We start from the raw sequence: 140234 nt of genomic DNA on the forward strand, positions 1-140234 counted from the left end.
AAACTATATCAATGCTTTTGATGTCTAACAAGTTTCATTAGATTCGTCATGAAATATATTTTCATACCATGCTTTTTTGTCTTATAAATATTGATATTCATTGTAAACTAATAATTCTAAATTATCTATTTATGTCATTATTAATATAGAAATACTAAGTTGAAGTATATGCACATGATGAGTGTCACTATTTAGACCATTTATACATGTATGTGAGGAATTGAATGAAAAATACTGATTTTTCATGCTAAATACAATGTACGGAGGTGCGATACAAAATGAAAAAGTGTGAATGTGTATGAAAAAGTGTATAGAGTAATTACTAATTAAAAATAAATCACAACTAGACAAAGATAAGTATATATCTATATAAGTATTATGTTGAAGTATTGAAAAATTTGAGAGAGTTGTTGGTAAATTTTTTTGATTATTAGCTAGAAATTTAATTTCTAAATAATTTTCAAATACAATAGCTTTTAAAAGACATTAGCCCGGGTTGATGGACTAGTGCACTTGTAATGAAAATTAACCGGCTCATCACGTGCCGCTGCAACTCCGGCCGTGCTATGGTTGGCTTGCTCCTGGGGCTGGTACTCTCTCGGTTCCCTTCTTGCCGAGAGCTGTGGATGTTCTTACTGTGATGTGTGTGCCGAGAAACCAAGTCAATCAACTTGCATCAAAATAATGAACTACTCTGTTTTTCTTGGTGGTACTGACTGCTTTCAAACTTTTCCGCTGCTTCCGCTTGCGAATCTCTGTTTTTTTTTAGTATGCAACATTGCAACTATCTCTCTAAGATTAAAAGGACAAGATGGCTGACAAGTACTATACAGTGCAAGTGACAGCCGAATGAAGGAAAAATCTCACCTCAGACGTGAGGACGCATTAGTGCTGTTACACAATGCCAAGTTGCCAACCATAAGCACATGCTAAGAGCTCATTTATGTAAGTGCAAGTGACAGCCGAATGAAGGAAAAATCTCACCTCAGACGTGAGGACGCATTAGTGCTGTTACACAATGCCAAGTTGCCAACCATAAGCACATGCTAAGAGCTCATTTATGTAACTCCAAGTCAAGCATTCAAAAAAATCTTGCACACACATATAGTTCGAGAACATTTCAAGACAAAGAAAAGATGAATGATTGGAATTAAGAAACCGAATGAAGGTAAAACATGAATGTCTGATACAAACGACGACGAAAGTGAAGACTCAAAACAAAAATTAACGAAATCATAACTTAGTCGTCACTACTCCAGCTCCTTCAGACTATCCACCATCTGTAATATCATCTCCTGCGACAGGGTTTCATCCATCATTTCACCTAGTTCTTGGTTCATCTTATCCATTTCTGGTTTGTAACACGGAGAACACATGGTGTACTCGATGAGTAGCTGAAGGATTGAGGCCGGGTAGATACAGATACTAGAACACATGTACCTGAAGGTGTATTCAACGATCCTCTCTTCCTTATCTTGAGCTCGATCATACATGTACCAGATCCCATCATATTCTTCTTCTTTCGTGTAGTAGACGCTGTTAGCGTTAATGGACGGAAAACTATCAGCATGGATAATTATGCACCTTCTGCCGACGAACAGAGCACGGCCGCCGATGCTGTATACCCTCTCCCCTTTCCTCCCAGCTAAGCCTGAGCTCTTCCTGAAAAGCTGGACGCCTTGCGGTGGGGACCTGTAGACGCGCAGCATTTCGCCAGCAGCAAGCTTCACAGCGAGACAACGCAGAACCGGAAAAGAAGTCGCTATTGGACACAAGGCGACCTCGGATGCGTCGGACTCAGCCTGGGTGTCAGTACCAGATTGCAAAGACGGCGCGAGCTCAACGGAATCTGACACGGGCATTTGCAGTTGGGTTTCCAGTTGCTCCACATGAAATTACTCACTCTCAGGATGAGCATGGAAGAATCTGAACTCATCTGATATTCTGTTAACCACGACAAGGGTGGGGGAGCTGCCCACCACATCAGCAGCCATATATAACGCTCGTCAGGCATGGGCGCCTAGAAACGAGTCAAGGTGCCCGTGAAGGGGTTGAAGACCCGCGCGGTGTGCGGGGGCTCCCTCTCTGCCAGGATGACGAAGCCGCCGGTGGTGGAGTTGACGAAGTGGTAGTCGCGGACAGGGCCGGTCCTAAGATTTGGGAGGCCCGGGGCAAAAGTAAAATTTGGGGCCTTTTAATATAAATATTATACAAATATATATAAAATATTATCAATACATAATTAAACGTATCTAAAAGCAATATTCATATCAAATTATTTATACATATTACCTTAAAAGTTTCTTCTAACATTCCTCGATGCAAAGTCACTTATGATAGAGTTTATGTCAATCTCATCCAACAATTTCTTCTCGATGCATAATGTTGCCAAACTATTTAACCTCTCCTGAGTCATTGTTGACCTCAAATTGTTCCTCAATAACTTCAACTTTGAAAAGCTTCTTTCAGCCGATGCGACAGTCACAAGCACAGTAAATAAGAGTCGGTAAGCAATGGAGACATTAGGATAACAATCCACATCTCTGACATGCTCAAAAATCTCCATAGCAGACATTACGTCATTTGGCAAAGTGAATTTCATAATCTTCAATTCAGAAATAAGATCATATACCTCAACATTAGATGAACCATCAAAAGAAAAGGTTTCTGCAAATTTAATGCAACATTCTTCAAGTTCATTATCATTTAATGACTTCAAAGTGCTTGAGCTCATCAAAAATCCAAATATATCTTTAAACATCATGAGTTCTTCAAATCTGTTCTTCAAAGAAGCGATTGCCATATCAACCAAAACAAAAAAATATTCAACTTCAAAAGCCTTCTCAGCTTCAAGAATTTCTTTTTGGCAATTACTTTCATCAAATTGTTTCTTCCTCGTAGCACGACGTTTTTCAGGAAATGATGCCTCCACACCCATGTCTGTTGCAATACCTTTGGCGATGATCAGACTAGAAGAAAACCCCTCATTTCTGTAATTCTCAAAGTATTGCATTATACCTTGCATTTGCTTCAAAGTAGAGTCAATGCATATGGCTGGTGATTGCAACTTCTTGCTCACTTTATTTACAGCAAATAAAATATCATGCCAGATAACCATACCAATTAGAAACTCAAAGCTGCCAAGTGCATCAAATAAATTTTTTGCATCACTTCTATCCCTAGGTTCAACGTCAGAATCATGATGTAACTCAGACAAAGCAGATCTTAACTCAGTAGCTTGATATCTTATTGCTGTAACACTTTTGATTCGACTCTCCCAACGAGTATTGGATAATGATTTCACAGTTAGACTAGGAACATGTTTAAGCAAAACATTCCATCTTTTCGTAGAACCAGCAAATAACACATATATACGTTGAACAATTCCAAAAAATGAAACAGCTTTCCCACTAGATTTTGCCATATCACAAAGAGTAAGATTTAGACTATGGCACGCACATGGCATATACAATGCTCTTGGATTGATATCAAGTAACCGTGTTTTTACCCCTTTGTATTTTCCTTTCATATTAGAACCATTGTCATATCCTTGACCCCTTATGTCACTAATATTTAGGCCAAAGGACTCCATAGATTCAAGCAATACATTAAAAAGCCCCATACCAGATGTGTCATCCACCTTCAAGAACCCCAAAAAGTACTCCTCAATTTTTATCTTGCCATCAGACAAATTAACACATCGAACTAATAAAGTCATTTGTTCCTGATGACTGACATCAGGGGTACAATCTAGGATAACAGAGAAATACTTGACCTCTTTAACAACCTTTATGATATAACTTGTGATATCAGAAGCCAAAAGAGAGATCAACTCATTCTGAATTTTGTGACTAAGATAATGATAATGAATTTCTTTTTTCTGAATACGTCTAAGGTGGTCTTGCATTACCAAGTCAAATTCTGCAATCATCATAACACAAGCTAAGAAATTACCATTACTATCATTATAAAGCTGCTCACTGCTTCCTCTGAAAGCCAAATTGCGTTTACCAAGAAATTTCACAATGGCTATTATTCTTAACAAAACTTGCCTCAACCATTCTTTCTCCTTTGTGATTTGCTGCTGCAATTCTTTGTCAATTGTTGCCTTTTTCCGCAGTCTAGCCCTTAATTCATTCCAACTATTCATGTTACTAATATGCTCAACACTATTTTCATGTTCTTTAAGCTTCTCACTGATATGCTTCCAATTTCTTAACCCATCACCTGCTAAGGAACTAGGACTCTTGCTAGTGCTAGACTTGAAGATCTTACAGCAGAAACAAAAAACTTTGTCAACATGCTTTGAATAAACTAACCATTTTCTATCATGTACCTCTCCATTGCTTAATTTTCTAGAATAATGAGCATATGAAAAATGTCTTGAGGTAGCATCTAGAGGAAATTTGATATTTTCTTCTCTTATAGGCCCTTTCTCGACTAATATGTCTCTTGCTTTATTATCAAGATTATCCCAATTTCTTGGATCATAAATATCTGAAGTGTAAATTGGTTCCTCATCAACATTAGCAGACTGTGCATGTGCACCTGATGCATTTACTGTGGTCTGAGAGTCACTTACATTGTTATCATCGACATTGATGTTAACATTTTCTTCCTGATTCCCATTAGTTGGTTCATCCGCAACAACTATTGCCAACTCATCTGGGTTCGTCGAGGCGCCCGTATTACTCTTAGAGCCATGATAACTCTTGCAAAATTTATCCATAGCTCCTCTCTGTGATTCTATCAACTCATCCACACATCTTTTCTTTTTCCTTTTCTCGCAGCCTAATTCATATTTTCTAGACGACATGATATCCCAATTCCCACTGTGCTGAAATTATTATAAATATACAATAGTTATAAATCAGTTGAGATTAAATAACTTGTGAATTAATAATTAATGATATGGAGAATTGGGGTATTGGTAATCGAGCAGCGTACCTGTGTGCTGACGCAGTCGAACAGGAACAACACGCGCACGACGGCATGAGTCACGACGAGGATCGCGCGTGCATGCGCTGGGAGCGCGAACGCAGGCGCGCAGCACGCGTGCGGTGGCGTCCCTGGCCGGCGCTGCGGTAGTGCGGCGTGCCGCGTGCGGCGGCGGCGCTACGGTACCAGGAGGCTAGGATGCACTGCCTAATTGCGTGCGATCTGCTGTGCGTACCTAGGTGACCTATCGTCCGAATCACTAATTACGTCGCCCGGCCAGCCCAAAGGCCAAAAGCACTCGAGTACCTGGACCTCCTGCACTCGAGTACCTGGACCTCCTGTAGTCCTGCTACCTAACCTGACACCTGGACAGGCCTGCACCTGGGGTGGGGCCCCTGGGATTTGGGGGCCCAAGGCAGCCGCCCCCCCTGCCCCTCCCAAGGGCCGGCCCTATCGCGGAGGAGCGGCAGCCTCATGCGGAGGAAGCGGCCGGTGGAGGCGTTGACGAAGAGGCCGATGTCGCTCTTGGAAGATGTAACACTCAAAATTTAAGAGAATTCTAATTCACTAAAAATTGCTCACTTAGGATGTCATTTAAATTTCTAGGTATTTAAATTTGCATTTTCTCAAATTAAATTAATTCACCATAGGAGTTTATTGTGCATTGCATGCTGGTGCATTTATTTTGTTTGATTGTGTTTGGTCTAGTTCAATTTTCAAATTCAAATTTCAAGTTCAAACTCAAAGTTTCCAAGAATTCAAATCCATTTCTCAAACTCAGTCTATCTCGGGCTGCATCCCCTTTTATTCTTCTCTACAACCCGGTCCAACTCTTTGTGCTCAGCCCAACTTCCTTTTCTTTCACTGTCCACAGCCGCACCAGCTCGCTTGGGCCGTTTTCCTTTTCTCCGGCCCAGCTGCACCGCTCGTCCGGCCCAGCTCGCGGCCTCCCTCATTCCTCTCGCTGGCGCGCGGACCCCGCCTATCAGCGTCGCCTCCTTCCTTTCCTTTCTTCCGCGCCCGAGCCTTCCTTCTACCCGACGCGCGCCGTCCGCATCCGAGTCGAGGGCGGGCCGTTTCCACTCTATATAAGTCCCCCCCCCCCCCGACCTCAAGCATCCAGCAGCAGCCGCCCCAAACCCTAGCAGCACCACCACCCAAGCTCCGCGAGCTCGCCGCCGCAAGCCCGCCACCAAAAGGTGAGCTCCGCCGCGCCGTGTCTCTCATCGAAGCCCCTAAAAAAGTTCGTTGCACGCCCCTCATGCTACCCGTGTTCCCCGTGTGTTGAACCATGGCCGGAAGCTCGTTTTCAAGCAACTGTGGCGGAGCGCCGCCGCACGCCGGCCATCTTCCGCCACACACTGCCGCTTCTCCACCGCCAAGCAGCCGCGGCCATCGGATCTGGATCCGACAACCCGCAGCGAATCAACCCGATCGCGTATCGGTCAATCGCGTCACTTTTGCATTTAAGCCCTCGTGTTCTTCGCAAATCAACTGGCAGTCCAAGCTAGTTCAAAAATATTTACAAGCCAGTCCTGTTTTCTTCTTTTTTAAACCCTGTTCTTTTATAAAATCAACCTGCCATCCTGAGTTGCGTTTTTGCATGTTAAACCTTCGGTTTATACGTGCAATTACGTATAAGTCCTTGGTTTTTCGCATTTTAGCCCTGGAAGTTTTGTTTTCTTGTAGAAAAGCTCCTGAAACTTGTTTTAATCGTATCTTTTGCATCTTAACTCCGTTTTTCACGTTCTTTATATCAACGTGTTTGTTTTAAAGAGTAGATTAGTTTTTCAAGCTTGTTTTCTCTGTTTATTATGATTGGTGTACTATTTTCTTACTTTATGCCTTTGTTTGCTTGTATGTGCTCATGTGACGCGTGTAGACGTTCAGCAGTTCGAGGGATTTGAATATCAAGCTTTCGAGAAGTACGAACAGCAAGAGCAAGGTCAAGAAGGCAAGTTGTGTCCTTGATCACTTCTTTAAGTCCTATTCACCTTTACTTTCATGTTCAATACAACATTGCTATGCACATGATAGTTGTAATCTTGATGCGTCCCAAATAAGGTTCGCCTAGATTTAATTTACCTTTGCCTTGACCAACTGGGTTTACTTTTATGTTGGGTAGCTCATGCTTAGTGCTCAAATATGGTTATGGTGGTTTAGTATGAATCATTATTAATTTGGTATTATTTATGCTATACCTTTCATTAAGTCAAGATCACAAATATTTAATCAGAACATGGAGAACCATTCACGAAAACAGTGCTACTACAAGACTAAATGGCTCTGGTATTGGCTGAATAATTAGAAACCTTAGTCTGCGGTAATCTTACTCGTGATGAGGAAAGAAGGGGGACTGAGTCGTTGCATTAGCAGCCTGTGATAGGTTGTGCATGCCAGACACCGAAACCTTAGCGGGTTACCACTGACTAATGAATCTTTTTAAAGACCTCGTAGCGTCCCTATGCAATCACACCTCGGAAGTGTGGTATGGTGCCTTGCAAACACCGCATGGTTGGGTCCAAAGTTCTTTTGAATTTTTACGCAACTTGTGGGTAAAAATGTACGACCTCTGCAGAGTGTAAAACTGATCGATCAGCCGTGCTCACGGTTAAGAGTGGCCTGGACCCTCACATGATAATACTATCAAAAGATGGACTTAAATTATTGTTACTTTATTCATGCAATGTTGTTTACTTTATTTCTGTTCTTCATTAATTTCGGGTGGTATAAACTTACACTTAGTCAATTGCTAATAAAATTTGACCAACCTAATTAAAGGCTGATGCTAATTAAGCCTTAGCCACACCTTGATTTTTGCCTTACACTACACTATTTCCCCACGACTTGTTAAGTACCAACCATAAGTGTACTCACCCTTGCAAAACCGCAGTTCAGACCAAGATAATCTGGCGGTATACATTGACGACTTTGAGGAGTTCTAGGCGTATCGTTCTTCAATCAACTGCATGTGGTGTCGTCGTCGTCTTCGGAGTCCGCTGTGTATTTACTTAAGTTCATACTTATTTGAGACTTTCGGTCATGTAGTAATGTTTAAGACTCTCTTTATTCGCTTTAGCACTGTCTTTGTTATTCACTTATGTCATGCATGTGTGTAACTTGATCCTGACGCACATGTATTGAATACACTCGATTTTGTCCCTAAAATCGGATGTGACAGAAGAGAGGTCGTTGAGCACGATCCACCGGGTGGCTGGTCTTGGGGTCGGTGATGGAGGAGCGCCAGCCGTGGCAGACGGCGCGCAGGTCCACGTAGCAATCGACGTCGTTGGTGGCGAGGAGGCAGTCGGCGACGCGTGCAGTTCACGAGGTCCGCCGGAAGCGACGACCTGCCCTGCGCCTCCATGACCGGCCGGGCAAGGTTTCAGAGCTTTCAGGGACTTGCTTTGTGTGTTTCCTTTCGTGTTGAGGCAGCAGAAGAGAGCATTGAGCGGTGGCAACTGGCAACTAGCACCAGCTGTGGCTCAAATAGATCGAGAGAGTAGCAGCCCCAGCCCCAGGAGCAAAAGCCAACCACAGCACGGCCGGAGTTGCAGCGGCACCAGGTCTTGAAAAGAAAAATGACACCAGTAGATCATCAGCCAACGAACGAACGTCCGGAGCGCCGGCGTTTTCTTGTCTGTTTCGCAAGCAGACTCTGGACACAAAGCATCTGGTCCTCGGTCAGCCCACGACGACCTCGTTAGCTGTGTTCGCTTTCTTTCTCTGTCATTGTCAGTTTATCACAGCAATCAGTACATTTTTCACACGACTTGACTTGAGCGCACCTGCTCCCATTTTCTCTGCAAAGTGATACTAGAGATTTACAGAGATCTCCCATGGGGTGGAGCTTGGTGCGCTTGGTTTCCTGCAGCGAGCGAGCGAGCGGCCGGAGCTGGGAGGAAGAGCACGCATGGGAAGTAGAGGCAGCGAGATGGAGAGATCGAGCGGACGGGTTGGTCTTGGCGTGATTTGGTGCTGGCCTCGCCGATTTGGGGGAAATGCAGGTGGCAGTGGGGAAAAGGAGGAGACAGAGCCCTGCCGCGGGTCGGCCCGAGCACAACGAGGCCGTTAAGGCCTGTCGGGCTAGCGTACCGGCACGGCCCGCCTAAGAAGGCCGTGAACCATGCCTAGCCCCTCCTTCGGCACGTGGGCTGGCACAGCCTGGCACGATTACTGTGCGGGCCTAATCTTGCTTGTGCTCGGCTGGATCGGGCCGCCCGTTTAGCCATTAGCTGGGAGGAGCCGAGCGTGGGGCCTGTTGCGGTGGCTCATGGGACGGGCCGTATTCTAAATACAGAAAAAGGCCCCCCCTGTGTGCTCGCAGGCCAGAGCTCAAAATATTGGGCTGGGGAATACGTGGGCCTGCGGTTACGTTTCCAGATTTTTTTTTCTTTTCCTAACCGCGCGCTTGTTTTTTTAAAAAAAATAAAGGTAGGCAAAGAATGACGAGTTTATACTATGCCTCAACTCCCATGGTGCCATTTTTGGATAGGATTTTTGAAAACATTTTTGGATAGGATTCATAATGTGAGAACATGCGCATCATCACCGCACTTGCTTTTGCATCGCGTTTCCATGAAATGAAACCTCGCAAACACTTGCCAAAACTGACGGTTCTCCCCTGAGAATACATATGCCCTGACAAGTGGAAGAAATCCACCACACACACCCACATACGCACAAGCGCAGCAGATCAGCTAGCCCACCGCCATGCCTTGCACACCATTCTCCCGGCAAAAGAGGGCTCGTCGTGCTGATCCGCCGACGACGACCCCGACGGCGGCGGTGCCCGACTGGACCTCGCTCACCGACGACCTCGTCCGCCGCGTCGGAGACTGCCTCCTGGCAACCGACGACATCGACTGCTACATGGCCTTCCGCGCCGTCTGCCACGACTGGCGGCGCTCCGCCGGCACCAAAGACGACCACCACCCCAGCCGCCGCTTCCATCCCAGCAAGTGGGCGCTGCTCGACCGGCGCGACGACGACGTCCTCACGCTCGTCAACGTCGAGACCGGCCGCTTCCTCCCGCGACCGCTTCTTGGTCGGCGCCACGGCCGGCGGCCTCCTCCTCCTCGGCGAGTCGGCGGACCCCTACCAGGCCCGCGTGCTCAACCCCTTCACGGGCTCCCTCGCCCACTTCAAGGCGCCCGTACCCGTGGGACAGGCTAGGGAGGTTGCTGTCGTCACGACGTCGTCGTCGACCACGATGAGGGTCTTCGTCTCCACCGCCCTAGGTGCCATCATGTGGGCGGATCAGGACAGCGACTACTTCCACAAGTGTGATGCTCCTTTCCCCAACCCCAGCGACCTTTTATGCATGGTCCCCTTCGCCGGAAACGTGTACCTCACCAACCGCCAAGGATCCGTGCTCTCTATCTCTACTGCCGTCGACGGTGTCGCCGGCCAAGGACAACGGCGGCGGCGCTCAGCGAAAACTATATCCTCCATGGCCGCCACCACCACCATTATTCCGGCATCGGTGGAGGGTGGCCGTTCCTACTACCTCGTGGAGTCCGGGGGAGAGCTTTTCCTGGTGACCAGGCGATGGCACGGAGTGCCCGGACAGCTAGAAGTCCATAGGGTGGACACCATGAGGAAGGCGCTTGAGCCGGTGAGGAGCATCGGCAACCGCGCCCTCTTCCTCAGCCATGTCAAGTGCCTCTCTGTCGACACCCACAAGTTCCGGACGGTCGAAGCCGGTTGCATCTACTTCGTGGATCAAATCGTAGCCGGAGGCAGCTACTTCGATCAGTGTTCGTTCATGACCACCGTTCAGTTCCCTGACGGAGTGCAACAGCCTGGGTTGGACTTAAGTCCGGTACAGCAAGGTTGTTTTCGCCCATTCAGCCTCTCCCATGCTTTTGCAAATTACTGCAAGTTCATCATCCAATATTCTGAACTACGCCGCAAAATGATCGATGACGACGACGAAGATTTCTCAGATGACTATGGTTATTCTTCTGACGAGGAAGATTTCTCAGATGACTATGAATCTGACGATGGAGGATCCTCTGAATCCGACCAGTGAAAAGGGCTAGCTATATGTTGCAAGCTTGTAACTTTTATTTCAAATGTCATGAATTCAAATGATATACAGTACAGCACATGGGTGGCTCATCAGATCAATTGCTCAAAGTATTGGCTCGTCATATTGTTGAGGTAGCAAAAAGAGAGGTTGCATGCAAACATATAATCGATTCTTCGATCATTTGAAACTTATGGTTTATGGGGGTGCAGCTCTAGATCATTCTTGTTTAAGACAGTGGAACCTCTGGGGTGTAGGTTTTACCCTTTTAAATGGAGCTTAATTTTACCAAATAGAAATCATAACTGTGATTTTTTCCCTTTTTTTGGTCTCGCATATGCGTACTATGGGGATGTTTGGTTCCCATGGACTAAAGCATTTGGACTAAAATATGCACTTTAGTTGGACTAAACAGCCAAACACTCGACTAAAAGTAGACTAAAGTCCTTTAGTCCTTTAGTCCACAAAATTAGACTAAAATGGACTAAAAGGTGTTGGGGACACCCTTGCCCCTCATTTATTGCACTCTCTCCCACCTGGCTCCCTCCCGCCCTCCCGCCCTCCCGCCCACCGCCGGCCTCCCTCCCACCCGGCCCCCGCCGCTGTCGCAGCCGGCGTCCCTCTGCCACCGCCACTGCCCTCCCGCCCGGCCCCCGCCGCCGTCCCGCCCGCCGCCCGTGCCCGCCGCGAGCAGGCTCCTCCGCCATCCCCTCCGCGAGAAGGCTCCCCCGCTGCCTCCTGGAGCCCCGCCCCCTCCCGAACCTTAGCTTCACCCCGCCGCCTCCTGAAGCCCCGCCTCGCCCCAAAGCTCGAGCCCCGAGTGGATCTGGGCGGCCGAAGCTGATCTGGCGCGCGAGGAGGTAGGCGGCGCCAATGAGCTCGTGGGCGTCGGGCTTAGGGCGGGTGCGTGCTCTGGTGCTTCGGGGAGAGAAGAAGGTAGGGAGGATGGAGAGTGCGGGGTGTGCTTATTTGTTCACGCGAGGACAAGGGTACTTCTCAGGGGTAAAAGTGTCTTGGTTCAATAGCATTTGTGGACTTTAGTCCATTTTAGTTCATGGAACCAAACATCACTTTAGTCCACTTTAGTCCATGGACTAAACTTTAGTTCATCGACTAAAACCAAACAGGGCCTATATACCACAAGCAGATAGGCTAGCTAAATCGGGGGGCATAGGGTATGACAAGGTCATGAAGTTTAGATGCCTTTCCCCTTTTCTATCAGTTGGATTAAACTCCATTCACCAGGAAGCGTTATTAGTAAGATAATTTTGCACTGACAGACAAAAGGTCGTTTTGTCTTTGTGTTTAGATGTTTTTGAACGGACATTTGTGTTTAGGGGTAGATAAGCTGGAAATGTTTAGTTGACTTATTAAAATCAGTGCCTTCCGAAAAAGACTTATCAACATCAGTTCTTGATGGAAGATGTGTGATGAAGTGAAAGAACTTGAGTTCCAGTTCTTATATATGCATGGTTGAACCTTATTAGCTAGATACCAAACCTAGTTATTAATTAACTAGCATAGTATTTTATCACATGATATATGCATCAATGTATTCGTGTCTTGAATGTATTAAGATTAAATGTCATCTCCCGCTTGTATCATGGTTGAACACTACTATTTTTTGGGAAGTCATGAATATATATTTTCATTGTTTGGCATTATAGAGCTTCCCAATTTCCTGCCCTATATGTACTGGTAGAGTAATTTAATTAGGTGATTTTCAAACACATAGATTAATTAGTTATCCATTTCTAGAGTAGAAACATAGAGTTTTCATTAGAATTTAATAATGTTATTACAAAAGTTTTGGCGGATCGAACTTGTGTTAATTTTATTAATTCTGTATAATTACACATTATACAGTGCCCTGCAGTCATGTATTCTAATTAATTTTAGCTCGGTTAATTACTTTGGGTGTTAATAGTTGCACAATATAATCTTTAATCCATTGTGTACATAAGTTTATGACATTTACTTACAAATCACATACAACCCAGCTGCGTAATCACCTATGAAACTAACAACATATTATCATGTCGAACTAGAACAAATTTCATGTTTAATTGCACACATTTTCTTGACTAATGTTTAAGAAATTGCAATGGTAGGTTTGCTTTAAGATACATCAATTCAAGGTAGCTCTTATTTTCAGTAGTTAGACTTCTAATAAACTAGATTTTTATAATTTCGAAGAGGCCCACAAATATTATAGGGGAGTGAAATACAAAATATGTACAAAATTATTATGTGTTCAAGAAAAAAAATAAAATTATAACAAACCTTTCTGAAAATTTGTTCTCTCGTGCTAAGTAAGTATTGATCTATTGTTTATCTTTACAGTTATTAGTTGTTTTAATTATTCACTTGACTATGTACAGTCATTCTTATAGTTTTCATATATGCTAGCCCCTTCCAGATTGAATATGTTGCTCGCTTGTGGCTAACTATTAAGCTTTTTATTTTTGTCAAAATATGCTCCATTTTCACGGCCTCTGATAACAACTGCCCGCAAAATATCACCAGCTTTAGTGTGTTTTTTTTCTTTTAGTACTACTACTAAACCAGAATCTCTAATTGGTCTCTTGTGTCTAAAGGATCGACTTTCATTTTTTTTATATATCTATCTTACATGAAAGACCAAATTAAAGGTCTTCCTCACAAATCTAAAAATACATGCAACAACATATGACTATAAAGTTCCACGCAAATATTTATTGGTTTTAACACACAACACAAATTTTGCACTGCCCTGTACCCTCTGATGGAGTCAGCATGTGTACATTCCCTAGTATTCAATCTTTATTTACATGTAACGTACTCCCTCCGTCTTGTAATACAAGACATCCATGCATTTAAATTTTTTCCCTCAAATAAAAGGCATTGTAGACACATTTGGAATGATTGCTCATTTAATTCTCCACGGAATTGACAAGATAGGAATGGTTGATTGGTGGATATTAGTAAAAATAAGTTCCTTGTTGTATGCACCTGCCATTAAAAGAGCCGGACAACACAACTCTCCACATCTAACTCATGGGTACATGCGTGTTTTTCTACTCATGCTAATATTTTCTAAAATCTCTAGGATGTCATGTATTTCAGGATGGAGTGAGTATTCAGTAGTATGTGAAGATCATACTTCTACGGATAAACTACAAAAGTTTCTCAGCATAGAAGTTTCACTACTAGAGAAAATGTCATCACCACCGGTTTTTGCCAATCTGGTGATAAGTTATCACCGCCGATTTTTAACATGACCAGACGGTGATAATATCCTATCACCACCGGTTTGTATTACGAGCCGGCGGACCGCCGGCTCGTAATACAAACCGGCGGTGATGGACCCGAAAATTCTATGGACTTCAATTTTATTTGACTCCCCTGGCATCTGCTCCCCTGCCCCTCGGGCACCTCAACCTTGTCCGCTCCCCCTGCCCAACGCTCACCCTCTCTCTCACCCCTTCTCCTCCCTCCACCACCTCCTCCGTTCCCTCCCTTCCTCTACTCCCTCCGCTGCCAGCTCTCTCCCCTTCCTCCGCTCCCTCCCTTCCTCTCCTCCCTCCCCCGGCTAGTTCTCAACCACCCCTCTCCTTCCACCTCTGCTCGCGCCTCACTCACCGGTGAGGAGCGGTGGCAGGGTAAGGAGTGGGAATGGTGGCGCAGATGTAGCGGCTGGCAAGTGCAGGCATAGTGGCGCGACCTCGACAGTGCGGCTTCAGTGGTGTGGTGGCGCGGCCTTGGTGGGTGGCTGCGGCGGTGGCGGTGCGGCGGCGATGGATCTCCCTCTCCTTTGGTATGCCGCCTCCCTCCCTCCCTCTCTGGGTCTGACGGCGGTGCCGCCTGAGGGGGCACGGCGACCAGATCCGGCGCCACCACGCCTCCTCTCTCTCTCTCTCTCTCTCTCTCTCTCTCCGTGCCGGATCCAGCGGGGCCGTGGCGGCCAGCTCCAGCGAGGTGCGGCCAGCCGGATCCGGTGAGGCAGCGCGCGACCAGGGCGTGCAACGGTCGTGCAGGCAAAATTTTTTGTTGTTTTTTAATAGGCCTTTACCGCTAGTTCTGGAACCGATGGTGATGGGTTCCCCCATGTCGAAAGTCATACGCTGGATCCGAAACCGGTAGTGAAGGCGGTTTTGGAGCCGGCGGTGATGGGCTTATGTGGAGTAGTGTTTCTTCTAGCTAGTTAAGCTGGGTTTCTTGCTAGAACACATCCAGGAATTTGCCAAGATAAGAGCAAGGACCAAAACTTTGTATATCATGCATGCGTTTAAGGGGCTACATTTGGATCTAATCATACAACCAGTATATGACCCTGATGATTCATGATAACATAAATAGCGTGTCTGGGGGTGAAAATGTAGTTCTTATTGGCCGTTTTCAAAACAAAAGGACAACTATACAGCCCAGTAGCCATCCTTTCACTACTACGGTGGCAAAAGTAATGAAGTAGCAAGCATACAACAAGTGTGACATCTTATCTTAGAGATTTAAAACAACATAATATAAGTATTGATGACAAAACCTTACATTTTTTTAGACCAAAGACAAAACCTTACATTGGACTCACACATGTAACACGATGTATACATATCACAACGAAGGTTTAACACGAGCAATAATGCCATAGTATATGAATTACAAACAAGACAAGATAAACTGATGGGAAGGATAAAGCAGCTAGTAGCCTTTTAGTTGGAGCCTTCTGATTCGACGGCTCCATCCAACTCTTGGTAATCTTCAGAGTCATCAGCAGCCCAGTCACGGCCATGATAAAGTTCCATTTCATGCTCTGAGGTGTACCTGCAGTGATCTGCAAGGACTTCAACAAGTGTGGGAGGGCCGAAATTGTAGTTACGTCCTTGGAACCCAAACTGCACAATGTCTTCTTTCCTTTGGTCCACGAGTCGAAGCGAGGATGCAATGATGCCATGCTTGACCACGGTAGCTAGAGGTTCCACAAAGTAGATGCAGCCACCTTCAACGGTTGGGAACATGCTGGCATCAATGGAGAAGGATCTGACGTCGCTGATGAAGAGTGCACGACTGTCGATGCTCACCACGGGCTCGAGGACCCTATTTACAGTGTTTAGCTTGTGAACAAGCACAGGCTGACCTGCAATGGTAGGCCGGGTCACAAGTAGCAGCTCACCTGCAGACTCCACGAGGTGATAATCTACCGAAGCCGCAGCAGATCGTGATCGTCCTCGCAGAGCGTTGGGTTCTTCCACCATCAGCAATGGCATCTTCAGTGGAGCTGATGGATCCATGGCGATTGACGATGTAGATGTCGCCGGCGAAGAGCCGCATGTCGGCAACGAAATCAGGGTGCTGGATCCTATGCAGTTCAAAGTGACGGCTGTTGAGATCCGCCCACCCCACATAGTTGAACATGTTAGAGGCAAAAAGCATCAATGGCGATGTATCCACGGCCACGGCCCGGATCCCTGCAGCAAATATGGGCACCACGAAATAGGCTTTGAAGCCCGTGAAAGGGTTGAGCACAAGAGCACGGTAGGTCAGCCATGGCGGCAGGCCTCCCTCCCAGAGGACAAGGAGACCTCCATCCGTGGCGTTGATGTAGCAGTCTAGTTGTTGAGCATGGGGATCTCCATGGTGACGAAGCGGCAGGTCTTGAGATTCACCATGGTGACAACGCCGTTGAGACGGGGGCTGCCGAAGTGCCTGCGCACAGCCCACGCCTTGGGCTGGAACCGCGGATCGGCGCCGTCCTTGGGGTCGGGCGTGGCGCGGCGCCACCGGCCGCAGACGGCGCGGAAGTCGTTGTAGCAGTCAAGGTCGTTGTCGGCGAGGAAACGGTCACCGATGTGGACGATGACGCGGTCGTCGAGCAGACTCCAGTCCCGCCGCTCCGGCGTTGCAGACGATGATGCATCGGAACGACAGGCTCTCTTACCCGCCGCCGCCCGAGACAACATGGTGGATTGGCCGGCCATGTTTGCTTCGCTGCTCGTGGATTTAGTTTTGTAAGCGATGCGGCGATATATAGGTGGCTATGATATATATTTATATCCGCAGTTTAGTTCGGGTTTAATTTCTAGCCTCAGTTTGATTTCAAAATGGCCGCCGGCGTTTTGTGTGAAAGCTTCACTATGGGAACAGTAATTTTGCCGAGTGCCCCAGGCACTCGGCGAAGATCCAAAAACACTCGGCAAAGTGTTTGCCGAGTGTACCACTCGGTATTCAGCACTCGGCAAATTTTCCATCAGCAAACAGGTGTTTGCCGAGTGTCAAACATCAGGCACTCGGCAAAAGGTTTGCCGAAGGTCAAAAAAACACTCGGCAAAGATAAACACTTGGTGACAAGGGCGGTAACGGCGTCCAGGTAACGGCAAGTTTGCCGAGTGTCAGACGGAAGACACTCGGCAACAAATTAAAGTTTGCTGAGTGTCAGCCGCGTGGCACTTGGCAACCACCTTAACGTTTGCCGAGTGTCAATGGCTCGACACTCGGCAAACACGTTAAAGTTTGCCGAGTGTCGGGATCGTGGCACTCGGCAAACATGGGTCACCGGGAGCATTTTATGCCTTCTTTGCCAAGTGTTTCAGCCAATACACTCGGCAAAGAAGCACCAGAACGTGGTGCAACTGCCCCCTTTGCCGAGTGTTAAAGCCAAAACACTCGGCAAAGTTCCTCTTTGCCGAGTGTAACACTTGGCAAAGTTGATAGTACCCCCCTTTTTTACCTATTTTGTCACGTATAACGGACCCCTCTCAATTCACAATACACATCATCACAGGCATTTATAATAAACAATCACATGCATAATTCACAACCACCATTACAAGCATTATTCATAAACATCACAGACATAATCCAAAGTAAGCATGAAACAAGCCATAAATCCAAGTTCAAGTCACAACTAAGTTTCATCCAAGTTCAAGTCACAAATGCAAAGTCTAAAACCGTGGAGGCCAAGGAGACCACTGCGACAAATCTTGGTCTTGAGTATTCGAAGCCGCCGATTGATTCTATACATAGGATAGGACATTCTGAGCTAACATCTAAAGTTGTCAAAATTAAAGTATTCAATCTTAAGCACAATGTGTCAAGTGACTCATAGGAGTAGTTGTGGGTGGATGAGGTGGAGGGAACAGCATCGGTGGCGGTGGCAAAGATTGACCCATGCTCGAAGCAAAATTCTGCATGTATTGGAACATCTGGTCCATCCTCATCCGATTTTCTTCCTCCATCCTCTGCCGCTCGACCTCTATCCTCTGCTAAACCATCTGCTCCATCCTCACCGCCATCTCCTCTTGTTGCTTCCTTGCTGCTTCCACATGGGCCTACAATATTTCATTGCAATGTTACAATGCAAAGCTAAAGTACATAACAACCAACGAACGATGAATGGAAGAGAAAGAACCTGGAGAGCCTCCATCTGGAATTGTGCAGTGGTTGGTCGTGGCCGTATCGCCGGGCTCGAGTCTGTGCTCCTTGCTCGGATCTGAGAGAGAGTGGGAGTAGAGGCCGTGTTGATTACGCCATCGCCAATCCAATACTGGCCATGCTTCTTGCCTCCTCCCACTCTCATCACGATTTCTCCATCAATATCCTCGGAGCTTGGATCGAACTCTAGCTCGTGAACCTCCCTTGCCATCGTTGTATACTCGGTGACACGGCTGTGGATGCTGGGATGGTTGTACACCTCGGACGGGCCCTCCGGGTCAAAATCGATGTCGGCCGTCGCCTTGCCCTTTTTGGACAGAACCCATGCCTTGACCTGGGAGCAAGGTCGGCCATCATTTGACGACGACTGCGGCAAAAAATACAAAATGATTAGGAATTATGCAGAATTGAGCGTTAGAATAAAGAATTGAATTTGCATACCCATTTTTCCCTATATTCATCAAGGCTCGGGCTGCCTTGATGGTGTGGTGCACTTGGCATCTACAAACGCCGCTGCCAGCAAGCAAGGTGGTTCTCCAACCACCCGGGCTCCAACCACACGTCCACCATCATTTCCCAGCACCGGATATACACACGGCACCACCACAGAGGCACCTACATCATGAAGCATGTGACATATGAAAAAAGAAATTGAGCCTAATTAATCTTAAATAAAGTAAATATCAACGTTCTTTACTTACCCTCATGAATTGGTCCTTGGTTAGGTTCATTATCCTTGCCTCCTCTTTTCTAACATTTATCCTTCTGTATTGAGCGTAGAATTCGATGATGGCCTGGATGCGCGACTCGTAGTGCATGTCCTTCACAAGCTTCTTGGTGGCTACTTCAAAGACGGACTTCGTCTTGGCCTCGAATCCCTCCTGGCATCTATAGAAGTCCTACATATAGACGCGATGTATACAGTTATTATTTCAAGAATGTCGAACGTAGATGATGTATTAAGCAATGTAGTGCGAGGAATACTTACCCACAGCTCGGCCTTCACCCACTTCGTTATGTTCAAGAATCTCCTTTGTTCACGATCAGGGACGTCGAGGGCGGTGATGTAGTGGTCCGTGTAGGCCGGCTGCTGCTGTTTGGCGTACACCACCAAGCTAGGGAAGTGAAGCCTGCACAAAAGGTCAAGGATCCCGTTGACCTTGCGGTTGTGACCACCCCCACTGAGCTTAATCCAACTCCTGCACAAGTGATTAATATAAATTATTAGTTTTTTTTAACTTTCAACATAACAAAATTATTGAGAATATTTAAAGTTACTTACTTGGTCCTACTCGGTTTAATCAGCGGGCGTAAATGCTCCGGTATCGGACGCTTCGGGAGGGATGAGGGACCTCGCAACCATATCTTGGACTAGGCATCCCCTACCTCCCCCTCCCCCTCCTGCTCCTGCTCCTCCTCCTCCTCCTCATCCTCTTCCTCCTCCTCGTCACCAGTTGCGTGTGCGGAAGGTACCTCCTCCTCCTCCTCCTCCTCCTCCACCTCCACCTCAGGTCCAGGCGACGGGGACCTCGCCACTTTACCCTTCCCTTGAGGCCTCTAGACCTCCTCCTCCTCCTCCTCCTCCTCAACCCTGTGTCGAGGCCTGCCTCGATGCCTCCCTCGACCCCTCCCTGAACCTGACCCTGAACCTGAACCTGAACCAGTCCCTGTAGCGACCAGTCTCTCGCAAATCACCGTGAGCTTCCTCATACCGCCCACCATTGCTCAATGACCTGCAATTAAAAAGAGTAAACCAATCAGCATAGATAAACAAAACATAATTAGAAAGATATGCAAAATAACATGGTATGAAAAATAATAAATAAATTAGTACGACTCATACATGTATTAGAAATAATCATCATGATCGGGATTAGCTGGATTATAAGTCTCATCATCACTATCATGCGTGTCGATATAATCAAGCCCGTGCTCCGAAGGAGGAATGTCATCATCACTATCATTGCCTAACTGCAATCGTTGAAGTAATTCTAAGTCCTTCACATTCTGAACCTCGTCTCCAACGTCCTCGTCAGCAACCCTTTCGTTGTCTACTTCCATTCCGATCGCTTCGGTTTAGTCTATCACAAAACTCCCTTCGAGCCCATCTTCTTGGAATAACTCTCATTCGTATGTGTTGGGGTCTATATTGTAATCTTCATTGTTTGGTACAGGTAGTTTACCGTGTGGCGATACCTTGTACACAACATCCCAACTCTTAAGACGGCTGTCGGTTTGGCACGGGTATGACAAATAATAAACTTGTGTGGCCTGTTGAGCCACAATATAGACATCGTCTCCTGGTAACACGAATGATTTTTGAATTTTGACTAGCCCAAGATTAGGAGCCCGTCTCACGACAGATGGATCAAACCAATGGCATTTGAATATGGCTGGATTAAGAGGTTTGCAACCATGAAAAGTTAGTTCGTATATTTCTTCAATTCTTCCGTAGTACTCGATCCCATCAAAGCCTGGCGTAAAAACTCTGGTATTTGTGGTTCTTCAATTGGGCCGACTCTGCTCATGCCTTGTTGTGTGAAAGCAATATCCATTGACGTCATAACCGGTAAATGACATGACCCTATAGTCACAGCCATCGGCAACCTGTCTCAACTCGACATTCATAGACACATCGGTTCGGCCCTGCAAGTTCAAGCAGGGTGGTTCGTTATATTATTCGCATGTATGAGAATTGACGATGAAATTGGACTGTACCTTCTATTTGAACCAAGAAATGAAATCGGACGTTCCATTTCCCGCACCCTCTCTGAGAAGAGTCTCAGCTTCGTGCGGGTATGGTTGCTGTGATTTACGCCAAAATTGACAATGCCTATTTCATTTTTCTACTAATATTATTCCATTATTTCATGGAGTTATAGCTCAAATTGCATTTATATCTATTAAATTTATATAATTGCAGTTAATAATTAAAAATTATCAAACGGATCCAAAAAATTTCCAAAATTTGACATGAACCAATCTATGTTGTCTATGGCCTATACAAAAAATTTTGAACTCAAACCCAAATTCAAGTGTCAATTGGACTCAAAATCTTACCGGATCCTTCTAACTTCTACGAATCATCTCCGGAGATGCTTCGATTTGTAAGCGTCATACATCAAAATTTGTGCGAAACCTTCTCAATTTTTTACCACAGCCTCCACATATGAAATCATGGCATCTTGACAAATCTCGTGATTTTCAGACTTCGTTTGGTTTTTTTGAGAATTCAAAAATCATTTGGCCACACATTCGTGGTCGTGTTTTCTGAACAAAATGTTAGAAATTTCTTTTCATTTACCGGATGAGACCTCAATTCGGACTCATTAACATGAATATGATTTTTCCACTCATATTATTCCATTATTCCAATCACTTGCAGTTCAAACGTGACTTAAATCAACAAATTACTCTAAATGAAATTAATTCATTAAATATAGCAAACAGACCAAGAAATAGACCACCTTCTAACATGTAGTGCCAAATGTCGTACGTGGGGAGTAGAAAAAGTGTGGAGGGTGGAGGAGGGAAAAATAGTTTTGGTTTTGCCGAGTGTCGCAAAAAACACTCGGCAACCATTTGCGTTTGCCAATTGCCGAAGAAAAACACTCGGCAAACACTGGCTTTGCCGAGTGTCGGTGACGGACACTCGGCAACGGCACGCCCCCCTAACGGACGTCGCACGTGCCGGTCACGTGGTGAAGATTTGCCGAGTATCAGTTGCTTGTTGAGTGTCGATTATGACTTTACCGAGTGTTTTCCATTTGACACTCGGTAATGGGAATTTATGCTGAGTGTATAATGTTTGCCGAGTGCTTTCACAAAGACACTCGGCAAATACCTCCTTTGCCGAGTGCCCGAAATAAAGCACTCGGTAAATAAAAAACACTCAGCATTTTTACTATTTCCCCTAGGAGGTGCAATATTGAGCTGTTGTACATGACAGATTAGCAGGGCCAACGTCTTATTACTTTCAAAGCGTATCTCAACGTTTGGAATTTTTGAAAAAAAAACTTGCTCATTTTGAAATACGTGTGAATTGAGTCATCTCTCACGTTTTCACACGAGAGGGTTCTAGTAGCTAGTGAACGGCTATAAATTTAAAGCCCACCTAGCCTAACAATTGCAGCCCACCAATCTCCCACCCTTCAATATTTTTTTACATTTGATTGTGTCAACATTTTAGATAGGCTAATTATTCAATATTTCATGGAAATCAAGTTCATTGCAATGTTTTCTTACAACCAACTGATTCAATCTTTTACGAGATCAGATAATAATAGTCAAGGTTGGCTCCCCTCGTCCAAATCTTAACCACACCCATCTTTTTTCGATACGAGGCTCGCCCCATTTTTATTTTCACAATGGAAATACCAGAGGTTCGAAACAAATTCAAGCTAGATAAAGCCCATAAGGTCCGAGGATTCTTAGGAGGAGGCACTACACGCCCTATTACTACAAGTCTCATTTCTCACGACTACTTCATGTATACTATTAACCTCAGCACATATCTAAAACAGTAGTATAGTTTCACAAGAAAAAACTTACAATGGATCCTTGGGCCGGGCATTATTGCATGTCCAAATCTATTTTAGCCATCAGCTTCGTATTAAATGATATTTGAAGGCCTCCTCGGCATCCCATCCAGCCTAAGAATTGATATTTCAAACAGCACAAACACTATACATAGGTACAGGGTGTACTTCAATTAGATAACCTGCCACTTACTACCTGCTACTCCTAATTTATTGGTTGTGTACTCTGTCAACGGCTCAGCTTTATCAAAAAAATATCAAGTAGTCACGAAAGCTAACCTTCAAGGTGCAATATTCCAAGGAAAAGTTTGCATTTTTTTAGGTGCACACCACATCATCCCTGAGACATTGATGTTCACGTGTGGACTGAATTAATTAGTCAGCATTAGGTGCACCTGATTTGGGGTTACTTTATATTTTTTTAATAACACACGGGTAATTTTACAACAATGTATACAGTACCCGAGTGAATATGAAAGGATGGGGGTATACAGTACCCAAGTGAATATGAAAGGATGGGCTTGTCGCTTAGAATGGCTGTACTTGAGACTTGACTCTCTTCAACGAGATGATCTACAGGCCGAAGCAGAGCAAAGTACAAGACGTTAGATCAAAAACCAATTGACTAGCCTGCACATCAAATTAAACTACGGTCTGATCACTGATGGGTTTGTCGCAACTGCTGTTTTTTTATATGTGTTCCCTCAAGCTCTGTCTGCCTTTACTATCAGAGCCTGCTCATCTGAATTCTACGAGAGCAATGCCCCAATCGAACTAGCAGAATACGCATGACAGCAAGATGCGGTAAAAAGCGAGAAAAACTACTGAAAATAAGAAACAAAATGAGGAGGACAGCATAATATATGTCCCAAAGTTGTTTGCACGACGTCCATGACACAGCCAAATGGAAGAAACCAACAAACCAGCAGCTCAGATATTATTACAGGTCTGAAACAGCAGGAAACTGAATTGCCTAGTAGATCAACCGGGCACACAGTTACGCACCTCCAAACGTTAATTATCCATTGCCATGGTTTGTGTCGTTGCTGAATCATCAATTGATTTATCTTGCGTAGACAGATTACAGCAAACAGTATGTACAAGGTAAAACTATTAGCAACTATCGGCTTGCAAGGCAGGATTGGATATTCATAAAACAGAAGCAGAGTCGGACGGTGACTAGAAACAGAGTCCATTCAGGTAAAGCTATCGATCAGGCCTAATTGCACACCAGCAGACACGTGCGGTCAACTAACTTTCCACTGTTCCAAATCCGACAACAACTTACCATGGTCTCAGCAATGCGTATGGGTAGTCCCTCCTCTTTTTTCTAGGATTGGGACCAGCTATGCGAAATTAAGTATTACCTTAAAATTGGATGAGATCAAGCACCATGTCATGAACATGATAGCCATATACTATGCCTGTGTAACTTGACCGCCTGGATCATGCTTCTATTTATGAGCTGATTGAAGTATTCCTTTCCCTGCTAAAACAAGTTGGTTCCTGTTTTCTTCTCCATGAAACCTTCAGCTATCCATTTCCGTATCAAAGAATCTTTCTCAATCCCATAGTCTTCAGGATACACAATTAGATACAGTAAGCAGGTCCTTAGATAAGAAGGCAGATCATAGTAGCTAAGAGATAATATCCATTCAGTATCATCTACTTGTTGGTTACCCTTACCACGATAGAAACCAGGAAAGTTGCACACAACAACCCAATCTTCTCTTACCCACCAGCAAACTGGCCATTGTGATGATAGCTAATGGTACACCACCACATTTTTTCAGTATCTTTTCAGATTCCTCCGCAGGGTGATGAGTAGGATATTCACCATTAACACCGAACAACCTCGTTTTGAATAATTTCTCTGAGTGATCAGGGGAAAGTGTGCGTAGCTCATAAACCTCCTCCCTGGTGGCTACATCTCAATTGCGAGTAGTTGTGATTACTCTACTTCCAATGTCATTGTTAACCAAAGCTGATTTGATTATGTTCCAAGTTGTTATGTCCCATACATCGTCAATAACGATGAAGTACCTAGCAACATGATAGTACAGATCAATACCTAAAGTTGATAAACCGTTGAGCATGTATAAAAGAAAAGAAGAGTGACAATGTATAGGATAAAATCTTAAAATGCTAGCGAAAATTTACTAATGTAATGTATTTTATTATCTGGAATCTACTCAATATTTATGATCTTGATGTAAATATTTTAGTTTATAAAGTAACATTATCTTTATAAACACAGGAGAGTTTTATCTACAATAGAGTCTCATTCCTTAAAGTTTAATTGTCTTAGTATAATTATAGATAGCATATCAGGGAGTAGCTTTAAATGTCTACAGCCAATAGATAGCATATCAAAGACTACATTGGAATTGTCGATGGCTACGTGTTAGTTAAGGAATAGCAACCGCATGGTGCTCACGTTGAAGCCTCCAATTTGTGAAAGTTGTGCTCAACTAAAAATTCATAAGGAAATAGAAACATTTTCATAACTCTACAATGTAAGCTTCCAATGGCAAACACACAAGCTTCCAATGGCATAGAAAAAGATGAAGCGGAGAAACTACTAATTTGATGTGATATGCTTGTCACCTAGCTAAGAGCATTAATATGAGTGGCTACTAATAAATGCATACCTCTTGTTTTGGAGGAATTTTCGGAGTTCTCCAATGAGCAGGGATTGGTCCTTTACATTGTGAATGTTCGTGTATTCGTTTTTGTTGAGAAGGTACAATATGTTGCTGAAGACTTGCGCCAGGTCAGGTGTCCGACCAATGGGAACAAAGGCTCTACAGTCATATTGCGATTGAAGCTCATCGTAAACCGCCTTGGCAAGAGTCGTCTTGCCCAGTCCCCCAACTCCAACCACAGAAACTATCTTCATCTTCCTGCTGCTGCTGCTGCCAGCAGAGACGTCAGAATCTCCATTGCCGTGAGACGCCGGCAGAAGCATGACTATGAGCTCCGCCCTCGCATTGTCGATGCCGATGAGCTGCGCCGCTTCTTCTTTGTGCATGTCCGCAAGGCGGGGATCCTGCTTCGTCGCCGGGGCAGGCAGAGCCACCGCAAGGTTACTAACTGGAGGGACAGGGCTAATTTCATTAAACGTCGAATACAGAACACTTGTGGACTAGTTTCATTAATCTGCTGCTATAGTATATCTTAGTGAACAGGGGGTGCAAAAGGGAGATATATGCAATAAACATTACAGTAACTGATGACTATGGACTCACCCAGCTAGCATGCATCAAGTTGACACAAGTGCAATCCAGTATCAATATATATGTGTAAGAACGGTAGCAAGGTGGTAGCAATAGTGTGTCACTGATACTAGATCTCTACGTACGGGCTCTAATAAGGAGCAATGAAAAACAGCAGCTGTGATGATTTTGATTACATAGCAGCTGTGTATCCTGCCAGCTAAGATTTAAATCACAAATAATAATTGAAGCATGGAAACGAGAAGTCAGAAAATTAAAAATAATGCGACTGAGGACAATTCATTCAAAAGAAAGAAAGAAATCTAGATCGAGGCCACTAAGCAAGAATTATAGATCATAAGATAAGGGGAGCCAAATTAAAGACACGCACCTTGCTGGTTCAGCTCTTCGATTGTGCTTGAGGAAAGAATGAAGGATTGATGGGTGGTTGAGTTCAAGATGAAGCGCAGCTGGTCAGTGAATGAGCCAAGCACTACTGCAGCTTGTCCATGTGGTAGCTGCTGGTGAAACAATGCGTTATTAGCTCGCGTTGTTTAGGTCTAGAGAGGAGCAGCAAACTCCACAGCTTATAATTTTAATTTCTCATTGTTTATTGCGGCCGGTCTTTCGGGACACGTACAGTCGTCGTAGATCTCGAGTGGCGTCACGTGCTTTGTAGAGACAGTCTCTGCACACCATCGTAGGTCTCGAGCGTCCTCACGTGCAATCGTACCAGGCATTTTTTACCGGAACACTAAGCACATGTTCCCATGCACCGTCTCTCCATCACGAGCAGAAACTTGGTCGCAGATAGGGTATTGGATAGGGTCTGCATGCAGGAGCATGGACTTGTCTTGCTCCCCACCAGCATGGCTGATTGATCTCGCCGGAGCAGCATGGACACCTCTTCTCCTGCCATGTCCGTGATGAGCTTCTTCACGTACTTTATGCCTTGCCTAAATAAAAGTCTCTTTGCTTTGTTTTGCTTTGCTTCTCTTTTGGATTGGGCCTACCTGAAGAGAGACGCCTTTGCTTCAGTTTGAGTGCAAGGCAAAGGTTGTGACGGAAGTCGTTGTTGGGCGGGCCGGCAGGACGCAATAAGAAGCCCAAAGATTTCTGACAAGATAAATGTGTTGTTATCTCATAGGAGCATAAATGGGATGTGAATTTGCTAACCACGTTTACCAACCTATCTAATATTTTTCAGTTTGTGCATCCGTTTGCACGTTTTGCAAATTGTTGTATTGTGGATGCAAATTACTCTATAATACCACATGGGAACTAGTATCCCTTCTTAGTTGCTATGTCATAGGAGCATAAATGTGTTGTAAACTAGAATGGTTCTTTTGAGTCACGTAGTATATATACTGGCACATTAACCTTGGGCAGGAAATAAAGTTTACTGCAATACCACTAGCTTGAGAAGAAAAACATTTGACCATTTACTAGATGCCATGTTGGTTTCGTTCATTCTGAAGACGGGAAATTCCATGCAACTGTATTATGCTCAGTGAAGGTAAATCTTGTAAGAAGGTCCAAAATTGGTGCTGCGAATTTTTACAATATTTACAGGTCGCTGTCACGTAAGCCCGTCTAGCTCAGTTGGTAGAGCGCAAGGCTCTTAACCTTGTGGTCGTGGGTTCGAGCCCCACGGTGGGCGTTTATCATTTTTCGTTTTCCTTTTGTTTCGCCCTTCTCATTCTCATCTCTAGTATCTGTTTTTTTTTTTTTTTTTGGCTACCATCTGCATCATCAATCAGACATTTTCTTTTTCCTTGTTAGGACTTGATGACAGTCCATTTTTTCCCCCTACATCATCGTCAAAAGCAAACTCCAATATTGTCACTAACAATAGCCATTTTCCTATGGATAACTATGTTTATTTTCGTCCAAATTAAAGTTTGTCGACGATCGAATCGAATTTGAAAAGCATAATGCCATTTTGTTCCTGTGAAGGTTTCGATGATACATACGAGATCGGTAGCAGGCATGGAGCAGATAACATTTTTAACTGACAGTTGACAGCAATATGTTTCTGTTTGAAATTCAGGCATGAGCATGCCAAGCTAGTAGCTACCTCTTGGGCGAGCACTGTGTAAAGAATAACGAGCAACAACAGTGTTCTAAATTCCAAAATAATAAGGTCAATAGCTACAAAGAAATCTGGTGTTATCCGATTCAAGAGTCGATGAACACATTGTTTTAGGTTCCTTGAACAATGAAGTAACAAGGATGATGGTGACAGAGCCTTTGTTAACGTGAAGCGATAACATTTCTCATCTAGATTATATGATGGTGTTTTATTGTTGTCTCAGTCAAAGCACATCGGATGTTCGGATACTAATTAGGAGAACTAAACATAAGCTAATTATAAAACTAATTGCAGAACCCTGTATTAATTCGCGAGATGAATCTATTAAGCCTAATTAATCCATCATTAGCAAATGGTTACTGTAGCACCACATTGTCAAATCATGGACTAATTAGGCTTAATAGATTCGTCTCGCGAATTACACTCCATCTATGTAATTAGTTTTGTAATTAGCCTATATTTAATACTCCTAATTAGCATTCAAACATCCGATGTGACGGGTGTTAAATTTTAACACCCAGAGCCAAACAGGCCCTAATATTAAGGAAGTACTTGTTCTTGCAATAATAACTAACCTACACAGATATTTCTAAAGCCATCAAGTGCCTAGCAGCTTGTTCTTCTAACAAGTGTGTCCTGGACCAACAAGTATTGAGTATCTCTGAAAGCAACCTGTGCTTTGAATTGGAAAGGAAAAATTCGACAAGGAACGAACAAAGGAGAGGCACATTTCTTGCCGGCTATGAGAATTATTGGGTCTTTTTTGCATCCCTGTGAATTGATGAACGTGCTGGTGTGTGCCAATGATGTCCATGAGATGGGAATACAAAGTCAAGCACGCCTTGTTACCTTATTGTGTGGCTCTGTCTGCAGAAAGCAACCGGGTGCATTTTCTTCCGATACGGTGGTTACTTTCAAATTGGAAGACAGAGACGCAGCTCTCCTGCGTATTCTAGAAAAAAGAAGATAGAGACGTACACACACAAGGCAATAATTCAGGGAATTTTTCCATCCATCCACTTGCTATAAAAGGCGGTGTTGGGGTTGGGTCTCTTCAGTTCAGTGTGCTCAAGCAATCTCAAAGAACTTGTCTTCTCCATCCACACCGGTTTTCGGCTTCTTGACTTGAAGATGTCTTGCAGCTGCGGATCAAGCTGCAACTGCGGCTCTAGATGCAAGTGCGGGTACGTTGCTGATGCTTCTTGCAAATACTTTGTTGATGCTTGTTGCAAATAGTTCTAAGGTTCCATGATCTCCTTTAATTTCTTTGACGGAAATTAAATCATTCCATGATTATGCTCAAGCGTCGTCGACTGAAGAATAATCGATCTGTTCGTAGTAGTTCCTTGTTTACAGCTGCTAAGATTTGGCGTTTTGACTACTTGTTGCAGCAAGATGTACCCTGACCTGGAGGAGAAGAGCGGCGCCGCCCAGGCCACCGTCGTCCTCGGCGTGGCCCCGGAGAAGAAGGCCGGCCAGTTCGAGGCGGCGGCGGAGTCCGGCGAGACCGCCCACGGCTGCAGCTGCGGCGACAACTGCAAGTGCAACCCCTGTAACTGCTGATGATTGCCTTCTTCCTTGGAGTTGGATGATGCATGCTGCTACTACTCTGCTTGTCTTGTGTGTGATGACTGATTGAACAACAATAAGGATGAGCCAAGTTCATGTGTGTATCGGTTTGGCTCCATCTCCAGCATGCATGTGTGTGTTTTGCTACTATACCTTGTGCTCATGTATGTGTGTATGTGTGTGTGTTGATCGTTACAAATGAAATCATGTATGCATCTCTGTATGTGCTCATGTGTCTTTGTAATGGTCAGTCCAGAGTGATGAATACATAAAAACTGGTTTGCTTTTATGTGGTTTGCGCTGCACGTTATTTTTCTTCTTAATACAAAGATACGCAGCTCTCCTGCGTGTACCGCCACTAAGCAAACCAAGCATTCGAAAACAGCCAGTCCACAAATTGGAGTCACCCGCCAGAAGAAAACCAAACAAAAGAACCGAGGTGACTAGGGGCCAACGGACTGGCTTCACAGGTTGCCAAAGAATTCAGCCACCTACCAACGGTGCCCTCCAGGGGAAGGAATGGAAGCCTCAGAGGAGGAGCAGAGGCCACCGAAAATTAGTGACCAAAAACAATCAAGCAGAGAGGAGGAATTCGAGCCGGCCAGCGCAGGGGGGCAAGAGCCGACAACCGTGGGAGGAGAGGCACGCCCAGGGGTAGGAGGAGGCGCGACCGGAGAGGTGAAGAAGCCGCCGCCGGGGAAGATCGAAGAAGGGCCGGCCACCGCAATATCCTGCTCTGGTCTGGTCTGCCGCGCATGCATGCTTAATGTGCTCGATCAGTTGTCGGATATGCAACGAGCAGAGATGCATCAGTTGGTGACAGGAACTTTTTTTTTTAAATACGTAGGAGAGCTGCGTATTATTATATCAAGAAGGATTAAACAAATATTACAAGGCGGGCCTATGCGCACGCACATCTACCTTCGTGCATCTCAATTCGGAGTTGGTGACAGGAATCATCAATTCGTGCATCATACCGTCTTGTGGTAGTAGTAGGATCCAATTAAACACAGACGAAAGGGATATGCATGCATGCAGATCAGAAAACGGATGCTTGCAAATTGATGCATGCTGATGCGATTGAGCTGATTGAGCAAATTGATACCTTCTTGTGATTGACCATGACTAGATTTTTTTAGATCAAGGGGAAAAAAAACACTATGGTATGGTCTAACCATCTACAGTTCTCAACTGCTAACCCATCTACGCTGCTGTTCCAGCGACATCATCACCGTCATCATCGCAAGCTACCTATGCTAACGTCCTATGTATGACTGCATCTCCACACCTTTTTCCACCCAAGAAACCGCAAATCGCAGCAAGAATCTGACCACTGGACAGGCATCGCTTCGCTGCATCTCATCCCCAAGAAAAGAAACCACCATGTTCTCTAATTCGACATCGGAACATCAGATCCTTAATTCGACACTGTAATGGCAAAACATATGTCAGACTTATTAAACTGATTAATGTAAAAACAAATACAGCAACATGGGAATACAGCAAATACTCAAAGTAAATAAACTGATTGATGTAGAAACAAATAGATTCAGAATTCAAGGGGGGGAAAAAAGACACCAAGTACCTGCTGTCGCTGTACATCACCTAGAGAGTGGAGATGAAGAGGTTGCTTCTGTCTACAAACTCAACTTCACAGGTTGCCTTGTTGTGGCCTGTTTGCTTGCACCTGCTGCATAGCCTTACAAGAGTGCTTGTCTTGTTGGGGTTAGACCGCTTCCTTCTTGGTTTATCCGATGCGCGTTGCTTGGGAGGCGGGATTTCATTCGCCCCAGCACTAAAATCAAAGCTATCCATGTCAGGTATCGGGAAGATTGTACCTGAGTAAGTTTCCCGGTACCTTTTCACTGTCAAAAACTCTGAGCAGTAGTCATAGAAAGAGCACCCAAGCCTGTTGCACACAGCAACGGCGTGCATGCAGGGGAGGCCGGACTGCTGCCACCTTCGGCACGTGCACTCACGAGCCGCAAGGTTAACGACATAAATCGCATTGCCCCTCACTTCGAACAGAGTCTCAGAGGAGCACAGCACAGTCATCTTGCCGGCCTTCAACATCTCATCCTGCACTTTGTATTCCATCGTGGGTGTTAAAGGCCCCTCCCACGCGTTGCAAGCTTCACGCCTTGATTCTATTACTTCCATGATTTTCATTCCCAATGAGTCTGTCATCAGCACTATGGAACTCTCCTTCTTCGTTGGTATCCAGTTATTGAAGGCATCAACAATGTTCAGGGAGAAATGATCATACCGGCGGCCTGTGAAAAAGGCATCCGACCAATGTTCTGGCTGCCTTGCAATGATCCATTCAGCAGCTTCACTGGATATATGCCTTATGTTTTCGATGGACACATTAAAATCCTCGATGCTACAAGCTTGGGCCGCACGAGTAAAATCCTCAACCATCCCCTCCCTTATTTGTTGCGACCACGGTCCTTTCCTCAGCTCTCCTTTGAATTCCTCCATGATATGATGCAAACAGAAGGCATGTTGGCTATCCTCAAACACTTGAGAGACAGCAGCATCTAGACCCTTTTGTCCACTGGACAAGAATGTCATGTCGGTGCAAGGGTAGTTGTGTATTTGGAGAGCCATTTTCAGCTGCATTAAGAACCAACCCCAGCTATCATAATTTTCATCTTCAACCACATTAAATGCCACCGGAAATACACCATCATCGGCATCAACTGCAGCAGCCACAAGCAACTTGTACTCGTTTGTCGCTTTCAGTGGGACCTTGTCCAGAAATATGAGAGGTCTGCATCCATTTACAAAGCCATGCAAACAAGCATGGAATGCAACAAAAAAGCGACGGAATTTCGTATCCACCACTGGAGACAGCACACTTATACTACCTGGGTTGGTCTCTTCAAGCCTCTGACAATACCAGGGTAAATGACTGTGAGTCTCCCTGATAGCATGATACAGCTCTTTCTGTGCTACTTCTTTACCTCGCCAAACCTGTGAATATGTTAGTGTAACTCCGTATTGTTCATATAATTCCTTTACAAGGTCCTTTGGCTTAAACGTTGGGTTCTCATGCAGCTTCTCCTTAATGATAGTAGTCAGCCACTGTCTTGTTGCTCGACGCTGACCCTCTCCACTTCCTCCTCCACAAGTATGTTCATCTGTCATTTTCTTGATAACAAATTTCTTGTTACGAGATGATTCGGACGCATGCAACCGCCAGGTGCAACCCCCCTCCGCAGCACATTTTACAGTGACACGAGTGGTTTCATTTTTTATGAATCGGTATACAAATCCTTTCACGATGGCATACTTGCACAACTGAGCACGGAAGTCCTTCACATTATCAAATTCTTGACCAACTCCTTTGATAATGTCATCCCACAACAGAATTGGATTGTCAAGTCCCTGGGGAGGCTCTTCCATGATCTCAGAACCATCATATGGAATGACTGCACCATCAAACATACTAACTGCTTCCCTGAAAAAATCATGAAAAAAATCTGTAAAAAAATATCCTTTTCAGGAAACACTTCAGAGATAATGATATGAAATGCATAAAAAGTTACCTAGGCATATTATCAACAAGAGCAAGATTTTGCTGATCCAGAATGTCTGGTGTGAAGGAAGCACCTCCAACTGTGGTGGTAATTGCGATGTCATTCCCAAATTCCAACTGAAAAATCCTAATTTTGAGAAAGATGAAAACTGTAACTGGGAATGGACAATGAAGTAAAAGAATAGAAGCATTGACTAGTGAACAAAGCAAGTAATGATCCATGAGACTGCAACAGCGTAATGATGTATAATAACGGAACTGCAAAAGAAACATTCAAGATGAACTAGACCACAAGTGCACTCTAAACTTTATTTAAATAAACAACAGGTAAGGACCATACTCCATAAAAGCGAAGATGTTTTTAAAATGGGGAATAAATAACTTTAATCTAGAGCAGTAACTATAAAAAACTACAGCTGAAATAGAGGATCACATAGGGCATGGAACCAGTACATGAAATCATTCGCGGTGGTATTGACTGGTTGGGGGAAAGGGTCAGAGGACCAGAGTAAAGGTTAGATTGTTGTCGCCAACATTGAGCTTGATACCTGTCATCATGAGCTCGGCACTTATTTGTTTTATTTCTTTGGTTGATCCCTGCAGGATATTATGTTCTTTGTATGTAGAGAAGTCTCCAACAAGACGCGCTAGCCAACTAACAGACAATGCATAGATATATGCAGCTAACAGATAAATGAAGGAACTAACATGTAGTTATCCAAGTATTCGTAGTGCCTACAGCATATTTCTCAAATTTTACATCGAAAGCAGTTCATTGCAGATTGCACATAGCATCTCGGAGCAAAGAAGACATGTGAAGATTTAGCAATTGTTTGTATGTCGATTCTGCACCTGTTGTCTTCATTTTCAGTAAAAACTGAAATTGGTTGTCCCACATTATTGGCGCTAGCTTGAACTGCGTTGCCAGGAGAGTTGGTAGTCTTGTTGTTACTTCTGATTACCCTAGACAGAGATAGCATTGATTGTTATGCTTAAGAGTATGGGTTGTAAATAATATTGACAAAGAAAACTAGAGTAATGTGACACACTTGTTTTTGGAAGCTGGCCTTTTCCTTTTGTCGCCACTTGCAATAGAGCCAGGTGTAGGTCCAGAATGAGTTACAATACTCCTGGTTATCCAAAATGAGAGAAAATCCATCACCTCACCATATGCTTGATGTTTGCTCTTCCACTTGAACTATAAGAAAGTTAGATGAAAATGTAGAACAAGGCATACCTGTTCTCTTCTCTACTTATCAGAAAAACATCCACTTGTGCGGCACTGATAGTAAAATCAACCATCCTTTGCAAATCCAGGTCACATGATATTGTAATGAGTGTCTTGTTATTATTTGGAAGAAAGTACTTGAGTGACATGTCAGTGACATCAACATGGAACACCTTGGACACCTCATCCTTGAAGCTCTCAAGCGAAAAATCACGAGTGACATCAACAGCATGTGCTTCTCCTCCTTTGTATATCAGATTACCATTGGGCCCAGAGGTGAATTCTCCACCGTACTGGCATATGGCTACCACAATACCCCCATCCACCATGCTCCCTGAATTACCGATCATATAGTCAGCATAATGACACTACAGTTTAGAAAATCCTGAATCGAATGTGACATATACTGAATCGAATAATATATTGAATCCTGTTCTATTCAGCTTCTCGGATGTGACATATACTGAATCAAATAACATACAGTCAACAATTAAAATCAGAAAAAGTGCATATGAAAGGCAACCATGTAGGTTGAATTACACATGATATTTCAGACAAATATATCAGTTAGAAAACTAACAGATAAAGCACTACAATAGAAACAGAGGGATCAAGTGAATTACAAAATGTCCTCCCATATTATTGATAACAAAAACTCAAAAAGGTCTCCTGGTTGAGCCACATCATCACCAAGTTAGGAACTTTTGGAGCTTTTTATATTATCCTAGCAATGCAACTGCAAATCTGCACTTCCAGCAGACACAAAAACTGTCTTTTCGTTCCTAACAGTTGTCATGAATGGCTTTGGAATTGACAAAAAAAAATTGAGGGATTGAACAGTATGATGAACTATGCTACAAATCAGAACCCAGTGATCCAACTTGATGGAGTCAATTAACCGATGTGTCTGTCTGTCTTTATTTCAATACCCATATTGTCAGGATGCCTGACACATATAGGGTGATAACTGTCACATGAGCAAAAGATGAGGATGGGGTGTACTGCCATTCACTCCAAATTGCGGGGCTGCCATGACAACCGACACCAAAAAGCAAGGTCGGAACTGAAAAAGAAAAGAAGGGCAAAACGCAAAAGGGGGGAATTTGTTCAAGAATCCCCTACAATGTGCGCAAATCGCATCGAGAGCACCCGCTAAATAAACAACCGCAGAGAGAGAGCGCAAGCAAAAAAAAAAAAGTGTTAAAAGATGAAGTCTCAGAGGAGGCGCTGAATTCACTTAAAACCCCCAATTTTTTTGCGAAATAAACTGCGCCCGCACGGTGCGAAATCTAACGCTGAAGACGAACTCGAGAGAACTATGGATCTGCGTGGAGAGGGGAAGGATCTGGGCTCGACTGAGAACGAAACGGAACCCTGGCTTCGCACGGACTCAGGAACGTATTCAATCCAAGCGAGCAGGGGGGGGTTAGGGCACATACCAGCTCAAGGTGGAGGAGCTACCAATCCTCGCCCGACTGGACCGAACGGAGAGAGGAGTCGGGCGACCTCGGCGGCGGCGCGGCGGCAGGCGTCAGCAGAGGGGGAGGGGTAAGGAGGAAGAAAGGGGATCGATTTGTTAGGGCTGCGGGATGAGAAGGGTATCTTTGTTATTTTCTTGGCCACGGAAAACTTGGCCGGTTCTTTTTACAAGTTTGCCATCATGTTCCCGTCTTCCCTGCTGACTCTCGGCAATTCGTTGAGGTCTCATACGATATATTGCACGCCAAAATCTTTTATTCTTTCCAACCCTAACCAAATCTTTCTGCGTCGTCAGCAGCAAATATCAAATCTTTATAGAAAGAAATTGCTAATTATTTGTCATATGTTTAATGTTCAACTACTTAAAAAATATCGATACATTACCATAAAAGATATAAATGTTGTAGGCATATAGGCATAATGTGAGAGTAAAAGTTACACAAGATAAGTCCCGCGTGAGTGACACGGGCGGACGCAACCCTAGCCGGCGCTGCCCCTTCCTCCACCTCCCCACCGCCCAAGCCAACCGCCGAAAGCCCGCGCGGCTTGCGAGGACGGCGGTGGCGGGGTGGCCTTTGTCTCCTTCTTCATCCCTTGTCAAGCGCGGCCGCCATGGCTGCTGGAGGGATCCGCCGGCGTCGTCTCTAAAGATCCAACTCGGCTTGAGGCAGTGTTGGTCCATTGGTCATGGGCAGCAATAGCCGGTGGTGGCAATCTCGCCGCGTGGCAAGCTACACAGGTGTTGCCAAGCCCATGTGGAGGCAATCATAGTTATGGTGGTGGCCAGGGGTTGTCAAATTTGGCTGCTTGCAGCGAACCGCGGCGGCTGGCGTTGTTTAGCAATGGTCGTGGCGTGGGACTATGTCGGAGGACGGCGCTTGCGGCAACGGCATCGTGGGACGACTAGGCTTACAGCGGACGGCGGTGGGTTCCTCAGCTTGGCTGGGCCATCCGGTGCGGTACATCGTCGGAAGATGGCGCAAGCGACTTCTTTGGCTCACTGACACGGCGGCGGAGGCTATGTGCGCGGGTGAAGCAACAAGGCGAGGCCGACCTGCGGCAGCAGCTTGGTTGGTTGATGGAGATCTGGAGAAGCGGGGCAACATTGCTCTCCACCCTGATGGTGCAGTTGGAGTTCTGGATCAGCGTCCTGCTCACCATCCTCGGCTACCTCCCCGGCGTCCTCTACGTAATCTGCTCCGTCGGCCCCCCACCGCCACGACGACCCCGACGACTACGTCTACGTCGCCTGACCGCCGGATGCGTCGCCGATCCGCCGTGGTGTTCTGGTGTGCTCCCTACCTACCTACTCCCGTGTGTCTCTCTGTTGGGTTCGTAGACTAAATTTAAATCATTTCCGTGATTGTAAATTGGTGTATCCAATCTGACAATCTGGACGAATTCATCTGGTGGAGATCTGGAGTTGTGGAGTTTGTGCAGTCAATTGGGTTAATTTTGGTACCTGGTCCAGTTGCGGTTGTGAATTGGCCCCTTTGAATGAGTATGGTTCTTGTGTCCTTGAGTAATTTGCCTCATTCAAATTTTAGATCAGTTTGAAACATCTTAATGCCTATCGTCAATAGACGTGTATTAGGTTTTCTTGAATGCCACTTCTTCCAAAAACAGGGTGCGGATCCATTTCACAAGGTCTTAGGTTCTGTACAGATATAGTGATTCATATTGCCTGATCAGATCTTCTGTTAGTGCCAGAGCATGTGATTCGAATATCTAGAGGATCTGAAAATCTTGGCTTGTGTTCTGTACATCGCATATCTAAGTTCAGAGCTTCTGTTAGCTGTTTGTTAGTAGCGTAAGTTTTGAAGCTGATCTTACAAGTTCAACAGAGGTGGCACACTTTGCATCAAACTAAATGCTAGCACATAAGAGGCCTAGCGTATAAGATAGTAGCATAGTACGTTCCCAGAATCACATCTGAGATGCCGCGTCAAATCGAGCAGATCTTGAGGACTTGTGATTCATAAGAACTTCTGGATTTCCTTCTTCAACCTAGATTGGACCAATGAACGAGTTAGATAATATCTAACATTAATTGGATAAGAAGGCATCTAAAAAGATGTTAATTGATTTTTTGTTTGCCACTTGTTTTAACACATGTTTTTGTGATATTGTGTTTTAATAACTCTTCCAAACAAATGTGGAGTTTCTCATTTGTATTGTTGTCATCATATCATTCTTGTAAAACATTATAGTCTGAGTTCATTCCCTTATCCTATCTGTTTTCGTGTTTTCGTGAGTCGGGCAAGTAAAGCTTCTAGGATTTTTTTACATCATTGACCAAGTCAAAGGTGTGGAACCGGCCGCTGGTGTTGAAAACTAGGGGAAAACCGGCCTATACGCATAAATCTGGTATGGCATGGAAAACAAGAAAACCGGCACCCTGCCTGCGGACCGGGAAGAACCGAAACCGGAAAAGCCCCCCACCCTGCCCGCGAAGGGGGACAAGAATCGAACCCTGACCCACCAGCTAGCAAAGAAGCACTCCAACCACTTCAGCTAAATTTCGTTTGTGAGTTGGAAACACAGTCTTGCTTATTATTAAACCTCATAGACCGCAGCCATTATCACCTGCCACGTGGCATTGTTTATAAGTATGTTCCTTTTAATATCATGGTAAAAGGATATCCCTGCAAAGATCATACACGTATCCATGCATCAGGTCAATAGTTTTAAATTTTTAGCGTTTTCGAGCTATTTGTTGCTTGAGAAGAACATGACATTTATGAGGAGCCCAATACGTGCTAGAGTAGAAAAATTGCATAGAGCGATAAAAGTTATCACATATTGAGCAGGGGCGGTATAGAGTAGCTGCACACTGTACACACACATATGACGCACCGTGTTCTGACCTGTACACACACATAGATGATGGATCTCCTTTTTTTTTTCTTTTCTCGAATTTGTTTGTCCGTCATTGTTGAATCTGAACAAGTCTGAACTCCCATCGAACATGCCGACAGGTTCGGCATTGACGAGCTGAACCATGGAGACCAGACGCGTAGCTCTCAGACTCTGAACTGCCGCTGACACTGACACTTATCTGGCTGACTTGATCCGGTCCGATGGGTGTATGATTGTGCAGGTTCATCGAGAGGTACGGGCCGGGACGCATGTGGTCGTGGGGCTGAGCATGGACGGGCAGGACGTGGTGTACGTGAAGCAGCACGAGTCGTCGGCGCTGTCGCCGTCGGAGATCAAGGCTCGGCGACCAGCTCTTCACCGGGGCCTGCAGTGTGGTAACTTCAAAATGACTACTGCAGTAGAATTCTCACGGTGAAACACTGAAATGGTGCCAGATGCCGGAGGCCTTCAACGTGTTCGATGCCCAGGTAGCACAGCAGCGGCTTCAAGCACAGGGATCACACCACGCTGGTATCTTCCAAAGAGGTAACAGTTGTTACGATCTTGTGACCAAAGTAGGCAGAGAGCATTTCGCTGAGGTTATGAGCTGGTTCTTCTTCAGGGCGTGACGGTGATCTACTCCAAGAGGGGTGGGGAACACGACGGTGGGCAGCCGCTCATCAAGGGCGTCGCCGGCGCCGGCTACCTCTCGCACGCCATGAACCTCTATCTCAGATGTAAGAACACCATTGCCATCTGCCATACACATTTGGGTCGCACAAGTGGCCATCAGGTTTAGTTAACAAGTAACTAGTAAGAGTGCGATGAAATAGTACACTGAGATTGACTTTACCACAGAGCTAGGCATCACCACTGGGTGTGCAAGAAAGAAGGCATGGTGATGAGGATGTCCACGCATGTGCACCAACCGCGCCAACTAACTGGGAATTCTACTAGAATAAGGCTACAACACTAAGGCCACGGTTGGAGATAAGATAACAAATCATTGATGATGACCCATCACAAGCACAAGCCTGTGCTGCTCCTAGTTGTAGGATTTCACTGCTGCACCTACAAGCTCAGCTTATAATTTCGGTGAAAAGACAAGAGCACATGCGTCTTTTTTCAGCTTATAATAACGAATCATATTTGACATGGTTTTCAGCTGGCAGCAGTTTGGAGAATCTTCTTCTACGGGGTACCAACTTCTCAGGTGAAATCCCAAGCTCCATTGGCAATCTCAAGTCTCTCAAGGAACTAGACCTTGCTGAAGCTGGAATCTCAAGCTCAGACGGACGTGGTTTTTCTGGAACCCTTCCCTCTTCAATTGGTAAGCTCAGATCCTTGGAGTTGTTAGCCTTATCTGGATTTGGACTTGTAGGATCCATGTCACCATGGATTGCGAATCTAACTTCCTTGACGATCCTTCAACTCTCCAATTCTGGACTCTCTGGATCGATACCTTCATCAGTGGGAGGATTAAAGAAATTGAAAGAACTAACACTATCTAATTCCAAATTCTATGGAAACATTCCTTCATCTATCTCAAATTTAACCCAACTGAGTACCCTCAACCTCCAGTCCAACAATTTTTCTGGAACAGTACAACTTTCATTATTCATGGGATTACCAAACCTGTCCATATTAAGTCTATCAAATAACAACTTGTCTGTAGTAGATGGAGAGGACATCACTTGGTCACCTGTGCATACAAGAATAAAGTCCTTAGGTTTAGTGTCATGTGGCATGGAGAAATTACCAAAATTGCTGAGGTATCTAGGTCGTAGTCGTACAAACTGGCTTGATATTTCACAGAACCGAATCCGAGGAGCCATACCTCAGTGGGCGTGGGAAAATTGGTCAGGCTCTCACTTTCATTATCTCAACCTATCACACAACTACTTTACCGGCTTTGTTGGACTAGAGACCTCTCTTCCCTTTTCTATTGACCGTTTTGATCTTAGTTCCAATATGTTTCAAGGACCAATACCTTTACCCCAAAACCTCAGCCAAGGCGCGTTAGAACTTGATTACTCAAGTAACATGTTCTCATCCATAGCACTTCACTCTTCCACTAAAATTTCCATTTTCAAGGCCTCCAGAAATAACCTCTCGGGAAGTGTTCTAGCATCTTTTTGTGGCGTCAATAATCTAGAAATCCTTGATCTCTCTTACAATAACCTTACTGGTCCAATCCCTTCTTGCCTGATGGAGGGTACCAATGAATTGCGGGTGATAAATCTGAAAAAGAATCGACTTCACGGAGAGCTGCCTCATAACATAAATGAAAGTTGCTCATTAGAGGTGCTAGACTTTGGTGACAACGACATCAAAGGAAAATTGCCTAGATCTCTAGCTGCTTGCTCTGAATTGGCGGTCTTCGATATTCAAAACAATCAGATCAGCGATTCTTTTCCATGTTGGATGAGCACACTTGGTAGGCTTTATGTTCTTGTGCTAAAATCTAATGAGTTCTTTGGACAAGTGGGACCTTCTGCAGAAGATAAAAATAGTTGTGAATTTCCACGCATAATGATTCTGGATCTAGCCTCAAACAACTTCTCCGGCACGCTGACAGAGGAATGGTTAGCGAACCTGACGTTCATGATGGGCGAAGCTGGAGCCTTGGCACTGCCTGCGTTGACAACTCAGTCTTATTCTGATGAAACACGAATATATGAAGTTACAAATGAACTCACATATAAAGGGTCAGACCTCACAATGGAAACGGTATTTCGGGTCCTTTGGTTCCTTGATGTCTCAAACAATGATCTTCAGGGAAGCATCCCTGCGGCTATTGGGGAACTTGTTGAGTTAAACAGTCTCAACATGTCGCACAATTACCTAACAGGGCCGATTCCTAAGTTGGGTAATCTGAAATGGTTGGAGGCTTTGGACCTGTCTTCCAATGAGCTGTCTGGAGAGATCCCTCGTGAACTAGCATCACTGGACTTCCTCACAACCCTCAACTTGTCAGACAACAAGCTGGTGGGGAGCATACCAGAGTCACCTCATTTCATGACATTCAGCAATAGCTCATTTCTTGGGAACAGCGGGCTGTGCGGAACTCCGTTGTCAAACCAGTGCATGATCAACAGAACAATGCAAAGTGCGGTGCCATATCATTCCAAGAAGAATCCTGTGGACGTGATGCTGTTCCTCTTTTCTGGGATTGGATTCGGTGTAGGGTTTGCAATTGCGGTTGTAGTGGCATGGGGAATACCCATCAGGAAACGGTCTTGAGAAAGAAAAAAAAAGCAGGAAGCCTTGTTGAATTATGCATTGAAATGAAACAAAATTTCTTGTGCAAGGATCTGCAATCAGTACAGTCCTGTAAGCTGCAATCACTTTTACTATTGCAAGTTTACTTGGGGATTCATTTGAAACAAGAAGGCCTCATTTCACTCTCTTAATTTCCGGCAATTTGTGTTTCTACATAGAATGGAATGGAATGATAAGTTAAATCACTGCTAAAATGATATCCATTCTACCCCTCTCAACCCCTCCAACTAAATAAAAAACTGGGTCGAACCCAACTCCTCAACCAAACATGAAATGGGTCGGAATTTTTGTTTCTACATAGAATGGAATGGAATGATCAAGTTAAATCACTGTTCCTTCACTACACAAGAAGAAAAAAAATTACGCCGCACGGCCAAACCAGATTATTAAACACAAGCTACAACCAACTGGGGTAGTACACCTCCCTCGTGCTGAGGGATAACAATGGTGGATCTTCTAAGAACTAGTAGGTATGGATAGCAAGAAGCATGAGTGTCAGACAAGAGTATAGAAGTATTTGGCGCAAGCCCGGCAGTATCAACCTCCCAGCGTTGCCGCGGCTCGAGCCTGGAGGATGATGTGGACTCGAGGCTGGTGCCCCTGCCACCGCGCTGCCTGGACTTGCTGCGTACCGTCAGGAGACGTATTTGCAACTTCCGTAGCCTGCAATTCAGATTATTCACAAATGCATGGTATATCAGTTTCAGTTCAGAGTCAAATTCAGAAACAATCGATCGTCGTGAACTTACTGGGGTCACTGGAGGTGACCATGCCGGTGCCCTTGAAGTCGCAGTCGTAGTCGTGGCGCCCATTGGCCTGGTAGTACGCGTTCATCACAAATGAAGCATGGGACTGCACGTTATTGGGGTCGAAGCACCCACCGCCACTCTGGATAGGTTTACAGTCCACATAACCACAGGCGTAGTTGATGTTGTTTTGCAGGGTCGTCACATCTGCACCGGTCTTGGCCACACACCACTTCCCTCCGCCAGAGGGTGAGGGGTTCGGTGACGGGTTCGGGCTTGGCTTGGGAGATGGATTCGGCGAAGGGTTTGGAGATGCAGACTGCAATGTAAGCAAAACATAGTGCCAGATAGCTCAGGTCAGATTAGTTTTCAGCATCAGAGTAGAGTATATTAATGCACAGAAGTATAGGCATGAGGTTAAGCAGCATTTCTTCAATCTAATGCTTTCCTAGTATTAGTGAAACTTTCAGCTGGGATATAATCATTTAGTCAGTACACTATTGCACGTAAGAATTTGTACAAAACTTTAGCCTGACAAGACTGTACATGTACATGATTAAGCATTTGAAAACAAACACACACACGGTCTCTGCAGTCAGGACTGGCACCGCCCAAAAGGCCAAAACATGGCCTGCCTAACCTGATCGCCCACCTAAGATTCTTGAGTCAGTCACTAATAAAGGTCCCACCAGAATGCTAAACAATACAGACAGCCCCATCTTCTCCACGTGATGCACTTTCCTAAAGCACCCGCAAAAGCAACAAGTTTGAAATGGCTGCTTGTTCCCTGATGGGCAATTGGAGAAGCTACACCAGATGCGCACCAAGTATACAGATCAAGCAGGAAAGACGATTACAAGATCCAAAAGATTGAAATGGCAATGCAAGCATTTGAATTTAGAATGATTGGAACCTAAAGGGAAAGCCGCATCTGTAAAGATGCCTAACTTGTCGGTGGCGAACACCTATTGATGAATCCTCATTTGGAAGTATCCTGTAGGCATCCCCCTTAAACCATATAACAAGTTTCCAGGCCTACATCAAGGATCTCATGCCAATTCCCTTTGCTTGAAGATAGCTACTTGGTGCATGCAAGAAACTATAAGCGATTCGCTAAAGAAATAGAAGTAACACCAAAGGATGACGATCATGCATGCCTATGTTTCATATATGCAACCCAAGTCAGGGCCTGTTAAGCTAGAATGATGCTTCACTCCACAGGCCCTAGCCATATATCTGCAGTGTATGGGATTAAGCTGCATGTGGTCCAATCTAGAAAGCAACAAGAACCTATAAAAATCAATTTGGCACAAGACCCTTGCATACTTAAGAACCTTGCAGCAAACCAAAGCAAGAATCAACTGGAAACGGCAATCATCCTCAACCAATTTATTCAATGCACAAGCTTGTAGTCAGCCTTCTACATTGGGACAGTATTTATTTTCAAGACAACTGACACCAGAATACCCCTAGTTTCTTAGATTTTTTCAGTTTTACTCTGGTAACAAGTACCCTGTAAAAAACTGGGAATTGCCCTGTGCCAGCTAGCAACTGATTTGCAGCTGTAGCATCTCATCACATACTGCAAGCAACGTGTGCATACAGATCTAATCAGAGCAGCCGCAGCAAAGCCTAGAAAAATTGAGACGTGTCCAAGGCCTGAGCACATGGGATGCCAGCACTGGACCCATGATGGGAGAACAATGTTGTAATCTACTAATCCATTGACAACAAGATGCCATCATGGAGATGGGAGAAGAAAAGTTGGAAACGAAAGCAACCCCTTTCCAGAGAGACCGGTCCAGTCCAGTGTGCGTGACTACACCCCTGATAATTCAGCGTGAACCAAACAAAACAATCCAGCTGAGATGGAGGACCAGCCTCCATCAGCAGTACGTGAACAAAAGTCTATCGGCATGGCTTGTTTGAGTGACACGAGCAAAGGATATACCGATGATCCATCAACAAGGAACACTAGGTAGCAGAGAAGCAAAAGCATCACGCAAATAATATGTGCAAGATCTATTGCTACTTGCTGTGACATTTCTGTGTCAGGAAAAAGTTGGGTTTGCTTTCAACGGTCTGAAACGGTCGCATGCCACGGGAGAGGAGAATAGGATATTAGCCACTGCCACTGGTTTTCGTAAAAAAAAATGCTATCTTTGACACTACTAATGTGAACCTCTGAACTCCTGAAGACATCCTCGAATTGGAAAACGCGGCGTTTTGACACGGCTACTGAAACCGCGTCCCATTTCCCCCTTTTATTTGCTATTCTTTTCAGAGGCATAGTCAATTTTTGGCACCGGGTTAAGTTTGTGACTCTTGCAAGTAAATTGATTGCAGATTTCAATAACAATTCCCCCCCAATTCCAATTCCAACGAGATTGGCAAAGTAAAGCACTCAGATTTGGGGACAAAATTAAATTTTTATAAGAGCAGAGATAGAGAGATCAACTGACCGATCCTTGGCGGAGGAGTCCGATGTCGTATTTGGGGGTGAAATCCGTGTTGAAGATGCCGAAGTTCCTCTCCGCAATCGGCCCGGGCTTCTGATTCTCGTCGAACAGGGAGAAGATGTAGGTCTCGAATGTCCTCCCCGGCATGGCCGGCGTCCCCTTGCCGCCGCTGCAGACGCGAATCATGCCAGCGTTGAAGTCCCTGGCCTCCTCCGGCCCGACGCCGACCTGGCCAGCCTCGGCCTGCGTGGGCCAGCCCGCCTCGCCGACGGCGATCTGCACGTCGCCGTATCCGAGCTTCTTCATGGCGGTGTAGATGGCGTCCATCTGGGCGTCGAACATGCTGGTGTAGTTGAGCTTGGTGGCGGGGTCGTAGATGCCGGCGTTGGGGCGGAAGATGGCGTAGTTGAGGTTCTGCGCGTTGTAGCTGAAGTAGGGGTAGGCGTTCACCATGAGCGGCGACCCGGTGTCCTTGTGGAACTTGAGCATGGGCGCGAGGACCTTGTTGTCGAATCCGGGGCGGAACCGGGCGTTGGAGGGGATCCCGTCGGAGGGCGCGAGGATGCCGAGGTAGTGCGGCGTGGTGACGCGCACCTGGGGCAGCTTCTCGAGCTGCAGGGCCTGGCTGAGGCGGCGCATGGCGGGGAGGAGCGCGACGACGAGGTCGGGGACGACGACGGGGCCGAGGATCTCGTTCCCGGCGAGGAGGAGCGTGACGTTGGCGCCGTTGGCGACGTGGGCGGCGAGGTTGTCGCGGACCCAGCCCCGGGCGGCGTCGAGGCCCGTGGCCTTGTCGGCGAAGGAAGGGAGCGCGGAGTTGGGGATGGAGACGGCGATGGAGATGGAGGGGGCGTTGGCGGCGAAGGCGTCGAGGAAGGCCGGGTTGGCGTCGAAGAGCTTCACGCGGTTGATGGTGGTCTTGGTGGCGAGGAAGGTGGCCACGGCGGCCGGGGAGGGGAGGTTGTCGGCGTTGGCGCCGTAGTTCACGCCGATGGGGAACGACGGGAGGCCGCCGCCCTGCGCCGCCGCGCCATGGGAGGCGGCGGCGGCGAGCAGGAGGTGGAGGAGGAGCGGGAGCATCGGGAGGGGAGTGGATTTGGAAGGGAGTGGATTGATTGGCAACTCAACCAGCCGTTGCTTGCAGGTGTCTTTTTGAAACCTCTGGGAGGGAGGGCTCGAGGAGGACAGGACGGCGCCTTCCTATTTTTAATGGCGCCATATCCCTGTAATTATGGCGACCTGGCGGTTTCCAGGGCGCTTCCACTGCACCTCTTTTCTTTTCTTTTTGCATTTTTTTATTCATTTTTATTACAGTCTCGATACTACAACTATTTTTTTTCAAAAAATTTTGGTCTTGTAGCACCCAAAAGATAACCACTCTACCCATAAAAACATAGACTCCTCAAGTGCATTTTTAGTTCATAAACTTGTTTCCACAAGTGTACTATGCATCTTCTCTTGCAGCCCTCTCATCTTCCTCTCTCCCTCTAGCATTTCATCGAACATGTGGTGGCGGCACGGAGCTCTTTATCTGCTTCACATCCCGCCCCTCCGCCGCATCCGCTGACGCTCCATCCTCCCTCCAACACCCTCGTCTCCTCAACTAGCACAATGACGGCTCCCTTCCCATCATCGTCCTCCTCCTCCTCCTCCTAGATCGCACAGGCGCAAGAGCTGAATGTCTTGAGCGCCTCGCAGATGTTGATTAGGATTTGGTACACCCAACCCTGGTTCTACTATATGCTTTGGTGGAATTAACATAACGGGTGGAATTGGTGCCAAGTGAGAAAAAGAGAGACAAAATGCAATGTTACATGTGTGAGCCGCGCGAAATGTAATTAGTGGTGTTTGCGATTTGAAGATTTTATTCTGGTTTGAATTATTATTATTATTATTCCAAGCCCTTTTGAAAAGAGGAGCAAAAGTTTTGCAGGACGAAAAAATGCAAGGAATTTGTTCCATGTGCCCCAACGTGCATGAAAGGTGCCCATACTGGTTTGTTGTGGTGGACGCGTGAGCTGTGAGAGAAATAAAGTTTGATAGGAAATCAATGAGAAATGGGGAGAAATATAACGTGTGGTGGTGTTTTTTAAAGTCGCCGGGTTTTTTTCTTTTGTTAAGTAACGGTTCATGCATATTTTACTTCCACATCCCATTTCTACTTTGTCAAAAGAGAGGCAAAGTTTTTATTTAAAAAAAACAGAGACACAAAAGTTTCTGACAAAAGAATGCAAGTGAGTTGCTCATGCAAGATACTTGTAATGTCGGTAAGTGAGGACAAAATAAAACGTACTGGGGCAACGAGGAGAATGCATCGTTGCTTTGGCAAATTCAAATGTTTCCCGGAAAATATGGAACGACCCTCTTTTGAGAAAGGTGCAAAGGAAAAGGCACTTTTTTAGGGGGGGATTTGGTTTGGTTTGGTTTGGTTTGCTCCAAAAATAATTGGATAGTGTGCATCTCGAGGAGCCTTGTAATATAACACAAGGCATAAATCCTTTTGGCAAGCAATTATCGTAAAGAAATAGTATAGGGCATAACACATGCGAGAACTTTGAGCTGGAAGAATTTTTTTTTTTAGGAAAAAGGAGGGTCCCAACTCCCAAGCAGCCAGGCGAAAAAAGACAAGAAAAGGTGGTGGAGCCAATAATCCTACAAGAGTGTAACCACTCTTGAGTTGTGTGACCCGTGAGGGCGTGTTCGTTCACGTGTGGCGTGAATTGTGTACGATGTCTGCTAGGTGATGCTCTCTTCCTGCCTGCTGCTTTCGTTGACCTCTTGGTTGAGTCAGAATTTGGGAGCTGCCGCGTGGGGTGCGTAGCGGGGTCCGCCCGACCGACAAGGCGCACGCGTAGCAAGGACTCGTTGCCGAGGATGAAAGGAGGCAACAGCAAGGCGCCTTAACAACAGCGTCTAGTAACAAAACAGAGTGGCAGCGCGTAGGCTTGGCGTCCCTGCTTCGTCCATCCACATCCTGCCCGCACACATGCCCTCCTTGCTACGCTACTGGTGGATCATAATCGCGCGGCAGCCAGCCAATAGCAACACATGAATTCAAATGCCAAATCAACTTCAAACACCAAATAGCTAGGGTCATCACAACTCAAGTCCCTTAACAACAAAAGTACCAACACCAGTACTACTTGGTAACCGTCTCTTGCCAATACCCAGCCTTTCAAACCTTCCATCCTTCTTGCCGCTCGTCGTACCTTTCAATCTTCTCCACGTCAAAACATAACAAGCTTCTACCAGCTAACCTTCAACCAACATCACACAGATGAAGCGACACACTTTCGACCGCCACTTTCTATCGGCGGCACATCAAACCCGTTTCACATTAGCCGCTACTGGCAGGCGATGCCGACCTGGACCGTGACCCTGGAGGCGACACCGATGGGCGGGGCGACCTGCGGCGACCACCACGGGGCTCCTCGTCCTCCTCTGCTGCTGCGACTGGAGACTTCCTCCTCCTGTCAGACATTTACAATGTTACTACCGCCGTGCATAAACAAATGCCAAAACGAATCACACTCATATGGACCACCATGTAAATAATCACCTATTTTAACCAAACATACAAGGTAAAACTGATCCAGATCAATAATTGTGACCCTAGATTAACCCATAACCTTACTTCAGTTACATGACTCAATATGTAGAGTTAAGACTTAAAACAGCTCAGAGTTTAGGGTTCACAAACATGTTGGTTCATATGATTGTCATTCTTTTTGGCATTCAGCAGCAGAGAAGGAACAGAACTTACTCATCATGACCATTGTCTGCACCACGACGATCATTCCTATCCTCAGGTGTATATGATCTCCGCTTCTTATCACCATCATGTTCTTTAGGCTGCTTCGATGTCCTTCTGTGCTCTTCCTTAGCCCGTGCTGGGGAAGCAGAGTAATCATCACGCCTTCTGGGGGCTGGAGAGTATGACCTGCAGCGTATGTAGCATCATTTTCGTCAACCTTATTGCACAGGAAACCATGGTCAAAAACATCATAGAAAAACTAGTTAGTTGACGTACCGGGATCTAGCACGGCCACGGGGGCGCGGAGAGCGTGAACGTGAGTATGAACGAGAACGAGACCGACCTGCACCAGACATAGCAACTTGTCAGCAGAGGAAATCATGGTGTTCAAAACGGCATCCAGGATCATATCAATTGTCAACAACACATTTTGCTGCAAGCAGGTGCAGTCTTCAAAGATGGAAATAAAATCTTGGACATGATAGAACAGCATCGCATGATTCATCAAGCATGATATTTAATGGATTACGACCAAACCTATAGTCTTCCTGAACTTCAGAATTAATCAAACAGCAACAGCTAAGCATGGACAAGGCATCTTTCCTATAAATAGGATAATGGTGATGTAAACTAGACTAGCAGTCAGATGTGCAGCTCAAATAACAGGACACACAATAACTCAATAAGCACAACATCTGGGAATAGTAACTTAGATTACCACGGCGAGAAGGTCGACGCCCTTCATGATCAGAATAACCTCTGCAGAGATACCACTCAAGTCATCTCAAATGAAACACAGATGGGAGCTTACTAAACAGCAATGTGTAATGGCATACCTTGGCCCCATTCGTCTACGCATGTCCTCAGGCCTTTTCCGTGTATCCGCAGCAAGAACAACAGTGATCTCACGCCCAGAAAACATCTGGCGGTTCATGTGGTATTGCGCCTCAGAAGCATCATAAGCATCAACAAACTCCACGAATCCAAACCCCCTTGGCTCCCTAAATGATGAAAAAAAAAGCTTTGATGAGTAAAATTCACATAGTATGGCATGGTAAACAAAGAATATAGCACATATTGATCATGATAGCATGTGCCCCACAAGTTACCACCACAGTTTCATAGTATCAGTGGATCCTCTACAATTATCCATGAAGCACAGCTAACAACTTACAAACATGTTCATCAAATGGTAGCAAGCCTCTCAAAAAGCGGTTAGGAGCCCAGGCTCATCTTAGACCCAAATTTTCTTGTGTGCATCTTCATAAAATGATTCGCTTCAAGTTCTTCAAGCGTTTGAAAAGTCATGAAAGTGCTTGAAACCAACTTCTCTTCATTATATCTTCCCATGGAAGACACGGTTAAACCCTCTTGTCTTGATGAAATTAATTTTGTCGACAAATTGAACCTTGTCTTGATAAGAGAACTTCATTCGCACAATACTCTATCTCACCAAGCAAATGAACGATTAGGACTGTTCAGGGCTTGTATTTACTTCAACCAAATACAATCCTGGGAATATATTCAAGAGAGTAATTCGTACCAGAAGAAAGTAGCATCATATATAAAGTAAATATATCCTGTACAGGAAATCCATTTCAAAGTTGAAGACTTCCAGGAGTTACTAGGCGTACTCCTACAGGTTTTGCATTAAGTTATCCTATGATTTATAAATTTTGCAACATGTGCTTATACAAACAAGAATAAAAGGGTAGGTCAGAGTCTTTTTATGCAAAATTGTTAAACTAGGACAATTTACTCACAGATTGGCACTTCATTGAACATTTGTGACAAGTGAGCCTATGACTGAGAGTACATGTCCAGCAAACTCTACAACCCGGGAAAATGTTTGGATTCATGCAGACATCAACAATCGAATTTCTGTATGAGGGTATAACAACCCAAACATCTTAGCTCTTAAATTAAAAAGCAGCAGCAGCAACACCTTATATTAGCTGTATATAAAAGCTGCAGCAAGAAGGAAAAAAAAGGAGGTTTAAACTCGCACGTGCTTTTGCCCCCAAGCGTTTCGACATGTTTAAATATTGATATCCGATCATCGCATGCAGATGTAACGGATAGAATAAGGATGGCACGTAAACCAACCATATACAAGCCTTGTGGCTCCATTTAACACTTACCCAGTGTGATAGTCTCTTGGCAGGTACACGTCCCTCACAGGACCGAACCTTTCAAAGGGAACTCGGAGCTCCTCAGGCCTGCAAAGTTGTGTGTTAATGAACCATTAGTACTGAGCCAATTTAACAGGCAACACGCCGAAAACAATCGGAAAGGAGGATGGCAACAAGGCCAGAGTGTGCATACCTGCATCTCAGTGGGATGTTGCGGACCAGGAGGCTGACAGAACCTTGGTCACCGCCACGCCCACCACGGCCGCCGCCGCCGCCGCCTCCGCCACCGCCACCGCCGTACCCTCTCCTTGGCGGCGGGCTTCTTCCCCTGCCACCATGTCCTCTCCTAGGAGGGCTATGGTACGCGGGGCTGTACCTCCCCATTGCTGCTGGTACCTGCACATATGCATTGCGAATTCATTGTCGCGGCTCTTGGAGATGATGGGCAGGAAGCAAATCCAGGATGGTGCGTATACGCATCACCATCATGAAATGAAGGAATCAGGAACAAATCAAGATTCGGGCACATAAGTTAAGGTTGTGGATTGAGGAGCTACAGTGCGCGCATCTCTCAATCGAGCCAATTCATGGTAAACGGATAGATCGACGCGACCGCTGAAAAATTAAAGCGGATTCCTGGCAGCTAACGCCGAGTCCGCCCGGCCATCAACCGCATCAAGAGCGAGGCGCTGTTGGGAAGCATTCGAATCACAGGGGCGGAACCCTAGGTCATGCGCTTCTACCCTGGTTCCTAGAGCGCGCGGAATCGCCGCGAAGCGCGGACGAGAGAGGGGAGAAAGAGGGAGAGGGAGAGGGGGGTTACCGCTGGAGAGCCGGTCGACGCCGCCGCCGCCGCCGCAGCCGGTGGAGATGCGGGAGGGAGGGGATTAGGGCAACAGGAGAGGACCCGTGAGGTGGAGAAGGGGCGAAGGATATACTAGTCTGGGCCTCCTTGCCTTAAATGGGCTTTATGGGCTTACTATACACCTTGCTTTTTTTAGTAGGCCCCGTAACAACACACTGTCCTCTGTGTACGGTGATACGGGCTTTGAGCTTGTGCTTCCTTTCTTATCAGGATCACCTAAAATAAGGAGGAGCCGGAGGAGCAATATTTTATTGCACCGGCTCCTCCAGTACTTAGAGGTGGAGTTACTGTTTAGTAGAGCTTTAGCTGGAATCGTAAGAGAAGTCGGAGGTGGAAATTATTCGATAGCGTGTCACGGATGTGAAGAAATAACCTGAGTTGTGCAAGGCACCACCAATGAATGGAATGGAGATGGCAATGCTCAAATGGTGTACTGGATGAACCCTGCATCTATTCCTTCATCATGTACACAAAAGAATGACAAACGTATGGTACACAGGGCATCAGCAAAGAATGGCAAACAATGCTAGGTGCAACGCTGTCGGCAGAGGTCGTCCCTGCGGTCCGGTGACGCGCCGCCGGCGCCGGGGATGAGGAAGGTCCGGTTCCTGCCGTTGCCCCCCTCGCAGACGAGGCTCAGCGTGTTCCCCCCCTGCACGGTGGTGGTGCTACACTAGGTCGGCGACGAGTCGCACTTCCAGCGCTTGGTGGGGACGCAGCTGAGGTAGCGGCACCAGGAGCAGTGCTCGTTGGCGTTGTAACCCCGGAACAGCAGCACGGTCGCCACCGCGAACCCGACGACGAGCAGCACGGCGGCGGCCGCCCACAGCACGTACTGGTACGTCTTGTGCTTGCGCTTCACCGCACCACCAGCAGCACCAGCTGGAGGAGGAGGAGGAGGAGCACCACCAGAAGCAGCAGCAGCCGCCGCCGCCGCCGCCACCATTCTCTGGTGGTCGAGCCATGCGAACTGGGGGCGGACGAGGAAGACGAAGCCGAGGAGGAAGCCGGAGACGAGGCCGCCGATGTGGGCGAAGTTGTCGACGTGGGGGAGGATGCCGAGGGCGAGGTTGACGGCGATCACCAGCACCAGCGACGCCAGGGCGGCCGCCTTGTTGGCGTAGAGCGACCAGTTGGTGATCAGCTCCGACAGCATCGACCCGATCAGGCCGAACAGAGCACCCGACGCGCCCACGGAGACGACGCTCGACCGGATGAACAGGGCGGACATCAGGCTCCCGCCGAACCCGGAGATCAGGTACACCAGCCCGATCCGCGCTGCAAGCATCACGCATTGTGATTCAGTAAGATTATCTTGCTGCTGCATGGAATTCTTTCTTCAGCAAAAAAAGAAGAAGAAGAAGAAGAGTAAAAGTACTTACCGAACCCGAATTCTTGCTCCAGCCGTATGCCGATGAACACGAGGCAGAGCATGTTGATGAGCAGATGAACAACTCCGGCGTGAAGCCACATGCACGTGATCAGACGCCATCCTTGCCGGCCATGGACGACCTTGTACACATGGAGAGCGCCCATCTTCACCAACCTGCCATTCAGTTTTTTTTTTTAAAAAAAGAAAGTTATTTTTGTTTTAGCCTCTATATCTGTATTATTATGTGATCCAAACAAATTAGTAGTGCCACTTAAGAATGTAAAATAACAAATTGTTAGCATAGGTAACGAGATCATTTTTTATTCCTCTGAAAAACGGGCTGAAAGTGAAATCCTGAATTTGAAGTCACAAATGGCATCACCGTTCACCTACTCTTCTTTGACCTTGCAGTTGCAGTAACTACTCTGATAAGTTCAAATATTTGGTTGTATTTTTCACGAAGTAGCAAAAGCGTCAGTTTCCGATAGCGATGTGACCCGAAAAGTCATCAAATTACAAACTCAGCAGCATAGCAAGGAAGGCTACTGCACGCTTTCAGCTTTCAAGGTGAAAGTTCATCATCAGTAAGTGAAGAAAACGGTAGGTTCCTAACGAAACGTGTGGGCAAGGTTTTCTTTTTGTTCTGGAAATGTCAATGTGATCATAGTGGCAACCGCAGCAGGAGAAGAAGGGAATTGCTGAACAATTTGGCGACAGCATCCATCCATTCATGTATCTAGAAGCCAGGCTTTGCTTGTCCAAGAATGAAGGAACCTGATGGCTTTGCTTGCAAGCAGGCTAGCAGAGGCCGGAAGAACTGAAATGGAATTGGAAAGCAGAAGAAAAAAAAAACAAGAGTAAGTAAACGTACGTTGCGGATGAGGGCCCGAGGAGCGGGTTCTCCTTGAGCGGCTGGAAGGCGAACCGTCCGAGGAAGCCGGCGGCGCAGTTGGAGTTGTGCTTGGGGCAGTCGTTGACGTACATGGTGACGAGGAAGAGGGCGACGCAGGCGACGGTGGCGGCCGACACGAGCCACGGCGACCACCGCCGGTAGTAGGGCCGCGCCCTGATAAGTTGTTGCCCCTGCCTGGGAACGGGATGGTGATCGGGGGGGCGGCGGTTCTCGTGGGAGTAGGGGCGCTCCACCAGCACCTGCACGTCCTCCTCGCCGGCGCCAGGCTTCATCATCGGATTAATTGGTCGGCTGGTTGATCGGTTGGATCGGAGGAGGAGAGGCGGGGGCGGCCGGAGGAAGAGGAGAGGATTGGAAGCAGGGGACGGGGGGAAGCGTGGGTGGCGAGCGTGAGGAGGAAGGAGAAGAAAGGAGAGGAGAGGAGAGCAGGGGAGTTGGCGTGTTGACGGCCGGCTGGGAGAAGAAAAGGCGGCGTGCAGCAGGAGGAAAACTGGTGAGCAGGGGAGGCTTTGCTTTGTCCCGGTGGCCGGTGGTGGTTCGGCTGCGCGTTCCTTTTTCCCTCACCTCCGGCCCGTCTGGGTGAGCCGCTGCAACCACCGCACCCAGTCGCTCGCTCCATCCATCCCTCTGTGGTTTCATCGCTTCGCGTGGCATTTAGTTCATAGAATAATAATAATAATAATAATAATAATAATAATAATAATAATAATAATTTTTGGCTGGCAGCGTGTTTGGCTGCTGCTGCTGCTCGGCTCTCTGTCGCAGTAGCTGTAGCACGCAAGCTACAGCAGGCAGCAGCTCTCTGCTGCAGCAGCAGCCAGCTGCAAAGCAGCCAACCGACGAGCATAATAATAATAATAATAATAATAATAATAATAATAATAATAATAATAAGCGGAGGAGAGGAACGTAACGTTGTTAATTAGAGTCCTAGGTTGATTGAACTGCAGCATGTCAAACTAAGTACATGTCACCTAGGTAAGCTACACATGCATACGGTCGGGAATAATATTATCTACTCTATCTAACAAATTAATGATTAATATTGGTTCATTAATTTTTACTTTCCAGGTCGTAGCCGATGGATACGCACGCACCTGCTGCATCGGACGGGATCGTTTCAACACTTTGTGCGCTTGACTTTTGGACCCCAGCTCGCCGCTGGCTGCTTCCTGCGTCACCTCAACCTCTCAGCGTGTGCAAACGCAACCAATCTCAGCGTCATCAAGACCAATAGCTTGATTGAACGGACCCAATGCAATTGCAAATGGTGACACAAGTCAATGCTCGTGCGGCCTAAGCAAATTCATCGAATCAAACCCATGGCCCCATGGATTCTCTTTCCATCTCCCATGCATACATCTGTCTCCTAGGTTGTTGTTTTAGCCCTTCCCTGATCTTGCGCTGCAAGCAAATGAAAAGAAAACTATACCTCATACATGAGGTCATTCAACCTGTTCGCTTCAGCTTATCAGCCACCAAACAGTGTTTTTCTTTCACAACAAATCAGCCGTTTCAGCTTTTCAGCCGGTTTATAAGTCCAGACGAACAGGCTTATTCTCCCTCCATCCCAGACTATAATGAACCACCGGAACCTTCACGAGATTTACAGTGAAAAAATGGGCAATCAAAAAATTACACAAAATCAGAAGAAACTTCCTCTGAAAGGGGCAACCGAGATTGACGGGGCACTGTCGATCAAATGGGCCAATGTAATTAGCCTTAAGAAGACTAGAGAATTGGGTACTCTTGACCTAGAACGATTTAGTAGGGTCTTAAGGAGGCTAAGGTTGTTGTGGTTCTAATGAAAAGACCTGACCATCCATGGGTGGGCACTGAAGCTCCTGTTATTCAGAGCCAGCATAATTGTAACTTTTGGAAATGGTCTCAAGGGAATTCTGAAACTCAACATGATTGGATGGCAAGGCCCCGGGAGATCTTGCCCCTAATTTATACAAGCTGGCTTGAAAAAAACACAAGAAAGTACATAAGGAAGTTGCTGATCACAATTGGACAAGAGGTTTATGGAGAATGACCACTGTGAATGAAATGTTTTAATTTGTGAATCTCTAGGACCTTATTCAGGGCATCAATTTCACCAACACTCCGAATGACACTGTGTGGAGATGGACACCAAATGGTGAATATAGTGCTAGGTCAGCCTATGCAATCCAGTTGAAAGGATCCTACTGTACTTTTGAAGCTCAGGCAATTTGGAAGGCACGGATGGAAGGAAAACACAGATTTTTCGCTTAGCTCCTACCGCAAAGTAAGATTCTTACAGCTGACAGATTGATAGCAAGGAATTAGCCATGTAACCCACTATGTGCTCTTTGCCAAGGGGCACCTGAATCAGCTGAACACCTCTACATCCAATACCCATATGCAATGCAGATCTGATAGCTCATGTCAAACAACTTGGTTCCACTACCACTGACGGATGTTGGTCTTCAAGAGTGGTGGCGACTATCATTGCAGATGGTGAGCAAGGAAAAAAGAGAGCGCTCGCTGCTATCCTAATTTACACGAGTTGGAACATGTGGAGGGAAAGAAACAAGTGCAGTTTTTAGGAATTAAGCTACACCTCAAATGGTTTTCGAACTGATCAAGGATGAAATTAGCATGCATCAGAGAGCATGTGGAGCACCGATTGTTAATTAATTTAACGATGGCAATGATGTATAACCAGAAATTAGAGCGTAACAATGTAATATCCTTCGTGGAATTCTGAAAACTCTGCCCACTTTACGTTTAAAAAAAACCTTCACTAGCTAGTTGTATCACCACATTCACATCACATGGCTAATCCCAGAATAGTCGTTGACTGAAAGTAGATTAGTGAAGCAACAGCAAAACTTTGCTTTCGTTTTCCTTTCTTTGGAAGATCATGAAATTGTTCGCGATTCCGTTGACATGTTTGGTGACAAAAAGTCGGGACCAACACCAGCACAGGAAGCACGTCGGTAGTTGGTACTGGATGGGTCAACCGTCAACCGGGGAGGATCTCCTTGGCGACGCCGATGGACGGACGGTGAGGTCACAGGCGCAATCCGACGGCTCCGGGGAGCCCAAGCGCCTCCCCTCCCCTGCCCAGACACACGGCGAGGGCGGCGCCGCTACGGATTTTGCTTTGCTGCAGAGAGAGAGTCGCAGTTGCGCTTCGCCTTGCTCTCCTCTCCTCCACTGTACTGCACGGCACGGACCACCTGATTGATCCGGTCGCCGCCGGGTCGCCTTCCGGGAACCTTCCCTCCGTGTCCCTCATCCCCGGCGTGCAGTTCCGTCAAAGCTCTCTCCCTGCCCTTTTACCCACCCGCCCCATCCCATTTCTCCCCGCACCCAGCAAGCAAATCAGCCAAAGCTCCGATTTTTACCGCCGCCGCCGCCATGTCCGCCACGCCGGAGGAGTTCCTGGGCCAGGGGGCCTACCTCGCCGCCCCCGAGCCCTTCTCCCCCTCCGTCTTCCTCGACCTGCCCCCGACGCCCCGCCCCGACGCCGACGACCCGGACGCCTCCGACGACCTCGTCCTCCCCTTCATCTCCAGGATGCTCATGGAGGAGGACATCGACGACAAGTTCTTCTACCAGTTCCCCGACCACCCCGCGCTCCTCAACGCCCAGCAGCCATACGCACAGATCCTCTCCGATACCACCGCCTCGTCCTCGTCCGACTCCGCCGCCACCAACACCACCTCCTCGGGAACCGCCGCCAACTCCACCCTCTCGCCGCCCTCCTCCGACGCCCCCTCGTCCGCCGAGCCCGCCTGGCCGTACGATTCAATCGAGCTCTCCCAGCTGCTCCGCTCCCCGCCATATCCGGACATGGGGGTGGGCCTCGACGACTTCACCGCCGACGATGTCGACGCCCTCTTGCTGCAGGGGCGACAGGAGGGCGCCACCGCCGGGTTCCACCAGAGCCCGCCCGTCTTGGATACCGGCGGCGGCGGCGGAGGCCAACGGCAGGGGGCCTCCCTCGCCACCCAGAATGCCGGCAGTGGCGAATCCCAGCGGCCGCGCGCTTCCCTCGCCGCCCAGAACGCCGCCGGTGACGGATCCCAGCGGCAGCGCGATTCTTTCGCCGCCCAGAACGCCGGCGGCGGCGCGGGCATCCGGAGTTTGCCTGCGGATGAGCAGGAGACCAAGACGGCAAACGCCACCGCCTTGCCCGCTGCCGACACTGACCACGCCACGCTGGCCTCGGCATTCTTCGGCGCTCAGAATGGGGAAAACATGGACATGCTCAACATGGCATTCCTCAAAGGCATGGAGGAGGCCAAGAAGTTCTTGCCCACCAACAACAGCCTCCTCATGGATCTCGAGGCCAACTCCGGGCAATCTACAGACAGCAAGCCGGTCACTGGCTTTACTGCTGCCCGAGTGAAGGAGGAGGAGGTGGTGGATGGGATGTTACTGTTTGGAGGAGGAACCACTAATGGCAGGGGCCGCAAGAACCGCTACACCCAAGAGGATTTGGAGGCCGAGACAGGCAGAAGCAGCAAGCTGATGATGCCGGAACAGGAAGAAACTGGCGCCAGTGAGCTGTACAGCGAAATAATGTCATTAAACTATGAGGAATTCATGAAGCGCATGAGCGACCTGCGCATTGCCATGGATAGCGAGTCTGAGAAGAGTGCGAGGAAGGTGAGTGGGAAGAAGGGAGCGAGGGGGAGGCAGCGTGCAGACGAGGTTGTTGACCTGCGTACCATGCTCATCCATTGCGCACAATCGGTGGCAACCGGCGATCGCCGAAGTGGGATCGAGCTGCTGAGGCAGATCAAGCAGCACTCATCCCCGAAGGGGGACGCCACACAGAGGCTGGCCCATTGTTTCGCAGAGGGACTGGAGGCACGACTTGCAGGCACAGGGAGCCAGGTGTACCAGTCGCTCGTGGCGCAGCGCACCTCGGTTGTGGATTTCCTCAAGGCATACAAGCTGTACATGGTAGCCTGCTGTTACATGAAGGTGAAATTCACGTTCTCCACCGCGACAATCTGTAATGCTGTGGCAGGGAGGAGCAAGTTGCACATCGTGGAGTATGGTGTGCAACATGGATTCCAATATCCAGGTTTGCTCTATACACTGGCAAAGAGGAAAGGTGGACCACCAGAGGTGAGGGTCACCGCAATTGCTGTCCCACAGCCTGGGTTCCGCCCAGCCCACCAGATAGAGGAAACAGGTCACCGCCTCAGTAACTGTGCCCGTGAGTTAGGTGTGCCATTCAAGTTCAACGCTATTTTAGCACAATGGGAGACCGTCCGTGCTAAGGACCTCAATATTGACCCGGAAGAGGTGCTTGTTGTCAACAGCGAGTGCTTTTGGGGCAACTTGATGGATGAGAGTGTTTTGGTGGACAGCCCAAGCCCTAGAGATATGGTCCTCAACAACATCCGGGAGATGCGGCCCAACGTGTTCATCCATTCTGTGGTAAATGGCACATTTGGTGCTCCATTCTTTTTGACACGGTTCCGGGAGGCACTGTTCTTTTACTCAGCGCAATTCGACATGCTTGATGCGACCATCCCCAGGGACAATGATGAACGGCTGCTGATTGAGCGGGATGTCATTGGGAGGTCTGCCCTGAATGTGATTGCTTGTGAGGGTGCAGACCGGGTGGAACGCCCTGAAACTTATAAGCAATGGCTAGTGCGGAACCACCGGGCTGGGCTGAGGCAGCTACCATTGGATTCAGAGGCCGCCAAGGTTTCCAGGGACAAGGTCAAGAACTATTATCACAGAGACTTTCTCATCGATGAGGATAACCGTTGGTTGCTGCTGGGATGGAAGGGACGGGTACTCTATGCCATGTCATCATGGACGGCTGAGGATAATAAGCCCCTCTTTTAGTGTGTCGCTCCACCAAATTCCAGAATCTGACTAGGTGGTATTGGTAGTTGATATATAGTCTATGTTTAAACCACGATCCAGCACCTGTGGTTTGGTGGACGTCCATTTCTAGGGGGTTCGATCACTGAAACTTGTAAGGTATAAGTAGATGATTAGAGGAGCTACATAGTTTGTAGATATATAGTTCTGGATATTTGCAGAGTTGTAATAATGTACACCAAAATTTAAAACCCTGTAGCTGACAGGCAGTTTTATGGATTACATGTTTGACCTTTCATGGTTTGAAGGCTTAATGCCTGAAAATTATCTGCCTTATGAACTTCTGCTTCTGTTGTAGCATCAGACTGTTGTCATTTCCCTCAATTCTGGGAGTGACTCCCCAGTTCTGTCACGGAGTTTTACTGAATATTTTGCATTATTTTCTCATTCAGATATTGACAGCTAAAAGGGGTCACCAAATTCTGGATTAAGTGTTGTTTCTGTAATTTGCGTACTAAACGTTGTTTGTGCAGTTTGTGGAGAGTTGATAATAGCTGGCATGTGCTCGATGATGCATAATATGAAGATTACAGTTTTGATTGTTTTGCAGATTCCTGGTCCACGGTAGAGGCAAAACAGGAGTCGCAGGAGGCAGGCAGGCTCCATCATTCAGAGTTGCGTTTGGACTTGTCACCTGCCTCTCCTGCTCATTTGGCGCCGCCGCCGTCGCCGCATCAGAAATTCAGAATCCTTCCTTCCCGGCGCTTTTCATTCTTCTTCCCCGGACTTTGGGGGGCCGCAAGAACCGGCACAACATCGATTTCGATTGGGGGGATGTCCTGGAGGCCGAGACAGGCAGGAAAAGCAAGCTGATCAGCATGGACAGCGAATTAACTGAGCAGAGGAAGAAGAAGATGAAAGGACAATCCCCCAATGGAACGGTGGACTTGTGCACCATGCTCATACGCTGCGCGCAGGCCGTGGCGGCTGACAACCGCCGGAACGCCACCCGGCCAACTCCTCAGCCAGATGAAGCATCACTCCTCGCCGTCCGGAGACGCAACGCAAAGGCTGGCACATTGTTTCGCCCAGGGATTGGAGGCACGGCTGGCTGGTCCAGGAAGCCAGGTGCAACATCCGGCCGATGTGTTCATCCTTTTCACAAGGAGCGGCTCGTATAGCACGCCGTATTTCGTGCCACGGTTCCGGGAGGCGTTATTCCATTACTCCACCATGTTTGATATGATGGATGCCACAACCCCGAGAGAATGTCCAATATCAATATACATGTGTAAGAAATTTTTTGAATACATGTTGATGATATTGATATCAATCCCAAGTAAGCCACCGGTTGAATTATATTATACACTAAGGCAGAAATGATGCACATGCAAACTTATCACAATGGCCAACAGCTCTAAGAATGTTAAAGGCCATTTTATCCGTGGCCTGACGGCATGATTGAAAAAATATTGACTCACGAATCCACCCGTACGTCACTGTTGATTAGCTGCCGACCGGCAACAAGCCCACTTGTTGATTGTTCTTCCCTTTGGTCTTATGTCCTTGGTGTATATTGGTATCTTTGTGGAACCAGCAGAGCCGATCATGCCAAGCCAGACATTCATCAATGGGTACTTACCTAACCTGCCACTTACTACTTGCTACTCTACTCCTAATTTATTGGTTGTGTACTCTGTCAATAGCTCAGCCTCATCAAAAAAATGTCAAGTAGTCATGAAAGCTAACCTTCAAGGTGCAATATTCCAAGGAAAAATTTGCATTTTTAGGTGCACGCCACATCATCCCTGAGATGCTAATGTTCGCGTGTGGACTGAATTAATTAGTCAGCATTAGGTGCACATGATTTGGGGTTACTTTATGTTTTTTCCATAACGCGCGGGTAATTTTACAACAGTGTATACAGTACAAAAGTGAATATGAGAGGATGGATTTGTGGCTTAGAATAGCTGTACTTGAGACTAGAAATATACATTGATGATATTGATTATGTAAGAAAAGGTGTTACTTTATCAATATCAACCCCAAGCACTTGTGTCAGAAATTATTTGAATACAAGTTGATGATATTGTACATTACCACATTGTCTCCTAAGTTTCAAATTCCCTAGGTAGCTGATGAAGGCAAGTACAGCTAAAGGAGGTGTCCATATCAAGATTAAGTGGTTTTTCTGCAATTTGGGGAATGCAGAGTGCTGATGGATAACATGTTGAATGAAGTTTACAGATGTGATGGTTACTGAACATAGATGGACAAATTATGGCCATTGTAAGTTTGCAATGATCCTTTATCACATAGCATCATCAATCATCACAGTAACATTCAGTTACTGGTGGTTACAAGGTCCACAATTTCTTCACTTCTGTGAAATACCCTGTGAGTTGATTGCAACAATTACGGAACCTGTTGGTACGGACTTTGAACTTTATAGTCATCAGAGTAGTAGTGGATAATCCTCTCTTTATATTTCATATTTTTATTGCTTTCCTAGCCATTTCATTCCCTATATGCTCTCCTTTAGGCAATTTCTTTATCTATATTCCTGTCTCACTGAATTGATAATATTTCATTTTTACAGCTGAGCAAAGTCATGCTATTTATCGATATTTCGTGTATTTCTTAGCCAACTTAATTTTGGTTCATGAGCCTATGTTTGGAGCAAGGAGAAGCATAAACGAGCCTTATAATTCTAGGCTGACAAGTGTATATTTGAAGGGTTTAGCAATCAGGTGTAATATGTCTATTGTGCTTTCCTTTTTGCCGAAAGATAGCTAATTGTTTCGCTTATGTGGGCCAAAGAATATATGCACATTGCTCTGTTTCTTTGTGCCATGTGTTTTATTTTGGTTGTTGTTTATTAAAAAAAAGGAAGAATGAGCCATGTGTCTGAAGCAGACTCTTGTGGTCTTGTTAATGAATTCAGGCCATGGCAGGGATGGGTGCATTTCTTGTATGACCGGTCTCTGTAAGTTTGATCAAGATTTCTCCTGTTGTTAGTGCTCAGAAAGAATATTTGCAACCTGCATTTCTGTCTGGTGATGGCTGACAGAGTCTGTATCTCATCTTTTTTCTTAAAAAAAATGCTGCATGTATGACTGCATCTATTCCATAACTGAGGGTAAAACATGAGATTTTTGGCACTTCCCTTTGGTGCTTCAGCCTTGAGGTAGGCGAGGTCTCTGGTCAATGGCAGCAGGCAACATATATTATAACTAGCATTGCGGTGGGTTGCCTGGGAGGTTGGACCATGAGTGCTCTGCTCTGCTATGCTCAGCTGAGAGAGACTGCAGTTGGTGCAAAGGGAGCCGGCGGCCGGCAGTTGCCTGGAAGCTGCTGCTGCGACTGAGACTTGAGTGACCATGATGAGACGAGAATAACCACATCAATGGATGCTGCTGCTTTTCTTGCATTTGCTGCACAAGTAGTGGAAAGTAGCTGGTAGCAGGAAGAAGCAAGAGCTCGATATGTCCCCGGCGATGGCCGCCGCGCCGGAGGAGTTCCTCGCCGTCCACCCGGAGCCGCCGTCCCCCTCCGTCTTCCTCGACCTGCCGCCCACGCCTCCCCCCCACGATGACCCTGCCGGCGCCTTCGACGACATGGCGCTCCCCTACATAGCCCGCCTCCTCATGGACGAGGAGGCCGCCGATGAGGCCAGCTTCTTCTACCAGTACCCGGACCACCCCGCGCTGCTCAAGGCGCAGCTGCCCTTCGCCCAGATCCTCTCCGGCGCAGCTGCGCCCGACGACGACGACAGCGGCCACACCACCACCTCGCCTTCCTTCTCCGCCGACACCGACACTCGCGGTACCTCCTCTCCCGGTGGCCGGGGCGGCTCTGACTCTGACCACTCGCCCACGCTCACCTCACCTAGCACTAGCTTCATTCCTGCCGCCGACGATGCGGACATGGTCACCTCCGCGTTCCTCAAGGGCATGGAGGAGGGCACCAAGTTCCTCCCCACCAACGACGCCATCCTCCTCCTCGACAACACCAGGCTCGATGCCCGGGGCCGCAAGAACAGCAGGCATAATGCTTCCCCGGAGACGGAGGCGCGCAGGGCCACCAAGCTCATGGCGGCGCCGGAGCCGCTAGACGCATCCGACGCCCGTAAGATGTTCGACGAGATGATGCTCGGCGAGCGCGACATCTCCATGAAGGGCGTGGAGCAGCAGCAGCAGCGCGTCATCGCCGACACGGCCAACCACAAGGCGGCGCCGCGGCGGCGGAGGCGCCGCACCTCCAACTCCAACAGCACCAACAACAACGAGGCGGTGGACCTGCACGCACTGCTGCTCCGGTGCGCGCAATCCGTGTCCACGGACGACCGGCGCGGCGCGCAGGACCTGCTGGCGCAGGTCCGGCGCCACTCCTCGGCCACCGGCGACGCCGCGCAGAGGCTGGCGCACTGCTTCGCCGAGGGCCTGGAGGCGCGCCTCGCCGGCACGGGCAGCCGCCTGTACAACTCGCTCATGCTCCAGCCCACCTCCGCCGTCGACTTCCTCAAGGCCTACCAGCTCTTCATGGCCGCCTGCTGCTGCAAGAAGGTGGCCTTCGCCTTCTCCAACAAGACCATCTTCGACGCCGTGGCCGGGCGCCGCCGCCTGCACATCGTCGACTACGGCATCGGCTATGGCTTCCAGTGGCCGGGCTTGCTGCGCGGCCTCGCCGCCAGGCACGGCGGCCCGCCGGAGGTCAGGATCACCGGCATCGACCTGCCCCAGCCCGGCTTCCGCCCCGCGCACCAGATCGACGAGACAGGCCGCCGCCTCATGAACTGCGCTCGTGAGTTGGGCGTGCCGTTCAGGTTCCGCGGGATCGCGGCCAAGCGGGAGGCCATCTCTCCCGATGACCTGGACCTGGGCATGGCTGATGATGACGAGGTGCTCGTGGTGAGCAGCCTCTGCCATTTCAGACACCTGATGGACGAGAGCGTCGTCGCCGGCCGGCCCAGCCCCAGGGACCAGGTGCTCGGCAACATCCGGCGGATGCGGCCGGACGTGTTCATCCACGGCGTCATCAATGGCGGCTACGGCAGCACCTACTTCCCGACGAGGTTCCGGGAGCTGCTCTTCTTCTGCGCGGCGCATTTCGACCTGCTGGACGCGACGGTGCCCCGGGACAGCCCGGAGAGGCTGCTGATCGAGAGGGACATCTTGGGGCGGGGCGCCATGAACGTCATCGCGTGCGAGGGCGCCGACAGGGTGGAGCGCCCGGAGACGTACAGGCAGTGGCAGGCGAGGAACCAGAGGGCGGGGCTCAGGCAGCTGCCGCTCAGGCCGGAGGTCGTCAAGGTGGTGCTGGACAAGGTCAGGGACAACTACCACAAGGACTTTGTCGTCGACGAGGATCAGGCGTGGCTGCTGCACAGGTGGAAGGGACGTGTGCTCTATGGCCTATCCACATGGGTTGCACAGCGATGATGCTACCAATCCAATCCATAGAGATGCAGGAATGTCTTGGCATGTAAAATCACAAATCTAGGCTCGTATTTTATCTTTCTTACCATTTCGTAACTACAAGAATGAGAAGCAATTTCAAGCCCAGTCAATTTCAATAATTACTGGTCCTAGACACAAAAAAAATAGACATATTCCTCAATTAACACAAAAGTTCAATTCCAATCGAAACTTAAGAAACTCCAACCAGAATTTAAGAAACAACAATTGAAACTTTTTATTCGAAAGGGTCAGACTCATATATAAAGAATGTAATCTAGTTTTGATTCTTGTGTTTGTTATAAGAAAGAAAAATGGGAAAATAATAGTTTTTTTATTTATTGCAACATGCTCGTTGATTCCTACTGTCGCTAAGGCCGGAAATAATTCAATTTTCTAAAAAAATATCGAATTCAGATATTTCCCCCCTGAAGAAGACATAAGTTTTAGAAATTCAAAGATAAATTTAGGCCTATAGCTAATCAAAATTGTTTATCTTTGCTCTCTCTATTTTTTTATATTCTAACAATGTACACATATACATGCTTTCTTACTTGTGATGGTTTTGTTACCAATTAGCTTATATATTTTGCGTCGTTACTCATAGTTTCCCCTTTGCATCGTACCTCTATGAGTTTTAATTTGTCATGCATCTAATTGAAACATAACTTTATGTGTTCGATATGAAACATCGATATGATTATCGCTTTGTGCATACATATGATGGATTTTCCCATGATGATTGTTTTTCATCATGATTATTCTGAATCTGCTATTCCGTTTCTATGTTCAGTTTGATCATGTTACAAAATCCATAGTTTTCTTTGCTCTGTTTATGTGTATTCACCTGCAGGTTTTAAGTTGCACAGGTATACTTCCTACCAGCTGCGAAAAACATTGGCAATTCCAGAAAAAAAAATCGACATCAAATTCGACATTGGCTTTGCTGAAACCCTTTATGAATGGAACAGACAGAAATATAGAATTCTAAAATTGTTCTTCTCCTTTCTAAAATTGTTCTAAAATTTTTCAATATCCTTCTTGGATTGGATCCCGGACAAATAATAAAATGTTCACTTGGGACAGAACCTATCCAGGCAGCATAGATATGTTGCAGCTAATGAGTTAAAAGTTCTGGTAATGCACTTACTTCTTGTTTAGTACAGTATAATGTGCCGGTTTGAGAAAAAAAATTAGTCTTAGTAGCCAGCCATATCGTCTCCATTATCCAGGAAACGTGGGATTATAGCTAGCCATCGTCTCCATTATCCAAGCAACATTGGGATGCTGCAGCTTTAACACTTTTTTTTTGGAAACTGAAGGCCTGTTCACCTATAGCTTTGGACCAGTCACCACTCTCACCATCTGTCTTCCTTGGCCTTCCCCAAATGGACAATGGTGATTTTCAGAACTCACGATCTCCCCTGCTGACATGGTCCTCTCCTACGTCGTCTCGCGTGTTCTCTCATGGAGGATGATAGTACTGAAGACGAACTCCTCTGCTGATCACCCTGCACTTCTCCAGGTGCAGGAACCCTTTGCCCAAATCCTCTTCTCCCGGGGGACTCACCTGCGCGCGGAGCTCCGGCGGTGCTACGGCGACGCGAAGGGCGACGACGGCGCTATGGGCGTGGAGAAACGGCGGCGAGATTGAGATAGGGAGACTGGAGCTTGGTGTGGGGGAAAAGCTCGGCGGCTGGGGGTATTTATAACCCCGGGGGAGCAACGGATAGGGACGGCGGAGGCGGAGGCTGGCGCCAGAGACGTTGAGCGAAGTGGGACGCGGGGGAAGTGGAGGAACTGGCGTGTGCGGGAGGTGGCGAGAGATTCGGCCGGCGGTTTCGGAGGCGTGCGGGTGAACAGCGGCCGGAGGTGGAAGATGACGGGCGGGTCCCGCACGTCAGCGGCTGAGGGAGGAGGGCGAGCGGAGCTGGGCCGCAACGGGGAGATGGGCCGGGGAATGCAGGTGGGCCGGGCGAAGGCGAGAGCTGAGCTGGGCCGCCTTTGCTGCTGTGGCTGGTTGCTATCGGGCCGAAAGCAGGAAGAGTAAAGGAGCTGCCCCAACAGACAGGTAAAGGAATAGTGTAGTCTAGCCTTTTTAAACTCAATACAAAATTTGGAATTTGAACTTAAATCCAAATTCAAACCACTCAAAACAATGCACCAGCATGCAATGCATAAAAGAACTCCTAAGGTGATTTAAATAATTCGGAAAATATATGCATGTGCCTAAAAATGCAAAAGAAACCTTAATTCATTTAAATTTAAAATGGTTCAAAATTTAGGCTGTTACAAAATGTTTGGATGCTAATAAGAAGTATTAAACATAGACTAATTACAAAAATAATTGCACAGATGGGGTCTAGTTCGCGAGACGAATCTATTAAGCCTAATTAGTCCATAATTTGACAATGTAGTGCTATAGTAACCATTTGCTAATAATGGATTAATTAGGCTTAATAGATTCGTCTCGCGAATGAGTACAGGGTTCTGCAATTAGTTTTATAATTAGCTCATGTTTAGTCCTTCTAATTAGCATCCAAACATTTGATGTGACATTAGCACCTAGTATCAAACACCCTATATTTCCAATAAGTTAAAGAAATAGGGTTTGTTTGGGTCCGTTTGGTTTTGGGACCATGTGGGTTGGGTTGGAGCCAACCCACTTTTCTGGGTTGGAGTCGACCCATCTCTTGTTTGGATGAGAGGGTTGAAGAGGGATGGGTTGGACCCAGTTTTTTGTTTGGTTGGAGAAGTTGTGAGGGTTGGGATGGATGTTCATGTAACACCGTTAATTGTGGGCCCCACATGTCATCCTCTTCTTTCTATTTATTTTTTTCCTCACTTCACTCTACTTCCTTCTCTCCTCCCCGCAAGCACTCCTGACGCCGCCCCTGCTACTCCCCGGCCGCCAGCGCGCCGGCCCCCGCCGGCGGCTCCTCCCCGGCCGCCTCCGCGCCGACCCCTGCCGCCGCCTCCCGGCCGCTCAGTCTCTGCAGCGGGTGCGGGGCCATGGGGCGTCGCGAGGCGGAGCTGCGCCGCCGGGCAGGCGGCGGGAGGGGGCGGGCAGGCGGCGGCGGGAGGGCGCCGGGCCGGTGGGAGGGGGCGGGCAGCGGCGGCGGGAGGGCGCCGGGCCGGCGGGAGGCGGCGGCGGATGGCTGGCCGGTGGAGGGCGGTGGCGGGGTCGGGTGGGCAGCGGTGGCGGGCAAGCGTCGGGCGAACGGAGAAGAAACGGAGAAGAAGTAGGTTGGAATGATTCCATCTTTTTTTAGGGATGGGATGAACCCGGATCAACTGGGAATATTCCCCATCCGGGTCGGCTCCAACCCACCTCTTCTCCAACCAAACATGGGGCGAAGTGGGTCGGCTCCAACCCAACCCACTTCGACCCAGAACCAAACAGACCCTTTATTTCTTCAATGGTCCTCTATGATCAGAAAAAATAATATCATTGTGCTCTCTGTGCAGTAGCTAGCTTTAGCAACCATCCAAAAAGCTAAGCATCGGGAATATAGCTAGCTAGCCATCGTCTCATCAATCAAGCAGCATTGGAGTTGAAGAAGGAAGACATCGTCTTCTCGAATCATCTGGCACTTTCACACACATTTTTTTAAGGAGATACTCACACTACACTACAATAGCCATGACGATCACCCCAGAGCTGGAGGACAAGCAGCAGCAGCAGGGCGTCATGGCGGAAACCACACAACAACCCTCCCCCTCCGTCTTCCTTGACGACCTACCCCTGCTGGCACCCTGCATCATCGACATCGACGGCGGCAAGGACGACTCCTCACCTGAGGACGACGGCAACCTTGTGCTTCCCTACATCTCGCGCATGCTCATGGAGGACATCACCGGTGAGTTCTCGGACCGGTACAACCCGGACCACCCTGCCCTCCTCAAGGCCCAGCAGCCCTTCGCCGAGATCCTCTCCAATGCCATCCAAAAGTGCCCCTGCAAGCAGCTCTCCCAGCCGGCGCCGCTGCGCATGGACACCGTGGAGGCCAAGAGCTTGCAGCTGATGACAGCCAAGGGCAGCAGCTGCGTGGACGTGGTGAGCATGGCATTCTTCAAAGGCATGGAGGAAGCTAACAAGTTCTTGCCCATTCCCACAGACAGTGATGAGACGGTCTGGCCCAGCTGCAGGCGGAAGAAGAAGAGGCTTGACAGGGATGATGAGACGACGGCGCAGGCACAAGAGGTTGGCATGAGCACCAGCAAGCAGATGGCAGCATCGCTGCAACCAGCTGAGACGGAGGAGGAAGCAGCTGCACGCGAGATGCTGGACAGGTTGATGCTTAACGGCTACGACCACCCAAGCCTTGCCGCCGACATGCTGGAGCCGCCATACGTTGCCATAGGGATGATGGGGAAGACGACGCCACCGCGGGGGAAAAGGCACGCAGTGGACCTGCATACCTTGCTCATTCGATGCGCCGAAGCTGTGGCCAGCAACGATTACCGTGGAGCAGCTGACCTGCTAGAGCGGATCAAGCACCACTCATCGCCGACGGGGGACGGGACCCACCGATTGGCGCACTGCTTCGCCATGGGGCTGGAGGCACGGCTGGCTGGCACAGGGAGCCAGATCTACCGGTTGTTCATGGACAAGCTTACCTCGTCCACGGTAGGCGTCCTCAAAGCCTACCAGTTCCACATGACTTCCTGCTGCTTTCTGCTGGTGCAACACCTCTTCTCCAACAAGACCATCTACAACGCTGTCACAGGGAGGAAGAAGCTGCACATTGTCCACTATGGTCTAGGCCGCGGGCTCCAATGGCCAGACTTGCTGCGGTGGCTTGCACGCAGGGATGGCGGGCCGCCAGAGGTGAGGCTCACCGGTATCGACAACCCACAGCCTGGGTTTCGCCCGGCTCAGCACATTGAGGAGACAGGGCACCGGCTCAGTGAATGTGCACGCCGGATCGGTGTGCCGTTCAGGTTCCGTGGCATTGCAAAGAAATTGGAGGCCGTCCAGGTTGAGGACCTGGATATTGATCCCGATGAGGTGCTCGTCATCAACTCCATACTCCATTTGCAGAGTTTGATGGACGAGAGCGTCTTTGTCGAGAGGTCAAACCCCAGGGACATGGTGCTCAGCACCATCAGGAAGATGAGGCCATCAGTGTTCATCCACGCCGTCAACAATGGATCACACAGCAGCGCGTTCTTCATGACACGGTTCCGTGAGGTTCTCCATAGCTACACTGCACTATTTGACATGATGGACGCCATCGCCCCGAGAGACGATGACAAGAGGCTGCTGGTGGAGCGGGACATGTTCGCAGCGTGCATCACGAACATCATCGCGTGCGAGGGCATGGACCGGGTGCAGCGGCCTCAGAGCTACAAGCAATGGCAGATACGCAGCCAGCGAGCAGGTCTTAGGCAGCTACCATTGGACCCTGAGATTGTTCAGATGCTCAAGGACAAGGTGAAGAAGGAATATCACAAGTCTTTCGTGATCAATGAGGATCAACATTGGCTTCTCCAAGGATGGAAAGGACGGGTGCTCTATGCGCTCTCCATGTGGACGGCAGATGATGACAGATCTGTATTGGCACAAACTTGATCATGGTTTATGGTATGTAGTCCATCAATAGCTTTTTGTCAGTGTAACAGCTACTAGTTCCACAAATAAATTGATCCTAAGTTTTCAAAAAAAAAAAAGATGCACGAATTTCCTGCTGCGCGTCCTGAGTGTTCAAGAAAAGTTCATTTCTGAAGATACAACTTTTCTAGTGTAAAATATTATAACTTCATACTTGGGATGAACTATTTAAGAATAACATGCACCAGGTTTTATATCTAACATAATGGATAGAAGGGTGCACCATCACTTTTTTGTATGTACTTTTGTTTCCTCTAGACATTAGAGAGTATATGTATACCATTGTAAATAAAACCAGACAGCACAATAATCCTTGTGCTAAACCTTATGACTCCTCAATTGTATTGATAGACCAACGAGAAGTGGAATACTACTAACAAAAAAGAAGAATAAAAGGTTATGGAACATGCACATACATTTTTCTCCAATCGGGCAGGTCCATCTAAGATTTCACATTCATAGACATTGATAAGAACATTCAATTTTATAGCACCTTAGCACGACATGACTGTGACGTTAATGCAGATGTTCAAGAGAGGAAGCCTTGGGGTGGATAAATAGGTACTTAGAGACAAGGAAGGACAAAGCAAGCGATAAAATGTGGCGAGGTTATCAAACGATGAAATGTTCAAATACACCAAAATATTGAAAGGGGACACAAGACTGACAAGAGCACAAACAGCGCACCAAGTTACAATACTAAGAATCCAACAAGCACCCACCGTATACGAGGGCATGTTCGCCTAGAGCCCTAGACCCAAGGCAATATGACCTAAGACAAACATCAAATGGACAGGCTTGAGGCAGTTTCCATTGAAAACCAAGTATCGCATGGAAAATGGCAACCACAAACTATGCAAGGATGAATGACAGCATGGATGTTTTTACAAGCAATGTTGACTTGGCTAGAGAGCAAAGAGAAGCATGGAGGATGTCCATTCTCCTGGAGTCCAATTTTAGTGCAACTAGGCAATGAGTTCAGAATATTGACAAGTATCAGAGAATGTATTAGACACTAAATAGTCAATATTGTTCGCTTGAAAGGGGTTGCAAACAATTTTACAATTAAAATAAAATATATGTTGTGATAAGCTACTAACCAGTAATTTCTTTTCCTCTTGGTGGTGGTGATGGTTGTTTTGCCATGCATGTGAACCCTGATTGATTATGGCCTGATGGTGGAGCCATCGAGCCTGGAATATGAATATCAATTATACTGATAGACCGTTCAACAAGTAGCTTATCATAAGCATCTTGGGCGTCTGAGATCTCAGAAATCCAATCATGTTCCTTGACACTATAGTTGATAGATAGGCTTTCCCTTGAAACTACCGCACACAGTGGCCAGGAGCCCATGACCTGAAGTAAAAAGAGAAATGAAGGGATAAAGAAAACATTAGCATGGATACCAATTACCAAACCATCGATATCAACACCACTGAATACTACAAAAAACGAAGAGGCTTGACCAATGATAGGTCCATTGGGATATCAGCATGGATGTGCCAAAATATCCAAAATCCACGCAGCATATACCTTAAAAATATTAGTATGGGACAAGAACAAATATGATACCCCAAGTTACAGCCGGAAAAATCCAAGAAACAAGCACCATATACGAGGATATGGTTGTCTGCAGTCAGATGAGCTGACTTAATGAAGATATTTAATGGACAACAGGTGCAGTATTTACAATGAGGCACAGAAAGATTATAACTTGGTACAGACTTCAACTACAAGAGTACAGTAACCCTTAACTCCTTAACTACAGTTAGTAGTTTTGACCATTTTTAACTGTCCTCAAGTTCAAGAGTATGTCAATACTCATCCTTCAGATGGTTCCACAAGAATTTGGGCAGTCTATGCGTCTAATAAGATTTGGTGACTAAGTCGAAATGCAAGTCTTATAACCATGCATCTGTTTGTTTCATTGACAGATTCTTTACAGGGTGTAGAAGTAACAAAAGACAGTTGGGTACTAACACTAGCAAGCAGGAGGAAATAAGATGTAATTCTGGGTGTTAAACTGTAGGTAACAAAAGAATTTCGCTCAAACAATCACCTAGGTGGAGTCGCACAATAATAAGAAAAGGACATCATAGGTAAAGCCACCACAGGCAAAAAAGAAAAGGTACATGCTCCTTGACAGAATTTCATAGATAATGCAGATTCTTTTCCTTTCATTTGTGGAATGGGTCTAGTTTCAGTTATTTACAGAAATCTGCTGCAAGTCCGCAACTGAAGATTTGCATTGCCTATATTGCAATTACCAGGCATTATTCCAGAGGTAGATCTTCTTCACCAAACCATCTTGGAGGATCATACCCATAACCGCCTGCATGTACATCAGATAACACAGGGCTGAAGTCCCATAAATATGATATGATGCAGACCTGAAAATGTCAAACAAATAGTAATAACTAAGCACCAATAGAACAGCATACCAAGAGGATTACAGCGGCACAGACGCCAAGCAGTCAAGATTGTACCCTTTACAACACCATATCTTTTGTATGCCTGCATAGAGTACTCACTGCAAGTTGGCACATAGCGGCAGCTTGAAGGCAGTAAAGGTGATATTTCCCCTGTTCACATGGAGCTCGGCTGATGAGCAATCAATATAGAGATGCAATTGATCTTAAAAGCAAGCAGAAAACCCACTCAGGCTGCAAGCTGCAAATATGAACTTACGTTTATAAAACTTTAGCATGGATAGTGCCACATTGACTCCCAAATCCTTGACTTCCTCTGCTGAGAGTCACATGTGCACAGACTGTAGTCAAACAGACCTATTATATAGTTCTACGCAAAAAACACAACTACGTTTCTAATAAGAAGCAATGTTCAATGTGTTACCATAAAAAATGTCTCTTATATATAACAGGGCGTGCTCCCATTCCTAAATTCATGTTTTAGAAGAGCCTACATGTGCGGTAACTTTAGAGCACAGTTTTCTGTCAGTGGTTTACATCAGATAAGATCCTAATGCACATTAACCTCATGCACATTTTTAATATCCTTGCCATTGATTCACTTGGGGGAGAAAAGCCCAAGCAAAAATAGGATCCAAGCAATACACCTCATTCACTGGAAACTACAGGCTGGACATGAACTACAGTGTAGGTCTAGAATGGAACAATGGAGGCCGGTGTAAGGTAAGCTACTATTGACTAATTAGTTAATCTCAAGATGTCCTCAAAAAAAAAAATCTTCAGATAGGAAATTAAAATTGTGACCAAAAGGAAATACAGCACCAAGTACTTAAAAAAAACCCCCATCAGATAACCATTCCTGAGATTTCAGGAAACCTGATGTCACTACACTGACCTTCGTCGTCAGCAGCACATCGGACTCTCCGCGCCGGAATCTTTCTCCTCTTCTGGTACGAAGCACCGAAAGAAACTAGAGATCAAAGACAAAGAAGCAGGCATGAGATTATTATGGAGAAAACTTTGTGTTCTGGAACCGATTGACCGAATAAATCTTTGAACTCGAGTAACCGGAGCGTGGGACGAGGGGTTCACCTGTGATTCCGGCAAGAGGTTGCGCAGCCCGAACAGGCAAGAAGGAGGCGGAGGTGGAGGGGGCAGCGGCGGCCATGGCGACGGCGGCGCGCCGGCGCGGGAACACGAGCGGGTGGTGGTTGGCGATTTCTTGCAGATTTTCCTTTTTTTTTTTCTTTTTTTTTGTTCTCTTACTGGATAATAATAACAGAGTTTGGATAGACTTGTTCGCAGGCTTTGGGCCTTTTGGTGTCTCAACTTGCATGGGCCGGGCCTTGCAAAGAATTTTTGGGCCAACTTCGTCGGCTTGGCTGACCGGTGATGAAATTAGTTTTCCTTGATAGCATGACTGAGAAAGCAACGAATACTGCAAGTCAATTGATTAACAAAAATTTTAGATGCACAAAATATTTTCTGAAATTTTAGATGCTTCAGTTGAGATTTGTGTGTTAAAAATGTGATCTGGTTAGAGAAATTTCTTCAAAGCAAATAAATAAAAATCATTTTCGCCGCCGCCGTGAAGAATATATATTCTTCAAAGAATATAACTACTCGTAGGTTCAAAAAGAAAGAACATGCATATACACATCTAAACCTTACATGGATGCCTGCAGGTTCACTGAACCCTGCAGGGATCAAATTAATAGAATGGAATATGTAATGATAATGCTGCTTCCTAGGTTCATGCAGCTACCCTCTCATCTCCTAGCAAAGCAGATCGAGCTAGGGAACACCATTTGCAAAAGAAAAAAAAATGTCCATTTTGTAATCTTCATCTATAAGCCAAAGTCTAGCTTCCAATGCAACCAGCAACTAATAAGAAGCCATTCCCTTTTCAACTCCCAACTAATAAAACTGAGCATTAATTCCGGCCCTGCTAGTTTAGAGCAGCTTGTTGAAGTCAGTAAATAATTTTTAAGAAATATGAAAAAGTTTTAGTTGCACATGTATGATTAGGCTCCTTGAACTTTGCTACTAATAGCATATACGAAGATTATGTACACTGTTAATTACCAGTGATAATTTTTAACTAGCCGGTTAAGTTACAGACATGAAAGGAAAATGAAGGTGGAAGTGAACTAAAGCATATGCATGCACCCTTGAGCAGCCATGTGCTCCCACAGTAATTAACAGACGCTGAGGCAGCGATTAATTAGATGCTGCCGGCGTCACCCAGCGATTAGATGGGTGGTGACCGGTGAGATGCCAACTACAACAAATTAGAGAGAGCTCTCCAGGCCGGCTATAAATAGACAGCTGCTGCTGCTGATGGAAGCCGTAAGGCGCCGTAGCCAAAAATATAAGCAAGTCCCCTGCCTCTCGATCCTTCTGCTAGCTAGCTAGCTCGCGGTTGTGTATTGTGTCTTGTGTGTGTGAGGAAGGATCGATCGATCGTCGGGCTCGGAGCTGAGGAAGAAGAAGAAGATGTACGGCGGCGGAGGCGGCGGCGGTTGCAGTCCGGACGACGACAGGATGGTGTGGAACGACAATAATAAAAAGCTGGCGACGAAGCACATCAATGGAGGCGGCGGCGAGGAGGCAACAGCAAAAGGCGAGAAGCGGAAGCTGCGGCGCTCGGTGTCGATGACGACGGTGGGTGGGCGTCTGGCGAGCGCGGCGAAGGAGCAGCGGGCGCGCCTCTACATCATGCGCCGCTGCGTCTCCATGCTCGTGCGCTGGAAGGACTGACTGTTTGGGCTGCTGTGGGTGTGGGTGTGTGTATGGGCCAGGCCCATCATGTTTCCTATGTTTGGGCTGCTGCTGGGTTGCTTTGCTTTTGCTTTTCGAGAGAGAGAGAGAGATCTGAGATGGGCCTCCGTTGTCGCAATTCTGTCTGTTGTGTTATGCTTGGGCCGTTCATTGCGTACGTAGGTGCGTTGGCCGTCTGAATTAATCATCTCAATCGACTATTCTCTCTGCGATCCAATCGGGGTTTTAATTTCTTGGTTTACAGCAACGTAACCTACCCATATATAGCTAGCTACCTAGGTGCAACGACGGAAGTGGAATAATGGATCCACTGTACAAATAGATTTGTGAATGGAAAGAGATAACACTTGAAAGTTGTGGAAAAATAATGGATCTTCCTTTATAACAGGGTAGACTCCCCTTTTACAATGACTCGTGAACCACTTTACATTCCGAAAATGTGCTTCCTCAAACGCTACATTCCTACTATATGCTGTACATAAAGGTCATTGGGGGTAATGTGTACAAATTGAAATCCTCCACGTAGTCACGTTTCTCACACCTCCATCCCTCTAACCTTGGAACTTCGCCTTCATGCCAGATCAACTTGTTAGCTTCGTATCATCACCCTCAGCCCGAGATAAATGCCCAACCTCGTGACGCTCGTTAGCTCCCCTATAAAAGGCGGGGGTGCGGGTCACTCAGGGCTACCCTCGCATCTTACTGTGAGTTTGCGCTCTGTTTGCTGGTGCTTTGAGATTCGCACTTTCCTCAGTTGTTTTTGTCCGTCTTCATAACTTCGAAGGTATTGTTCTTATGCATATTTTTCATTCTTGTTTAGCTCTATTGTTTTGCTTTGATTTACTGTTTATATGTTGTTCAGCTGGCTTGGATTATGCAAACCGTGAGATTGATGACTCCTGAAGAATTAGCATTGCATGGTCACGCTCCCGAAGGACAAGAGGCTCGCGAGGGTTCTAATCATCTGGAGGAAATCATGCCATGTGTCCACATGCTGGCCATTGATGTCTATGGAAATTACGCGGTCCAGAAGGTTAAGTTCCTCCAACTCAATCCAATATATTTGCGGCATGGTTTCTATTTAACTAGAATTTGCATTGTGAAGCATGTACAAGAATATAATCAATTGAGCATCAAGTCCCGTATTAATTGATCCATTATTTGTTTCTCCATCAGGTTCTTGAGTATGGACCGGAATCTTACAACAGGAAGCTCATCGGCTATCTTATTGAGCATGTGTTACCTACCCCTAAGCTTTCATATGTATGGTTGCCGGGTCACACAGAAGGTAAACCAATATTTCATATTCGAAAATGCATGTGTGTGTGTGTGTCTTGTTCTGTTCCTGTGTCAGAGAGTGTTTTCCTACTGCAACAACCTGGAGATCTACGACACGTTGGCGGCAGAGATCATCGAGTCTGTTAACAAGCTGTCTCGAGAGAAATTTGCAGACTACGTGGTGCAGTACCTGCTGGAGCACGGCGGCCAAGCTAAGCGGTCCATGATGGTGAGCAATTTTGCCGGGTACGTCGTGAGCATGAGCTACAACAAATTTGCCTCCAATGTGATCGAGGCATGCCTGACCTTCGGGAGCCAGGAGGACCGGCAGCTCATCACCAACGAGATCATCACGAGGAAGATGGTGTCCGTTGCGGAGGAGCAGCAGGTGGGCGTGCTGGTGGATGTGGCCAGAAGCAACGTGGCCTATCTAGTCTGATGAGGTTTAAGTATGGCGAGCACGTCATTGCCGCCATCGAGAGCTTCCTCAGCGCCAAGGGTAAGACGCATTCCCTGCCAAGCTAGATGTTCCTCAGCACCAGCAACGCTAACTCATGACATGGCTCCTCCTCCACTCCCGCCCCAGTGAGATCTGGCTGCTGCTAACTGCCTAGTGAAGAAGACGAAGAGGAGGGAGACTGTGCCGCATCATCCATCTTGAACCGTGTCGTTGGATCGATCACTACTTATGAATAAACGATCAGGTTTCAGACTTGGATCGAATCGATGGAATGTTTCCTTCGTCGATCATCCCAACAGCATACTGTGACTGCTGTCAGATCAGATGCTGCATCATCGATGGAATGTTAGCTGACTGACTGACATGCAGTGACCGTTGTGGTAAACTAGGTGTTATATATGTCATTACATGATCGATTAGGTTCAGATGCTACACATATATAGTCTATAACTCTGAACAAAAAGCTTAAAGCACGAACAGAACATACATAGAGCACAAGGGAACATGCATGGATGAGTGTACTAGCAGATGATGAACTGTTTATTTCCTGGATGTGGGCGGCGGGCAGAAGGTGATGAGGTATCGGCTGGCCTTGCAGCGGTTGAGGGAGGTGGCGTCGTCGTAGGCGTAGCTGTAGGCCTTGGGACAGACGGCCTTGAAGACGTGGGCGAAGATGGTGGGGCGGCACCTCTCCGGCGACGCGTAGTCCCCCGTGCAGCAGTACCTGTCGCCTCCCATGGCCCTGCACGCGCTCCGGCACCCGGCCACCTTCCCCTCCCTGTCCCTCACCTCCAGCGCCGACGGGCAGCAGACGTTCATGTCCGCCTGGCACCCGGCCACGCCGCACCCAGCGCCGCCGCCCACCGGGGACATGGACACCGGCGCGTTGAAACCGTCCACCAGCGACACGTCGTAGAAGTGCAGCGCCGACCTGGGGGTGCCCAGCGTCATCTCCACCACGGTCGCCGGCGTGGCGCCGGGGCGGCCGTCGCACCGGAGCACGCCGCCGCAGTCGCCCGTGGCGCAGCTGCCCCGCCCGCGGTCGTCGAAGGAGCAGCCGCGGCGAGGCCACACGCGACCGGACCAGCCCAGCGGCACGTCGAAGGCGGTCTCGTCTCCCGGGGCCAGGTGGAAGCCGCCCGACTGCGGTGTCGGGTGCCCGGCGGTGCCCAGCAGGCCAGGCCATATCGACTCCGCGCAGTTGTTCACCAAGATCAGCTGGATGCCGCCGCCACCACCACCACCACTCGCGCTAGTCACTAGTAACGCCGCCATGGACAGGAAAATGCTGAGGAGCTGGAGCTTAGCCATGGAGCTCTCCTGATCTGTCAGCTATAGCTGCTGCTAATCATATCGAGTCTGCGGTGCTTATATGCATCTGCAAGGTGCAAGATGCTACTCTACGAAGAGGATTGTTATTCATCGCTACACACAGAAAAGATACAAAAGATGCAAAGCATTGCGCCGGCCAGGAGCGAGCTATTACTTAAGTAGTGATCTTATCATCAGCTTTGGCAACTAAAAAGTTTTGATTCTGGCAATGCAACAAGCAGTGTAGTGGCTCCCATGATTCTGTCGAGCCCCGACTCGATCGTATCGATCGTGCAGTTTATGATAGATACCAGAATATTACACAAGACAGAATTGTGGTTTCCTGCTTGCATTAGTAGTACTTGCCTCGCTCTAAAGCTTTTCAGGTAAATCTGATGAATTAGATTATACAGGATTTTTTTTCCCACCATGACGCCAATGTAGACTATATAGCAGTCCATGTAGGGCAGAAGTCAGTAACAGCAACCATACTACCTACAATGAAGAACTACTCAGCTTCTTCAGTCAGTCAGTGATGAACTTCCTATACATGCAACCGACATATACATTATACCTGCTGACATAAAGGTCAGAGAAAGCAAATTAAAGGAGAGGAACTGCTGGCATAAAGTGGTGTGTTGCCCTCCAACTTAGGACGTCCGGAAGGGATTGCAATGCAATCTCAGGATCTATTCCTTGCTTTGGACTGGGGTTAGCTTCTACCTCGCGTATGTCTATATAGTATTTGGATAACCAAAAGAATAAGCCCAGCAGCAAGTTGATGCATGGATCGGACACTTTCCTTCCTACAAGGAATATCTGTCTGCTCCTCCATCCCTTTTGCTTTTCCATCGCCATGCTTTTGTCGAGGCAATCTTGTGAAAAGGGCAAGCGTGTTGCTTACACATCTGATGAAAGCATCATGCATGTTTGCTCCGGTTATGAACCTTGCTTGAAGGGCCAAATTCCAGCTTGACCGGCCCGCTGACAAATTGGGCCTCTCAATTCTAGAGTACTTTTGGCCCAAAGCATAACCTATAGTACTTTTGGTCACTACTAAATAGTGACTAGTATTCTCATGAAAGGAAATCAATAAAGTAAGGTGGCCAACGTAAATTACACAAGAGATTTATATATAATGAAATGATCCACACATAGTTCCTTGTACAAAAGATTAAGAAAAAAAGAAGGCTGAAACTAAACACCACGCACAACACAAATACATGTGCGTGTGCTTGCAGTTGCATTGTAGTGATAAGCAACCAATGCAAGGAGATTGCAATGAACGAATGCAATAGCTAATACTATATAGTACAGTAGTAGCAGTACACACAGGTAGCTAGTTAATGTGCAGGTAATCAATAAGTTTGTGGGATTAGCTAGTTAATTACTGGTACTAAATTAAGTAAAGGAGCAGTAAAATTAAGAGTAATGTGTGTGAGATGTACGCATGTCTTGATGATGCATCTCGTGTGTGTACTTGATTTTAATTTGGTGCGTCAATTATTACCGCCATCGTCGTCCTGTGTAGTAGCAGTGCTGCCTTCTTGGGGTGGTGGTGTTGACGATCCTCCGCCGAACAAGCGACGACGGCTAACCGCCGACCTGTTGATGACCGTATTGTGTGTCACTGAAACTGGGCTGCACTGCTGCTCGAAATCCAAGGAGCAGGATGCGTAGATTGCCTGCATCATCCTCAAGCACTCATCGGCGTCTTTCTCGTCCTGCATTGCATGCATGCTAGTATTATATTGAAGAAACAAAAATGCAGTACTGATCTACTATACATAGTTGAATGGAGGTAGGTGCTGAAGAATGATCGATGGTTTACCGTTGGGCAATGTGGACGAACAAGGCGGCTGATGATGTCGCCGTGCAGCAGTTGGTGACGATCCTGCTCCAGCTGGTTTACGCACCGAAGCGCGGAGGCGGCGATGACGGAGGGATCGAAGCGGAGAAGCAACGAGGGCTCTGCGAGCGAGCGGATGAGGAGGCGAGTTGCGCAGGGAGCGGTGGTGGTCGTAGTAATAATGAGCTGGAGGAAGGAGTAGGGCGTGACGCAGGCGAGGCGCCATTGGAGCGCCTTGAGCAGCGCGAGCTCCATGTCCCGCACCGTCGCCGCCCGGAACCAGTGCCCAAGCACCTCCTCCATCTGCAAATAATCATTTATTCAGAAAAAAGTGTCATGCATACAAGCAAGCAAGCATGGGCATGTGAATGCATGCAATGCGGTCATGTACGTAATAGTACCTGGAGATCGTGGAGCGATGGGATATTGACTTCGTCCAGCTTGCACGCGATGGACAAGCAGGCCACGCTCACCAGTTCAACCATCCACGCCTCCTCCCACTTCTGCTTCATCAATTCATTCATTCGTTCGTTGCATTGCATCAAGATCGAAGAAGAGGAGGAGGAATGAATGACATGAACTCGTCATCCGGCAAGCTAAGCTAGCTGCAGATGATTACTTACCAGATGGCAGTTGATGGAGAGGAATCTGTCCAGATAGTTGACTGCGTTGAACGCCGTGGCCGCCGCCAGCCCCAACCGACCAAATGCCTTAGCAAATTGAATTGCATTCGTCAGAAATTTGAAGCAATAATAGATGGAGATAGATAACGTGTAATTGAAAAAGATCAATTTAAAGATAATTACACATTATTACATAGATGATGTAGTGCACTCCTCTTGAGCGAGCGGCGGCCACACCTGCTGCACCCTGCTGCCGCCGCAGATGCTCCAGGTAGCCTCTGCTCGGCGCGTAGCATCCCTGCCTGCCCATCATGTGCTCCAACAACGCAAGAACCTCCTCCTGTTCTGCTGCACCTAATTCCTCCTCGTCTCCTACTCCGACGACTGACGCCGCCGCCGCCGCCGCCACCGGCCCACCACCATTACCATCAGCTGGAGGAGGCGTGGAGACAAGGAGAGGGTCCTCGTCGCAGTAGAGAAGATCACTAGCGTCGTCGTGGAGCAGCATGCTCCCCTCCTCGTCGTCTTCCATCCCTACCGGCCCTACATATGGTATGGCTCTCCCCGGCCGAATCGAATCATCCATCAATCGATCGACGATCCGGCCCCCTGTATATACATGGCAAGAACGGAACGGAACGGATCGGAGGAGTTACCCGGCTCGTGCGTACGTCGTGGATGGTGGATTGGTGGTTGGTGCCTTAAAGCCCGGGAGAGCAGCCTCATGACCATCCATGACCGCCGTGTAGGCTATAGCTGCATGCATGGCCATGGCCGGCCGCCCGCGCGCACTCAATGCATCATGCAATCCGTCCTGTACGTACTGCATACTACTCCTAGCTGGTGTATATAGCAGGATCGACGCGCATCCACGTACGTACATCCACTTGCTCTGCCATCACGTACGTGCATGCATACCAAGAGACTAGCTAGAATCATGCACTATTGTGCAATCAGCCAGGAAATACTTAATGCGCCCGGCCATTCAATGCCATCCATCCATCTACCTGGAAGAACCAAGCTGCTGCTGTCGTTTAATGCTTGCATGCATTCTGTTCCTTCTGACCGCCGCCGGAAAAGGAAATATAATGCGAGCAGCCATGACATCCTATGAATATCACCGACGTACTGCCATGGCAGGCAGTCATTCAGTGTCAGTACGCCAGTCTAACTCATATCAGCTTGCTGACCAGACCAACAACGCCCATCCATCCATTTACACCGTACTTAGCTTTTACCATTATATTACAATCCCTCTAACGTGCATGTACTCATGTAGTACATACTAGAACAAGCCATATATCATCGATATAAAATAATCACTGGGACTCAAAAATAACGACGTCTGCCTAAAAACAACAACAACAATGTCGTCTACTTCATATATTATATGTATGCAACCCAAAATTTACTTTTGGCAGTGTTGTCACAGCTTATTATTGTTCAACCCTCCGTACTTTTTTTCCCCATCTTTTCCCTCCCCCAACCCCTAGGACGCAGGACGGGCGCTTTGTGTATGTGTTGGCTGCAACGAGTGGTGATGTACGGCACGCGATGTGCGAGGGATCACAGGGAGAGGTCTCTTTCCATATGCAAAGCTGATTAACTAAGGTCAAAGGGGTCAGTATGGAACGAGAGCTTCGAAATCTTGGTTTTACTCCTCGCTAACGCACTTCCACAGCTTGCTGGAGGTGCACCCCTATTTAATCCGTCGCTGTGATGTTGCTCAAGGATACCACTGCGTGCGAGTGCACTACAACACCGTCTAGGAATGTGTGAAGTTGGGAAATTGCATGCAGGGTTAAGGATTTGAGAAAGAGAATGAATTTTGGGAGAATCAAAGAGGGAGATGTGAGAGCCTGAACCTGAGTGGGATGTGATGCGAGCCATGATGAAAGAATTTGCTGTGTCCACAGTTTAGCACTTTTGGTGGAGCGAAGTAGGCCTTAGCATGGATAATGCTGGTTGGTCCAAGATGCATGTAGCTCGTTTTACATCAGGGAAACAAGAATTGCTGAATATCTTCCAATAAATTAGTATACACATGTATATAGCACATACATAATTGATTCTTACTGGAAAAATCTTGGGTATTCCCGAGAACACAGAGGCATCAACGTGCCTCTGCCCCTGCCGTATCCTCTCTCTTTCGAGGAGAGTGAGATGGATAAAAATACTACTAGGAAAAATGCCATTAGTACCGGTTGGGAACCCCTTTACCCGTTTCGCAACCGGTAATGGTGGTTCGGTACTAAGGGTCCTTTAGTACCGGTTGAAATAACCGGTACTAAAGGGGTATTAAAAAAATGAAAAAAATTGAAATCCCCGTCGGGGCCCCACCCTTCCCGGCACCCGTCCCGTCACTGGCCCCGCCCCGCTGCTGGCCCTCGCTGCCCCCAGCCAGCCGCCCGCAGCCGCTCCCGCCGTCGCTGCCACGCCCCGATGGCCACCGCCGATCCTCGCCTCAGGCACGAGGTGAGGGGCGAGCGGAGAGGGGAGGAGATGGGAGGCTGTGGAGGGAGGAAGGGAGGGAGGGGGCCGGTGGAGGGAGAAGGAGGGGCTCCTGGAGGGAGGGAGCCGAGGAAGGATGAGGGAGGCGGAGGGAGAGGATAAGGTGCTAAGGTGTGCGGGAGAGGATAAGGTAAGAGAGCTGGCGTGCCGTAGAGGATAAGGTGAGGGAGGCGGAGGGAGGGAGAGGAGGTGTGGATTACTTTAGTACCGGGTGGTACAAGGGGGTCAAGGGAGGCTCCTTGGGGACTCTCCGTTATGCTCGGTACTAATACTCATATTAGTACTGGGTTAAAATGCAACCGGTACTGAGTCTCAGGATGAATGCTCATTTTTCTAGTAGCGAAAGGACTGAGAAAAGATAATTGGGAAAGATGATTAGTTGGAGCTGTAATGTTTGACCTTAGAAGATTAAGGAAAAAAAGATATCGGCAAAGGAGGACAGGTGGAAAATCGTAGGCAAGAGAAAGAAATGGACAGAGGTACATGGGCTGCAGATTAGCAAAGTGTGCGCTGTCCTTTGTTGCACAGGTTCTCCTCAGAGGCCCAACGCTAGATAGGCCAATATCTAGGCCTGCGGATCAAATTCCCCAACGGGCCTCAGCGAATAAAGCTGGGCTCGGTAATTGGGCCTCCTCTTGGTCCAGCAACGCTTCCGTATCTCACTCAACAGATCGAATCGTAGCCGCAATCTCCCGATCCAACGGTCAGAAATACCCCAGGCTGGGACGGTAAGTGAAATACCGTTCACCCCGAGCCTCTCTGGCGCGCGCCACGGTGCTCGCCGCGCCGTCGCGCTCGGCATCGCCGGCGCCCGCGACGCAGCAGCACCCTCCCCTAGTGTCATCTCAGCAGCCTTCGGCCCCGCCTGCTCCCCTTCCCGCGCTCCTCCACTCGCCTCCACTTGCGGCGGCCGATGTCTTCCCGTGCCGCCCGGGGCGACACCGCGCAGCCCCGTCGCGCTGCGCGGCTGCCTGCTGGTGTGTGGCAGGTGGCGAGCAGTTGGGCAACCGATCATCGCATTGCCGGCCGACTGGCGTGCTTGGTCTGGATCTGCGTCTTCTTCCTCTGTTTCCTTCCTTCCTTCTTCCAACGCACCCTGCCTGTACTATGCGCAGGTCGAAATCAGTGCTCGCGTTGCGCTGCATGCTGGGTGTTTGTCAGAATGCCTGCCTGGCGTCCTCCCTTTTCAGCAGCGGCACTAGCTAGCTGGGGCTGAGAGAAGCAAGGGCACCCGATGGCCTGCCGTCCCAGACCATGCATTTTCATCTCCTCCAATCGGTACATTCTCGTCCTCACACCAAAATTGATGGATGGATTTGATGATCTCGAATAATTTCATTTGGCTGTCACATCCATCTCGTTCTAGTGCCTTCCAGTGTGCAGCAGCATCAACCTTAGCTAGATCAGTAATTTACGGATGCTTTTGCATTCAGGACAAAACTACAGTTGCATTGTGCCCACAAAGCCTGCCATAACTTGTTTGTTCAGTTAACAACCACAAACACATATCAAATTTTGTGAATCACATAGTGTGAATGTTCCAAGGAAACAAACACTGCCACCAATAATGTTCTTGCCTGCTTCTTGAAAACATATATAGTTAATAGCCAGTGCTGCCCCCAAAATTGTGTGGCTGCGAGTTGTAATTCTGAAAATGAGCTCATGGAGCTCTTCTTCCGATATATCTTTCCATGTTGGACTGTTGGTAATGGGCTTGGTCATTAGACGACCTTGATAACCAACTGGTTTCAATTGTAGCATAAAATTTACTGCCCTCCCTTCCCTTTTCTGAAACTGGAGGTGATGTTTAGTTATATGCCGCATGATTCATCTGTGGAGCCTATTCCTTTATATCTGAACCTGAAACACCAATATCCACCTGGTTGGCTGGTTTCATTTATCTTTGACCTCTAGATTTTGTTGGTTCTCACTGGGTTTGAAGCACGCTGTTGTTTCGTTATATAGTTTGGTTTCAGAAATCTTCTGAATTCAGTAACAAGCAGAGTTCACATAGGCGTTGATATGATAGACGACATTATGTTATACTCTTTTGTACATCATACCAAATCATTAATGTAGCTTATATATGTTGAGTTATGTAAGTTAGCAAATAAGTAAGAGTATAGAGACTTGAATGTAAAATTGTTTATAAAAGGAGGAAGAGGGGCACCAGCTCTGGAAGCTCTGAGAAATTCCCCCATTTGCTTCTCTTCTATCTCATCTCCAAATCCCCATTGAATCTCTCTAAATCCAACAATATATATCTTTACATTGACAAAAACTTTTCATGCCCAGCTATCACTTGGCCAGATCTGGTATCTTAGTACAAAGGGTAGAACATGGATCGGATATAATAAAAATGGCAAGCTTGAAAGTTGTAAAGCAGCTGCCACCGTCGATCCTCGCCGTCGGGTCCAAGTTGCACTGGTGGCACCCGGGACGGTGCAACCTTGGGTACGGTAGACTTGCAATTCGCTGCTTTACCTGGAAGATATGTAGCAGGCTATTAGTGTCGTATATTGCAGTACCATACTGTATAATATAAAAAGTTGAAGAAATTAAAAGAGAAGACCAAGTTGCATTATGTTCACCTCCTCCTATGCCGGCCGCCTAGCTATAGCAAGAGGGTGTGTGTGTCCTGGTTTTCTACTTGAAGAAGGCGCCGGTCTTCATGGCGTCCTCGTTGGCCTCACCAAGAGCCGCCTCGCTGAGGTACTTGTCAGCAAGCTGCACACGCTTGACGTTCTCCTGCTCCTCCACCAGCATGTGGCCGTACTCCAAGAGCTTCTCGATCGTCATCTTGGGCTGGTCGAACGTCGGCGGGCCGTCCTTGGAGTTGACGAGCTTCTTGCCGATGTTCTCGATGCCGGTCTCGGCGACCCACTTGCGGACCTCGTCATCGTACACCCGGGCACGCAGGGCGCCGAAGAAGTCGATGGACTGGCCGGGGAAGGTGTCGACGAGCTTGACGACGTCGGCTTCCGGGACGCCGTCGGTGCGGAAGATGCCCTTGCAGACACCGATCCGGTCCTCACGGGTGGGAGCCCAGTAGAACTTCTCCATACGGCCGTCACGGATGAGCGGCGCGTACAGGGTGGAGAAGTCGTTGCCGGTGACGATGATGGGGACACGGGGGTTCTCCTCCTTGTTGTACATGCCGGGGAGCTGCACGTTGGTGGGGTTGTCGGCGATGTTCATCAGGGTGGCGTTCACCATCTGGTTGTTGACGGTATACTGGGTGGTCCCGCCCATGCGACCGGCACCGGCGTCGAGATCGTTGATGAAGAGGCAGCACATCTTGCCCTTCTTGATGATGTCGGCGGCCTCACGGTACCGCTGCCTGATGAGCTTGGCGGGCTCTCCGGCGTTGCCGCTCTCCAGCTCTCCGGCGCTCATCATGATGGGGCTGCGTGTGTGTGGGGAAGATGGTCATTTATCTTATCTGCTGTATATATGAAATCAAACCAAAATTAAAGATTGTTGCTTACGTGATGCCCATCTTGGCGAAGACAAGCTCACACTGGAAGGATTTCCCTTGACCCTTGCCTCCCCAGATACCCAGGATGAGGGGCACCTTGATGTTTGGCAGGGTCATGAAGTTCTTGGAGAGGTGGACGACGAGCTTGTCCATGAAGGCCGGGGCGATGTAGAAGCCATCCTTCATGTTGTCCCACCCGGTGTAGTCCCTCAAGCCCTGGCTGAGGTACTCGTAGGAGCTGAGCACGGCCTCGTGGGTGCCGTCTCCCATGGGTGCCTGGAAGAGGGAGTCGACGAAACCCTTGCCCCTGGTGATGTCCTGCTGGTCGTCGGAGATGTCGTTGACGAGGCCCCTCCACCTGTCTTTGTCGGTCTGCTTGGTCTCGTCGACATCCTTGGCGGCCATGACCTTGAACCTGTTGGCGCTGGAGCTCTTGACATGGTAGTTCACGGCCGCGGTCGCTTGCGTCGACCTGAGCTTCTTCCCGAGGAAGCTGGCCGGGGTGGAGGCCTGTATGTACGTTGTCAAGGATGCACTTTAGTCGTCAGGCGACTCTCGCATATATGATCGATGCATGAGATGATGGAAGAGAACTCACCGGAGCTCCGACGGTGGAGGAGAAGGCGGCCGCCATCTCTGCGCTGCTTCTTCTTCCTCCTTGGGCGACCTTGCTAGGAAGGGCACGAGTGATCTATCACTGATGGCCGCCGCTGCTGCTCTTCTCAAAGTACTGAGGCCGAGCCTTGCAAGGCATTAAATAAAGGAGCACGTGTGGTGGCCGTGTGTCTGCCGCTGCGGCTGCCATGGCCTGTGGTCGGGATCGGAGGTCAGGGAAGAGCCGCAAGCCGCGTGGTTGTGGATCAGCTCCCACATCTCTCGGAGGCCACACGCTGAGGATGGGGTTTGGCAGACGTGGCGACATCCCGGCGGGCCAATGGGATGGCTTGCTTGCACTGGCAACACTAAGAGAGTAAGAGACCATCTCTTGGCTTGTGTTGCATGACACTGATAGGCCCCCGGGCCACAGGAAGGCTGCTCCGCCTGCAGGATGGATGAGGCATCCAAATTTTGTATCCGCATGCAGGTTTTCGGGAGTTTCTAATTTATTTGTAATTCACTGGTACTCCCTTAGTTCCAAATTTTAAGTCATCCTAAATTTCTTGGAGAGTCAAACTATTTTATATTTGATCAAAATTATATAGATGATTACAAATATTTGTGGCATCGAATAGATATACTATGAAAATATATTTAATGAAAAATCTAATAGTACATGCTTTATTTATAAATTTGATCGTTTATACTTTCCAAGAAAGTTGGAATATACAATATCTACGGATTCAAGAATTTAGCATTTTGCCCTAATTTTTCTTGTTCACGCAAGCATACGCTAGTTAGTCACGGCTATAGTAATTATTATGCAACTACAATAAATAAAAGCGAATAGTTTATGAAAGTGGTCAATGTATCTTTATCATTTAAATTTCACTGTGCGATCCTTCACTATATTGAAATCATCAATAAAAAAATCAAATTTGTCGTGACCTTCATTGCAATCTCTTTCTCAATATGAGACAAGAAATTAGAAATCGGAAATAGTTTAGGAGACATGGATTTGCCTACATTTGGTTTGAGTCGGAGGAGGAACATCAAGAGCAGAATGCGCGGTTGATGTTGCTCTCCATCGCGGCCGCGACCACTTGCCATCGTTGGCGTGATGCCGCAGTCGCAGAGCTAGAGTCCGTGGCGCTGAGCGCGAATGTCAAGTCCACTGCAACTGCGAGATTGAAAACGAAACATAGCGAGGACGAGATCTTGTCATCTTAGCGAGCGGCTGCAGGTGGCTGTATGCGTTGGGCAGTTGGATTTAGCTCCTATGATCTACTGACCATTGGCTAACAAAGGGTAGCAAACATTTTTTTTTTGGTTGGGTGTGACCATGGTCCCTGCCCAGTTCCGGGCCACAGGAAGGCTCCTCCGCCTGCAGGATGGATGAGACATCCAAATTTTGTATCCTAGCTAAAGTGCACCACAAATATTAATATTAATATTCTCGTATATATGCCTATTACAAACTTGTTTCTTGTTAACGCCAAACATGAATTGAAGGCAGTTTACAATTAATTTGCAAAAAGATAAAAGAGGACTGTGGGCAGAGCATCATCAGTTGTAGACGCAGCTGCCGTCGTCGCTTCTGGCTGTTGGGTCGAAGTTGCCGGCCTTTGGGTCGGTGCACCCCTCGGGCACGGGCACGCCCACCTGCTGCGCCGCCTTGCCGTAGTACAAGTTGCCGGCGGTGATGGCTTCGTCGTGGTTGGCGTCGCCGAGCGCCGCCTCGCTGAGGTACTTGTCGGCCAGCTGCACGCGCTTGACGTTCTCCTGCTCCGCCACCAGCATGTGGCCGTACTCGAGCAGCTTCTCCAGCGTCATCTTGGGCTGCTGGAACGTCGGCGGGCCCTCCCTGGAGTTGACGAGCTTCCGGCCGATGTTCTCGATGCCGGTCTCGGCGACCCACCGGCGCACCTCGTCGTCGTACACCCGGGCTCGCAGCGCGCCGAAGAAGTCGATGGACTGCCCCGGGAAGGTGTCGACGAGCTTCACGACGGCCTCGTCGGGGACGCCGTCGGTGCGGAAGATGCCCTTGCAGACTCCTATCCTATCCTCGCGGGTGGGCGCCCAGTAGAACTTGTCCATGCGGCCGTCGCGGATGAGCGGCGCGTACAGCGTGGAGAAGTCGTTGCCGGTGACGACGATGGGGACACGGGGGTTCTCCTCCTTGTTGTACATGCCGGGGAGCTGCACGTTGGTGGGGTTGTCGGCGATGTTCATCAGGGTGGCGTTCACCATCTGGTTGTTCACCGTGTACTGCGTGGTGCCGCCCATGCGCCCGGCGCCGGCGTCGAGGTCGTTGATGAAGAGCACGCACATCCTGCCCTTGCTGATGATGTCGGCGGCCTCGCGGTAGCGCTGGCGGATGAGCTTGGCGGGCTCGCCGGCGTTGCCGCTCTCCAGCTCGCCGGCGCTCATCATGACGGGGTTGATGCCCATCTTGGCGAAGACGAGCTCGCACTGGAAGGACTTGCCCTGGCCCTTGCCGCCCCAGATGCCCAGGATGAGGGGCACCTTGATGTTGGGCAGGGACATGAAGTTCTTGGCGATGTGGACCACCAGCTTGTCCATGAACGCCGGAGCGATGTAGTAGCCGTCCATCATGTTGTCCAGGTTGTACTGACGGAGACCCTGGCTGAGGTACTCGTAGGAGCTGAGCACGGCCTCGTGGGTGCCGTCGCCCATGGGCGCCTGGAACAGGGAGTCCACCAGGCCCTTGCCGCGAGTGATGTCCTGCTGGTCGTCGGAGATGTCGTGGGCGAGGCCCCTCCACCTGTCGCTCTCGGTCTGCTTGGTCTCGTCCACGGCCTCCTTCTTACTATTGCTGGCCGACGCCGCCATCGCCATGACGACGACTCTGCTTCGACGGTGCTGCTTCCTGGTGGTGATGAGCTTCTTCTTCTTCTTCCCAACGCCGAGGAAGCTGCTCGGCGTCGAGGCCAAATTTAAAGCAGCAGCAGCAGCCATCTCGATCGATCGATCTCAAGATTATTGGACGTACAAATTGAATGGGATTGAAGATGATGACGATGAGTTGTAGTATATATAGCAGGGTAAAGATATGCAGCTGCTAAATTGATGAGCAGGCAGTAGCTAGTGTGGTCTGGATCCTTCCCGATTGCTCACTGGATCTCCAGAACGTTAACGAACAAGTGTGCAGTGGTGGCCTGGTGGGTACGTGAGGCTGATGAGTGGCCAACATGTTAGTACGTCCATCCAAACACTGCTATCCCAGCCTGACATGCGTACGCTGTCGATCGGATGGGCCGCGTGGGCCCCCACCCTGGATTTAGCATTTGAGTACCGCTCTATCCATCCATCCTGTTTTAGCACAGCTTTTTTTAAGTGTTTATAATAATTCTTACTATATATCTTGTATGTCTAAGAAAAAAAATCAAAACAAACTACAGTTTAAAATGGAGGGAATATTTAGCAAAAAAAAATAGGCCATGTTTGGACCGCATATACCGGCTCCAGGGATCGCCAAAATGATTGAGCAAGAACCGAGGGTTTACTGAACCCTTGCATTAACCCTCAATCTATGAGCTTAGTGCGCTAAGGTCGTTGGGTTGGGGAAAAAACTCATCTTTAGTCGTACTTGCATTGGATGGTTCTTAGCGATTTCAAGATTAGCCGCTAGACGATCGCATAACCTTTGATCTAACGGATGACCACCGGGAGCCTTGTTTCTACTCTTTTGTCACGTTTTAGATACTTGAGTCTCGAGGCTTTTGTCAAGAGAGAACGAATTGAAGGATCCATACAGCTTTTACAAAGCATGAGAATCGAAATTGGTGATCATCTCCACGGAAGGGGAGAAGACGACAGGGTATGCATGGCGAGCTCAGCAGCTGGCTGCAACGAGCTCTCTGCCGCAGCACGCAGCAGCTGGCGTGCTCCTCGATCTAGATAGATTGTAACGTTTTCGTCAGCGCCCCTCGATGCCGCCCTGGCTCTCCATCGGAGTTCCTTTCTCCACTTCCGGTCACATCAATCTCCATCGGCGGCTGTGGCTCACGGCTTCGCCGGAGGTGCCGGAGAGTCCATTTGTCCAGGCCTCGCCGGCGTGGAGCGAGCGAGCGACCGACGACCTGGGGACGTCGGCGTTCACCCGGAACGCCGCGTGGGAGAGGAGAGGCGACAAAGAAAAAAAAAAAAGGGAAGCGTCAAGAGTACTGGTCGTTTTCTCCCTCTATCTGAGGAGTGTTGAAAAGAATTATTGGAATGGAACAAACCAAAAAATATTGAAAAAAAGAAGATGCATTTCCAATACTAGTCGTTTTTTTGGGAAAGAGAGACCTTTTTTTTGAGGGGGGAAAAGAGAGACTGATGCTCTGAGGAATTGAGGAAACACAGGTACCAAAAAAAGAAGAGGGAGAAAACACAAGCCGGGCCTTAACGGGCGGCCAGGCTATGGCCCGCTAAGGCACGGCCCGTTAAGGCCCGCTCGGGGTCCCCATCCCACCACGCGCCCCTCCCAAGCCCATGGGTCGTGGCTGGACTTATGGGGGGATCATTCATGGGGCAGCAGCTTCTCATTTCTAGGACTCTGTTTCTGATATTGTTCCCGCTGCATCTGCTCATCCCCATGGTGAATGTTGCTGTTGATCTGTAGATTGGATTTGTTGGTCGGTAGTTTGATTAGATTTGTGCTGAATCATAATCTCTGCCTGTGATATTTTTCTTCATTGCGGATGTGTGCCGAGTATTATCCCCTTTGTTCATTCTGTTGGCTTGCTTTCATTGATCTTAAGATAACTGGTGTCATAAATTCACACTAGCTGATGCACTTGCAGATAGCTATGTAAATATGAAAAAGAAGTATTTTTTTTTATCCTTTTGTTTTTTTTGCATCATATCTGTTTAAAGGTACAGCATTAGGATTTTTTTTTGTTTCTGGGGAATCATATCTGCTTAAATGGTATAGAAAATGCTGAGCGTACTGTCAAATAGATTTTCCAGCAGTCTGCTTTCAGTTGTTTGCCGCGCATTCACTGGGGAAGCACGCGCCAGGCATCACCAGGCTCCTCGTGCCCCTGCTCTGCTCCAAGGACTCGGTGCTTCGACGCGCTGCTTTCCCTGTCATTGTTATGTTGATATTGGTTTACACGTGTCATTCACCCCAAATGGTGTTGCAAGGTTGAACCTATTGTGGGAGGCTTTTGGTTTCCCTTGACCAAGTATCACTAGTGATATCACTGCGTTCTGGTTATGTATGAAACACTTGTCTTTTTAAAACCTTTCTGAATTTAGAAACGAATTTGAAACCTTGGTTATTCATCATGGGTTCACAGATTTGTTTTTCTTTAAAAGAATTGGGAAGTAGCTTTCTTTCTGGGTATATGTGGGGAAATGCATATGCAATCTTTTATTTATTGAGGTGACTGTAAAATTCTTGTCTGACTGAATATGCGATTTCAACCTACATGCTATACTTAGGGAAATTTGTGAATCTCCTAATGTGGCTTATATGTGTGGAGTCACTTAACCTATGCACTTGGACCTCCACGTTTTATGAACCTAATTTGACAGCCTGCTCGTCTTTTATTTTCTACCAATCAGCTAGGAACGAACATGGTGATGTTTGCATCTCTGCCATCAATGGCTTACATGTCATTATGTATCACATTAGCAAGTCTTGTTTTGTTATTGGGCGGGATGACGGGGACACTGGCTGGAATTAAATCAAAGTGGTAGATCACAGGGTATTCATTGCCATGTATTTCTGCAGTTGCATGGACTTGCATCAAACGGACCTCCCTACTTATGTGATTGTCCTATATGATCTCCTTTGATTTCATTTGCATAGAGCTATGTACACTGTAATCACATTAGCTAGAACACTCGCTTTTTGCTTCAAATTTGAAATTCATACCATGATGGACTTGAACGCTGAATTTCTTGATTGCTGAGTTAGTAATCACATTGTGGCGCTGCCACAGAAGCTGGACTCTTCATTGTTGTTGCCTTGTGGGCTGCCGTGTGCAAAGAACAAGAGCGCACGGTATTATAATAGCAGAGCAGAACACAGACAAGCGACAAGGAGCGGAGCAGAGCAGAGCACAGCCAAGCACAAGCAGTAGAGTAGAGCAGAGCAACCGGGAGAGGAGAGGGCACATATGCAGAGTAGAGCAGAGCCAAGCGCAAGCATTCATGCACTCAAGCATGCAGCAGAGGTGTAGCAAGGCAAGCACAAGCAGCAGAGCAGAGGGAAGGGAAGGCTGGGAGATGAATAGGCGAATAGTTAGTTACCTGGACAGAGCAGAGGGAATGGAGATGATGCAGATGCTTCCGGAGACTGGAGATTTGGAGAGGAACAAGGCCACGTTGTGAACAAGGTCTCCTTTCTCTTCTCTATTTCCCGTGCAATACTCGTGCATAGTGGCTGCCTCATCCTCCAGGACGCCCACTTCAACCTGAGGCGGGTGCCACAGATATCCTGGCTAGGCGACGGCTATCCCCAGCACGCCCCAGCGCCTTACGAACTATGATCCTAATACTATAAATTGTCACGTACTCACCTTGTAATCTTGTTTCAAGCATGCTCTATATGTCAACCTGTAAGGTTAACTTCGTTTTTCCTTTTCTGGGTAGGGAAGTGGATATTGCTGTTATTTATGTTATGTTGATATTGGTTTCCACATGTCATTCATCCCAAATGTGTTGCAAGGTTGAACCTATCATCGGAGGAATTTTTTTCCCTTGACCTTTATATCACTACGCTCTGGTTATGTATGAAACGCTTGTCTTCTTAAAAACCTTAATTTAGAAACGAATTTGAAATATTATCTTCGTTTACATCCTGTATATGTGTTCTCTACCTTTTGTCCTATATTACCTTTTGTCCTATATGATCTGCTTTGATTTCATTTGTGCATAGTTTTTTCAATTCAGACCTGGTGATTTCTGAGGTTGATGTGTCACACCCGATTTTAAGAGTGCATTAAATACATGTGCGCCAGGATCAAGTTACACACATGTACGACATAAGCAAATATCAAAGACAGTGCCATAACGAAATAAAGAGAGTATTAATCATTATTACATGATCGAAAGTCTCAAATAAACCACAAAGTCTATTTATTATGCAGCGGAACTCCTAAGATAGCAACGTCTCCATAGGCAGCTGACTGAAGAACTGTACGCCTAGAACTTCTCAAAATTGTGCAGGTACTCCTCCAAATTAGCTTGGTCTGAATAGCGGTTTTGCAAGGGTGAGTACATTTATGGTTGATACTCAACAAGTCGTGGGAAACAGTGTAGTGTAAAGCAAATCAAGGTATGGCTAAGGCTTAAACAGCATCAGCTTTTAATTTAGTTGGTCAAATTTTATTAGCAATTAACTAGATGTAAGTTTATACCACCCAAAATTAAACAAGAACATGAATAAAATAATAACATAACCATAAATGAAATGACAATAATTTAAATCCATCTTTCGATAGCATTATCATGTGAGCAATTTTTTCCCCTTGACCTTTATATCACTACACTCTGGTTATGTATGAAACACTTGTCTTCTTAAAAATCTTAATTTAGAAACGAATTTGAAGCATTATCTTCATTTACATCCTGTATATGTGTTTTCTACCTTTTGTCCTATATGATCTGCTTTGATTTAATTTGTGCATAGTTTTTTCAATTCAGACCAATTTCTGAGGTTCATGTTGTGCTGATAAGCAGCCTACTATTCAATAACACTTTCATGTGGCATGTTCATGTTAGCTAGCTAGAAACACTGTGCTTTTAGCTTCAAAATTCAAATTCATGATATTATGGACATTGACAATGAATTTCTTGATTGCTAAGCTATGTACACTGTAATCAAATTGTGGGGCTGATAAAATAAGTAGCGTTGAGACACATAACAATTGAATCTTAAGCTTCACACAGAATCTGGACTAGTCATCCTCATTCTTGTCATGCTGGAAATGTCTTTGATACATTTCAATCACAGGCAATTGAATTCGTACTGGGGAGGATGGCAATGGTGCGTGAAGAGAGATCAATGTGGCAAATCTCACACTGTTCATTACCAGGTATCTCTGATTTCTGGTTATTTTAAATTTACCTTGACATGTGACTTATTGAGGTAGTGTATTTCATCTAATGGTAGTTCTGAATTTATGGTAACCTTGGATGGGGTTTGTCACTTTATCCACGCACGGACTTACAAAGGACAGCAAATGACTATTTTTACAGGGCTCCTGTCTAACCATGGACTATACTTTATGTACCCTTTTTTGACATGGTAATTTGAGGTTAATGGAAAAGTAGCATATTTTCCCTGTAGTTACCTTGGGTTTACTTTCGCATTGTTTTTTTACAGAGTTTGCAACCAGTGTTTCATTATCAGATGAACGCAAGCAGAGGGTATCACTCGTGGAGAGCCTTGGCGTTGCAGAGCAGTCCCACTCCAACTTGTAGATAGTATATATTCCCTCTGTTCTAAAATGTAAGGTATTTTGATTTTTTTAGATATATAGATTCTACTATGCTAACCTGATAACCCCATAATCCATCCTGAGGAAAAACCAGGCTAAGAATAAGTGCTTTCATGACATTTAAATGTCCTGGAAAGTCTTGTTTTGTTTATATGCTTAAGCAAAGTAGCTCTGGAGGGCATGAAAGAAAAGCATCGTGTTGATGAGTATTGCTGGATGTTTAACTATTAGTATGGTATATTTAACTGAACAAGGCCTAGGACAGCACAAGGATGGCCTTTAGGACAGCATTGCTTTCTCGGCCTAATTGGCGCCTTACATTTGGCGACCATACACGGCCCGTTAAGGAAATTTATGCCCAAGTTTGCCGAAGCATTTAAGGCACAAATGTTTTTGACTTCTGATGGCCTGTTTTTGACCTCCCATGGCCCAGTAGCGACCCTAGTTTTTATCAGCAATGACCAAATGTTAGCCCAGTTTTGCCCCATCTTAGGGTCTAATCATGGACCAATAAAACATGTGCTAGACTTCATGGCCACCGGATGCGTGTTCGGCCACGTAATCGTGTGCTATAGCTCACGGGAGGCTGAAAATGGCCTGAAGGGGCACAGTGGATGAAAACGTTAGGGACGCTCGGAACACAAGAAAATGACCACCAGATACGTGTTTGGCCATTGTAACTGTGCGCTATAGTTGATAGGTCGAAAGCGGCTTGAAGAGGCATCAGTGATGGAAACATGGGGGATGGTCGGAACACTTGAAAATGGCACTGGATAAGTGTGCTTATTCCTTGCGGGATGCTGAAAATGGCTTGGAAGGGTCATCTAGGATGGAAACTAGGTGGACAATAAGTGAAAATGGGCAGCGGACACGTGTTCGGTCATGTAACCGTGTGCTATAGTCCACTAGAGGTCGGAAAACTGCCCTAGGGACTCTAGAGATGAAAATGTGAGGAACAGCTGAAAGGTTACGTGTTTGGCCATGACAGCCCTATTAGGAAGCGATAGAAGTGGAAAGATAGCTGGTTTCATATTGGCATCCCATCTCTGAACTTTTGCTTCCCCCTTCCCTCCGTAATCCCGGGGCATCGAATTAAAAAGTATACAAATCACTTTCAGATGTAATTGAGGGTAAAGAGGGGAGGTTTCACGAGACTCTACAATGTTCAAATCATTCGTTCGTTAGGATGCCTCAGCTTCATACATTGTTGCACTTCCACTTGACACCTATTTAAATGGTTCGTCTCGCTGCTACAAGGTATCATCAGATATAGAAGAATCAGAGACCGGGGGTAATAGCAAAAAAGGAATATAACTCGTCTGAGGAAGTGGGCGCAGGGGCAGTGGGGTAAGGTAATTGAAGTAACTAGCCAGTTTCTTCCCGAAACTTTCCAAGAAAAATTCCGAATTGGATCCAAAATTGACGGATTAATCAACCAAAATAACCGTGAGCAGCCACAATGTTATAAATGTTATAAGTCCCTTCTTCTTGACCAAATTTGTAACTCTTATTAGCAGACTCATTTTTAGTGGTTTCCCTGATCAAACTAGAGGTTACCAAGGAACCGTGTGCTATAGCCCACAGATGCCTGGAAACAGCTAGGAAGGGCTTCGGGGATGGAAACAACGTGGACGGTCGGAACACGTGAGAATGACCACGGGATACATGTTTGGCCCTGTAACAGTGTGCTATAGGAAGCCGGAAATGGCTAGGAGGGTCACCAGGGATGAAGATGCAGGGATGGATGGAACATGTGAAAATGACCACTAGTGGTTAGTGGCAGGTCTAGAGAGATATCTCATCAAATTGGTGAGTTATATCCGGTTTAAACGAGGATAAAAATGGGTGTATTTTCCACTCATCATATTGTCTTTTCGTAGCTGTACCGCCTTTCGTGTGTTGTATTGTTCCCCAAACACTAAGTCTCCGAGGCTTGAGAAAATAAGGAAAGTGATAGCAGCCCAAAAATTGACCAAGTTTCTTTCCCCCTCTGGCTTTCTACTAGGATTCAGAATCCTCTTTTCCATGACAATCTTAATTATCTCCCATACTCCAAAACTCACAAAAACATCAAGAGTCCGCTGAGAATAAATTTAAGTAAAAAACATGCACACATAGATCCACATCCAATGGCAAGGAAAGGGGCGTCAGACAAAGCCCAATGGCAACTGCTGACATGCGATTAAATTCAGATCCACATCCGGCCATTCAATAATACGGTTGGAGTTGTGGCACAGATATATTATTGCATGATCATCAAGATAAGATCGTACAGTGACTGAGTGAGACAATAAATAGCCAAGTAAACTATTTTATCCTGCTGCAAGCTGCATTCATAAGTTTATTTCACCTTTGATCACAATACTCTTCACACACGTACGTCTCAGGGAGATCTCACTTCCGCTGGACTGCTCACTTCCGCTGTCGTCGGTACTGCCAAAGACATAAGCTCACATCTGCTATTGCGGAGCAGGCCAATTTGCTGCGGAACTTCGGCGACGACCTGAAGGACATGAACTCGGTGCTGGAGTCCATCTCAGCAGCGCTCTAGGACGCTGACACCGGTAGAAAAACGACCTTCCATCGTCAACAAAAATCCCGGTAGCTTTTTTACTCGGTACTAAAGAGGTTTTAATCTCGTGCAAACACCTTTAGTCCAGATTGCTATTACCACGCAACCCGGACTAAAGCGTCCCCCGCGAGTTAGTATATAAGGATTGCATCCTTTACTCAGTCAGATATAATATGTAGGTGAGATGGTAAGGAAGCTATGCGTGAGGCTTCAGGTTGTGGGTTCGAATCCAAGTGGGTGCAGCTGTGGCTTAAGCGGCTGAGGCACGCCGCCATAGACATCTCAGATTTGCTCGAAGACTACCAAGACACTAGTGAACCCTTAACAGTAAAGGTGAGTACTTATGAATGTCAGCATCCATGTTGTCCATGCTTCCAATGTAATAACAAGATGGACTACTCTTCCTAGCGGACTCTTCACAACCACTCGTAAAGCTATGCGTTTCTCAATGCAATTTCGTAGAAGCCAATCGATCCAACCAAGTGACTAAATCATTCGTCCTTTCCAATGATGTGCATCAGGTTTTCTATATGAAGGGCATGTCTAGCAAACCTAAGATTTCAGAAGAAAAAGAAAAATCATTGGAGCCAAAGAGCCACATAGTTCTTCTAGGAAAAAAATCATGGGAGTCGAGAACATATCAAACCAATCAGGGGATTATGGTCAGCTTAATGGCATGCCTCCATTCGATGTCGAAGTTCACCCAAGCATCATGTTAGCCAAACATCAAATGTTCGTGCGTTGTTACGGTAAAGATCAATTGTGTTTTTTAAACTCTTGGAATTTTTTTATCTAAGTTTTTATTTACACTTATTGGATGTCTACACATTTGCTAGAAAACTAAAATAATTTGGACTTAATTATTTCTTTCAACTGAAGTACTCACTAAATTTCTACCTTTTTATTTAAGCAAGAGAGTTGCTAAAAAAAATGGATACGTAACCATGTTGTATCATACAAAGTAACCACGTTTCACATATAGTCCGGCTTAGCAAACACCATTGTTTTCTGAACATAGCGTACATGAGTTAACAGACATGGATTTATTTCTATTGCAAGTAGCATAGCGTACAACCTGCCTGCACCGATGCAGCTCAATATGCGATAATTTTTATCTTCCCATGTAATTTTTCTACTCTAGTACATATTGAACTCCACATTAATGTCATGTTCTTTCGCGCCCCAGAAGGTTCCTAAAGTTTGGAAACTTAATAGATAGCCAGAATTTTTTTTAAAGATATTTATATGGATACTTGTATGTTCTTTCCAAACTAACAATATTGTTTACCAATATCAGAAGGAATATGGTTAGGAGCCATTGCCGCATATGGCAGGTGATGGTAGATGGCGTATGGGGTTTCGTTAATTTAATGGTATAATAAGCTGAAATACATTTTCTATTTGCAAATGAATCATAGCTGAAATTGGTGGGATTGTTTTTTCGCCGGTTTAGCATCCTGTGCACCAGTTCAACCGGAGGGAAGCTGTTTTTTTTCTTTGGTTTTCCACCGGTTCACCGAGACCGATGACAATTTTATGGCAGAATCATTACTTGTTTTACTATTAGGTGAAGATTTTAGCGTTTAGGTATCTCACATTAAACGCAACTTCAACAATCTATTTCTAGTGTATAATGTAGGAGACCCCGTAAAGAGTCTACACACACATATATGTTGACTATGAATGTAAGTTTGTTGGTTTTATGTATGTTCGTTTGGAGTTTATGTAAATTTTACATTTTATAGTTTTGTGTATATGACGAAGATCCATGACTTGCATTAATTTAGCCTTTCTTCCAACAACTCTTATGCATGCTGTTTCTAGGCGAGCGTACTGGTTGCAATTTTGGTCCCCGATATAGTGTGAGGACTTAAGGGACACGTGCAGGTCGTAACCTTAGATATTTTTGCTGAGAATGGATGAAGAAGCAATAATATACTTTGCTTCTGATTTTCTCCATGTCATTTGCTTACTCTTATCCCTTTTATTTATCATTATAAGATGAAAATATTGTAAAAACTTGGCTACGTGCGGTCGCAGAAGCTAGAGACTAAAGCGTCCCCCACGAGTTACTATATAAAAGGATTGCATCCTCTACTCAGTCATATGTACTGTGTAGGTGAGATGGTAAGGAAGCTATGTGTGAGGCTTGAGGTTGTAGGTTCGAATCCCACGCACCGCGTGCGCATGCGCATATTTTGCGTGAAAAATCGCATGACTTGTGGTCGGCCAAGGAGAAGTGCGTGCGGCTGAGGCACGCCGCCATAGACATCTCGGATTTGCTCCAAGACTACCAAGACACTAGCGAACCCTTAACGGCAAAGTTGAGTACTTACGCGTGTTAGCATCTATGTTGTCCATGCTTCCAATGCAATAACAAGAAGGGCTACTCATCCTAGCGGATTCTTCACAACCACTCGTAAAGCTATGCGTTTCTCAATGCAATTTCGTAGATGTCAATCGATCCAACCAAGCGACTGAATCATTCGTCCTTGCTAATGATGTGCATCAGGTTTTCTATATGAAGAACATGTCTAGCAAATCCAAGATTTCAGAAGAAAAATAAAAATCATGAGAACCAAAGCACCACGTAGTTCTTCCAGGTAAAAAAAACAATCATCCACTGGGATGACACACAGTAGCGATCCAAAACGTCCATATTAAGACTTTTTGATAGCAGAAAAAACATGAAAATGTCTAATATTTGTAGTATTAAAAGGAAAAATAATATATTCACTTGACCTTTTTTTCGTAGCAACGCACCGGTGCGTAGTCAGACTTAGGCCACGTTTGGATACTCCCTACTAAAGTTTAGCACCTGTCACATAGGATGTTTGGATACTAATTAGGAGTATTAAACATAGGCTAATTATAAAACTAATTGAACAGATGGAGTCTAATTTGCGAGACGAATCTATTAAGCCTAACTAGTCCATGATTTGACAATGTGGTGCTACAGTAACCATTTGCTAATGGTGGATTAATTAGGCTTAATAGATTCGTCTCGCGAATTAACATAGGGTTCTGCAATTAATTTTATAATTAGCTCATGTCTAGTCCTTCTAATTAGCATCCGAACATCTGATATGATACTGCTAAAGTTTATCACCTAGTATCCAAATACCCCCTTAATGCACGATGCCTGTGCATCCACTGGGCCTACCCTCGTGGATCACGCGCTCGTGGATCACGCGCACCATGACATGGCTCATTAGCTAGTCGTGCTAATCCTTACCACCAAATTAAAAACTAGCATGTGTTGTGTGTTTGTGACCCTAAACGACTACCACCTTCCCGAGTCCACCGGAGTTGCCAGTTCACCACTAAGCTGACTCTCCGAGCTTCATGTCACTGTCACCGCTCCAAAGACCTAGATCGGTTCGCTGTGCACCCCGCTTCGTCCTGAGCTAAATCCCATCACGAAAGGTGACCGGATGCTCGTTTTCGAGCGAATTCTAGCGAGATTGCCACCACCTTTCCCCTTCCAGCCGATCGCAGCTGTCTGATCACAAACCGACAGCCCAGATCGGATTTGACCAGGTCAATACCGGTCAAGCCGAGATGCATGCTGCTTTTGCAAGAAGGCCCCTATTTTTCTCTCTTTTTGCACTTGAGGTCCTACGCAGTTCAAAAGTAATTAGATCTAGATCCTTTTTCTTCTGTTTTAGCCCTGTTCTTTTATAAAATCCCACCCGCCATCCTGTTTGGTATTTTGACATGTTAGACCTTCTATTTATATGTTTAATTAGGTTTTAGCCCTTGGTTTCTTTAAGTTTAGCTCTTGGAAGTTTAGTTTTCTCGCAGTTAAGCCCCTGAACCTTGTTTAGTTCATATCTTTAGCGTTTTAAATCCGTTTTAAGAGATTCTTACGCCCATAAGTTCGTGTTGATGCATAGATTAGTTGACTTATACGGACCTTGCTGATTCAGCTCCTTCATTGTGCTTCAGATCTCGCTAGTGAAGAATAATGGATGGGCTTTGGTTGAGCTTGTAGATCGACCTGCAGTTGCAGTGAATGTGCTGAGGACTGGCGGTACCAATAATGGGAGGCCGCTGCTCTGCTTGCTACCAAGGCCTGCGACGCTTGGACGCCATTCAGAGTGCATAATTTCCAAGGATCTCAAGGGCTCCACACCACGTTCCAAGTGTTTTTTCTTTGCCGAGTGTTTTTAGCTCGGCACTTGGCAAAGAGCTTGTTTGCCGAGTGTCCGAAAAAAACACTTGGCAAAGAGAAAACACTCGGCAAATTTGATGTTTCCCGTAGTGATGTACTATTCAAACTTGAACTGGGATGCAGGCTTCAGTACCAAAGAGAGCTCTGGGCGCGGGTGAGCAGTGAGCTGGCCGGGCAGGGAGCTCCAAAGCGACAGCAACAAAGAGAGAAATGCTAAGAGTAAGAACGACACACGAGGTCACTTCACATAGATAATAGCAGTACGAACCATACAATATCCTCTCTCAGTTTCACTCCGCCTCACACACGGCTAGCACACCATGCATGCCGATTTCATATTATTAATATTATTTTTTGGATGGTTGTTGAAACTATATATATAGTTAGTCCAATCTCACGTTTCCGATTATAAAAATCAACGTAAAGAGATCGGTAGGGAGAGCCGGCATAATGAAGCCGACGCGTGTAATAAGCACCAGAGCCGGCATTTATACAAACTGGTACGAATAGTAAAAAACTAGAATTTATAAATAAAAAAATGATTTGCACATCTATGCAATAATTAGGGGTTAGTGGCAGGTCTAGAGAGATATCTCATCATTATATCCGGTTTAACGAGGATAAAAAAGAGTGTATTTTCCACTCATCATGTTGTCTTTTCGCAGCGGTACCACTTTTCGTGTGTTGTATCGGTCCCCTAATACGGAGTCTCCGAGGCCCGAGAAAATAAGGAAAGTGATAGTAGCCCAGAAATCGGCCAAGTTTCTTTCCCCTTTGGCTTTCCTACTAGGATTCAGAATCCTCTTTCGCATGACAATCTTAATTATCTCCCATACTCCAAAACTCACAAAAACATCAAGAGTCCGCTGAGAATAAATTTAAGTAAAAAACATGCACACACAGATAATAATAATAATCATGTTTCCATAAAATTGCTAAGTCCAGAGATAATACATAAACATAGTAGACTGTTCATGACACATATCACGGTGGACAGTGTTTGTGTCCTTATTACAAGCAACGAGAGATGCTCGTCACCAACACGCGCGCGCACAGATGCACGACATACATATAGTAGAGACCAACAGATGGTCGTCCCATATGGTGAACAATTTATTGGAGATAAATATTAACGTAACTTGGCCATAGCTTGAAGCATAGCAACATATGCCTATGAGTGGCATTCATGCTATCGTTTTAGGCTTGTCCAGCTCCTTCCATCTTAGCAAGCACTTCCATTTCTACCATCTTAGCAGCAACTGTCAAATTGAGATACGGAAATCCCATTAGCGCATGAGTTAATTTTGCAGTGGAAATAGAGTACAAGATGTCTTCATGATGTAAGTAATATGCCTGAAGTTGTGAGATGGGAAGTGAAGTCAACAAATTACATTAACGGAAATGCATGGAAGGCCACACATACGTATTAGTCCATGATATGCTACAAAGCTTGTATGTACATATAGCAAATTAAATGCATTAATTGAATAGAGTGTGTTTAGTGAATTTACCAGAATCGTCCAGAAAACATGGGAAACAGCAAGTGTTCTTGCAGACTGCGTCGGAGGCACCCGCACGAATACAAAGCTGACAACATAGTTTTGCCTGGGCGGATGCGCAGCAGCCGCACTCCGCCGCGGTGGGGTTAACATTGAGGCTCAAGATGACCAGGCACATGATCACCATCAAAGTGGTAGTCCTCTTTCCCTCCATTGCCTCCTCTTAGCTTGCTGCTACCTTCCTTGGTTACCTAGCTAAGTTTATTGGTTTTGTGTTGAGAGGTGTGATTCTTGAATGGACGTTGCCGGCGGCAATTTATAGGCAGCTGAGCTATGTGATGATATGGACTAGGTGCAAATGGGTGGTTAATGGCAAGGAAAGGGGCGTCAGACAAAGCCCAATGGCAACTGCTGACATGCGATTAAATTCAGATCCACATCCGGCCATTCAATAATACGGTTGGAGTTGTGGCACAGATATATTATTGCATGATCATCAAGATAAGATCGTACAGTGACTGAGTGAGACAATAAATAGCCAAGTAAACTATTTTATCCTGCTGCAAGCTGCATTCATAAGTTTATTTCACCTTTGATCACAATACTCTTCACACACGTACGTCTCAGGGAGATCTCACTTCCGCTGGACTGCTCACTTCCGCTGTCGTCGGTACTGCCAAAGACATAAGCTCACATCTGCTATTGCGGAGCAGGCCAATTTGCTGCGGAACTTCGGCGACGACCTGAAGGACATGAACTCGGTGCTGGAGTCCATCTCAGCAGCGCTCTAGGACGCTGACACCGGTAGAAAAACGACCTTCCATCGTCAACAAAAATCCCGGTAGCTTTTTTACTCGGTACTAAAGAGGTTTTAATCTCGTGCAAACACCTTTAGTCCAGATTGCTATTACCACGCAACCCGGACTAAAGCGTCCCCCGCGAGTTAGTATATAAGGATTGCATCCTTTACTCAGTCAGATATAATATGTAGGTGAGATGGTAAGGAAGCTATGCGTGAGGCTTCAGGTTGTGGGTTCGAATCCAAGTGGGTGCAGCTGTGGCTTAAGCGGCTGAGGCACGCCGCCATAGACATCTCAGATTTGCTCGAAGACTACCAAGACACTAGTGAACCCTTAACAGTAAAGGTGAGTACTTATGAATGTCAGCATCCATGTTGTCCATGCTTCCAATGTAATAACAAGATGGACTACTCTTCCTAGCGGACTCTTCACAACCACTCGTAAAGCTATGCGTTTCTCAATGCAATTTCGTAGAAGCCAATCGATCCAACCAAGTGACTAAATCATTCGTCCTTTCCAATGATGTGCATCAGGTTTTCTATATGAAGGGCATGTCTAGCAAACCTAAGATTTCAGAAGAAAAAGAAAAATCATTGGAGCCAAAGAGCCACATAGTTCTTCTAGGAAAAAAATCATGGGAGTCGAGAACATATCAAACCAATCAGGGGATTATGGTCAGCTTAATGGCATGCCTCCATTCGATGTCGAAGTTCACCCAAGCATCATGTTAGCCAAACATCAAATGTTCGTGCGTTGTTACGGTAAAGATCAATTGTGTTTTTTAAACTCTTGGAATTTTTTTATCTAAGTTTTTATTTACACTTATTGGATGTCTACACATTTGCTAGAAAACTAAAATAATTTGGACTTAATTATTTCTTTCAACTGAAGTACTCACTAAATTTCTACCTTTTTATTTAAGCAAGAGAGTTGCTAAAAAAAATGGATACGTAACCATGTTGTATCATACAAAGTAACCACGTTTCACATATAGTCCGGCTTAGCAAACACCATTGTTTTCTGAACATAGCGTACATGAGTTAACAGACATGGATTTATTTCTATTGCAAGTAGCATAGCGTACAACCTGCCTGCACCGATGCAGCTCAATATGCGATAATTTTTATCTTCCCATGTAATTTTTCTACTCTAGTACATATTGAACTCCACATTAATGTCATGTTCTTTCGCGCCCCAGAAGGTTCCTAAAGTTTGGAAACTTAATAGATAGCCAGAATTTTTTTTAAAGATATTTATATGGATACTTGTATGTTCTTTCCAAACTAACAATATTGTTTACCAATATCAGAAGGAATATGGTTAGGAGCCATTGCCGCATATGGCAGGTGATGGTAGATGGCGTATGGGGTTTCGTTAATTTAATGGTATAATAAGCTGAAATACATTTTCTATTTGCAAATGAATCATAGCTGAAATTGGTGGGATTGTTTTTTCGCCGGTTTAGCATCCTGTGCACCAGTTCAACCGGAGGGAAGCTGTTTTTTTTCTTTGGTTTTCCACCGGTTCACCGAGACCGATGACAATTTTATGGCAGAATCATTACTTGTTTTACTATTAGGTGAAGATTTTAGCGTTTAGGTATCTCACATTAAACGCAACTTCAACAATCTATTTCTAGTGTATAATGTAGGAGACCCCGTAAAGAGTCTACACACACATATATGTTGACTATGAATGTAAGTTTGTTGGTTTTATGTATGTTCGTTTGGAGTTTATATAAATTTTACATTTTATAGTTTTGTGTATATGACGAAGATCCATGACTTGCATTAATTTAGCCTTTCTTCCAACAACTCTTATGCATGCTGTTTCTAGGCGAGCGTACTGGTTGCAATTTTGGTCCCCGATATAGTGTGAGGACTTAAGGGACACGTGCAGGTCGTAACCTTAGATATTTTTGCTGAGAATGGATGAAGAAGCAATAATATACTTTGCTTCTGATTTTCTCCATGTCATTTGCTTACTCTTATCCCTTTTATTTATCATTATAAGATGAAAATATTGTAAAAACTTGGCTACGTGCGGTCGCAGAAGCTAGAGACTAAAGCGTCCCCCACGAGTTACTATATAAAAGGATTGCATCCTCTACTCAGTCATATGTACTGTGTAGGTGAGATGGTAAGGAAGCTATGTGTGAGGCTTGAGGTTGTAGGTTCGAATCCCACGCACCGCGTGCGCATGCGCATATTTTGCGTGAAAAATCGCATGACTTGTGGTCGGCCAAGGAGAAGTGCGTGCGGCTGAGGCACGCCGCCATAGACATCTCGGATTTGCTCCAAGACTACCAAGACACTAGCGAACCCTTAACGGCAAAGTTGAGTACTTACGCGTGTTAGCATCTATGTTGTCCATGCTTCCAATGCAATAACAAGAAGGGCTACTCATCCTAGCGGATTCTTCACAACCACTCGTAAAGCTATGCGTTTCTCAATGCAATTTCGTAGATGTCAATCGATCCAACCAAGCGACTGAATCATTCGTCCTTGCTAATGATGTGCATCAGGTTTTCTATATGAAGAACATGTCTAGCAAATCCAAGATTTCAGAAGAAAAATAAAAATCATGAGAACCAAAGCACCACGTAGTTCTTCCAGGTAAAAAAAACAATCATCCACTGGGATGACACACAGTAGCGATCCAAAACGTCCATATTAAGACTTTTTGATAGCAGAAAAAACATGAAAATGTCTAATATTTGTAGTATTAAAAGGAAAAATAATATATTCACTTGACCTTTTTTTCGTAGCAACGCACCGGTGCGTAGTCAGACTTAGGCCACGTTTGGATACTCCCTACTAAAGTTTAGCACCTGTCACATAGGATGTTTGGATACTAATTAGGAGTATTAAACATAGGCTAATTATAAAACTAATTGAACAGATGGAGTCTAATTTGCGAGACGAATCTATTAAGCCTAACTAGTCCATGATTTGACAATGTGGTGCTACAGTAACCATTTGCTAATGGTGGATTAATTAGGCTTAATAGATTCGTCTCGCGAATTAACATAGGGTTCTGCAATTAATTTTATAATTAGCTCATGTCTAGTCCTTCTAATTAGCATCCGAACATCTGATATGATACTGCTAAAGTTTATCACCTAGTATCCAAATACCCCCTTAATGCACGATGCCTGTGCATCCACTGGGCCTACCCTCGTGGATCACGCGCTCGTGGATCACGCGCACCATGACATGGCTCATTAGCTAGTCGTGCTAATCCTTACCACCAAATTAAAAACTAGCATGTGTTGTGTGTTTGTGACCCTAAACGACTACCACCTTCCCGAGTCCACCGGAGTTGCCAGTTCACCACTAAGCTGACTCTCCGAGCTTCATGTCACTGTCACCGCTCCAAAGACCTAGATCGGTTCGCTGTGCACCCCGCTTCGTCCTGAGCTAAATCCCATCACGAAAGGTGACCGGATGCTCGTTTTCGAGCGAATTCTAGCGAGATTGCCACCACCTTTCCCCTTCCAGCCGATCGCAGCTGTCTGATCACAAACCGACAGCCCAGATCGGATTTGACCAGGTCAATACCGGTCAAGCCGAGATGCATGCTGCTTTTGCAAGAAGGCCCCTATTTTTCTCTCTTTTTGCACTTGAGGTCCTACGCAGTTCAAAAGTAATTAGATCTAGATCCTTTTTCTTCTGTTTTAGCCCTGTTCTTTTATAAAATCCCACCCGCCATCCTGTTTGGTATTTTGACATGTTAGACCTTCTATTTATATGTTTAATTAGGTTTTAGCCCTTGGTTTCTTTAAGTTTAGCTCTTGGAAGTTTAGTTTTCTCGCAGTTAAGCCCCTGAACCTTGTTTAGTTCATATCTTTAGCGTTTTAAATCCGTTTTAAGAGATTCTTACGCCCATAAGTTCGTGTTGATGCATAGATTAGTTGACTTATACGGACCTTGCTGATTCAGCTCCTTCATTGTGCTTCAGATCTCGCTAGTGAAGAATAATGGATGGGCTTTGGTTGAGCTTGTAGATCGACCTGCAGTTGCAGTGAATGTGCTGAGGACTGGCGGTACCAATAATGGGAGGCCGCTGCTCTGCTTGCTACCAAGGCCTGCGACGCTTGGACGCCATTCAGAGTGCATAATTTCCAAGGATCTCAAGGGCTCCACACCACGTTCCAAGTGTTTTTTCTTTGCCGAGTGTTTTTAGCTCGGCACTTGGCAAAGAGCTTGTTTGCCGAGTGTCCGAAAAAAACACTTGGCAAAGAGAAAACACTCGGCAAATTTGATGTTTCCCGTAGTGATGTACTATTCAAACTTGAACTGGGATGCAGGCTTCAGTACCAAAGAGAGCTCTGGGCGCGGGTGAGCAGTGAGCTGGCCGGGCAGGGAGCTCCAAAGCGACAGCAACAAAGAGAGAAATGCTAAGAGTAAGAACGACACACGAGGTCACTTCACATAGATAATAGCAGTACGAACCATACAATATCCTCTCTCAGTTTCACTCCGCCTCACACACGGCTAGCACACCATGCATGCCGATTTCATATTATTAATATTATTTTTTGGATGGTTGTTGAAACTATATATATAGTTAGTCCAATCTCACGTTTCCGATTATAAAAATCAACGTAAAGAGATCGGAAGGGAGAGCCGGCATAATGAAGCCGACGCGTGTAATAAGCACCAGAGCCGGCATTTATACAAACTGGTACGAATAGTAAAAAACTAGAATTTATAAATAAAAAAATGATTTGCACATCTATGCAATAATTAGGGGTTAGTGGCAGGTCTAGAGAGATATCTCATCATTATATCCGGTTTAACGAGGATAAAAAAGAGTGTATTTTCCACTCATCATGTTGTCTTTTCGCAGCGGTACCACTTTTCGTGTGTTGTATCGGTCCCCTAATACGGAGTCTCCGAGGCCCGAGAAAATAAGGAAAGTGATAGTAGCCCAGAAATCGGCCAAGTTTCTTTCCCCTTTGGCTTTCCTACTAGGATTCAGAATCCTCTTTCGCATGACAATCTTAATTATCTCCCATACTCCAAAACTCACAAAAACATCAAGATTCCGCTGAGAATAAATTTAAGTAAAAAACATGCACACACAGATAATAATAATAATCATGTTTCCATAAAATTGCTAAGTCCAGAGATAATACATAAACATAGTAGACTGTTCATGACACATATCACGGTGGACAGTGTTTGTGTCCTTATTACAAGCAACGAGAGATGCTCGTCACCAACACGCGCGCGCACAGATGCACGACATACATATAGTAGAGACCAACAGATGGTCGTCCCATATGGTGAACAATTTATTGGGGATAAATATTAACGTAACTTGGCCATAGCTTGAAGCATAGCAACATATGCCTATGAGTGGCATTCATGCTATCGTTTTAGGCTTGTCCAGCTCCTTCCATCTTAGCAAGCACTTCCATTTCTACCATCTTAGCAGCAACTGTCAAATTGAGATACGGAAATCCCATTAGCGCATGAGTTAATTTTGCAGTGGAAATAGAGTACAAGATGTCTTCATGATGTAAGTAATATGCCTGAAGTTGTGAGATGGGAAGTGAAGTCAACAAATTACATTAACGGAAATGCATGGAAGGCCACACATACGTATTAGTCCATGATATGCTACAAAGCTTGTATGTACATATAGCAAATTAAATGCATTAATTGAATAGAGTGTGTTTAGTGAATTTACCAGAATCGTCCAGAAAACATGGGAAACAGCAAGTGTTCTTGCAGACTGCGTCGGAGGCACCCGCACGAATACAAAGCTGACAACATAGTTTTGCCTGGGCGGATGCGCAGCAGCCGCACTCCGCCGCGGTGGGGTTAACATTGAGGCTCAAGATGACCAGGCACATGATCACCATCAAAGTGGTAGTCCTCTTTCCCTCCATTGCCTCCTCTTAGCTTGCTGCTACCTTCCTTGGTTACCTAGCTAAGTTTATTGGTTTTGTGTTGAGAGGTGTGATTTTTGAATGGACGTTGCCGGCGGCAATTTATAGGCAGCTGAGCTATGTGATGATATGGACTAGGTGCAAATGGGTGGTTAATGGCAAGGAAAGGGGCGTCAGACAAAGCCCAATGGCAACTGCTGACATGCGATTAAATTCAGATCCACATCCGGCCATTCAATAATACGGTTGGAGTTGTGGCACAGATATATTATTGCATGATCATCAAGATAAGATCGTACAGTGACTGAGTGAGACAATAAATAGCCAAGTAAACTATTTTATCCTGCTGCAAGCTGCATTCATAAGTTTATTTCACCTTTGATCACAATACTCTTCACACACGTACGTCTCAGGGAGATCTCACTTCCGCTGGACTGCTCACTTCCGCTGTCGTCGGTACTGCCAAAGACATAAGCTCACATCTGCTATTGCGGAGCAGGCCAATTTGCTGCGGAACTTCGGCGACGACCTGAAGGACATGAACTCGGTGCTGGAGTCCATCTCAGCAGCGCTCTAGGACGCTGACACCGGTAGAAAAACGACCTTCCATCGTCAACAAAAATCCCGGTAGCTTTTTTACTCGGTACTAAAGAGGTTTTAATCTCGTGCAAACACCTTTAGTCCAGATTGCTATTACCACGCAACCCGGACTAAAGCGTCCCCCGCGAGTTAGTATATAAGGATTGCATCCTTTACTCAGTCAGATATAATATGTAGGTGAGATGGTAAGGAAGCTATGCGTGAGGCTTCAGGTTGTGGGTTCGAATCCAAGTGGGTGCAGCTGTGGCTTAAGCGGCTGAGGCACGCCGCCATAGACATCTCAGATTTGCTCGAAGACTACCAAGACACTAGTGAACCCTTAACAGTAAAGGTGAGTACTTATGAATGTCAGCATCCATGTTGTCCATGCTTCCAATGTAATAACAAGATGGACTACTCTTCCTAGCGGACTCTTCACAACCACTCGTAAAGCTATGCGTTTCTCAATGCAATTTCGTAGAAGCCAATCGATCCAACCAAGTGACTAAATCATTCGTCCTTTCCAATGATGTGCATCAGGTTTTCTATATGAAGGGCATGTCTAGCAAACCTAAGATTTCAGAAGAAAAAGAAAAATCATTGGAGCCAAAGAGCCACATAGTTCTTCTAGGAAAAAAATCATGGGAGTCGAGAACATATCAAACCAATCAGGGGATTATGGTCAGCTTAATGGCATGCCTCCATTCGATGTCGAAGTTCACCCAAGCATCATGTTAGCCAAACATCAAATGTTCGTGCGTTGTTACGGTAAAGATCAATTGTGTTTTTTAAACTCTTGGAATTTTTTTATCTAAGTTTTTATTTACACTTATTGGATGTCTACACATTTGCTAGAAAACTAAAATAATTTGGACTTAATTATTTCTTTCAACTGAAGTACTCACTAAATTTCTACCTTTTTATTTAAGCAAGAGAGTTGCTAAAAAAAATGGATACGTAACCATGTTGTATCATACAAAGTAACCACGTTTCACATATAGTCCGGCTTAGCAAACACCATTGTTTTCTGAACATAGCGTACATGAGTTAACAGACATGGATTTATTTCTATTGCAAGTAGCATAGCGTACAACCTGCCTGCACCGATGCAGCTCAATATGCGATAATTTTTATCTTCCCATGTAATTTTTCTACTCTAGTACATATTGAACTCCACATTAATGTCATGTTCTTTCGCGCCCCAGAAGGTTCCTAAAGTTTGGAAACTTAATAGATAGCCAGAATTTTTTTTAAAGATATTTATATGGATACTTGTATGTTCTTTCCAAACTAACAATATTGTTTACCAATATCAGAAGGAATATGGTTAGGAGCCATTGCCGCATATGGCAGGTGATGGTAGATGGCGTATGGGGTTTCGTTAATTTAATGGTATAATAAGCTGAAATACATTTTCTATTTGCAAATGAATCATAGCTGAAATTGGTGGGATTGTTTTTTCGCCGGTTTAGCATCCTGTGCACCAGTTCAACCGGAGGGAAGCTGTTTTTTTTCTTTGGTTTTCCACCGGTTCACCGAGACCGATGACAATTTTATGGCAGAATCATTACTTGTTTTACTATTAGGTGAAGATTTTAGCGTTTAGGTATCTCACATTAAACGCAACTTCAACAATCTATTTCTAGTGTATAATGTAGGAGACCCCGTAAAGAGTCTACACACACATATATGTTGACTATGAATGTAAGTTTGTTGGTTTTATGTATGTTCGTTTGGAGTTTATATAAATTTTACATTTTATAGTTTTGTGTATATGACGAAGATCCATGACTTGCATTAATTTAGCCTTTCTTCCAACAACTCTTATGCATGCTGTTTCTAGGCGAGCGTACTGGTTGCAATTTTGGTCCCCGATATAGTGTGAGGACTTAAGGGACACGTGCAGGTCGTAACCTTAGATATTTTTGCTGAGAATGGATGAAGAAGCAATAATATACTTTGCTTCTGATTTTCTCCATGTCATTTGCTTACTCTTATCCCTTTTATTTATCATTATAAGATGAAAATATTGTAAAAACTTGGCTACGTGCGGTCGCAGAAGCTAGAGACTAAAGCGTCCCCCACGAGTTACTATATAAAAGGATTGCATCCTCTACTCAGTCATATGTACTGTGTAGGTGAGATGGTAAGGAAGCTATGTGTGAGGCTTGAGGTTGTAGGTTCGAATCCCACGCACCGCGTGCGCATGCGCATATTTTGCGTGAAAAATCGCATGACTTGTGGTCGGCCAAGGAGAAGTGCGTGCGGCTGAGGCACGCCGCCATAGACATCTCGGATTTGCTCCAAGACTACCAAGACACTAGCGAACCCTTAACGGCAAAGTTGAGTACTTACGCGTGTTAGCATCTATGTTGTCCATGCTTCCAATGCAATAACAAGAAGGGCTACTCATCCTAGCGGATTCTTCACAACCACTCGTAAAGCTATGCGTTTCTCAATGCAATTTCGTAGATGTCAATCGATCCAACCAAGCGACTGAATCATTCGTCCTTGCTAATGATGTGCATCAGGTTTTCTATATGAAGAACATGTCTAGCAAATCCAAGATTTCAGAAGAAAAATAAAAATCATGAGAACCAAAGCACCACGTAGTTCTTCCAGGTAAAAAAAACAATCATCCACTGGGATGACACACAGTAGCGATCCAAAACGTCCATATTAAGACTTTTTGATAGCAGAAAAAACATGAAAATGTCTAATATTTGTAGTATTAAAAGGAAAAATAATATATTCACTTGACCTTTTTTTCGTAGCAACGCACCGGTGCGTAGTCAGACTTAGGCCACGTTTGGATACTCCCTACTAAAGTTTAGCACCTGTCACATAGGATGTTTGGATACTAATTAGGAGTATTAAACATAGGCTAATTATAAAACTAATTGAATAGATGGAGTCTAATTTGCGAGACGAATCTATTAAGCCTAACTAGTCCATGATTTGACAATGTGGTGCTACAGTAACCATTTGCTAATGGTGGATTAATTAGGCTTAATAGATTCGTCTCGCGAATTAACATAGGGTTCTGCAATTAATTTTATAATTAGCTCATGTCTAGTCCTTCTAATTAGCATCCGAACATCTGATATGATACTGCTAAAGTTTATCACCTAGTATCCAAATACCCCCTTAATGCACGATGCCTGTGCATCCACTGGGCCTACCCTCGTGGATCACGCGCTCGTGGATCACGCGCACCATGACATGGCTCATTAGCTAGTCGTGCTAATCCTTACCACCAAATTAAAAACTAGCATGTGTTGTGTGTTTGTGACCCTAAACGACTACCACCTTCCCGAGTCCACCGGAGTTGCCAGTTCACCACTAAGCTGACTCTCCGAGCTTCATGTCACTGTCACCGCTCCAAAGACCTAGATCGGTTCGCTGTGCACCCCGCTTCGTCCTGAGCTAAATCCCATCACGAAAGGTGACCGGATGCTCGTTTTCGAGCGAATTCTAGCGAGATTGCCACCACCTTTCCCCTTCCAGCCGATCGCAGCTGTCTGATCACAAACCGACAGCCCAGATCGGATTTGACCAGGTCAATACCGGTCAAGCCGAGATGCATGCTGCTTTTGCAAGAAGGCCCCTATTTTTCTCTCGTTTTGCACTTGAGGTCCTACGCAGTTCAAAAGTAATTAGATCTAGATCCTTTTTCTTCTGTTTTAGCCCTGTTCTTTTATAAAATCCCACCCGCCATCCTGTTTGGTATTTTGACATGTTAGACCTTCTATTTATATGTTTAATTAGGTTTTAGCCCTTGGTTTCTTTAAGTTTAGCTCTTGGAAGTTTAGTTTTCTCGCAGTTAAGCCCCTGAACCTTGTTTAGTTCATATCTTTAGCGTTTTAAATCCGTTTTAAGAGATTCTTACGCCCATAAGTTCGTGTTGATGCATAGATTAGTTGACTTATACGGACCTTGCTGATTCAGCTCCTTCATTGTGCTTCAGATCTCGCTAGTGAAGAATAATGGATGGGCTTTGGTTGAGCTTGTAGATCGACCTGCAGTTGCAGTGAATGTGCTGAGGACTGGCGGTACCAATAATGGGAGGCCGCTGCTCTGCTTGCTACCAAGGCCTGCGACGCTTGGACGCCATTCAGAGTGCATAATTTCCAAGGATCTCAAGGGCTCCACACCACGTTCCAAGTGTTTTTTCTTTGCCGAGTGTTTTTAGCTCGGCACTTGGCAAAGAGCTTGTTTGCCGAGTGTCCGAAAAAAACACTTGGCAAAGAGAAAACACTCGGCAAATTTGATGTTTCCCGTAGTGATGTACTATTCAAACTTGAACTGGGATGCAGGCTTCAGTACCAAAGAGAGCTCTGGGCGCGGGTGAGCAGTGAGCTGGCCGGGCAGGGAGCTCCAAAGCGACAGCAACAAAGAGAGAAATGCTAAGAGTAAGAACGACACACGAGGTCACTTCACATAGATAATAGCAGTACGAACCATACAATATCCTCTCTCAGTTTCACTCCGCCTCACACACGGCTAGCACACCATGCATGCCGATTTCATATTATTAATATTATTTTTTGGATGGTTGTTGAAACTATATATATAGTTAGTCCAATCTCACGTTTCCGATTATAAAAATCAACGTAAAGAGATCGGTAGGGAGAGCCGGCATAATGAAGCCGACGCGTGTAATAAGCACCAGAGCCGGCATTTATACAAACTGGTACGAATAGTAAAAAACTAGAATTTATAAATAAAAAAATGATTTGCACATCTATGCAATAATTAGGGGTTAGTGGCAGGTCTAGAGAGATATCTCATCATTATATCCGGTTTAACGAGGATAAAAAAGAGTGTATTTTCCACTCATCATGTTGTCTTTTCGCAGCGGTACCACTTTTCGTGTGTTGTATCGGTCCCCTAATACGGAGTCTCCGAGGCCCGAGAAAATAAGGAAAGTGATAGTAGCCCAGAAATCGGCCAAGTTTCTTTCCCCTTTGGCTTTCCTACTAGGATTCAGAATCCTCTTTCGCATGACAATCTTAATTATCTCCCATACTCCAAAACTCACAAAAACATCAAGAGTCCGCTGAGAATAAATTTAAGTAAAAAACATGCACACACAGATAATAATAATAATCATGTTTCCATAAAATTGCTAAGTCCAGAGATAATACATAAACATAGTAGACTGTTCATGACACATATCACGGTGGACAGTGTTTGTGTCCTTATTACAAGCAACGAGAGATGCTCGTCACCAACACGCGCGCGCACAGATGCACGACATACATATAGTAGAGACCAACAGATGGTCGTCCCATATGGTGAACAATTTATTGGAGATAAATATTAACGTAACTTGGCCATAGCTTGAAGCATAGCAACATATGCCTATGAGTGGCATTCATGCTATCGTTTTAGGCTTGTCCAGCTCCTTCCATCTTAGCAAGCACTTCCATTTCTACCATCTTAGCAGCAACTGTCAAATTGAGATACGGAAATCCCATTAGCGCATGAGTTAATTTTGCAGTGGAAATAGAGTACAAGATGTCTTCATGATGTAAGTAATATGCCTGAAGTTGTGAGATGGGAAGTGAAGTCAACAAATTACATTAACGGAAATGCATGGAAGGCCACACATACGTATTAGTCCATGATATGCTACAAAGCTTGTATGTACATATAGCAAATTAAATGCATTAATTGAATAGAGTGTGTTTAGTGAATTTACCAGAATCGTCCAGAAAACATGGGAAACAGCAAGTGTTCTTGCAGACTGCGTCGGAGGCACCCGCACGAATACAAAGCTGACAACATAGTTTTGCCTGGGCGGATGCGCAGCAGCCGCACTCCGCCGCGGTGGGGTTAACATTGAGGCTCAAGATGACCAGGCACATGATCACCATCAAAGTGGTAGTCCTCTTTCCCTCCATTGCCTCCTCTTAGCTTGCTGCTACCTTCCTTGGTTACCTAGCTAAGTTTATTGGTTTTGTGTTGAGAGGTGTGATTCTTGAATGGACGTTGCCGGCGGCAATTTATAGGCAGCTGAGCTATGTGATGATATGGACTAGGTGCAAATGGGTGGTTAATGGCAAGGAAAGGGGCGTCAGACAAAGCCCAATGGCAACTGCTGACATGCGATTAAATTCAGATCCACATCCGGCCATTCAATAATACGGTTGGAGTTGTGGCACAGATATATTATTGCATGATCATCAAGATAAGATCGTACAGTGACTGAGTGAGACAATAAATAGCCAAGTAAACTATTTTATCCTGCTGCAAGCTGCATTCATAAGTTTATTTCACCTTTGATCACAATACTCTTCACACACGTACGTCTCAGGGAGATCTCACTTCCGCTGGACTGCTCACTTCCGCTGTCGTCGGTACTGCCAAAGACATAAGCTCACATCTGCTATTGCGGAGCAGGCCAATTTGCTGCGGAACTTCGGCGACGACCTGAAGGACATGAACTCGGTGCTGGAGTCCATCTCAGCAGCGCTCTAGGACGCTGACACCGGTAGAAAAACGACCTTCCATCGTCAACAAAAATCCCGGTAGCTTTTTTACTCGGTACTAAAGAGGTTTTAATCTCGTGCAAACACCTTTAGTCCAGATTGCTATTACCACGCAACCCGGACTAAAGCGTCCCCCGCGAGTTAGTATATAAGGATTGCATCCTTTACTCAGTCAGATATAATATGTAGGTGAGATGGTAAGGAAGCTATGCGTGAGGCTTCAGGTTGTGGGTTCGAATCCAAGTGGGTGCAGCTGTGGCTTAAGCGGCTGAGGCACGCCGCCATAGACATCTCAGATTTGCTCGAAGACTACCAAGACACTAGTGAACCCTTAACAGTAAAGGTGAGTACTTATGAATGTCAGCATCCATGTTGTCCATGCTTCCAATGTAATAACAAGATGGACTACTCTTCCTAGCGGACTCTTCACAACCACTCGTAAAGCTATGCGTTTCTCAATGCAATTTCGTAGAAGCCAATCGATCCAACCAAGTGACTAAATCATTCGTCCTTTCCAATGATGTGCATCAGGTTTTCTATATGAAGGGCATGTCTAGCAAACCTAAGATTTCAGAAGAAAAAGAAAAATCATTGGAGCCAAAGAGCCACATAGTTCTTCTAGGAAAAAAATCATGGGAGTCGAGAACATATCAAACCAATCAGGGGATTATGGTCAGCTTAATGGCATGCCTCCATTCGATGTCGAAGTTCACCCAAGCATCATGTTAGCCAAACATCAAATGTTCGTGCGTTGTTACGGTAAAGATCAATTGTGTTTTTTAAACTCTTGGAATTTTTTTATCTAAGTTTTTATTTACACTTATTGGATGTCTACACATTTGCTAGAAAACTAAAATAATTTGGACTTAATTATTTCTTTCAACTGAAGTACTCACTAAATTTCTACCTTTTTATTTAAGCAAGAGAGTTGCTAAAAAAAATGGATACGTAACCATGTTGTATCATACAAAGTAACCACGTTTCACATATAGTCCGGCTTAGCAAACACCATTGTTTTCTGAACATAGCGTACATGAGTTAACAGACATGGATTTATTTCTATTGCAAGTAGCATAGCGTACAACCTGCCTGCACCGATGCAGCTCAATATGCGATAATTTTTATCTTCCCATGTAATTTTTCTACTCTAGTACATATTGAACTCCACATTAATGTCATGTTCTTTCGCGCCCCAGAAGGTTCCTAAAGTTTGGAAACTTAATAGATAGCCAGAATTTTTTTTAAAGATATTTATATGGATACTTGTATGTTCTTTCCAAACTAACAATATTGTTTACCAATATCAGAAGGAATATGGTTAGGAGCCATTGCCGCATATGGCAGGTGATGGTAGATGGCGTATGGGGTTTCGTTAATTTAATGGTATAATAAGCTGAAATACATTTTCTATTTGCAAATGAATCATAGCTGAAATTGGTGGGATTGTTTTTTCGCCGGTTTAGCATCCTGTGCACCAGTTCAACCGGAGGGAAGCTGTTTTTTTTCTTTGGTTTTCCACCGGTTCACCGAGACCGATGACAATTTTATGGCAGAATCATTACTTGTTTTACTATTAGGTGAAGATTTTAGCGTTTAGGTATCTCACATTAAACGCAACTTCAACAATCTATTTCTAGTGTATAATGTAGGAGACCCCGTAAAGAGTCTACACACACATATATGTTGACTATGAATGTAAGTTTGTTGGTTTTATGTATGTTCGTTTGGAGTTTATATAAATTTTACATTTTATAGTTTTGTGTATATGACGAAGATCCATGACTTGCATTAATTTAGCCTTTCTTCCAACAACTCTTATGCATGATGTTTCTAGGCGAGCGTACTGGTTGCAATTTTGGTCCCCGATATAGTGTGAGGACTTAAGGGACACGTGCAGGTCGTAACCTTAGATATTTTTGCTGAGAATGGATGAAGAAGCAATAATATACTTTGCTTCTGATTTTCTCCATGTCATTTGCTTACTCTTATCCCTTTTATTTATCATTATAAGATGAAAATATTGTAAAAACTTGGCTACGTGCGGTCGCAGAAGCTAGAGACTAAAGCGTCCCCCACGAGTTACTATATAAAAGGATTGCATCCTCTACTCAGTCATATGTACTGTGTAGGTGAGATGGTAAGGAAGCTATGTGTGAGGCTTGAGGTTGTAGGTTCGAATCCCACGCACCGCGTGCGCATGCGCATATTTTGCGTGAAAAATCGCATGACTTGTGGTCGGCCAAGGAGAAGTGCGTGCGGCTGAGGCACGCCGCCATAGACATCTCGGATTTGCTCCAAGACTACCAAGACACTAGCGAACCCTTAACGGCAAAGTTGAGTACTTACGCGTGTTAGCATCTATGTTGTCCATGCTTCCAATGCAATAACAAGAAGGGCTACTCATCCTAGCGGATTCTTCACAACCACTCGTAAAGCTATGCGTTTCTCAATGCAATTTCGTAGATGTCAATCGATCCAACCAAGCGACTGAATCATTCGTCCTTGCTAATGATGTGCATCAGGTTTTCTATATGAAGAACATGTCTAGCAAATCCAAGATTTCAGAAGAAAAATAAAAATCATGAGAACCAAAGCACCACGTAGTTCTTCCAGGTAAAAAAAACAATCATCCACTGGGATGACACACAGTAGCGATCCAAAACGTCCATATTAAGACTTTTTGATAGCAGAAAAAACATGAAAATGTCTAATATTTGTAGTATTAAAAGGAAAAATAATATATTCACTTGACCTTTTTTTCGTAGCAACGCACCGGTGCGTAGTCAGACTTAGGCCACGTTTGGATACTCCCTACTAAAGTTTAGCACCTGTCACATAGGATGTTTGGATACTAATTAGGAGTATTAAACATAGGCTAATTATAAAACTAATTGAACAGATGGAGTCTAATTTGCGAGACGAATCTATTAAGCCTAACTAGTCCATGATTTGACAATGTGGTGCTACAGTAACCATTTGCTAATGGTGGATTAATTAGGCTTAATAGATTCGTCTCGCGAATTAACATAGGGTTCTGCAATTAATTTTATAATTAGCTCATGTCTAGTCCTTCTAATTAGCATCCGAACATCTGATATGATACTGCTAAAGTTTATCACCTAGTATCCAAATACCCCCTTAATGCACGATGCCTGTGCATCCACTGGGCCTACCCTCGTGGATCACGCGCTCGTGGATCACGCGCACCATGACATGGCTCATTAGCTAGTCGTGCTAATCCTTACCACCAAATTAAAAACTAGCATGTGTTGTGTGTTTGTGACCCTAAACGACTACCACCTTCCCGAGTCCACCGGAGTTGCCAGTTCACCACTAAGCTGACTCTCCGAGCTTCATGTCACTGTCACCGCTCCAAAGACCTAGATCGGTTCGCTGTGCACCCCGCTTCGTCCTGAGCTAAATCCCATCACGAAAGGTGACCGGATGCTCGTTTTCGAGCGAATTCTAGCGAGATTGCCACCACCTTTCCCCTTCCAGCCGATCGCAGCTGTCTGATCACAAACCGACAGCCCAGATCGGATTTGACCAGGTCAATACCGGTCAAGCCGAGATGCATGCTGCTTTTGCAAGAAGGCCCCTATTTTTCTCTCTTTTTGCACTTGAGGTCCTACGCAGTTCAAAAGTAATTAGATCTAGATCCTTTTTCTTCTGTTTTAGCCCTGTTCTTTTATAAAATCCCACCCGCCATCCTGTTTGGTATTTTGACATGTTAGACCTTCTATTTATATGTTTAATTAGGTTTTAGCCCTTGGTTTCTTTAAGTTTAGCTCTTGGAAGTTTAGTTTTCTCGCAGTTAAGCCCCTGAACCTTGTTTAGTTCATATCTTTAGCGTTTTAAATCCGTTTTAAGAGATTCTTACGCCCATAAGTTCGTGTTGATGCATAGATTAGTTGACTTATACGGACCTTGCTGATTCAGCTCCTTCATTGTGCTTCAGATCTCGCTAGTGAAGAATAATGGATGGGCTTTGGTTGAGCTTGTAGATCGACCTGCAGTTGCAGTGAATGTGCTGAGGACTGGCGGTACCAATAATGGGAGGCCGCTGCTCTGCTTGCTACCAAGGCCTGCGACGCTTGGACGCCATTCAGAGTGCATAATTTCCAAGGATCTCAAGGGCTCCACACCACGTTCCAAGTGTTTTTTCTTTGCCGAGTGTTTTTAGCTCGGCACTTGGCAAAGAGCTTGTTTGCCGAGTGTCCGAAAAAAACACTTGGCAAAGAGAAAACACTCGGCAAATTTGATGTTTCCCGTAGTGATGTACTATTCAAACTTGAACTGGGATGCAGGCTTCAGTACCAAAGAGAGCTCTGGGCGCGGGTGAGCAGTGAGCTGGCCGGGCAGGGAGCTCCAAAGCGACAGCAACAAAGAGAGAAATGCTAAGAGTAAGAACGACACACGAGGTCACTTCACATAGATAATAGCAGTACGAACCATACAATATCCTCTCTCAGTTTCACTCCGCCTCACACACGGCTAGCACACCATGCATGCCGATTTCATATTATTAATATTATTTTTTGGATGGTTGTTGAAACTATATATATAGTTAGTCCAATCTCACGTTTCCGATTATAAAAATCAACGTAAAGAGATCGGTAGGGAGAGCCGGCATAATGAAGCCGACGCGTGTAATAAGCACCAGAGCCGGCATTTATACAAACTGGTACGAATAGTAAAAAACTAGAATTTATAAATAAAAAAATGATTTGCACATCTATGCAATAATTAGGGGTTAGTGGCAGGTCTAGAGAGATATCTCATCATTATATCCGGTTTAACGAGGATAAAAAAGAGTGTATTTTCCACTCATCATGTTGTCTTTTCGCAGCGGTACCACTTTTCGTGTGTTGTATCGGTCCCCTAATACGGAGTCTCCGAGGCCCGAGAAAATAAGGAAAGTGATAGTAGCCCAGAAATCGGCCAAGTTTCTTTCCCCTTTGGCTTTCCTACTAGGATTCAGAATCCTCTTTCGCATGACAATCTTAATTATCTCCCATACTCCAAAACTCACAAAAACATCAAGAGTCCGCTGAGAATAAATTTAAGTAAAAAACATGCACACACAGATAATAATAATAATCATGTTTCCATAAAATTGCTAAGTCCAGAGATAATACATAAACATAGTAGACTGTTCATGACACATATCACGGTGGACAGTGTTTGTGTCCTTATTACAAGCAACGAGAGATGCTCGTCACCAACACGCGCGCGCACAGATGCACGACATACATATAGTAGAGACCAACAGATGGTCGTCCCATATGGTGAACAATTTATTGGAGATAAATATTAACGTAACTTGGCCATAGCTTGAAGCATAGCAACATATGCCTATGAGTGGCATTCATGCTATCGTTTTAGGCTTGTCCAGCTCCTTCCATCTTAGCAAGCACTTCCATTTCTACCATCTTAGCAGCAACTGTCAAATTGAGATACGGAAATCCCATTAGCGCATGAGTTAATTTTGCAGTGGAAATAGAGTACAAGATGTCTTCATGATGTAAGTAATATGCCTGAAGTTGTGAGATGGGAAGTGAAGTCAACAAATTACATTAACGGAAATGCATGGAAGGCCACACATACGTATTAGTCCATGATATGCTACAAAGCTTGTATGTACATATAGCAAATTAAATGCATTAATTGAATAGAGTGTGTTTAGTGAATTTACCAGAATCGTCCAGAAAACATGGGAAACAGCAAGTGTTCTTGCAGACTGCGTCGGAGGCACCCGCACGAATACAAAGCTGACAACATAGTTTTGCCTGGGCGGATGCGCAGCAGCCGCACTCCGCCGCGGTGGGGTTAACATTGAGGCTCAAGATGACCAGGCACATGATCACCATCAAAGTGGTAGTCCTCTTTCCCTCCATTGCCTCCTCTTAGCTTGCTGCTACCTTCCTTGGTTACCTAGCTAAGTTTATTGGTTTTGTGTTGAGAGGTGTGATTCTTGAATGGACGTTGCCGGCGGCAATTTATAGGCAGCTGAGCTATGTGATGATATGGACTAGGTGCAAATGGGTGGTTAATGGCAAGGAAAGGGGCGTCAGACAAAGCCCAATGGCAACTGCTGACATGCGATTAAATTCAGATCCACATCCGGCCATTCAATAATACGGTTGGAGTTGTGGCACAGATATATTATTGCATGATCATCAAGATAAGATCGTACAGTGACTGAGTGAGACAATAAATAGCCAAGTAAACTATTTTATCCTGCTGCAAGCTGCATTCATAAGTTTATTTCACCTTTGATCACAATACTCTTCACACACGTACGTCTCAGGGAGATCTCACTTCCGCTGGACTGCTCACTTCCGCTGTCGTCGGTACTGCCAAAGACATAAGCTCACATCTGCTATTGCGGAGCAGGCCAATTTGCTGCGGAACTTCGGCGACGACCTGAAGGACATGAACTCGGTGCTGGAGTCCATCTCAGCAGCGCTCTAGGACGCTGACACCGGTAGAAAAACGACCTTCCATCGTCAACAAAAATCCCGGTAGCTTTTTTACTCGGTACTAAAGAGGTTTTAATCTCGTGCAAACACCTTTAGTCCGGATTGCTGTTACCACGCAACCCGAACTAAAGCGTCCCCCACGAGTTACTATATAAGGATTGCATCCTTTACTCAGTCAGATATAATGTGTAGGTGAGATGGTAAGGAAGCTATACGTGAGGCTTCAGGTTGTGGGTTCGAATCCAAGGAGAAGTGGGTGCAGCTGTGGCTTAAGCGGCTGAGGCACGCCGCCATAGACATCTCAGATTTGCTCGAAGACTACCAAGACACTAGTGAACCCTTAACAGTAAAGGTGAGTACTTATGAATGTCAGCATCCATGTTGTCCATGCTTCCAATGTAATAACAAGATGGACTACTCTTCCTAGCGGACTCTTCACAACCACTCGTAAAGCTATACGTTTCTCAATGCAATTTCGTAGAAGCCAATCGATCCAACCAAGTGACTAAATCATTCATCCTTTCCAATGATGTGCATCAGGTTTTCTACATGAAGGGCATCTCTAGCAAACCCAAGATTTCAGAAGAAAAAGAAAAATCATTGGAGCCAAAGAGCCACATAGTTCTTCCAGGAAAAAAAAATCATGGGAGTCGAGAACAAATCAAACCAATCAGAGGATTATGGTCAGCTTAATGGCATGCCTCCATTCGATGTCGAAGTTCACCCAAGCATCATGTTAGCCAAACATCAAATGTTCGTGCGTTGTTACGGTAAAGATCAATTGTGTTTTTTAAACTCATGGAATTTTTTTTCTAAGTTTTTATTACACTTATTGGATGTCTACACATTTGCTAGAAAACCAAAATAATTTGGACTTAATTATTTCTTTCAACTGAAGTACTCACTAAATTTCTACCTTTTTATTTAAGCAAGAGAGTTGCTAAAAAAAATGGATACATAACCATGTTGTATCGTACAAAGCAACCACATTTCACATATAGTCCGGCTTACCAAACACCATTTTTTACTGAACATAGCGTACATGAGTTAAGAGACATGGATTTATTTCTATTGCAAGTAGCATAGCGTACAACCTGCCTGCACCGATGCAGCTCAATATGCGATAATTTTTATCTTCCCATGTAATTTTTCTACTCTAGTACATATTGAACTCCACATTAATGTCATGTTCTTTGGCGCCCCAGACGGTTCCTAAAGTTTGGAAACAAAATAGATAGCCAGAAATTTTTTTAAAAAATATTTATATGGATATTTGTATGTTCTTTGCAAACTAACAATATTGTTTACCAATATCAAAAGGAATATGGCTAGGAGCCATTGCCGCATATGGCAGGTGATGGTAGATGGCGTATGGGATTTCGTTAATTTAATGGTATAATAAGCTGAAATACATTTTCTATTTGCAAATGAATCATAGCTGAAAGTGGTGAGATTGTTTTTTCGCCGGTTTAGCATCCTGTGCACCGGTTCAACTGGAGGGAAGCGGTTCACCGAGACGGATGACAATTTTACGGCAGAATCATTACTTGTTTTATTATTAGGTGAAGATTTTAGCTTTTAGGTATCTCACATTAACAATCTGTTTCTAGTGTATAATGTAGGAGACCCGTAAAGAGTCTACACACACATATATATGTTGACTATGAATGTAAGTTTGTTGGTTTTATGTATGTTCATTTGGAGTTTATATAAATTTTACATTTTATAGTTTTGTGTATATGACGAAGATCCATGACTTGCATTAATTTAACCTTTCTTCCAACAACTCTTATGCATGCTGTTTCTAGGGGAGCGCACTGGTTGCAATTTTGGTCCCCGATATAGCATGAGGACTTAAGGGAGACGGGCACGTCGTAACCTTAGATATTTTTGCAAGAAGCAAATTATACTTTGCTTTTGATTTTCTCCATGCCATTTGCTGACTCTTATCCCTTTTATTTATCATTATAAGATGAAAATATTGTAAAAACTTGGTTACGTGCGGTCGCAGAAGCTAGAGACTATTTCTTTTTTTAAAAATACGCAAGAGGGAGAAACTTGGTAACAGCTAGACAGTGAAGATCGCATTTCATAAGAAAGATGGTGCACGTTCTTGTTTGGCTGTTAACGAAATGACTTCGTTTCACCACACCACCAGAGAGCCCCATTGCACTTGCAGCAAAAGCGTGGAGCCGCTTTCAACCAGCGTGCAATAATGCAGTCCCGCGTGTCTTGGTCTTACAGGATATTTGGTTCTTTAGTCCGGACTAAAATTCATGTCGCATAGAATATTCAGATGTTAAATAGGAGGACTAAACATGAGCTAATTATAAAAATAATTACACAAATGGAGGCTAATTCCCAAGACAAATCTATTAAGTCTAATTAATCCATCATTAGCACATGTTTACCGTAGCACCGTATTGTCAAATCATGGACTAATTAGGCTTAATAAATTCGTCTCGCAAGTTAGTCTCCATCTATACAATTTGTTTTATAATTAGTCAATGTTTAATACTCTATCTAAACATTCAATGTGACTGAAATTTTAGGAGGTCCTAAAGAACCAAACACCCCTTAGTCTCCGCCTGAACTATAGCAGGTGCTGGCAGCGGTAGCAGGGTCGTCCATTATATCTATGGATGGAAATGATCTGATTCGGATGGAATCGAATTCGAATAGCACTTTTTACCACATACTAATCTGAATTGGATGTTCTCGAATGTGAATGCAAAACGGATAGTTCAAATTTGAATACTTTGCGGATTTTTGCATAATATTAATCGAAGAGAATTTGTTAAATTTAGCCGAGACATAAATTTTTCTAAATTCAAATACTTTGCAGATTTTCGAATGCAAATTTTTTCATACGATCTCGGTTGAATACAAACTTTATATCAAAGTTGTATATTTAGATTATATATAAAACTTTGTAGTTGACCTCCTTTTCATTTAAAATTTTTTAATAGCTCAAAACATTATTCTAAGCTTTCTAATTTCAAAATCTTGAATTTTAAATTTTTCAAACGACCTCGGATGCAAACAAGCTCTATATCAAAGTGCTTAATGAGATATAAAATTTTGTAGTTGACAAGTTTTTTAGTTGAAAACATTTAGTTATCACAAACATACAAGTTCTTCATTTGATGTCGAGGATTGGAAGTGTTGAGTTTGAAGAATATATTCTTTGATTACAAACTTTTCCATATGATCTTGGATGAATACGAACTTTATTTCAAAGTTGCAAATTTAGATTAGACCAAAAACAGTATAGTTTACAATTTTTTCATTCAAAATTATTTAGTAGCTCAAAATGTTATTCTAAACTCTCTAATTTTGAAATCTTGAATTTTAAAATTTTCAAATGACCTCGGATGCAAACAAGCTCTATATCGAAGTGGTAGTTCTTAATGAGATATAAAATTTTGTAGTTCCATCTGAGATCATTTAACAGTCACAAATATACAAGTTTTTCATATGATGCTAAGGATCAGAAAGATTAAGTTTGAAGGCTGTATTTTTTTAATACAAATTTTTGCATACGATCTCGGATGAATACAAACTTTATATCAAAATTGTAGAGCTCGATGAGAATTTAAACTTTGTAGTTGATATATTTTTCATTCGAGAATGTTTAGTGGTCCAAACATGTATTATAAGTTCAGAGAAGAAACACACAATCGGCCACGTCATCAATTGACAACTTCCAAACTGAGCATTCCTATTGGTTCACACCTTTCCCTTTCAACTCGTCAAGCTTATCTCCTCCCACTCCTCCATCGTTCACTCCCCCTTCCCCTTCCTCTCTCCCTCCCTCCCTCCGCTCCAGCAGTGGCAGCCCGACCTGCCTCCTAGGACGGTGGTGTGCGGGGCTCGGGCATCCCTGGCCTCTAGTGGCGTGGCAGGGCGGCCTCCAGCAGCGATGGCGGAACTCGGCCTCCGGTGGCGCACAGGCAGCGCAGCCTACCTGGTCAAAGGCGGCGCAACAGGGCGACCTCCCCAGCCTCCGGCGGCGCGCAGGGCATCCATGACCTCCCCGGCCTCCCTTGCCAGAGGTGGTGCGCGGGGCTGCGCCGACCTCCCCAACCAGAGGTGGCAAGGCCCCAGCTTACGGCGGCGCGTGGCTCCCCAGCTAGGGTGTGGTGGGGCGGCGGCAAGTCAGGCGTGGCCGCGTGGGGGTGGGGGGAGGGGGTTGGGCTGGGCGGATTCAGATAGTATCCATTTAACCATCCGAAATGTGGATATCCGTTTAACAATCCGTTTAGCAAAACCGAATTTGGATACTTCCACTTAAGTATCCAACTAGGATTCGAATGCGGATGGTCCTACCATATTGTTATTTCAGCGGATACGAATATGGGATAATTCGAATAACGACTTACCCATCCCTGATTATATCCGTGTAAATAAATAATTGCGGCAGCAGGTTCCCGTCGCCACGCCCCCGTCAAACCAAACAATTGCTTGCGCGACACCGTGTTACTAGATCTTGTACAGTACTCCCTCCGTTGCAGTACTCCCTAATGAAAGTTGAGAATCGATCGACAACCACGGCTAGTTGCTATGCACTCGATCAGATGGTCCAGGCGCCCGCTGGTAATCAGGTCGTGGTTCACGCGCATCAGGCCAGCTATGACGTTGCCAGCAGTGCTCAGTACACAAATCTAGCTATCAGTCGGATCCAATTGGGCAGGCATTTGCACTGTGGTTGTGTTTGAACCTGTAGATGTCGTTGTCATTATCAGGCACCATACATCCTCTCTCAGAGGGTGTTTCACCCCCTAAACTTTAGCCCCTCTCACATCGAATGTTTTAGATACTAATTAGGAATATTAAACATAGAAAATTTACTAAACCCATTACATGGATGGAGGGTAAACGGCGAGACAAATCTATTAAATCTAATTAGTCCATGATTTGACAATGTGCTGCTATAGTAACTATTTGCTAATGATGGATTAATTAGACTTAATAGATTTTTCTTGCTGTTTAGCCTCCGTCTGTGCAATTAGTTTTATAATTAATTCATATTTAGTCCTCCTAATTAGTCTCCGAATATTTGATGTGACACGGACTAAACTTTAGATAGCACACCAGGGACCGACACCATGCATGCTGATTTCATATCATAATTAAGGAAAGTGATATCATAATTAAGGAAAGTGGTAGCATCCAAGAAATCGATCATGTTTCTTCCCCCTTTGGCTTTCCTACTAGGATTTGGATAGCGGGCCTTCCTACTAGGATTTGGAATCCGCTATCGCATGACTATCTTAATTATGTCCCATAGTCCAAAACTCACAAAACATCAAAAATCCATCGAGAATAAATTAAGTAAAAAACATGCGCACACAGATAATAATAATAATAATCATGTTTCAATAAAATTGCTAAGATTAGAGATAGTACATAAACATATTAGATTGTTCGTGACACATATCATGGTGGATAGTGTCTGTGTCCTTATTACAAGCAGCGATAGATGCTTGTCACCACACACACGCACGCACAGATGCACGACATACATATAGTTGAGACCAACGGATGGACGTCCCATAGGGTGAATAATTTATTGGAGATAAATATTAACATAACTTGGCCATAGCTTGAAGCATAGCAACATATGCTTATGAATGGCATTCATGCGGGTAGCAATGCTATCATATGCTTTTAGGCTTGTCCTTAGCTTCTTCCATCTTATAGCAAACACTGCCATTTCTTCCATCTTAGCAGCAACTGTCAAATTAATTGAGATATGGAAATCCCATTAGCGCATGAGTTAATTTTGCAGTGGAAATAGAGTAGAAGATGTCTTCATAATGTAAGTAATATGACTCTGACATAGGGAGTGAAGTCAACAAATTACATTAACGGAAATGCATGGAAGGCCACGCATATGTATTAGTCCGATATGCTACAAAGCTTGTATGTACATATAATAAATTAAATGCATTGAATAGAGTGATTTTAGTGAATTTACCTAAATCGGATTAAAAAACATGGGAAACAACAAGTGTTCTTGTAGGGCTTTGTTTAGTTCCCAAATTGGGAGTAGCAAAGTTTGCATTTTACCATAAATGCGCAACTATAGCATGTAGCATTTTGTTTGTATTTGTGAATTATTATCCAAACATTGACTAATTAGGCTCAAAAGATTCATCTCGCAAAGTACAACAAAACTGTGCAATTAGTTTTTGATTTCGTCTACATTTAGTACTCCGTGCATGTACCGCAAGTTTGATGTGATGGGGAATCTTGCTTTTCAATAGTGACAAAGTTGGGATTTCGGGGGGAAGGCCTGTGTCGGAGCCACATGCAAGAATGGCTGACATTGAGGCTCAGACAAAGCCCAATGGCAACTGCTGACATGCGATTAAATTTAGATATCCACATCCAGCCATTCACATTTATGAGATATGGACACGGTGCAAATGGGTGGGGTCCTGATATGGAGGTGCGAATGGCTGTCTACTTGTATAGTGTAGCTCCAATGTACGTATATGTATCTTATGCATGTATACAGTTGCACAAACTCTGAACCAACTCTTCATAACAGGTCTTTGTTACCAAGTAACTTTACTTTTGCACGTTTCAGCCGAGAGGTAGAAGAGAATATTTTTGCATTTTCCATGTGCGTCAGTGGTAGAGAACTAGGAATTAGTTCCGGATGGTAGGGCACAAATCTTCCAAACAACTATCCGAAATTAAGCAATCGAGATAAAGGGTGCCATCTATTCTCTCCGAAAAACACAGGTACCAAAAAGAAGAAGAGAAGAGGGAGGGCCTCCCGTTAAGGCCCGCTCGGGGTCTCCATCCCACCACGCGCCCTCCCAACCCAAAGCCCATCGTTTTCCCTCCGTCCCTCCCCTCTCCATTGCCGCCGCCGCTCCCCTCATCCGAGCTCGATACGGGTGGTCGGCGGCCCCTCCTCTCCGCTCCCGCCCCCGGCCTCCCTTTGACCGCCGGGCGCCGGCATCACTGCCGCGGCCAACCCCAGGGCGCAGCGCGTGCCTCTATTTCTCTCCCCCGTTCAAGGGCCCTTTGATGGCGACGAGCACCCACCCACCAGGTATGCCCTCCCCTTCTCTTCCTAACCCTAATATATTCGGATCTCACCCAGTCACAATATATTACCTAATAGCTTCGATTTTGTTTGCAAAAATCATCACGTGCGCACCCATGTCCGCTAGATTCTTGCGCCTGATCCTGTGCTGCTATGGTTTGGGCGGGGTAGACTAGTTGATTCGTGCACTTTTGGGTGCTTGTAGTGCTAGGTTTTGGAGGGGGATAGCCCAGTTGATTCCTCCGTTTTGGGTGCTCATGGTGATAGGATTTGGATGGGGATAGCCCCAATGATTCGTGCGCCTTTGGGTGCTGGGGATAGTTTTGGGTGCCTGGATAGTCCAGTTTCAATGTCAGTATATGCGTATTTTGGGGAGAATTTTGTTTTGGGTGGTTCTGGTGCTAGAGTTTCTGATGCTTAGTAGCCCAGTTTCAATCAAATTCCCCCATGGGTCGTGCACTACGGGAAACAAGAAAATTGCCGAGTGTATTTTTTTTGTCGAGTGTTTTTTTTCGAGCACTCAGCAAACAAGCTCTTCGCCGAGTGCCAAGTCAAAAACACTCGGCAAAAAAAAACACTCGGCAAATCGGGGCTTTGCCGAGTGTCAAATAAAAAACACTCGGCAAAGAAGGGGGTTTGCCGAGTGTTAAAAAAAACACTCGGCAAACAGGAGGGTTTGCCTAGTGTTTTTTTGACACTCGGCAAAAAAATAATTGTTTTTCCTCTTTTCACCTTGAAATTTTTTCTACTCCCCACATACAACACGTGGTACTCCATGTTAAAATTTGGTATATTTTTGGATTTATTTGCTATATTTATTTAATTAATTGCATTACAAGGAAATTTTTGGTATAAGTCAAATTTGAACTGCAAGTGATTCAAATTGTGGAACAAAATGAGTAGAAAAATGATATTCATGTTATTTGGCTCAATTTGAGACCTGACCCATGAAATGAAAAGAAATTTCGAACATCTTGTTCAGGAAACACGACAATGAACATGTGGCGGTAGTATTTTTAAATTGTAAAAAAAACAAGCAAAGTCTGAAAATCATGAGATTTGTAGTTATGTGATGATATAATACGTGGAAGCTGTGGAAAAAAATTGGAAAGGTTTTGCACATTTCATCATGTACGATGATTACAAACCGAAGCATATCAGAAGAAGAATAGTAACTTTGAGAAGGATTCGATAAAATTTAGAGTCGAAGTGACGGTCGAGTTCGGTTTGACTACAAAACTTTTTGTATAGTCAGTAGAGAACATATCTTATTTCGTGTGAAAATTTGGTATTTTTTGAAACTGTTGGATATTTTTAATTTTTTTTTAAAAAAACTTTGCCGAGTGTCCTAGGGTAGACACTCGGCAAAGAAAAACTTTACCGAGTGCCCGCCTAGGACACTCAGCGAACCTTTTTTTAAACCTACCGGCTCCGGCCGGCCCAGCCCACAAACACCACCCGCCCCCCGCCCCCGCGCCTTCTTCCTCACGCCGCCCCCGCCCCCCACCCGTGCCTCCGGACCGCCCCCTCCTCCCCCTGGCCTCCCCTCACGCCGCCCCCCTCCTCCCCTAGCTCCCTCCACCGGCGGCCCTCCCTCCCCCGGCGCACATCCTCCACTCCTCCTCCCCTTCCCTTCCCTCCCCTCCCCTCCCCTCTTCCTCCCCTGGCCGGATCTGGCGCCCCTAGCTCCCCTTTCTTCCGCGGCCAGATCTGGCGCCCTCCCGGCGGCGGGTCGTGGCGATCGGGGCGGCGGCGGCGGATCAGGCCGCGGGGCGGCGGCGGCGGCGGGTCGTGGCTACCGGGGCGGCGCCCTGCCCCTCCCCTCCCTCTCCATCTCCGGCTGCCGTCCACCCCCTCCCCGGATCCGCCCCCCTCCCCTCCGCGCGGCCAGCCCCTCCTCCCTCTCCGGCCGCCGCCCCGGCCCCTCCTCTCCCTTTCTCCGGCCACCGCCCCGCCCATCTTCTCTGGATCCGGCCGGATCCGGCCGCCGCACAGCCCCTCCTCCCCGGATCCGGTGGGCGCGGACTTCGTGGTGGTGGCGCCGGATCCCTCCCCTCCCTCTCCAGATAACTCCCTCCACTCCTCCGCTCTTCCCCTCTCTCGCGCGGCGGCCTCTCTCCGGCCGCCGCCCCGCCCCTCTCCCCGGATCCGGGGGGGGGGGGGACTCCGCCCCTCTGCCCCGGATCCAGCTCCCCGACCCGCGAGTGGGGCGAGCTTGCTCATGCGGTCGACGTCGAGGCCAGGGTGTGGTGGAGGTGGTGGCCGGCGGGTGTGGTGGTGGTGGCGGCGGCGGGCATGGCGGCGCGGAGGCAAGGCACGGCGGCCGGTGGGAGGCACGGGTGCAAGGCGTCGACGGCAGGAGGCAAGGCACGGCAGCATGGGAGGTGGTGCTGTGGTGGTGGTGCTGGCGGTGGTGGCGGCGGCGGAGCAGGATGTGGTGGTGGCGGAGGATGTTTTTTTTTCAAAAATTTGTTGCCGAGTGTTTTCTCGGCACTCGGCAAAGACTTTACCGAGTGCCCGACACAAAACACTCGGCAACTCAGTGTTTGCCGACTGAAAAATTGCCGTGTGCCGTTTGCCGAGTGTTACACTCGGCAAACGGTTCGCCGAGGGTTTTTTGCCCTTCGCCGAGTGCCCCTAGCACTCGGCAATTTCACTATCTCCCGTAGTGGTGGCTGGACTTATGGGGGGATCATTGATGGGGGACTAGTTGGATACTTTTTGGCTGTTTTGGGAGTCCTTGGCAGCGGCTTCTCAGGGCGTACGTAGCCCATTGTAGATTCCAGCCGAGAAGATTAAGGAATTGTGACTGCAACCATGTTACTTTTCTAGGACTCTGTTTCTGATATTGTTCCCGCTGCATCTTTTCATCCCCATGGTGAATGTTGCTGTTGATCTGTAGATTGGATTTGTTCCTCGGTAGCTTTATTAGATTTGTGCTGAATGATAATCTCTGCCTGTGATATTTTTCTTCATTGCGGATGTGTGCCGAGTATTATCCCCTTTGTTCATTCTGTTGGCTTTTTTTATTGTCTCTGTACTCGGCTGTTCAGCTTGTGCAGCTAATGATCTAATGTATTTTGTCGTAACTATGTATTTTTCGGATGTGTGCCGAGTATTATCCCCTTTGTTTATTCTGTTGGCTTGCTTTCATTGATCTTAAGATAACTGGTGCTATAAATTCACACTAGCTGATGCACTTGCAAATAGCTATGTAAATATGAAAAGAAGTATTTTTTTATCCTTTTGTTTGTTTGGCATCATATCTGTTTAAATGGCATAGCAATAAGAATTTTTTGTTTTTGGGGAATCATATCTGCTTAAATGGTATAGAAAATGCTGAGTGCACTGTCAAATAGATTTTCCAGCAGTCTGCTTTCAGTTGTTTTTGCAAATCCTCACAGGCCAGTGAACTGACTTTGTTTTTACCACCCCATGCCATTTAAATGACTAAATCAGTCAGCCTAATACTATATATGGTCATGCTATGATCTTATTTCTTGAAGCTCTATAGGTCAACCCATAAGGGTAACTTAGTTTTTCCTATTCTGGCTGGGGAAGTGGATACGATGGCTATCCTTGGTAGAGTTAAATACATTGGCGGCTCTTAGCGCGCCAATGTGGCACCACAATATCGAACATATGTAGAAACCCCCTTGTTTTTTCTCATATCCCTCTCTCTCAGCGTCCTCTTCTCTTCTTCTCCTCTGTCTCCTCCCCTCCCATCGCGTGCTTTATTGCGCCGCCGCCATCCGCCTCCATGTATGAACACGTCGTTTGTCATGAAGAAGCAGTTGATGAGGCAATCAAGCATGTGGTGCACAAGGTTCTTCTGCTGGCCAAGTCCGAGTCGAACAGCCGCGCATTCATTGGGGAAGCACGCGCCAGGCATCACCAGGCTCCTCGTGCCCCTACTCTGCTCCAAGGACTCGGTGCTTCGACGCGCTGCTTTCCCTGTCCGGCGAGCGGGGATCGTTGGGAGATGATCGATGGAGGATGGAGCTGATCCTCCTGTACACGGTGCCGGTGGGGAGCAGGGAGCTGCGGAGCAGGTCCACGGGCGGCGCCATTACAGCAGGTGCAGGCTAAGGGTAATGAGCAGATCGAGGCGATGGAGGAGGACCCGCACGAGGTGCAGCTTCTTCGCCTCCTGCGCAAAGTCAGCGCCCAAGCAGCCGCTGAGGGACAGGCCGAGGCTTAGCTCGATCTCATCCGACTAAATGGTGGCTGCACTCCCACAGTCCCACTGGTGCTCCTCCCTTCTGTCCGAACCTGCCGAGGAAATCCCTCGATGCCATGGGTCCCGGCTGGACGACTACTCCTCCCACAGATTGACTGAGGAAGAAGAGCTTCTCAGTGTCCAAAAATTCAGTTACACTGGAAACAGCAACCAATTACGTTCTTCCGGCTCAGCCAAGCCCCAATCTCCTTGCTTCTGTGCGCCCCTGCTAAATATTCCAGAAACCAATCTGGTTAGTTGTTTTTTCACATTTTCAGTGCATGCCGGTGCTGCTGTGTGCGGCATGCATGGAGTTGTCGTGGGAGTGCACGGTGGCTTAGCTGGTGCGCCAGTGCGCGGGCACGAACACAACGGTGAAGATGGCAGGGCCATCTCAAAGCTCCTGAGCACCTGCACGCGTCGCTGAGCAGGACATGCTGCGACGGTGGGCGAGCGCTGCTAACGCCCTGGGGAAGAGCAGTGGGTGCAGAGAGAGGGAGCGAGGGAGAGGGGTTCTTGTATATGTTTGCTAGCGTGGCACCGTTTACGGTGCCCGCCTAAGTGGCATTCACGTGTCATTCATCCCAAATGGTGTTGCAAGGTTGAACCTATTGTGGGAGGCTTTTGGTTTCCCTTGACAGTATCACCAGTGATATCACTGCGTTCTGGTTATGTATGAAACACTTGTCCTTTTAAAACCTTTCTGAATTTAGAAACGAATTTGAAACATTACCCTCATTTCCATGTTTTTCTATCTTTTGTCCCTGTAAAATCAAACTAAATTTGAATTATTATGTTCAGAACTACAAGCTGATTTACTTGTCCCATTTGCTAATAACAGGGCCTTGTGATTTCTAATGAACATTGCAGAGCATGTTATAAAGCGTATGCATGAACACCAAGGGGATGAAACCATTGGTATATTTCTCACAACCTTTTGAACTTATCATTTAGCATATTTGTGTTCTAGTGTGACGTTTCAGCCACGAGACATGAGAAATGTTAGCTATGGATTTTGGTTATTCATCATGGGTTCACAGATTTGTTTTTCTCTAAAAGAATTGGGAAGTAGCTTTCTTTCTGGGTATATGTGGGGAAATGCATATGCAATCTTTTATTTATTGAGGTGACTGTAAAATTCTTGTCTGACTGAATATGCGATTTCAACCTACATGCTATACTTAGGGAAATTTGTGAATCTCCTAATGTCTGCTGCATGGCATGAATGCATATTTTACTGGTCCATAATGTGAAGTTCTGTATATAAACTTCTCGTGTTGACCCTTTAGAACATGCTAACTGGAGAGTTTTCTAGAGTAGTTAAACAAGAGATTTAGTTAAATCTGCACACATAGGTGGGGCCTGGCATACCCTAAGAATCGGCCTAGCCGGTCAGCCCATTAGTAAAAAAAAAAGCACCGCAGTCAGCAGTCCCCACGTTGGTCTTCCTCGAGTCGCGACTCGCGAAGCTCCCATCCTCCGAGTCCAAGATGGTGGACTGTGTCGAGCGCGGGGCGGGCGATTAGTTGCCCGGCCGCCGGCGGGGGATGGCCGGACGGCCAGATCGCCGACTCCTCTAGTCCTCCCTCCAGCCTCTGCGCTTCTTTCACAGTGGAGCTAGCGGCGAGGCGCCCGACCGACACCCTTCTTCCCAAATCCCGGCAGCCCTACCTCGATTTGGCCTCCTCCGATCATTTGATAATCAATTTGATGAAATTAATATGGAGTTGCTTTCTTGTATGGTTGCCTTCAATCCTGCTAATTCATTTGCTTCATTTGATGCACAAAAGATACATAGACTTGCTATATTTTTATCCACAAGACATCACAAGCACGGATTTGCTAAAACTTGAATTCCAGCTCGATATTATATTGATGATGTGAGATAGGATGATAGTTTCAAAGGCCTACAAGATCTTGTTAACTGAGACTCAGTTAAGCTTGTTGAAACAAACAGGCATAATATTTATGACTTGGTTTACTTGCTTCTCAAATTGGTATTGGTTCTTCTTGTGGCGACAGCTAGTGTTGAAAGGGATTTTTGTGCAATGACTTTGATCAAGAGTAAGCTAAGAAATAAGATGGGTGATAGTCTTTTGGATGATTGTCTTATCACATTCATTGAGAAAGATATTTTCTTTGAAGTGGATGAAGAAGATATAATTAAGACTTCATATCCATTAGAAATCGTAGGCTGGAGAAGAAGTAATATTTTAATTTTCTTTGAACGTTAGGTCTGTAAGCTTCTTTTAAACTATCTACATTATAATTTATGGACCTTTTAATTTAACCGTTGAATTCATGATATTATGAGATTTTTTTATCTATGTTATTATTGTTTACCGATTTATTACCAAATTATTAGTTTGATCTTACAATATTGTATTTTGGATGATTGGCTCGGCATACTCTAAGTTTAAATCCTAGCTCCGCCACTGTTTGCACATTAATGTGGCTTATATGTGTGGAGTCACTTAACCTATGCACTTGGACCTCCACTCCCTTAGGTTTTATGAACCTAATTTGACAGCCTGCTCGTCTTTTATTTTCTACCAATCAGCTAGGAACGAACATGGTGATGTTTGCATCTCTGCCATCAATGGCTTACATGTCATTATGTATCACATTAGCAAGTCTTGTTTTGTTATTGGCTGGGATGACGGGGACTCTAGCTGGAATTGAATCAAAGTGGTAGATCACAGGGTATTCATTGCCATGTATTTCTGCAGTTGCATGGACTTGCATCAAACGGACCTTCCTACTTATGTGATTGTCCTATATGATCTCCTTTGATTTCATTTGCACACTGTAATCACATTAGCTAGAACACTCGCTTTTTGCTTCAAATTTGAAATTCATATCATGATGGACTAGAACGCTGAATTTCTTGATTGCTGAGTTACTAATCACATTGTGGCGCTGCCAAAGAAGCTGGACTCTTCATTGTTGTTGCCTTGTGGGCTGCCGTGTGCAAAGAACAAGAGCGCACGGTATTATAATAGCAGAGCAGAACACAGACAAGCGACAAGGAGCGGAGCAGAGCAGAGCACAGCCAGGCACAAGCAGTAGAGTAGAGCAGAGCAACCGGGAGAGGAGAGGGCACATATGCAGAGTAGAGCAGAGCCAAGCGCAAGCATTCATGCACTCAAGCATGCAGCAGAGGTGTAGCAAGGCAAGCACAAGCAGCAGAGCAGAGGGAAGGGAAGGCTGGGAGATGAATAGGCGAATAGTTACCTGGACAGAGCAGAGGGAATGGAGATGATGCAGATGCTTCCGGAGACTCGAGATTTGGAGAGGAACAAGGCCACGTTGTGAACAAGGTCTCCTTTCTCTTCTCTATTTCCCGCGCAAGTACTTGTGCATA

General features: G+C 45.9%; 15 protein-coding genes, 1 long non-coding RNA gene and 1 other non-coding gene across 22 annotated transcripts; 7 read left to right on the forward strand and 10 right to left on the reverse strand.

The window, feature by feature from the left end:
• Positions 1–23819: 23819 nt before the first annotated feature.
• On the reverse strand, positions 23820–26682 carry LOC117833694 (toMV resistance protein Tm-2(2)). The gene is made up of 3 exons (XM_034713287.2): positions 26521–26682; positions 25566–26007; positions 23820–24957 (listed from the first exon to the last, which is right to left on the reverse strand). The coding sequence occupies exons 2-3, from the start codon at positions 25943–25945 to the stop codon at positions 24846–24848; spliced, it is 492 nt and encodes a 163-aa protein (XP_034569178.1). The 5' UTR covers positions 25946–26007; positions 26521–26682; the 3' UTR covers positions 23820–24845.
• A 1034-nt stretch (positions 26683–27716) lies between these two features.
• Positions 27717–27789, forward strand: TRNAK-CUU (transfer RNA lysine (anticodon CUU)). The gene has a single exon. It is a non-coding gene; the product is annotated as a tRNA-Lys (tRNA).
• Positions 27790–29244: 1455 nt separating this feature from the next.
• LOC117833303 (metallothionein-like protein 1A) lies at positions 29245–30079 on the forward strand. The gene is made up of 2 exons (XM_034712744.2): positions 29245–29405; positions 29613–30079. Exons 1-2 carry the CDS (start codon positions 29353–29355, stop codon positions 29782–29784), a joined length of 225 nt encoding a protein of 74 aa, XP_034568635.1. The 5' UTR covers positions 29245–29352; the 3' UTR covers positions 29785–30079.
• Positions 30080–30879: 800 nt separating this feature from the next.
• Positions 30880–36239, reverse strand: LOC117833302 (uncharacterized). Its single transcript, XM_034712743.2, has 7 exons — positions 35999–36239; positions 34569–34893; positions 34381–34461; positions 34184–34294; positions 33342–33458; positions 31376–33253; positions 30880–31218 (listed from the first exon to the last, which is right to left on the reverse strand). Exons 2-6 carry the CDS (start codon positions 34886–34888, stop codon positions 31396–31398), a joined length of 2487 nt encoding a protein of 828 aa, XP_034568634.1. The 5' UTR covers positions 34889–34893; positions 35999–36239; the 3' UTR covers positions 30880–31218; positions 31376–31395.
• A 3517-nt stretch (positions 36240–39756) lies between these two features.
• LOC117833331 (receptor like protein 27) lies at positions 39757–42319 on the forward strand. Its single transcript, XM_034712786.2, has one exon. It carries the CDS (start codon positions 40011–40013, stop codon positions 42138–42140), a length of 2130 nt encoding a protein of 709 aa, XP_034568677.1. The 5' UTR covers positions 39757–40010; the 3' UTR covers positions 42141–42319.
• Positions 42320–42453: 134 nt separating this feature from the next.
• On the reverse strand, positions 42454–46563 carry LOC117833332 (glucan endo-1,3-beta-glucosidase). The gene is made up of 3 exons (XM_034712788.2): positions 45388–46563; positions 42929–43244; positions 42454–42842 (listed from the first exon to the last, which is right to left on the reverse strand). The coding sequence occupies exons 1-3, from the start codon at positions 46462–46464 to the stop codon at positions 42814–42816; spliced, it is 1422 nt and encodes a 473-aa protein (XP_034568679.1). The 5' UTR covers positions 46465–46563; the 3' UTR covers positions 42454–42813.
• Positions 46564–48437: 1874 nt separating this feature from the next.
• LOC117866898 (serine/arginine-rich SC35-like splicing factor SCL30A) lies at positions 48438–52245 on the reverse strand. The gene is made up of 8 exons (XM_034751191.2): positions 52094–52245; positions 51464–51666; positions 51280–51357; positions 49975–50139; positions 49857–49897; positions 49415–49481; positions 49148–49324; positions 48438–48854 (listed from the first exon to the last, which is right to left on the reverse strand). Exons 2-8 carry the CDS (start codon positions 51652–51654, stop codon positions 48722–48724), a joined length of 852 nt encoding a protein of 283 aa, XP_034607082.1. The 5' UTR covers positions 51655–51666; positions 52094–52245; the 3' UTR covers positions 48438–48721.
• Positions 52246–52566: 321 nt separating this feature from the next.
• On the reverse strand, positions 52567–55053 carry LOC117866897 (RHOMBOID-like protein 2). The gene is made up of 3 exons (XM_034751190.2): positions 54379–55053; positions 53518–53681; positions 52567–53413 (listed from the first exon to the last, which is right to left on the reverse strand). Exons 1-3 carry the CDS (start codon positions 54693–54695, stop codon positions 52809–52811), a joined length of 1086 nt encoding a protein of 361 aa, XP_034607081.1. The 5' UTR covers positions 54696–55053; the 3' UTR covers positions 52567–52808.
• A 2483-nt stretch (positions 55054–57536) lies between these two features.
• Positions 57537–60541, forward strand: LOC117866899 (scarecrow-like protein 34). The gene has a single exon (XM_034751192.2). The coding sequence runs from the start codon at positions 57808–57810 to the stop codon at positions 60262–60264; it is 2457 nt and encodes an 818-aa protein (XP_034607083.1). The 5' UTR covers positions 57537–57807; the 3' UTR covers positions 60265–60541.
• A 2968-nt stretch (positions 60542–63509) lies between these two features.
• Positions 63510–65821, forward strand: LOC117866900 (scarecrow-like protein 9). The gene has a single exon (XM_034751193.2). The coding sequence runs from the start codon at positions 63729–63731 to the stop codon at positions 65682–65684; it is 1956 nt and encodes a 651-aa protein (XP_034607084.1). The 5' UTR covers positions 63510–63728; the 3' UTR covers positions 65685–65821.
• A 3270-nt stretch (positions 65822–69091) lies between these two features.
• LOC117834702 (scarecrow-like protein 9) lies at positions 69092–71274 on the forward strand. The gene has a single exon (XM_034714230.1). It carries the CDS (start codon positions 69343–69345, stop codon positions 71272–71274), a length of 1932 nt encoding a protein of 643 aa, XP_034570121.1. The 5' UTR covers positions 69092–69342.
• LOC117866901 (UPF0161 protein At3g09310) lies at positions 70835–75003 on the reverse strand. 6 transcript variants are annotated; one of them, XM_072290210.1, is made up of 7 exons: positions 74838–75003; positions 74641–74715; positions 74005–74061; positions 73758–73898; positions 73584–73648; positions 72414–72672; positions 70835–71254 (listed from the first exon to the last, which is right to left on the reverse strand). In XM_072290210.1, exons 1-5 carry the CDS (start codon positions 74911–74913, stop codon positions 73590–73592), a joined length of 408 nt encoding a protein of 135 aa, XP_072146311.1. In that variant the 5' UTR covers positions 74914–75003; the 3' UTR covers positions 70835–71254; positions 72414–72672; positions 73584–73589. The 6 variants fall into 6 exon arrangements, with proteins under 6 accessions (XP_072146311.1, XP_072146308.1, XP_072146312.1 ...); XM_072290207.1 differs by having other exon boundaries at positions 74005–74064; XM_072290209.1 differs by lacking the exon at positions 70835–71254 and adding an exon at positions 71906–72085 and having other exon boundaries at positions 74005–74064.
• Positions 75004–78633: 3630 nt separating this feature from the next.
• LOC117866730 (thaumatin-like protein) lies at positions 78634–79867 on the reverse strand. The gene has a single exon (XM_034751011.2). It carries the CDS (start codon positions 79573–79575, stop codon positions 78805–78807), a length of 771 nt encoding a protein of 256 aa, XP_034606902.1. The 5' UTR covers positions 79576–79867; the 3' UTR covers positions 78634–78804.
• An 824-nt stretch (positions 79868–80691) lies between these two features.
• LOC117866729 (putative cyclin-D7-1) lies at positions 80692–83343 on the reverse strand. Its single transcript, XM_034751010.2, has 5 exons — positions 82241–83343; positions 82048–82134; positions 81826–81927; positions 81407–81727; positions 80692–81299 (listed from the first exon to the last, which is right to left on the reverse strand). Exons 1-5 carry the CDS (start codon positions 82631–82633, stop codon positions 81075–81077), a joined length of 1128 nt encoding a protein of 375 aa, XP_034606901.1. The 5' UTR covers positions 82634–83343; the 3' UTR covers positions 80692–81074.
• Positions 83344–85191: 1848 nt separating this feature from the next.
• LOC140223571 (uncharacterized) lies at positions 85192–88045 on the forward strand. The gene is made up of 2 exons (XR_011898908.1): positions 85192–85600; positions 85674–88045. It is a non-coding gene; the product is annotated as an uncharacterized lncRNA (long non-coding RNA).
• Positions 86689–88814, reverse strand: LOC117833342 (ribulose bisphosphate carboxylase/oxygenase activase, chloroplastic). Its single transcript, XM_072295527.1, has 4 exons — positions 88635–88814; positions 88047–88546; positions 87150–87964; positions 86689–87042 (listed from the first exon to the last, which is right to left on the reverse strand). The coding sequence occupies exons 1-3, from the start codon at positions 88668–88670 to the stop codon at positions 87205–87207; spliced, it is 1296 nt and encodes a 431-aa protein (XP_072151628.1). The 5' UTR covers positions 88671–88814; the 3' UTR covers positions 86689–87042; positions 87150–87204.
• A 1247-nt stretch (positions 88815–90061) lies between these two features.
• Positions 90062–91817, reverse strand: LOC117866674 (ribulose bisphosphate carboxylase/oxygenase activase B, chloroplastic). The gene has a single exon (XM_034750949.2). It carries the CDS (start codon positions 91610–91612, stop codon positions 90200–90202), a length of 1413 nt encoding a protein of 470 aa, XP_034606840.1. The 5' UTR covers positions 91613–91817; the 3' UTR covers positions 90062–90199.
• Between the last annotated feature and the right edge of the window lie 48417 nt (positions 91818–140234).

Source organism: Setaria viridis, chromosome 8 (assembly GCF_005286985.2).
Source record: "Setaria viridis chromosome 8, Setaria_viridis_v4.0, whole genome shotgun sequence".
NCBI classification, from domain to species: Eukaryota; Viridiplantae; Streptophyta; class Magnoliopsida; order Poales; family Poaceae; genus Setaria; species Setaria viridis.

What these genes read in the sequence shown, in the direction of transcription:
- LOC117866729 (XM_034751010.2), bottom strand. Translation starts at nt 82,633, where the DNA reads ATGGATGATTCGATTCGGCCGGGGAGAGCCATACCATATGTAGGGCCG. An exon ending in GAGTGCACTACATCATCTAT is followed by an intron (nt 82,135 to 82,240) that starts GTAATAATGTGT and finishes CAATTTGCTAAG; the next exon opens with GCATTTGGTCGGTTGGGGCT. An exon ending in TTCGTCCACATTGCCCAACG is followed by an intron (nt 81,300 to 81,406) that starts GTAAACCATCGA and finishes CATGCAATGCAG; the next exon opens with GACGAGAAAGACGCCGATGA.
- LOC117833342 (XM_072295527.1), bottom strand. Translation starts at nt 88,670, where the DNA reads ATGGCGGCCGCCTTCTCCTCCACCGTCGGAGCTCCG. An exon ending in CCTCCACCGTCGGAGCTCCG is followed by an intron (nt 88,547 to 88,634) that starts GTGAGTTCTCTT and finishes ACGTACATACAG; the next exon opens with GCCTCCACCCCGGCCAGCTT. An exon ending in TTCGCCAAGATGGGCATCAC is followed by an intron (nt 87,965 to 88,046) that starts GTAAGCAACAAT and finishes ACACACACGCAG; the next exon opens with CCCCATCATGATGAGCGCCG.
- LOC117866898 (XM_034751191.2), bottom strand. Translation starts at nt 51,654, where the DNA reads ATGGGGAGGTACAGCCCCGCGTACCATAGCCCTCCTAGGAGAGGACAT. An exon ending in GCGTCGACCTTCTCGCCGTG is followed by an intron (nt 49,482 to 49,856) that starts GTAATCTAAGTT and finishes TGTCTGGTGCAG; the next exon opens with GTCGGTCTCGTTCTCGTTCA. An exon ending in CGTGGCCGTGCTAGATCCCG is followed by an intron (nt 49,325 to 49,414) that starts GTACGTCAACTA and finishes CATACGCTGCAG; the next exon opens with GTCATACTCTCCAGCCCCCA.
- LOC117833694 (XM_034713287.2), bottom strand. Translation starts at nt 25,945, where the DNA reads ATGCACAAAGAAGAAGCGGCGCAGCTCATCGGCATCGACAATGCGAGG. An exon ending in AAATTCCTCCAAAACAAGAG is followed by an intron (nt 24,958 to 25,565) that starts GTATGCATTTAT and finishes TCATGTTGCTAG; the next exon opens with GTACTTCATCGTTATTGACG.
- LOC117834702 (XM_034714230.1), top strand. Translation starts at nt 69,343, where the DNA reads ATGACGATCACCCCAGAGCTGGAGGACAAGCAGCAGCAGCAGGGCGTC.
- LOC117866730 (XM_034751011.2), bottom strand. Translation starts at nt 79,575, where the DNA reads ATGGCTAAGCTCCAGCTCCTCAGCATTTTCCTGTCCATGGCGGCGTTA.
- LOC117866899 (XM_034751192.2), top strand. Translation starts at nt 57,808, where the DNA reads ATGTCCGCCACGCCGGAGGAGTTCCTGGGCCAGGGGGCCTACCTCGCC.
- LOC117833302 (XM_034712743.2), bottom strand. Translation starts at nt 34,888, where the DNA reads ATGGTGGATGGGGGTATTGTGGTAGCCATATGCCAGTACGGTGGAGAA. An exon ending in ATAAGTAGAGAAGAGAACAG is followed by an intron (nt 34,462 to 34,568) that starts GTATGCCTTGTT and finishes TTGGATAACCAG; the next exon opens with GAGTATTGTAACTCATTCTG. An exon ending in CTTGTTGATAATATGCCTAG is followed by an intron (nt 33,254 to 33,341) that starts GTAACTTTTTAT and finishes TGATTTTTTCAG; the next exon opens with GGAAGCAGTTAGTATGTTTG.
- LOC117833331 (XM_034712786.2), top strand. Translation starts at nt 40,011, where the DNA reads ATGCGTCTTTTTTCAGCTTATAATAACGAATCATATTTGACATGGTTT.
- LOC117866900 (XM_034751193.2), top strand. Translation starts at nt 63,729, where the DNA reads ATGTCCCCGGCGATGGCCGCCGCGCCGGAGGAGTTCCTCGCCGTCCAC.
- LOC117866674 (XM_034750949.2), bottom strand. Translation starts at nt 91,612, where the DNA reads ATGGCTGCTGCTGCTGCTTTAAATTTGGCCTCGACGCCGAGCAGCTTC.
- LOC117833332 (XM_034712788.2), bottom strand. Translation starts at nt 46,464, where the DNA reads ATGCTCCCGCTCCTCCTCCACCTCCTGCTCGCCGCCGCCGCCTCCCAT. An exon ending in GACTCCTCCGCCAAGGATCG is followed by an intron (nt 43,245 to 45,387) that starts GTCAGTTGATCT and finishes CTTACATTGCAG; the next exon opens with TCTGCATCTCCAAACCCTTC. An exon ending in GGTCACCTCCAGTGACCCCA is followed by an intron (nt 42,843 to 42,928) that starts GTAAGTTCACGA and finishes TCTGAATTGCAG; the next exon opens with GCTACGGAAGTTGCAAATAC.
- LOC117833303 (XM_034712744.2), top strand. Translation starts at nt 29,353, where the DNA reads ATGTCTTGCAGCTGCGGATCAAGCTGCAACTGCGGCTCTAGATGCAAG. An exon ending in GGCTCTAGATGCAAGTGCGG is followed by an intron (nt 29,406 to 29,612) that starts GTACGTTGCTGA and finishes TACTTGTTGCAG; the next exon opens with CAAGATGTACCCTGACCTGG.
- LOC117866901 (XM_072290207.1), bottom strand. Translation starts at nt 74,913, where the DNA reads ATGGCCGCCGCTGCCCCCTCCACCTCCGCCTCCTTCTTGCCTGTTCGG. An exon ending in CATGCTAAAGTTTTATAAAC is followed by an intron (nt 73,899 to 74,004) that starts GTAAGTTCATAT and finishes CCATGTGAACAG; the next exon opens with GGGAAATATCACCTTTACTG. An exon ending in GTGCCGCTGTAATCCTCTTG is followed by an intron (nt 73,649 to 73,757) that starts GTATGCTGTTCT and finishes ATGTACATGCAG; the next exon opens with GCGGTTATGGGTATGATCCT.
- LOC117866897 (XM_034751190.2), bottom strand. Translation starts at nt 54,695, where the DNA reads ATGATGAAGCCTGGCGCCGGCGAGGAGGACGTGCAGGTGCTGGTGGAG. An exon ending in CTCGGGCCCTCATCCGCAAC is followed by an intron (nt 53,682 to 54,378) that starts GTACGTTTACTT and finishes ACTGAATGGCAG; the next exon opens with GTTGGTGAAGATGGGCGCTC. An exon ending in GGAGCAAGAATTCGGGTTCG is followed by an intron (nt 53,414 to 53,517) that starts GTAAGTACTTTT and finishes TGATGCTTGCAG; the next exon opens with CGCGGATCGGGCTGGTGTAC.